This window comes from Eschrichtius robustus, chromosome 3, assembly GCF_028021215.1.
Source record: "Eschrichtius robustus isolate mEscRob2 chromosome 3, mEscRob2.pri, whole genome shotgun sequence".
Lineage (NCBI taxonomy): Eukaryota > Metazoa > Chordata > Mammalia > Artiodactyla > Eschrichtiidae > Eschrichtius > Eschrichtius robustus.
In genome coordinates, this window is record NC_090826.1 from 33,233,859 (window position 1) to 33,377,358 (window position 143,500).

At 45.7% G+C, this 143,500-nt stretch overlaps 2 protein-coding genes and 1 pseudogene across 10 annotated transcripts in view; 1 reads left to right on the top strand and 2 right to left on the bottom strand.

Annotated features, from left to right (window-relative positions):
• Positions 1-316: 316 nt before the first annotated feature.
• On the bottom strand, positions 317-1,090 carry LOC137760993 (general transcription factor IIF subunit 2 pseudogene; annotated as a pseudogene).
• A 22,067-nt stretch (positions 1,091-23,157) lies between these two features.
• On the bottom strand, positions 23,158-62,964 carry RIMS3 (regulating synaptic membrane exocytosis 3). Of its 8 annotated transcripts, XM_068539630.1 has the most exons (11): positions 62,656-62,964; positions 60,226-60,372; positions 59,158-59,250; positions 58,572-58,619; positions 47,142-47,314; positions 41,299-41,546; positions 35,814-35,955; positions 32,688-32,800; positions 30,035-30,136; positions 29,566-29,705; positions 23,158-28,849 (listed from the first exon to the last, which is right to left on the bottom strand). In XM_068539630.1, exons 6-11 carry the CDS (start codon positions 41,513-41,515, stop codon positions 28,637-28,639), a joined length of 927 nt encoding a protein of 308 aa, XP_068395731.1. In that variant the 5' UTR covers positions 41,516-41,546; positions 47,142-47,314; positions 58,572-58,619; positions 59,158-59,250; positions 60,226-60,372; positions 62,656-62,964; the 3' UTR covers positions 23,158-28,636. The 8 variants fall into 8 exon arrangements, with proteins under 8 accessions (XP_068395731.1, XP_068395726.1, XP_068395732.1 ...); XM_068539625.1 differs by lacking the exons at positions 58,572-58,619; positions 59,158-59,250; positions 60,226-60,372 and adding exons at positions 41,914-42,081; positions 42,990-43,092; XM_068539631.1 differs by lacking the exons at positions 58,572-58,619; positions 59,158-59,250; positions 60,226-60,372 and adding an exon at positions 41,914-41,958.
• An 18,507-nt stretch (positions 62,965-81,471) lies between these two features.
• NFYC (nuclear transcription factor Y subunit gamma) overlaps positions 81,472-143,500 on the top strand; it is a 62,586-nt gene continuing 557 nt past the window's right edge. Inside the window, exons 1-10 of one of the 2 annotated variants that reach the window (XM_068539632.1) lie at positions 81,472-81,705; positions 114,371-114,483; positions 122,097-122,168; positions 123,582-123,695; positions 127,280-127,375; positions 132,233-132,406; positions 135,916-136,074; positions 139,261-139,368; positions 141,864-141,923; positions 142,881-143,500. The exon at positions 142,881-143,500 is cut by the window's right edge and continues 557 nt beyond it. In XM_068539632.1, coding sequence (XP_068395733.1) covers positions 114,379-114,483; positions 122,097-122,168; positions 123,582-123,695; positions 127,280-127,375; positions 132,233-132,406; positions 135,916-136,074; positions 139,261-139,368; positions 141,864-141,923; positions 142,881-143,312 — 1,320 coding nt within the window. In that variant the 5' untranslated portion in view covers positions 81,472-81,705; positions 114,371-114,378 and the 3' untranslated portion in view covers positions 143,313-143,500. The remainder of the gene's footprint in view (positions 81,706-114,370; positions 114,484-122,096; positions 122,169-123,581; positions 123,696-127,279; positions 127,376-132,232; positions 132,407-135,915; positions 136,075-139,260; positions 139,369-141,863; positions 141,924-142,880) is intronic. The other variant, XM_068539633.1, reaches the window with a different exon arrangement.

The following is a 143,500-nucleotide window of genomic DNA, read 5'->3' on the forward strand; positions in this document are numbered from 1 at the left end:
GCATGTGGGATCTTCCCAGACCAGGGCACGAACCCGTGTCCCCTGCATTAGCAGGCAAATTCTCAACCACTGCACCACCAGGGAAGCCCGACACTTCTCTTTAGACTGAGAGGAGCTGAGCTCTCTGGGGATGCAGCAAAGACGACATTTTCTCAGTTTACATCTTTTTTTATTTCCCTGTTTTACAATCTAAATGTGAATACTTAAAAAGATATTTAACCACCCTAACTCTTAGCAATAATAGCACAGCCTCACATCACTTTTAGCGTCGGAAGATTGTCACACTCATATTGGCGCTTCTTGACAAAGGGCTGTCTCACTCACTCTTGGCCGCTGCCAGATAACACCGGTACTCTGCTTTCAGCTCCCATGTGTTTTTGTGGGGCCCTTTTACATTCCGAACACCGATTTCATTCAAGATTTCCTTCAGGTACACCACAGGTTGCATAGTGATGCCAACCAAGTCCTTTATGTTATAATACTGGTGTTTCTCAAAGGCAGCAAATAGCAAGGTTGAAACTTGATCTTTATCAGCCTTCACTCTCTTTCCATTTTCTTTCTTTTTCTTCTCATATTCAATGTTGTACTGATGATTGGCAACAGGTTTATAATTGGTCGTGACTACCTTCTCCAGTTTCTGTACGGTTCTGGCAGGTTTGGAAGACTCCTCTATTTGCCTTCTCTTCAGCCTCATGTAGTTTTCACTCAGAGCAGGTCTGTATTCTCCCCGATGTACCACCGTTCCTTCCAGGGAGAGCTGATCCGGTGCACGCTCAGTCAGCGCTGTGAGGACCTGCCCTCTGACCCCCTGCAAGACAAGCTGATGCTCCCTTGGAGCGATGACCGGGGCAGGTTGTCCATCTGTACCCCGCATGTCTGTAAGTTCCTTATTCAAAATAAATGAGATTTCAGACTTCCCTTGATTTTTGGCAATCTGCAGCTTCCCTACTTCACCGCTTCCAGAAGCTTCGGACCACTGCTGTGACAGGTATTTAGGAAGCTTCACCAGCCATACCCGCTGGTTCTGTTGGATTCCCTCCAAGCTGAGTGGAATGCTCTGGGGCTTGGGTCTGCTGCCTCTGGAGGCCATGTGCACCTGAGCTGAGGGTGCAGAGGGTGGGCCAGCTAGGGATGAAGAGGGAAGCAGGACACCAAAACCAGCTGCTGGAATCCAGGAACCTAGCGAGGAAATATAAAGCACATGCTGACTTCAGAAATGTTAAAAGATAGAGTCTTAGAATCTAAAGAGTGCTATACAACAATTGTCAAACGATTCATAATAAGGGAAGATGGGAAACCATCATAAAAGTGGGGAGTTTGATAAATAAGCGTGGCACATCCTGAAAATGAAGTACTTCAGCAATTAAAATTACAGGAGCTCCTATCTACTGATGTGAAGAGTTTTCTAAGACACAGCCATCTCCTAAACGCCTTCCCTACAACCCTGTTTCCCCCTGTCCTCCCCTGCTTTATTTTTCTCCAGAGCACCAGTCAATGTGAAATGTCCTGGATAATTTATATTTTATATATTTATTATTTTATCGTATCTCTTCCCCACTAGACTGTAAGCGCCATGAGGGTAGAGTTTGTGGCTTTCAGTGCTGTAGGCGTTTAATAATTTTATTTTATTTTTTTGAAGGAATGAAAGGTCTTATTTGATTGGTTTGTTTGTTGTGAAAAAATGGAGCAGAGGTGGACACCACGCCCCTCGCCCCGCCCAGGTCCCACCGCCCAGAATTCAGATATCCTGCTTTGCCCTCCTGCCTCCACACAAAATAAGAGGCACGGAGGGCCTTGGCTTGGGGGCACATCCTCCCTGCCAACCTGGCCTGAGCACAGGGAGAGACCCTGACACCAGCTGTTGGCAGAGACGTCAAGGCCACAGAGGTTAGCAGGTTCCAGGCCTATATTTTGTTTCTTCTTCTTTTTCCCCAGGCCTATATTTTGAGGTCCAGAGCGCAGGCGTCTGCAACTGACTTGCAGGCAGAGCAATCCTGCCTCACAGCTCCTAAAGCCCACCGTGGATCAAACACCACCACTGTAGCTTCAACAACCTCTGCTCCGCCATATTCTCTCTGACCTAAGTGGGGAAACCTTCCAATTCAAATCCAAATCCATTTAAACCAGCAGGAGCTGAGAGGCTGTATTTCTTAAGATAACCTCTCTGGGTGCCCTCATGCCTAAGGCATAGAGAGCAAAGAGTGAGCATAATTTTACAAAAGGAAGCCGGGAAGGAAGCCCCTTCTACCAGGCTGAGACTCACCAGAGCAGGCAGAGATCTGTGCTGAGCAAGGCTTACAAGGAAGGGTGCTCCCTGATGAGCAGGGCTCACTCAGGCCCCAGGCTGCCTCCCCCTGGAAGGAAGAACCCACTCCCTCCACACAGCTCTATTTATTGCCACCTTTAGGGAGTTCCTTGATGGGATTGGGTTACAACCACCCTGGAAAGCCAATCACCTTGATTCACTTATGGGTTTTTCCCCAAATCTCCTAAAGCATACCCATGAGGGTGGATAGCTTAATGGATTACTTCCTCCACTGAAAGGTGGATAGCTTAATGGATTGTTTCCTCCACTGAACCCATTTTCCTTAATTCTCCAGTGTAGGGTGGGTTCGAGGGAAGGCAGCTTGCTTCAGCATCTTTAGAAAGGCTGGAGATGCAGGTACTCTAAGGAGTTATTCCTAGTCCCTGACCAGCTATTTTGACTCTGAATTAAAATTGCTCTCACCATCTTCTGGCTAAATGCAGAAAGCCCTTATTTCCCCTCCTGATTGCTCCCTTCATCTTAGAACATTCTCTTCCCGTGGGTTCCATGATGCCCCCTGCTTCTGGGTTTCCTCCTGCCTCTCGAACTGCCATTTCCAGTCTCCTCTGTGGACACCTCAGTGTGTCTTGGGCCATAACTGCTGTTCCTTGGTCCCAGGTGCTGTCCCTTCTCACTCTACACACCTTTTGAAGATTATATTTCTGCAGAATCCTCTCAAAAGGGCAACCATAGTTCAGATCTCTCTCCTGAGCTTCTGGCAGACCACCCAAATGCCAACTGATGTCCTGCAATGCACACGATTCCTAATAGGTCAAAACCAGGACCCATCACCTTCTCATGCCTTCTCCCCCGAAACAAACCTGCTCTTCCAGTATTCCCCATCCACCCTGTTTCCTAAACCAGAAACTTGAGTGTTAAGCTTACTTCTCCCCATATCTCGCTCCAGTGAGCCAGCAAGTTCTGCCCATTCTGCCTCCTTAATTCATCTCAAATTGCCCACACTATCCCTATGCCCTGGCCCAGTTGAGGCCACTCTACGACTTTTCTCTCCTGATTCAGTGCAATAGCTTCTTCACTGAATTTGCTTCCTCGGTCACTATATTCCACATGCTGGAGTCAAAGTAGTGTTTCTAAAACATGTTTCTGGTTTGTTTTTTTTTTAATTTTATTTTGGTTGCATCGGGTCTTAGTTGAGGCACACGGGATCTTCGTTGTGGCATGAGGGATCTTTCGTTGCAGTGCGCAGGCTTCTCTCTAGTTGTGGCGCGTGGGCTCTAGAGCGTGCAGGCTCAATAGTTGCAGCGCGTGGGCTTAGTTGCCCTGTGGCGTGTGGGATCTTAGTTCCCTGACCAGGGATCGAACCCACGTCTCCTTCATTGGAAGGCGGATTCTTAACCACTGGAACGCCAGGGAAGTCCCTAAAACATGATTCTAAATATATCTTTCTCGGGCTTCCCTGGTGGCGCAATGCTTAACAATCCGCCTGCCAAGGCAGGGGACACCGGTTCGAGCCCTGATCCGCGAAGATCCCACATGCCACGGAGAAACTAAGCCCGTGCGCCACAACTACTGAAGCCCGCACGCCTAGAGCCCGTGCTCTGTAACGAGAAGCCACTGCAATGAGAAGTCCGCGCTCCGCAACGAAGAGCAGCCCCCGCTCGCCGCGCGCAGCAACGAAGACGCAACACAGCCAAAAATAAATAAATTAATTAGTTAAAAAAAAAAAAGAAATGTCTTTCTCTTTCTTAATAGCCTTCGGAGCCTCCCCACCTGTCACAGAATGAAGTCCATTCTCTTTCCGGTGGCTTACCAAGCCTTTCTAGAAGGGACTGCTGCTCAGCGTCATCTCTTGCAGAAACTCCCTAAAACTCCGCTTGTAAGGAGCTTGTAAACTCAATTAAACCTCCATTGCTCTCTCTCGCCACCAGGTCTTCGTTATTATTTCCTTTCACCGACCTTGCTGCCATAATAACCCCACCCCACTGGCGCAGCTAATTCTTCTTCCCAGCCCCTACTCACGCATAGGCTCCTCCCCGGCCACGTGACCCGCGCGATGCCGTTCTTCTTGCAAGGTCACCTGAGAAGTTTGCTCTCTCTTTCCTGAACCACCAAGTCCGACACAGGTACGCTCCTAGTGCTTGACAGTGTCTCCTCTGTCAGCACTGGGCACATGTTTCCTAAGGACCTTTTGTTTATTTGTGTCCCCATTATATGGTAATCACTTTGTGACAACAGATCGTGTCTGTCTTGTCCCTCACTGAATGCCAGCATAGGAGTTGCTAAATAAAAAGTGGTAGCATGAGTGAAGGATTGATGGAATCCTAAACTGGCATTGCCTTTTTGGAAAACCATTTGGCCGTATGAAACTAGAGCCTAACCCTCACAGATGTCGCCTCTGGACAACGGAAGAAGACAGCATAGTGTAGTGAGGGCTTGAAGCGCATGCTCTGGAGATGGGACGCCCAAGTTCAAACCCTGACCCTGCCACTTACTGGTTGTGTGGCCTTGGGGTGGGGGTGGGGAGGTGTCACTTAACCTCTCCATGCCTCCTCTTCCTCATCGGAAAAATGGGAATAATAATAGTACCTACCTTATAAGGTTGTTATGAGGATTAAATGATTTAGTAAAGTGAGTGACGTAGTAAGGGCTCAGTAAATGTTAGCTTGTTATCCACTGGAGTGTCAGTTCCATAATGGTAAGGGTTTTTGTTTTGTTTACTGCTGTATTATATAAACAGTGTCTGGCATCAAATATGTGCTTAAAAGATATTGTTGATTAAATAGGCAAAATTCATATGAAACTAATTTTATTTCAGCATACTCATAATGGGAGCCATGATTCCAACCCAAGCAGTCTGTTTCAGCATCCAGGTTCCTAACCTCTACTTCTACTGCCTTAAAGAGCTAACTGTAAACATTTTAGGGGAACCAAAGGAGAACATTTTTGTTGTAACCTAGTGGTTGTCAGGTTTTCCTGAGGTAAGCACAAATCATGAAGTAAGACTTAGGCAAGCCTAACTACACAAAAATGAAAATGTCTTTACAGAAGATTCCATAAACTAAAAGGCAAATGACAGACTGTAAAGAAATAGGTGCAACATCTAAAACCCACAAAGGATTAATAACTGGATTATATATAAAGGTCCTAACAATCAACAAGGACATTATTCTGTGAGGGTGTTTTGGGGTGAGGTTAGCATTTAAATAGGTGGACTTTTGTTAAAGCAGATTGCCCTCCGTAGTGTGAATGGGCCTCGACTTATCAGCTGAAGGTCTGAATGGAACAGAAGACTGGCCTCCTCCAGGCAAGAGAGAATTCTCCAGCAAATGGCCTCCAGACTCAAACTAGAACATCAGCTCGCCTGGGTCTCCAGCCTGTGGGCCCACACTGCAGTTTTTGGATTTGCCAGCCTCCATAATTGTATGAACCAACTCCTTATAATAAATTCCTATATAGTAAGTATCACATTAATATATTATTTTAATTAAACATGTTATAAATGTTATCTAAATATATAATATATTATGACTATACATATACTATAATAATATGTTATCACTAATATATTATTATAATATAATTAACATAAATTTATATAATCTATATCTATCTATATCCATATCTATCTATATCTCCTATTGGTTCTGTTTCTCTGGAGAATGCTAATTAATACAGCCTATTAAGAGTTCAGGGAAAGGTGCATGCACACACATATACATACATATATAAGGTAACAGCACAGAATACACTGATAAAGCAGAAGTTCTGGTCCCAGGTGGGAGGCTTAATAATACTATAGCCTCCCTCTTCTGCCCTGAATCATAGAAAAGAAAGAAAAAATATTTTAATAAGTCTATTACAATGCTAGTAACCAACAAACGTTTCTTCCAGTGGACCAGAAACTGTTAGGAATCCCTGAAAACCATAACTAGGTTAGTTAACAGGACATGTCAGTGACAAAAATGAGTGCACAAGAATCCTAAACATTTGATGAATTCTGAAATCATAGACGGGAGAGACACAACAGAGACAGAAGAGCCCAAGGAAACAGAGCAAGCAGAATAGGACTTCAGAAAAATTAGTATTCTCAGAGATGAAAGAGGTTATAGCATCATAGACATTAATCAGCTAAAGAGCTTGGAGATCAAAAACTTAATCTGAAATAAAATATTCACTAGAAGAGGCCCTATAGCACCATGGATGCAGGTGAAGATGAGATCAGTCAGCTGGAAGATTAAGCTGAGGAATTCTTTCAAAAGATATCCCCCAAACACAAAGATATAAAATGTTTTAAAGAAAAGTTAAGAGACAGGTCCAGAAGTTTCAACACCCGTCAAATGAGAATTCCAGAAGAAGAGAAGATACTGGAGAAGAGAGACCCTCTCAAGCAATTCTGAAAGGGATTTCCCAGAACTGATGAAACCCTCAAATGGAAAGACCTCACCAAGGACTTGGCAGAATAAACTGAAAAAGGGATATTGTAATGAAATTTCAGAAACCAAGGGTTAAGAAAAAAAATCTTAAAAGCACAAAGAAAACAGATTCCCTATCAATGGAGTATGCATCATGTTGACTCCAGAGTTCAGATGAAAATTTACAATACTCATTCTAAAAATACAGTGAAGCAATAGCTTCAAATTTCTGAGAGAAAATAACGTGGAACCTAAAATTCTAAACTCAACCAAATTCTCGTTCTGGTGCGGGGGCTTGTCCCCTTGTGCTCCCATCCCACTTCCCAGTGTAGTCGTTTAATGGAAAGAGCACAGAACCAGGTGCCAGGATTCTGGTCTTGGTATTGTTACTCAAGGCTGTGTGCCCTGGGCAAGTGTCTTTGCCTCTCTGGGCATAGTTTCTGCTTCCCTAAAATGGAGGTAACATCCCTGTCTGGTGAACGTCTAATGAGACAAACAGTGAGAAACGTGTGGGAGCGTCTAATGCAATGACTAGTGGGAGGCTCTAAATCCTCCCTGACCCGTCCCCATCCCCCTGCTCCAGGTCCTTCTTCCCCCAGTGCCCATACCCCAGTGCCGTTTGAGCTCAGTTATTGCTTGGTGAACCGGTCAGCATTAGTGTTTCTTCATGTTCAGTCCTTTTCTGCACATATGCAGCGGGCTTTTCAATGGTGGGAAGATAAGAGGCTTCTTGCAGGTTCTAACAACGGCTAGACAGGGATAGAAGGTGCCTTTCAAGGCTGGAGAGTGGGCACCTCCATTGCCTCTATCCAGGGTGGGCCCTAATGACCAGAGGGGCCCCCTCCACACGCTGGAGAGCCCTGCACTTTGACCCACTCCCTGGTCAGCCTGGGATTGTTTTTATGAGCTCTGGATTGGATTCTACCCAAACTATGCCCCTAACTAACTGTTGGGTGACTTTGGACAACCCTCTGGGCCTTTGTTTCTTAATTTATAAGATGGAGAAAGCTGTACTCATGGATCTCAAAGGTATCTTCCAAGTCAAAATGTCAGAGAATTTTGGACTCTCTGTTGATGGAATCTGAGTCATAATGTCATCAAGCAAAGAAAGAATGCCGAACACTGAGCCCATCACTTCTCAGCGGAGAGCCATGAAGAAGAAGCTGCCCTGTCTCATTCCTCCTCAGCCTCCTCTTCATCATCCTTGTCCCCTTGCCCCAGCTCAGCTTTCAGCTCACTTCCTTCCTCCTGTCCTGCCTCTTGTCCCTAAGACTTCCCTGTCTCTTCACCCTGTGCCTGCCTCAGTCACCAGCTACTCAGACCAAACTGGTCCTCTTCCTACCACATGTGCAGACTGTCTCCCTCCTCTTACCAGTTTTGCCCCTTCCCACCTCCCTGCCTGGGTCACCTCTACCCTGGCCTGTCGCCCTGCTCCTCCTACCACCTGCCTTCCTCCTCTCCCTCTCCCTTTCATTCGCCGCCCCTTCCGCCTTGCTCCCCTCTTCTCCCACACTCCTCCCTTGACCCCTGCCCCTCCTCCGCACCTTGCTTCTTCCCCAACCTGCATGGGCCTTGGGCCCAGATAAGCCGCCCCTGCTCCTGCTAGGACATCTGCCCCAACCAGCCCTCACCAGGCCCGATGATTCCATCATGGGGCCTTGTGTCCCTACCAGTGGGGCACCTTGCCCATCCCAGAACTCCTGGGAATGTGGTACGCAGCATCCTGGTGACCTGGTGGACATGGGGGATACTGGAAGATGACCAGCAGGCATACAACCTGGAGGGGCACCTCCCTCAGGTAAGGGTCTCTTTCTCAAGATGGAGTTCTCAGCTACTCCCATGTCTTGGTTATCTTGCTGCCTGAGTTTAGCGTATGTCTCCATTCCCATTCCTTACATCAAATATAAATGGAGATCGTATTATTTTTATATAAGAGACTCCACAGGGAGTAAAGCTTAGGGAAAACTGCAAGTGGACTCTGAATTCTAACCCATGTGCATCTCAACACAGATGTCATGGACACTGATACACATGCAGACACACGCTGTCCTGCGCTAACAGTTCCCAGTCGCCATAACCCTGTACAAAGATCAGCTCGGTAGCACGAGGCAGCTTTGGCCTGAGGATGGTGTGAATGGAATTCTCCTGAGACATTGTGTTCTCCCGGCCCTTTTATACAGTCCAAAACTCTTGGTTTGGAGCTCTCGGTTTGCTTCTATAACATGTCGATCAGTTGAGGTCCATTTGGCCACAGTTCATAACATGCTTTTATCATCAGCCTGTGCAAGGTCCCTTTCTTGTTCATTTAGATACTCCCTTTTATGCCCATTTCTCACTTCTACTCCCCTTATTTAAAAAAAAAAAAACTCTCAAAATATTTTGACGTGTATGTGTGTGTATTCTTGCAAAATAGGTGGTATTATTTTGTGAGCTGTACTTTTTTTTAAAAGATTTTTTTGATGCAGACCATTTTTTAAAGTCTTTGTTGAACTTGTTACAGTATTGCTTCTGTTTTGTCTTGGGTATTTGGCTGTAGGCATGTAGGATCTTAGCTCCCCAACCAGGGATCAAATCCATACACCCTGCACTGGAAGGCAAAGTCTTAACCACTGGACTGCCAGGGAAGTCCCTGTGAGCTGTACTTTTAATTTTCATACATGGTATTATATGCTAGACTTTATTCTGTTTACTGCCTTTTCACCCAGCACTCTATTTTTAAGATCTATCTATGTGTGTGTATGTCATCTGTGCTTCTAACTTGTGCACTGTATCCCGCTGAGTGTCTCCTCCATGTTATACTCATCCATTTCCCCAGACAAATGGATACCTAGATTACCTCTAACTCTCCACCATGGCGGACAATTCCAAAACGACCATCCTTACACACGCTCACTTTTTTCTTTCTTTTTTTATTGAAGTATAGTTGATTTACAATGTAGTGTTAATTTCCGCTGTACAGCAAAGTGATTCAGTTATACATATATATATACATTCTTTTTTATGTTCTTTTCCATTATGGTTTATCTCAGGATATTGAATATAGTTCCCTGTGCTATACAGTAGGACCTTGTTATTTATCCATTCTATATATACTAGTTTGCATCTGCTAACCCCCAACTCCCACTCCATCCCTCCCCCACCTCTCCTCCCCCTTGGCAACGCCGTGTTTATTCTCTATGTCTGTGAGTCTGTTTCTGTTTCATAGATAAGTTCATTTGTGTCATATTTTAAATTCCACATATAAGTGATATCATATGATATTTGTCTTTCTTACTTCACTTAGTATGATAATCTTTAGGTCCATCCATGTTGCTACAAGTGGCATTATTTCATTCTTTTTTATGGCTGAGTAATATTCCATTGTATATATGTACCACATCTTCTTTATCCATTCATTTGTCGATGGACATTTAGGTTGTTTCCATGTCTTGGCTATTTGTGAATAGTGCTGCTATGAACATCGGGGTCATGCCCAATTTTGATACCATGTGGGAGCTCGCTGGGATGGGTGCCCAGCACTGAGTTAAAAGGTGCTCTAGTCAATCTTCCATTATTCACATTAAGTGTTCTTGTTAGGAGGAGAAATAGTTCATTGTATACATATATTCGTAAGGCAAGTTCAGTAAACCCCCTCTGGGCCATTGATATGCCTGAGACCTAGGAACTGAAATTCTCAAACTCACAAGATTTCTTTTGGTTTTGCTGAGGTGAAGACTTTTACAACCAGCCTATATTTTACAGATTTGTGGAGTTTTGAGGCAAGTACACACATACAAATCAAGACTGTGGGCTCTCCGCTCGACCACCAGCACCAGCAAACATTAGCTACTGGGTCACTACCCATCATTAGGCCTCATTTATAAAGGAGCTGCATGCCAGACTTCTGCAACTCCTTTACAATTTGTTCTCATAATTGTTAGTGTTACCATTCACAGTTGTTACTGTTATATGTCAATCCATGATGCCTCCCACTTTCAGACGCTGTCAGGATCTTTAGTGAGTTCCTTTTCTTTAGGCAAGTTGCGCCTCCTGCATCCCTTATCCCTGCCTGGTGGGCTGGCCAGTCTTGAAGGGCATCTCCCTTTGTCATTGTCCCCTCACACCACCTGTGCTTATGACCAAACCATGAAAGATGCAGGACCAGTGGTGGCTGAGCTAGAGAAGAATGCAGGGGCCTATCCCCCCCAGAGAGAACATGATTGGACTTTCCTGGGCTTCCTTCCAGGCCCACCATCTCATCTGTTTCCCAGGAATAATCCAGAATAATCCTCTATGACCTCTAAGGCTTTTCCGCTCTGAGAATCCACCTCCTGCAGGAAGAGGGAGGTTTCCAGTGTTTGGATCAAAGCTGTGATTTTCTCAAAAGGCCTTTATCCTGGAATTTACAAGGTAGCAGGGTTTGGAAGGCAATGGTGTTCTACATCCTACACAAGCACAGGTATCTGATTTATAGATGATATTTTTAAAATAAACACTACTGAGGTATAATTTACATAAAATAAAATGCATCCTCAACATGATTAATATAATCAACGCTGGTGTATGTTACATATAAAAGTTGTTACAAGAGCAAATCCTGAGTTCTCATCACAAGGAAAAAATATTTTTTTCTTTTTCTTTTATTTTTGTATCTATATGAGATGATGAATGCTCATTAAACTCACTGTGGTGATCAGAACAAAACGTCTATTTTAAGGGTACAGTTGGATGCATTTTGATAAATACATACACCTATGTAACCACTACCACAATCCAGATACATTTAGAATGTTTCTATCATCTCCCCCAAATTCCTCTGTGATCCTTTGCAGTCAATACCATCCACCCCAAATCCTCAAGCAACACTGATTGACATTTTTCCCTATAAATGAGTCTGATGTGGTCTAGAATTTCGTATGACAGTATTTACTCTTGTGTCTGGTTTCTTTAGTTCAACGTGCCGTTTTTGCCATACGTCTGTGCTGTTGCCTATATCAGTAGTTCACTCTATTTAGTGCTGAGTGGTATCCCATTACACTAATCTTCCACAAATTACTTTTCTATTGCACCTGTTGCAACAGTTATCAATTTGCTGCCTGTCAACTCCAAACCTACCCGTCAATACCTGCTCTGGGATAGTTGGAGAGCCCCCTTTTCGCGTTTCTCCTTTGCAGTGAGTACAATATTAAGCTGTGTCAGTAGATGGAGCTGTGGAGGGACACTGCAGGAAGAAGAAACTTTTCCGGGATCCAGTGTGCTTCTGTTTGCTTCTCTACCTCCACCTGCACTGCTGCCAGAGGCATGTCCATGGGAGCATCCATTAATGTTATGTCCCAGCTGTGTGTCCAGAACATGCCTGTGAGCTCACAGCCCCAGGCCTAGCCCCATGTCCACCTCGCTGGAGCTTCCCATGGCGGACTCTGTGCACCTCGGGCACCATCCTGCTGATGAGCAGGTCTCTGATTTCCCGGTGCACCAACCTGCCAGCCTCCACCACCAGCTCCCTGGAAGGCTGTTTCCAGTGCCCCTCCAGACATGGGCACACGCATCCTAGGACTTCATCACTCAGCCTGCAAGTAGGTTCCTGACTCAGACTCTCCCAAGGTGCTCCCTGCCAGCCAGTACCCCAGAGGGATGTTTCCTAATTGCCTGGAGGCTATGGACCAGGACTGGTTTGGGCTCCCGGGGCACCTCACATCGCATTACAAATTTTTCAACAAGGTTTGAATTCCTGATTGAAGGAGAGGGCCCCTTCCAATTTGTTCTTCCCTTGGACACTCCCTCAGCTTTAGAACATTCTATAGATTTCTCTTTAAACCTTCTACAGTGGTAGAGTTAATAATTTTTAACATTAAAATTTCCTTGTTCACTGGACAGCTACATGTAAAAGAATGAAATTAGAACACTCCCTAACACCATACACAAAAATAAACTCAAAATGGATTAAAGACCTAAATATAAGGCCAGACACTATAAAACTCTTAGAGGAAAACATAGGCAGAACACTCTATGACATAAATCACAGCAAGATCCTTTTTGACCCACCTCCTAGAGAAATGGAAATAAAAACAAAAATTAACAAATGGGACCTAATGAAACTTAAAAACTTTTGCACGGCAAAGGAAAACATAAACAAGATGAAAAGACAACCCTCAGAATGGGAGAAAATGTTTGCCAATGAAGCAACTGACAAAGGATTAATCTCCAAAATTTACAAACAGCTCATGCAGCTCCGTATCAAAAAAAGAAAAAAACCCAATCCAAAAATGGGCAGAAGACCTAAACAGACATTTCTCCAAAGAAGATATACAGGTTGCCAACAAACACATGAAAGGACGCTCAACATCACTAATCATTAGAGAAATGCAAATCAAAACTACAATAAGGTATCACCTCACACCAGTCAGAATGGCCATCATCAAAAGTCTACAAACAATAAATGCTGGAGAGGGTGTGGAGAAAAGGGAACCCTCTTGCACTGTTAGTGGGAATGTAAATTGATACAGCCACTATGGAGAACAGTATGGAGGGTCCTTAAAAAACTAAAAATAGAACTACCATATGACCCAGCAATCCCACTACTGGGCATATACCCTGAGAAAAACTATAATTCAAAAAGAGTCATGTACCACAATGTTCATTGCAGCTCTATTTACAATAGCCAGGACATGGAAGCAACCTAAGTGTCCATCGGCAGATGTATGGATAAAGAAGATGTGGTACATATATAAAATGGAATATTACTCAGCCATAAAAAGAAATGAAATTGAGTTATTTGTAGTGAGGTGGATGGACCTAGAGTCTGTCATACAGAGTGAAGTAAGTCAGAAATAGAAAAACAAATACCGTATGCTAACACATATATATGGAATCTAAAAAAAAGATGGTTCTGAAGAACGTAGGGGCAGGACAGGAATAAAGACGCAGACGTAGAGAATGGACTTGAGGACACAGGGAGTGGGAAGGGTAAGCTGGGACGAAGTGAGAGAGTGGCATGGACATATATACACTACCAAATGTAAAATAGATAGCTAATGGGAAGCAGCCGCATAGCACAGGGAGATCAGCTCGGTGCTTTGTGACCACCTAGGGGGTGGATAGGGAGGGTGGGAGGGAGACGCAAGAGGGAGGAGACATATGTATATGTATAGCTGATTCACTTTGTTATAAAGCAGAAACTAACACACCATTGTAAAAAAAATAAAATTTCCTTGTTCAAATTACTGTGTGGTTTCTATATTTTGATCGACCCCTGACAGATGCATTAGACATTTGTATTGTTTCCAATTTGGGGCTATTATGAATAAAACTGCCATGAGCATTTTTGTCTTTGGGTGGACATAGGCTTTCATTTTTCCTGATAAACAGCTAGAAGTGGAATTGCTGGGTCTTGGGGTAAGTGTATGAGAAATTTTTAAGAAATTGCCAAACTGTTTTCCAAAGTGATTATACTATTTTATATTTCCATCAAATTGGCAATTGTATATCTTCTTCTGTGACACATCTGTTTAAGTCTTTTGCCCATTTTTACTTTGTCTTATTAAGTCATCATCTTATGAGTCATAATGGTATCTTTCAGAGAGAAGAAATTTTAACTTTGATGAAATCCAATTTATCTTTTTATTTTTATTTTAGGGCTAGTGCTTTTTATGTTCTAGGAAATCACTGCCTACCATAATGTTGTGAAGATTTTTTTCCTCTATTTTCTTGTAGAAGTTTTTAAATTTTAACTTTTTTATTTAGGGCTATGATCCATTTTGAGTTAATTTTTGTGTATAATGTGAAGTAAAGGTCGCGGTTCATATTTTTCCACTGAAATGTCCAGTTGTTGCAGCACCACTTGTTGAAAAGATTATTGAATGACATTGGCACCTTTGTCAAAAATTAATTATTTCTGCAGTGTTCTGTTCCACTGATCTATCCTTATGCCAATACCATTGTTACTTTATAGTCAGTCTTGCAATCAGGTAATATAAGTCTTTCAACTTGGTTCTTCCTTTTCAACATTGCTTTAGCTATTCAATGTTCTTTGCATTTCCAACTAAATTTTAGTATCGGCATGCCAATTTCTTCAAGAAGCCTGCTGGGATTTTTACTGAAAGTGCATTGAGTCTAAAGGGAAATTTGGAAAGAACTGACAGTTTAACAATATTGTGCCCTCCAATCCATGAACAGGGTATGGTTAACTCTCCATATGTTCAGGTCTTTAATTTCTGTCACACTGCATCTCTCTGCCCATCCTTCTGCAATTACATCTCCCTTTGACCACGGCTGGGAAGTTTTCCACTTTTAAAGACCCAGATCATTAGATTGGGCCCACTCACATAATGCAGGATAATCTCCCTGTCTCAAAGCCCTAAATTTAGTCATATCTGCAAAGTCCCTTTTGCCATGTAAATTAACATATTCACATGTTCTGGGCATTAGGGTGTGGGCATCTTCAGGGACTTCATTATTCTGCCTGCCACCCTTCACCGCAAATAATGCTACGATGAATATCCCTTGTACGTGTCCTTTTAATAGATCGACATACACATGTATAGGTCATAGGGTCTGCACATAATTAGACCAGGTAATGTCAGCTTCCTTCCAAAATGGCTACACCTATTGTACCTCCATGTCCTTGTCATCACTTGGCATTATCCAGTTTTCTAATGTTTGCCCATCAATCATAAGTATAAAGTAATATCTCATTACGGCTTTAATTTGTATTTCTCTGATTATAATGATTCTGGGGCTATTTTCATATACTTACTAACTTTTGGAGTTTGCCTGTTCATTTCCTTTGCCCATTTTCCATTGTTTTCTTTTTATCGTCGATTTGTAGAACTTCCTTTTATATTCTAGCTATTAATTCCTTGCCATTTTTGACATTGTAAATCACTATTCTGTAATCTGGTTATTCACTTCTGTCCATAATGCCGTTCATTAAATAGAAATCCTTACTTTTAATGTAATCACATTACACAGTTTGTAATGTATGATTTGTGCTTTTGAAATATTAAAAGTTCTTCCTTGTCCTTAGTTCACAGAACTATTTCTTTTACATTTTTCTTTTATTTATTTATTTATTTATTTATGGCTGCACCGCTCAGCATGCAGGATCTTAGTTCCCTGACCAGGGATTGAACCCATGCCCCCTGCATTGGGAGCTTGGAGTCTTAACCACTGGACCGCCAGGGAAGTCCCTACATTTTTCTCTTATTAACTTTACATTTTAGGGACTTCACTGGTGCCGCAGTGGATAGGACTCTGTGCTCCAAGGCAGGGGGCCCAGGTTCAATCCCTGGTCAGGGAACTAGATTCCACATGCATGCCGCAACTAAGAGTTCACATGCCACAAATGCGGAGCCCACGTGCTGCAACTAAGGAGCCGCAAGCCACCACCAAGGACCCCATGAGCCGCAACTAAGGAGCCTGCCTGCTGCAACTAAGACCCCGTACAACCAAATAAATAAATATTAAAAAACAAACAAAAAACTACTATGCCTTATCCCTTAAAAAAAAAAACTTTATATTTACCTTTCAATCTTGGGTCTAAGATAAACCATCTAAGGCTTATCTTTGCATCTTGGTGTAGGAGCGTGTATGATCAGGCCACTCAAGATGGCTGTTCTCTCTCTCTTTTTTTTTTTTGGCTGCACTGCACGGCTTGGGGGATTTTAGTTCCCCTACTGGGGATTGAACCTGCGCCCTTGGCAGGAAAGCACAGAGTCCTAACCACTGGACCGCCAGGGAATTCCCTCAAGATGGCTGTTCTCTTGCTCTCTGTACATCCCCTGCTCAACCAGTCCCTGTTCACGTGACTATCCAATCCACTTAATAGTAGGGCTTAATCAGTAACTGCCTACCTGCTTGTCCCTTGCTCCAGCCACTGGTTTCCCTGGTAACTGATGAGCCAACCTGACATCAATTCCCCCTGTAAATGGTAGCCTCCCTCTTTCCTGAGTAGCGAAGGTTGTTGCCATGCCCTGCCTGCGTGCCTGCCATAGTGGGGTGTTGCTCCAGGACTTTTTGCTTCGGACGTGTAAGATTCCCCTCCAATAAGCTATTGATGTCTCTGTCGCTGTCTCCAGGCTCTTCTTCCATCTCAAGGCTAAACAATTACAAGCCTTACAGGCCTGTGGGGCGTAGCCCAACAGTTGGTGAACCAGTCAGGAAGCTGATGAAACCCGTGAGTGCCGGCATGTCGGGAAGTAGGATGGGGAATGGGACATTGGGGGGGTGATGCTGGTGGCCGTCCACTAGCACGTGGGGCCCTGTGGCAGCTGACTACCATGAGAGATGTCTTTTTCTTCCATTATGTTGATGATACTCTGTTAACCTCAGAGTCTCTTTCCAGTTTAAAAGTAGCAGCCCCATGCTTGTGACTCATCTGACTTCACAGGGATGGCTGGTGAATACAGACAAAACACAGGACCTGGATTATCTACAAAATACAAGCATAACCCTGACCCACCACCCCTAAACAACTACAGACACAGGCTTTAGGGATATTAACTCAGGGACAGGCTTGTGAATTGGACATGGCCAGTTACTCAGAAGGGTTTGGTAAAGGCCTGTGGCAACGGCAAAATAACGAGAGTACCCTTGGACTTCTGGTCCCAGCTGTGGAAGGGGGCGGAGCAACCATATAGTGTGATGGGACAACAGCTATGTTCAGTCCACAGTGTGTTACAACAGGTGGAGGACATTATAAAAAGCCTACCCAAGTCTTTGAACGATGCAAAAATAAAAACCTGTTCCGGGTCTAGAACAGCTGTGTGTGACATATGGGATTCCCCATGGACATCGATAGCAACCAAAGATCTCATTTTCCTGGCCATGAAGTTCAGGAATGGGCCGATAAAAATGACATACACTAGCATTTCCACCTACCTTACAAGCCCACTGCTGCCAGGCTAATTGACTACTTAAAGCAACAATTGAGACGGGAACCCCGCTCTCAACATGTGGACCAGGAGGCTAACTCAAGTCCTACGAACGATAACTTAACAACCCAGGAGCAATCATTCCAGTGCCCAAGCCATGTTAACCCAGAGGCAACTACTCAACACCATCTGAGTTCAACTGCTGACCGCCGAAGGACTGAAGGACCATTGCCAGCTGTTGGTCAGGACAATAACTCGCTTTTGCCCTTATCACAGGATCTACCCATAGTGCGGGAATACGTTATAAAATGGCCCTGGGACTGGCAGGTAAGCCCCTGGTGGTTTGGGTTTGCTGCCCCGTGGGGAACAGGATTAGAAAGGGACTTACAGATTTCAGCTGTCTTCTACCCGGCCCCACCTAAAACTACTAAGGCAATTAACCCAGGCCCCCTACTAGAGAAAGACATCATTATATTAACCCTGCGGTTCGTTGTTATACCACCTCTCCAGTACTCGGCACTGGCTATGGGGACAGAGGGTGGACAGGTGATATGGCAGGCCAGGACAGAATCCACAGGCAGGGGTGGTATTATCTCAGAATGCTGTTACTGCTTTTATTTTGCGTAACGGTCATGATCTCCCCTGTACGGTGACTGTTAAACATCTCACATTTCGTCCTAGCCTGAGTGGAGGGAATCAGTTCACGGACTGGCTGACAACCCATGTAGGGACAACTGAAGACTCTCGCCTTCCTCCTGTCTTGCATGCTAAGTGCCTGGCTCCAAAATCGCCCACCTCTTGGCGAATCCCTTTCTTTTTATGGCCACATGATGCACCGCGTGGCATGCGAGATCTTAGTTCCCTGACCAGGGATTGAACCTGCGTCCCTCTGCAGTGGAAGCACAGAGTCTTAACCACTGGACCGCCGGGGAAGTCCTGCAAATCCCTGTTTTTAGTGTAGTAGGTATCTTACACCTGATGCTCTCTAGCTGCTGCCATCTGTATCGCATTTGTGGTACCTGGTTGCAGTGCACCTCTACATACCTGGCCCCAGGGATATCATGGAAGAGGGGTGGACCAAGATTGTAAGGGTCGTGCAGGGTATATAGAGGTGGAGTGTATAGTCAGGCCACCAGTGGCTGTTATCTTGCTCTCTGTACATCCCCTGCTCAACCAGGGCCTGCTTCACTCACATAACTATCCAATCCTCTTAATTATAGGGCTTAGTAACTGCCCATGTGCTTGCCTCCTGCCCCAGCCACTGGTTTCCCTGGTAACTGATGAGCCAACCTGACATCAATTCCCCCGTAAATGGTAGCCTCCGTCTCCTCCCAAGTAGCGAAGATTGCTGCCATGTCCTGCCTGTCATATACAATGGGGTGTCACTCCAGGACCTTTTGCTTTGGACGTGTAAGATCCCCTGTCCAATAAACTGTTGATGACTCTAGCACTGTCTCCAGGCTCTTCTTCCCTCTGAAGGCTAGGCAACTACAAGGCTTGAAAGTCTGTGGTGTGCAGCCCAACAGTAGGGATTTTTTTTGTCCAGATAGTGAACCAGTTTTCCTAATACATATTTTAAACAATCCACTTTTCCCCATTGTTTTAAGGTGCCCCTCTTGTCATATGTTAATTTCCCAGATATACACATGCCAATCTTTGAGTTTTCTCTTCTTTGAACAGAAGTTGATCTAACCATTCATAGACTTATATTATTGCACATAAGTTGTAGAGTAAGTTTAGTTAACATATCAGCTGAAATTTTTAGATTATGTTGAATTTACAGATTAACTTGGAGAGTTAATATCTTCATATTAAACTGCCTCATCCAAGAATAGGGAATGTCTCTTCATTTATTCAGATCAACAACTCTTAGAGTTTGAAAATTCTCTCCATAGAGGTCTTACATATTCTTAAGTAGTCATTACTTAATAATTTAAATTGCTATTGTGGATAATATCTCATGTTTGCTGGTTATAGCTGTCACAGAAAAATGCAACTGATTTTTATAGAGTGATCTTGTATCCAGCAACTTTTCTGAATGCTCTCATTAGTTCTAACAATTTTTTCTTAATTAGGTAGTAATCAGATTATCTATAAATGATAGCTTTATCCCTTTTTCAATCCTTTGCCTCTTTTTTTGTCTTTGTGGCTTTGTACAGGATTCCTAGAACTATTTTAAATGGTAATAATGATAATGGGCCGCCTTGTATTGATATTTTTTTCCCCTAAATATGATATGCCTAGGTATAAGCTTATTGGTATTTATCCTAATTGATGTTCTCTGAGCTTCCTAGATCTATGGTTTGGTGTCACTAAGTTTGGAAAATTCTTGGCCATTACAAATTTCAAATATTTCTGCTCCACTTCTTCTCCTTCTGGTATTCCCAATATGTACATGGTACACCTTTTTAGAAATTCACAATAGTTCTTGGATGTTCCAGTCTGTTATTTTCACTTTTTTTTTTTTCTTCCAGTATGGGAAGTTTCTATTGCCTTATCTTCAAGCTCACTAGTTCTTTCCTTGACCATGTCCCATTTAATGATGAGACTATCAAGGGCGTTCTTCATTTCTGCTAGTTTATTTTTATTTTTACCATGTTTTTTGTTTTTAGAGGTTTCCTCTCTATGCTTGCATTACTCACCTGTTCTTGCATGTTGTCTTTTTCATTAGATGCCTTAATATATTAACAATAGCTATTAACCATAGCTATTTTAAATTGTCTGCCTGATAACTCCCCATTGTGTATAATATCTGATTCTGGTTCTGCAGCTTTTTCTTTTCAGGCTGGGTTTTTTCCTTGCCTTTAGTATGTCTAATATTTTGTTGAAACCTGGACATCATGTATTGGGTAACAGGAACCAAGGTAAACAGGCCTTAATGTGTGATTTTTTGTTAGTCTGGCTAGGAGCTGGGCTGTATTTAGTGTAACTATATGTGTCATAGATTTCAAATTTCCTCTGGTGACCTTATTTTTATCTCCCCTCTTTTTTTAAAATAAATTTATCTTTATTTTATTTATTTTTGGCTGCATTGGGTCTTTGTTGCCACACGCGGGTTTTCTCTAGTTGCGGCAAGCAGGGGCTACTCTTTGTTGCGATACATGGGCTTCTCATTGTGGTGGCTTCTCTTGTTGTGGAGCAGGGCCTCTAGGTGCGTGGGCTTCAGTAGTTGTGGCTCAAGGGCTCTAGAGCGCAGGCTCAGTAGTTGTGGTGCACGGGCTTAGTTACTCTGCGGCATGCAGGATCTTCCCGGATCAGAGCTCGAACCCGTGTCCCCGGCATTGATAGGCGGATTCTTAACCACTGTGCCACCAGGGAAGCCCCTTTATCTCCACCTCTTGATTTGGGGCTTCCCTAAGAGGCTGTGTCTGGGGCTTCTCTCAGAGGCTGTGTCTTACAGCTATTTCAACTGTAAGCCACTAGGTCCCTGTTCATATGGGGATAAGTTGTGGGGCAGAGGAAGCATTCTGTAATATGATTGCACCTCATGCTTTTAATGGGTCTATTTCCCTGTGTTGTGATTTTTTTCACAAGCGTTTCTTAGCTTTTCCTCTCCCCTTAGGTGAGACAGGAAATCTAGAGGGCCCTAGACTGGGGAAAATGCCCTTCTCCAGGGTAGGGTGGGCTCTGGTTAAGTGTTTTCCCTGGAGAGTAGGCTTTTGTCATGGAGGAGGCTCTGGATGTTTTTCAGAACTTTTCTCTTCCCCTCCCCCTGATAAAATCACTAGATCTTTCTCAGGTCTTTACTGTAGGTGCCTAGAGAAAAAGTCCATAAAAATATGCACCCTTCCCAGCCTCCAGTTGTTTGTCATTCTCCAACTAGTCCACACTCAGCCTCCAGCAATTAGTTAATATTAACATTTAAGTGCTCCATCAGTTTTTGGCTCCAGTGGGCTCTCCTGGTAAGCATATACTAGCTCTAATTCTCTGTATGTGCTTGTCGTTCCAGATTTCAAGGTAGCAGTTTGCCTTGCAGCATCAGTTCTCTGACAGGTCCAAGAAACATCATTGATTCTCCTTGCATTGATCTTAAAGAGAATATGTTAAGTGTTTTCATTAATATAATATTTACTATAGGTTTTTTGGTATATGTCTCTTATCGAATCAAGAAAGTTACCTTCTATTTGCCAGTAGTTTTATTACAAATAGGATTAAACCTTATAAAATGCTTTTTCTGCATTAGGATAATTATTTTTCTCCTTTAGTCTATTGATGTGGTGAATTACAGTGAATTTTTCTAATGAACCACCCCTGTATTCTGGGATTAACACCAGTTGATCATGATGTATCATTTTTTAATACACTATTGGACTTCATAGTTTGTATTTAGGATTTTTGAATCTACCTGGTTCTATTTCTATTTTCTTAGTATGGATTTTAGAATGGATACTTAAGGAAGATTGAAGTTATTCAATGTCTTTAGCCTCTAAGAACGTTCCAAGGACCAATTTATGTGCTACTATTCTCCAATATTTTAGTATATTTTTTAATTTTAAAAAGTAAGCATTATTATAGCTTTATAATGTATATATTAGTATTTACTAATCTTATTTCTTTGCTCACATTTCTTTCTTACATCTCAGCCTTTCCATCATTTCCTTTATAATAGTAAACATAGTAAATGCTATGTGCCAGGCACGTTCTGAGCACTTTAAACATATTACCTCACTTGAATCCCCCCAAAACCCTATGAGGTATGTACAATAGTCCTTCTGTCTGAAGAATTTCTCTGGATCTCAGTTTTTGTTGTCTGTCCCTCTTGTCTTTTTTTTCTTTTTTTTGAAAATTTTACTGGCTAGAAGCACAGAAGTTCTTAAATTCATGAGAGTGCATGAGATGTCTCAGAGAGCAGAAGTGGGAAAGAAGTAAAAGACAGAACCCTGGGGAGCACCAGAGCTTATATATAGGTCTCGTGGGCCTTACATCTAGAGGTGGTGCCCACTGGAACTTCAAGGCCAAGGGGCAGAGCCAAAGCAGTGGAGGTCACTCTGAAGGGCTCTTGGGATGGCAGATGTCCGCCTTTCCCCCGGCAAGCATGTGCTATGACATTGCTATACTTTGTCCATCTTCTGTACTCCCAGACCCAGTCCTAGGAGGACAATGGCACTGCCCAGAAGTGGCTGTGTCCCTCCTTGAGGGAGGGGAAGGAGTGTTCCAGGTGTCACAGCACTGGAGGTCAACAGCTATGTTTACTGCTTGTATCAGGTGTGGCTGAAATAAGCAAGAGTGCCCCAGCCACATGTCTGAGAAGAGCTACTGGACCCAAGAGCTCAGAAAGCAGCAGTGGGTCAAAAGCAGTGGCCTTAGCTCCATATTATCTTTCCCTCTATTTGGCTCTGGGCATCCTCTGTGGAATCTGTGGGAATAGAAGGCTTTGAGGGCTTGTAAACAGGGATCCTGGGAGACAGAGCCAGGAAGCTGCCTGGAACAGTCAGATTCCATGGCCCAATGACATCATTGTGGCAACAGATTTCCCAAACAGGAGTCAGAAGCCCAGGTCAGCCTTTTTCTGAAATGTACTTCTCTCTGCCTCTCAGACAAGGCATCTTCTTCCTCCTTGTTTAGTCACCTGGAACCCTGTTTTCTCTCTCCTAGAATTAAGAACCATCTTCAGAAAGCAACACATGAAACGATTTTCAAACGGACTTTAATCATCTTTTGCTGCCCAAATACTGTACATGCAGAAGCCATGTGAAGAATTTTCTCTTCAAGGGAATTGGCAAGAGTGTTGTAAGAAACAGCCGGCAGTCCTTCCCATCCATCCACCTGCCACCTGGGAGCCACGAGTTTGGAAAGATGCTGCACATAGAAAATGTATAGAGCACAGATATAAAAGGCTAATTGCTTCTTATCTAAACAGTGTGCTTCTCAGTCCCTATCTGCTCTCTCTCTTTGCAGGATGCATTTGGAAATTCTAAAAAAGGGGTTCTTGCCTCCTATGAATTTACATTCTAAAGGAGTGGATGGAATAATCAGGCCAACTTTTTCTAAGAAAGCAGCAGCCACTCTGCCTGCTGAGATGGTGTCTGGTAAAAGGCATTCTGGAGAAGAGTAATTTTTTGTTTCAAGAAGCAAAATACTTTGAAGGGAAATAAGTTCCCTCTCTCCTCCCATCAGAGAGCATCTCCCTTTAAAATTCTCCCATTTTCTCATTCTAGAAGCAGAAATGAGGACCAACCCAGCCTCATCTGCTGGTGGGGATACTGACCTACGCAGGATGCATCTGAGGTTGTGACATCACATCAGCACCTTGGAAAAAGTCCATTGTAGACAACCCTTAATTATCTCATTACGTAAGAAAACAACAACAAACCAGGAAGAGGTGGAAGAAGAAGAGTCTGTTAGGATTCCCAGAGTTCTTGTCGGAAGCAGCATCTGGGCATGGACGGGTGAGGACCTGCACCCAGCTTGGGCACCCGGGTCTGGAAGGAACCAGCCTGTGGAACCAGGTGCCAGGTGCACCAGGCTCACGACCCTCATCAACTCCAGATTAGACTCAAAACCTGGAGGGAACCATGGAGTAACTAGCAAATGCTCTGGTTTTGCACATGAGGAAGCTGAGGCCCAGAAAAGTGAGGAGTCTTGCACAAGTCTTCTCTGTATATAATAGCCTTTGATTCTCTGTAGCCAGCTGTCCAGGCCACTGACCATTGGGGCGGATGCTCTGTTGCCTTTGGAATTCCCAGGGCCCATTTCTCTTTGCCAAGCTCTCTGGAACCCAGTCCCAAGGACCCTTCCTGGCATCAGTGTGAGCTCCCAGGGAGGGCGAAGGCTCCTGTCCTTACTGGCCAAGTTTCCAATCAGAGCCTGGGAAGGTTTTCCCAGAGCAGTAACACTCATGCTTTTTGACAAGCATCCTCCCCAAGCCAGTCTGGGCCTCTGTGAGAATGCAAGTTTCCTTCACAGGCACAGCCTTGCTGGGCCCACAAAAGCCTGAGCTCAGGGTTTGGGGGAGGGGAAGTTGCTTTGCTACATGGAAAGATTAAGCCCTTTGTCAGAGAACGAGGTCCCACCATCGGGCATGCTGACACCTGAGCTGCACGTGTGCGGCTCAGCTGGCAGAGCTGGTGCCCGAGGAGGCCAAGTTGCTCTCTTTGGCATCACTGACATCGCTCTGAGATGCTCAGGCACTCTTTCAAAATAACCCTTTCCCAGCCAGACTAGGCTGATCCAGCCTCCATCAGGCCTCACTGGATCGGGCGGGGTTCCCCTGCCCTTCAGTCATGATTGCTTTGTTTTGATCCAATTTCTTCTGACCTGAGTGAAAAGCAGACTTGAAGGAGAAGGCAGGGGATGAGTCTATATTCCTATCTCCTTCCTGATCATTCAGTGAACGGTAATCCAGTATAGGAAGCAGCATTTTAAAGAACCTCTTTCTGTGTCAGGATATTGGAGAAGAAAACTCCAGGGAGAAGAAGAGAAAGGGAGCAGTCGGCAGGGCAGCAGGCCTCTTCTTTTCCCTCTCCTTGCAGCCACTGCAGAAACCCTGCTGGACCACCTCCTGGCCCTGAAGGACACGCCACCTGTCTCCACCATCAAGCAAAGGCAGCAATTGCTTGCACGGGCTTCGCACAGTGCAGGAAGCAATCAAAGAAGCGGAAGAGAAGCCTTCCTGAAGCCCTGATGCTTTCTGGGCTGAAGAAGATGGGGAATCGGAGGTATCAGGAGCTCTGGAGCCCTGGCGGGGGAGGAGCACGGCATCTCCTGGACAGCAGGGTGTGGAGCAAGAAGCCTGGTTGCGTGCCAGGGCTCCTGGTAACGCAGTCGAAGATTGTGCTACATTTCATTTCCAAAAAAGTACCCTTGGAGGGCTCTAGTGTCTTTAAAAGGGGTGGGAGGCTTCTGCTCTCCTCAAGGCTGGCAGTAAAGAAGAGCTCAGGCATGCTTGCCCTGGTGGGGGTCAGGCCCCTGGGAGAACCAGTGATCCCACGAGTGGTGAGCTAGAGGGGCACCCTCTCTCTCGGCCCCCTGAAATGCTGGCAGTGCCTGGGCTCGTTGCATACTGAGAGCCTCCTAAGGGCTCCTTTCCTAGGAGTGCTGGGTGGGGGGAGAGACTGGGTGGGGAGTAGTTTAGGAGGTGGCTTGACAAAGGGGATGTGATTCTTCAGGGAAGTACCAAGACTTGGCCCCATTTGCTGGAGCCTGATTCATACCAAAGACCCATCACAGACTTCCCTTTAGGGAAGGAGTCTATGAAGGAAGTGGGACAGATTGAACAGAGCAGAAACGTGAAGACAGATGTTCTGAATCATCTGTCATGGTTCCTGCCCTCAGCCCAGCATCGCTGCAGGGCCACTGCTGTCTCTGCCACATCTTCCACGAATCCTGCCTGAGCAGAGGAAGATGGAATGACAAAGAGCCCACCCTGTCATCAGCCCCAGGGTCCCCTGGGGTAAGGAGGGGGTATGTGGAGTCAGGACACTGCATCTAACAGTGTCTGGGGGGATCATGTTCCTTCCCTCCCTGCCATGCCTTCTTCAAGGGACAGGTGCTGCCCCCTCCAGGGAAGGCCAGCAGTCACATGTGTGCTCCCTCCTCTCCTGGGACAGGCTAGCTCCAGAACAGCTTTTCAAACAAGCCCCTGCCTCCAACCTTCCGCAGAGGCAAGGGGCCAGCAGCCTTCAGCTCCCCAGCAGCAGCCTCTGCTGGTAGCTCCTTCTGTCTTCCTGGGCCTCTAGAGGAATGAGGGTGACACCCCTCGCTGATACCCCCCATTCCCCGGGGGTAACCACGTGGTCTGCATATCACAGCTCGGTGCCACATCAGCAAATGCCTATGCTATCCTATGGGTCACTAATCATCCCACCACCCCAAAGGCATCAAGGATTTTCAGCCATTCTGAGGGTGGCTGCTCTGCATCACCCACAGGACACAGAAAGACGCTTGTGCAAGCGAGTTCCCACCCCCACTCCCCGCCCTGGGATCTAAGAGCGCAGAGCCCTTTGCCCTATTTTAGAAACATGAGAAATGCATGCGTTACCCAGTCTGACCCTAGGAGAGAATCTCTGCAGCAAGGGAAAACTCAGCCTAGCTGTCTCTCTCTCCACACCCACAAGGGTTCCCACCATCATAATACAGGAATGGAGTCTCCAGCAGGAGCCAGGAGCCCAGGAGCTTATCTTGTCCTTACTGCCCTCACCCACTTTTTGTCTGTGGGCAGGAGCAGTGGGGACCTGGCTTCTCCCCCTGGTTTTCACGGGAGGGAGGTGGCCAGGCCCTGGCTTCAGCCTAACGTGGGTCCTGCCAGAAAGGACCCCCCGGTGAGGATGGCTCTGTCTCAGCCTCTGTCTCCACCTGCCTGCCTCGGAATCCACCTCCAGGCCCATCTGGCTTCGCTTATGGATGGAGTCCAAGCACCTCTCCACGGATCCCCACATACGCGGGTTAGAGTCAGTGCAGCTCTCGGGGGTGATATCTGGGGAAGAGGCAGAGCGTGAGCCTGTCCCAGACCTTGACCCCTCCTGCTGCCTCTTTCCACCCCACCAGACATGAACCCAAGGGCTGCTGTGTCTACCTCCTGGGCAACCTCTTGCCTTTCATGCTAGACCTGAGGAAGGAGAGGGACAGATTTGGGCACTCCCGAGCCAGACTTCAGGATTCCCAGCAGACATCTCACAAGGTCCAGTCCAGGCCCTGATGCCCACCCCCAGGGCCCAGCTGTCCAATCAGGTCAGGGTTTGAGTGGCTTTGGGAAGCTCCAACCAGACAAGGGTGGAAAGAAAGCAGAGGCAGGCGTGGTGTCTACAGCAGGCCAGGCTACCCTCCAGAGGGCAGCGGCAGAGGGCAGGGGGCAGGGAGGCCGAGAGGGGTGAGTATTGCTTATACAGAGCTGGTGACTGTGATGGTCTAGAGTCTACAGCCAAGCTGTTCGTGGAGCCAGGAGGCTGAAGCCTCAGTGGATCTGAGCTCCCAGACATGGACCCTGGTCTGGAAAAGAGCAAAAAAAAAAAAAAAAGAAAAAAATAGAGCCCCCAATAGTCAACTTCATGCAGCTAATCCCCAAAGGTTGGACAGGATTCTCAGAGCAAGTCAGCCCCAGCCCTCCTCATTCCTGCCAGCAGCCCTGCCCTGGGCACATCCTCAACAAGCCAGGCCCCTCCAGGACGAGCCCAGGGGGGCACAGGGCCACCCTCAGGGCCTGGGATGGACACAGGTGCCGCCAGGGGCTGCCCACTTTGGCAGGTAACATCCCTATGAGGCCAACCTCTTGCATGTCAAGACCGTCCACTCCACACCACCTGGGGTCCACTGGGAGAGCTCCTTTGGCATGTCGCAGGTGAGGAGGCTTGGAGGGAAACAGGAGGTGAACAATTCTAAGGGAGGTACCAGCACTTTCCTCCAAGGTACCTGGCCTGCAACCCTGGGAACTGACACCTCCTTGAATCTCACTTGTAGGAAGGAGGTGGCGCCAGCCCGAGGGAGAAAGCGGTCTTTAAGCCCTCAGCTCCCCGGCATCGTCTGCCCCCCAGAGCCCTGGCCAGGGCGCTAGGTGAGATGCTACATGCTGTGGATGCATTCGGTGGGAAGAGCAGCCGGAGTGCTCAGTGAAGAGGAGGGGTGTCAGGGTTCCCAGAGGGGCCTCGGTGTGGCCAGCTGCAGTGGACGCTACATTCCTCAAAAAAGAGCAGAGGCGCTGGGAGAGGCAGAGGTGGAACAAAGAACAAGACAGAAAACTAAGCAGGGACCACCAAGAACAGGCACAGGCGGGGACACGCAGGTTCTGCCCTGAGCCTAGGACCAGGTGGGATGGACCAATGGCTGCGTCTCCCACTTCCACCCCTGGACTCAAGGGGAGTCCTGTCCACGCAACTCTCCTTTGGGTTTCTTTACAACGAGACACAGAGAGACATGGATTTCAGCCCATATAGTCACTAAGACCAAATACACCCAGACAAATGAACAGATCTAACATGGTCACACACAGACACACACACAAACACACACGCACACATACTAGAGTCTCCACTGCCAGCTGGGACAGGCCCAGTAGCCAACAGGCATGCAGCAAGGCAAGGGGTCCAGAAAGACGTGAAGACTATGTACAGGGGAGGAGACGGGGGGTGGCAGCACCCCTTCCCACACTGCATCCAGGCCTCTTCCTGAGGTCCTTAGGAGCATGAGGGGCTGGTGGCACTCTCCAGGGAGGACTGGGACAGGCGCCTGGTGAGGGAGCCGAGCGTAGAGTCTGCCACTGAGGACGTGGGGAAGAGTTTGTACCAGCCGGTGACCGCGGCACTCAGGTCCAGCTCGTCCAGCATGATCTGGGCCATGCCCATGAAGCACTTGTGGTCCATGCGGCCATAGTCTCCCCAGACGATCACCTGCCAGTGGGGAGGAAGAGAGAAGAGCTGAGCCACGTCTCCAACTCGAGGGCTGGGCAGTGGGCCCAGGAACCATGTAGAAGTTTTGCCAGGTCACAGATGGGGCAGAGAGAGGCAGAACTCACACTGACTTTGGGCAGCAACTTACTGAGCACTTAAGGTGTGCCAGGCTCGACCCTACAGACTTTATATACGTTATCTCAATTGTTACAACCATCTAGGTAGAGGTGCTATGTATTATTATTTCCACAAAAAGGAAATGTATCTCAGAGATGTTAATTAACTAACCCAAAGATACACAGTAATTGGTGGCATAGCTGGGATTAGAGCCTGGGTCTGACTTCCAGAGCTTCCCAGCATCCCAGGTGACAACCTTCCTAAGGGGGCTGCAGACTGAGAGTCCAGGACCTGGGTCACAGCTCCCGCTCTGCGGCTGGATCACAGTGGGACAATCAACATTAGCACCAGGTGGAAGAAGATGGTGGTCAAACCCTGCTTCTACCTACCAGCTGTGCAACCTGGGGGCAATCGAGTTATCCCCCCGAACCTTGGTGTCCTTATGAATCAACAGGGAGCAAAAACACCTTCACCGGGTTGTAACAAAAAATGGGTAAAGCATATTTAAGGCGTCTGGCACAAGATAAATCATAAATAAGACAAATTTTAAATCACAGTCTTTGAGAGTGGCCCCGCCCCACTGGCCCCATGACACTCACCTGCAGCACCTTGCCCTGGGGCCCCTCGTCAAAGAGCAGAGCCTGCTGGTACAGGGGATCACAGGTCTTCTTGGCCACCTTTGTCTTCTTCTTGGCCAAGCAGGCCCCGTTCTCAAGCAGGTAAACCTTGATATAGGTGGCTGAGGGATGGAAGAGAGCATGACGGGGAGGTGTCCAGGGGAAACTTCTGTGGCCCGCCCCATCCCCTAGCCTCCATGTGATCCTGGAGGGGAGCAGGATGAGCTGACCAGGGGACAGCAGGTGGAGAGACGGGCTCCAACACCGACTCCTCCGTCCTCCCCTCCCCCGCCCCCACTCACTGGCCTTCCAGGCAATCTGTGACTCCAGTGTTGAGAATACCGATTAGGCCAGTGGGGAGCTGGGACTCTCTAGACCCAGAACTCAGCTGTATATCCCTCCCTGGCAGGACCTCATTTCCACAGTCCCTCTCCCAGCTGCTCTGCTTCACCTGGGAGGGATTTGGAGCCTGGTTTGGGGGTCAGGCCCCGAGCCTCAATCACTTCCACCTCCAGCTGGCCGCTCCGGTCCATGATGGCAATGTGCACATCCCCTGCAAGGCAGAAGAGGGACAGTTCAGGCAGAGCCAGACCAAGGGGCAGGCCGGCCAGCCACCGTGCAGCACGCCAGTCTGCAGAGGATGTTCCAGCACTGGAAAGGGCACAAGATGGACAAAACTGTATGCGCCGGGGCTGCTCTCGGGAGACCACTTTAGAGCAGCTGAGAAATGCTTTGATAGGGCCCTTACAGTGGGATGGCGGCATGACCCTCAAGGGGCCTGTTTGGGGAACAACAAATGTAAGCCTGGTTATGGGCGGTGGAGGGGTGTTCTGCTTCACTGAGCAGAATAGCAAGTTTGGGCACAGAGCTTCCTGTATCAGGAAGACAGAGGGGAGGCTATGGGCTCAGTGGCTCTTCTTCACCTGCTACACAGTGGTCATCAGCCACTCCCCTAAATAAACATCAAACAAATATTTAAAGGATATCAGTTTGGAGAGACGTTGAGATACAAGCCTGCCCAGGACACGAGGCACGTCCTGGAAATGAGGGCCTGCTCGTACCCTTGATAAAGGATGTGGGGGAGGCAGCAGATGTCCCGGGAGCACAGAGTGAGAACTCCTCTCTGTGCCCCACAAAATGGATTATCCAGCTGGGGCAAGTTCTGTGTGTGGAGGCATATCAGTCGTCTGACTTCTAGAACTCTTGGCTTTGTTTGACACAGGTTAGCAGAATTTGTAATTCTGCACTAGTCACTTGGGACGTCCTTCAAAGGGGTGCAGAATCATAAGCCTGATGCAGAAAAACTAAAATGGGCCAGACTTTGGGTTTAGCCACCCATTTTAGATTCTCTGAGCCGTCATGCAACTGTTTGTATTTGCACACCTTGGAAGATGGAGATTTATGACTTTCAGGAGACATCCTGGAATTCATCCCTCTCCCTCTAGCTCTTCCTGACCTCCCCATGGGGAATAGGGAGGGGGAGGTCTCAGGAATTAATCTCCACGTCTCACTGTAACATCCCTAACAAGGTGAGCCAAGGCAAACCGGTCCTTCCCAGTTTAGGACACCAGGGGGCACCACACACAAGTGTTCTAGGCTGTGATGGCGTATTAGCCTTGTGGAAGTGGCTGATTCCTCTCACTGCCTCCCAGCCCTTGGCCCAAAGCAGACTATCCAGGCCCTTGAAAGCCTGAAAGCGGACTTCCCTGGTGGCGCAGTGGTTAAGAATCCGCCTGTCAATGCAGGGGACACGGGTTTGAGCCCTGGTCCGGGAAGATCCCACATGCCATTGAGCAACTAAGCCCCCGTGCCACAACTACGGAGCCTGTGCTCTAGAGCCCATGAGACACAACTACTGAGCCTGCGTGCTGCAACTACTGAAGCCCGTGTGCCTAGAGCCTGTGCTCCACAACAAGAGAAGCCACCGCAATGAGAAGCCCACGCACCGCAACGAAGACCCAACACAGCCAAAAATAAATAAATAAATAAATATATTTAAAAAAAAAAAAAAAAAGTCTGAAAGCAAGGGCTGGGAATTAGCCAAATCCCACCCAAGAGCCCAGTGGGAGCTGACATTCACCCTCTGAGGGTCCCTGTGGACCCCTCTTCCAGCAGACAAAGGCTCCTGTGTGAGCAGTTTAGAGGAAGACAGGGCAGTACAGTGGGAGGAGTCCTGGCCTGGAATGGAATGCCAGCTCCACCGCATGGCTCACAGCAGGGCTGTCTGCACTCAACTTCTTCATTTGCTGTGAGGTCAAAGGTTAGACACTGTCTATGTGAGGGCTGAGTGCAGACGTCTGGGTCAGACACTGCTCAGGTCAGACTGATGGGGAAGGAAGGGTGGAGGTGAGGAGGCATCTCTGGGGAAGCTAGCCTGGGAGTTGCTGCTTGAAGCCAACACAGCCAGGATCTAAGGGAGAGAGAGAGGGAGCGAGCCAGAACTGCAGCTAAAAGGACCAAGAATAGACTGTAGGGAGTACTTCCTAGCTGCAGAGAAGAAGGATGAGAAAATTACTAAAAGTCTTCTAGGTGTCAGGCACTGTTAGAAGTAACAAGTCAAATAAGACACAGTTCCTAAGGCGTAAATGAAATATTTCATGCGAAGCATCAAATAGGGACTCAATACATTGTCTTTAGATCGCAGAACTACGGCAGGCGTTATTATTCCCATCTTACAGATGAGGAAACCGAGGTTCAAAGAAGGGATGTGACTTGGCCAAGGTCCCACAGATAATCAGTGATGGAGCAGACTCCATGGATGTCAATGCCATGATGATTTTTGTTCACCATTTTATGCCTGGCACTTAGCACAGCGGGGCACACAGTAGGCGGTGAGAGAGTGGGTGAGTGTGTGGTGATGCGAGGGAGGGAATGTGCTGGAAAAGCTGCTGCAGGGCGGCTGGCAGAGAAAGGCTGCAACCCCTTTCCTCTAAGCTGCGGGAGGGATTGAGGAGTGCATGCTGACTCCTCCTCACTGGCACAAAAGCCCGAGTGAGGACTCCTTTCTGCTGCTTGCATTGCATCACGCAGGGCCCCCACTGAGCTCACCCTTTCTGCTGCGTGGCTGCCGTTGCCCCACTCACCCTGCCCTTGAGAAGACTCACCCATTGGTGGCGTTGCCAGCGTCTGTCGCCCGACAATCTGGGCTGGTCCCAGGCCATCCAGGAAATCGCTGAACTGGCTTTCACCTCCAAGCCGGGTGGTGGGGAAGATGAACCTGGAGAAGGAGGCGTGAGGTGCGTGAGGGCATCTGGATGGCGGGACGCAGTGGTTCTGCCCCTGGGGCACTGGGCACTCCCTCTGTGCCTCAACCTCCCCTCTACAACGTGCGAGTGTACTACTGTGGCTGGGGTCAAACAGAACTGTTCAGCTCTGCACGTTAAAGAAAAATACTTTGATGCCACTTGAGAAAAGAGACTAATAAACACACATAATCATGGTATTTAATCCTCAAGCGCCAGAATTTCTAAGGTGACCCTGAAAAGGCAGGGCTTGCTGGACACTTGCATCCTCACCAGGGGGTGTTAATGCCAAGAACCAGAGACAAAGGCCAGAAATTTCAATCCCCGGAACAAGTTCTAAGAACTGAGTTTGAGTTGACTATAAGTTTGAAATCCAAGTCAATAATGTGAGGTGGTATCCAAAACAGCAACTGAGACCAAAATAACACAATTTCAGGTTTGAGATTAATGACAAGTGATGGTGGGTGGCCCATGGCTGTGGGGAGCCTGGAAATAGTAACAGAAAAAACTGACAGTGATTGAAATTTGGCCAGATGCCAACAGCGCACTAAATGCTCCACTGTATCATTTAACCCTTACCACCACTGTGGGTGGCAGGAGCTATTATCCAGTTTTACAGATGAGACAACAGAGGCTCCAAACGGTAAGAGGCTTGCCTTGCCTACAAAACAGAGATGAAACCCAACTCATACAGGGTGATGGTGAGGATTAGGGCAGATGGTGCAGGAGCAGTTCCAGACAAACAGGAAACAATCAGCGGCAGTTATTGAGGCTGTTGGTGTGATCATCATGGGAAATGTGCTACTTTTGCATGTCCTCAAGCCTAGATGTTCTGGGGAGCCCAGCAGAGAAAGGACAGGTGAGGGAGGGCTGGCCCAGAACTGCCCAGAGGCTACAATGGACCAAAGAAAGTTCTAAGATCTCCTAGAATAGACCAGGCTCCTGCCTAGAGAGAGAAAATGTTGTCCCAGAACCAATCCCCTGTTGGACCATTTGGCCTGAGTCCCCCTTGGCCAGAGACAGGCAGGAAGGGGAGACAGGCTACATACACTTATTGGAAAGGACCTGTGTCTCTCCTCTACCAGGCTCAGCCTTCACACCCCAGGAAGGGGCTTCAAGGCCCATCCATTTTTATTGGCCACAGTCAGCAATAGCCTAATATCACATTTTTAGGATAATGGGATCTGAAAAGGTTAAATGAATAGCCAAGATATGGAAGCAAACTAAGTGTCTATCAACAGATGAATGGATAAAGAAGATGTGATATATATATATCACATATATATACAGATGTGACATATATATATATATATATATGATGGAATATGACTCAGCCATAAAAAAGAATGAAATAATGCCATTTGCAGCAACATGGATGGACCTAGAGATTATCATACTAAGTGAAGTAAGTCAGACAGAGAAAGACAAATATCATATGATATCACTTTTATGTGGAATCTAAAAAATAGTACAAATAAACTTATTTGCAAAACAGAAACAGACTCACAGGTATAGAAAACAAACTTATGGTTACCAAAGGAGAGGGAAGGAGGGATAAACTGGGAATATGGGATTAATAGATACATATTACTATATTAAAAAATAAACAACAAGGACCTACTGTATAGCACAGGGAACTACCTTCAATATCTTGTAATAAACTCTAATAGAAAAGAATCAAAAAAGAATATATATATATATATATATATATACACACACATATATACGTATAACCGAATCACTTTCCTGTACACCTGAAACTAACATAATACTGTAAATCAACTATACTTCAATTAAAAAAAGAAAGAGAGAAAGGATAACAACTATAACAAAAAGAAATGTAGATTCTTGAGGTCACAGAATTTCAAGAGCTTAGTAGAGAGTGTGTGGAGATTGTGAAAAAAGGTTTTAGGGTCAGATGTCCTTAATTCAAATCCTAACTCCACCACCACTTAATAGCTGTGACCTTGGAAAGGTACCATACCCTCTTCCTGTGCCTCAGTTTCTCCACTTGTAAAATGGAAATAATGGTAGTACCAATATCCCTCAGGGTTGTTGTATTAAATGAGACACTGTTTTTGGCCTGATAGTGGCTGGTAGGTCCCAGAGTAAGAGGCACTGATCTGAAGTGCCATTCTGCATACGGTAAATCCTAGCAGCTACTCACATTCATAGAAGCAGGCATAGTAGCAAGACACGTGATCATAGAATTTAAATAATATAGCCACAGAATCCTGAAATCATTGGGCCTTGATGAAGCTGATTCAGAAAATCTTAATCATATAACTATCATTTCATAGATTTAGAAGAGATCCAAGGGAATATCTAACCCAGAGACTTTCAAATTTTTGACTGCAACCCATATGCATATGTAAGAAATACATTTAACGTCATAGACCTACGTGCATCTATACATCTATCTATCTATTGAAAAGTTCACAAGGTAATTTTTCCTTCCTCCATAGGATACATCTGAATTTCCTATTTCCTTTTCTAATGCTGGTTTTGACCCACTAAACAGATTTTACTTCCTGCCTGTGAGTCATCATCCAGTTTGAAAAACAGTGATCTAGTCCAAACTCCTGCCCTAAGCTCCAAGCAAGTCCACCTGTGAGAACTCCATTCAGCTGAGCTGTAACAACTGTTTCAGATTTAAAAGATTTTAGGATCCCATTTTCCTTTCCAACCCTTTCCTCTGGAGCAGGATGGTATGGAGGTCTTGGGAGGTGGGAGGCATGAAACATACTGGTGGGATGAACTGCTCCTGGGCCACTGGGGTATTCTGACGGGAAACAGAGGCCGGCCCAGAGCAATAGGAAGACTGGGACCCAGGCAGCGGGTGTCCAGGGGAGGGGGACAGAGGGAGGCGGGGATACAGAGGAACTCAGATAATTGGGCTGGAAACGCAAGCAGATTTTCCAGCCCTGTGCCTGTGACCAGAGGACCCAGGTGGAGGGTGGGTACACGGTGGGGGTGGGCTGAACGCACGTGCCATCGGAGCTATTGCTGTTGGTGCTCCCGTCCGTGGACTCCCGGCTGCCCTGGCGAGGGACCCGACTCCGCATCTCCACGGCAACACCCGTCTCCGTGCTCCGCCGGATGTTGCTGCGCAGTTTCTTGGTGGCCCCCTCTGTGACACCCCCCGAAGCACAGAGAAGGAACAGGTTAGATCACTGAGGAGGCTTCTCCGAGATCACTGCTAAAGTCATCCTCTTGGGAGGGGACAGGATAGGCAGGGCTCTGACTGGAGGCAGGGCCACTGCTGAGATGACCTCTAGAGCCGGTCTGCAGCCTGACCCCTGGCCCTGCTCAGGGCAGTGACGCAGACAAAGTAGACTAGAAGGATGGCTGGAGGCAGAGTGGAGATGGTGGGGCTACGGGTGGGGAGTCAGCAGGCAGTGCTCAGCCCTGCAGCCCTCCACCCTCAGTCTCCTTCCTGCCAGGCTCCCCTGACCCACACCTTGCCACTCAATTTCAGCCCTTGCCCCAAAGGGTTAAGTTTCTTCTTCTGGAAAGTTTGCCTTCTCTGGAATTTCCAGATTTGCTTTTCCTCTTCCAGGTACTCTCCTGAACCCTGTCACTCCCAGACATCACAACCCACCTCTGTGATACCTTCACAGGTCCTATAAAAAACAAACCAACCCATGTGAATCCTGACCACTGGCAAACTAACACCCATTCTCAAGGTGGGTCTGAATGTGGAGGGGCATGTGTGTGGAGACGTGGAGAAGCCACTAGAAAAATAAGACTGAGAGAGAGACTCCTAGGCTGACCTGAACTGACTTTGGCTTTGAGGGAGAGGTCTGCAGAAGAACCTCAGAAGCTGTGTGGTGAGAGCTCACCCCCAGTGTCTCTGTAGCTCCTGTTCGGGGGGCCCTCTACCCCTAGGTCCCCTCTTCAGCCTTGCATGGAACATGGGGCACTTTGCCTCTCCTAGCAGCGCACCATCCTGCCTGGGTTTCCATGGCAACCTCCTCAGCACTGCAGTGTGGTCCCTTTAGACACTCTCTCTGCCTGGCGGGGGCGGGGGGGTGGCGGGGGGGGGGGCAGACAGAAGACGGGTTGTGGGTTTTCAGGGACTTCCCCTCCTGAAGCTTGGCTGCCTGAGGCGCTTGATGGGGAGGGAAGTGACGCTCAGATAGGGACTATACCAAAGGAGCCTTTTGCTGTCACTGGTTAGAGGTCCAGGCAAATTAAGAGTGGAGTTGCTTACAGGGATGGGGAGAGGCCAGGGTGAGGCAGGCAGCACAGCCCCTGAAAGCAGCAGGGAAGGGGGAGCTGGTTACCTTGGAAATTCCCTCTCCCACTAACACCCAACGGTGGGTTGGGAGGGGACGTTCGAGACCCCAGCCTGGGAAAAGGGGGACTTTATTCCTCCTGCTTTGCCCTACTTATCTTTCAGGAAGTCCCATCGGGAGAGGAAAGGCTGAGAGGATGGGATGGGGGGACTGGGAGTGGGGTGCTGTAAGGAGGAATGTCTTCCCTGAAACCACCCCAGCTTCTGGGATATTGGAACAGCTACTACCCAGGAATCAGTGAGACCATCAACGTGTCTGTCTCTCTTACACACACACACACACCCCCCACACAGAGTCTTATTAGCTCATGCATATTTCTTTCACACAGGCATAAGCAGACACACACGAGTGCCAACAATCACATATGTTTATACAGTGATCTCACATACAAGGTCACGTGTATGTTCATATAACAGTCACACAGCCACAAATGGTCTTACCAAGTCTTAGTCATACGTACACATGACACAGCGTGCCACACACATGTGACCTTCACACCATAATAACACTAGGAGCTGAACCCATCCGCTCAATCACACACATAGATGCAAACCCACAAATGGTGTGTGACCCAGCACACACAGAGGGCTGGGCAATAATTGTGGGTGGGGGGGACTTGCCCTGTCCCTTGCTCCTAACTGCCACATCCCCTCTAATCCGATTAGAAGACAGAAGGGCCTGTGGGGGCCACACTTCACCCTCCTTCTCCTCAAACCCCCCCAACATACACCCTGAGCTGAAGTCAGAGCCTCACCACCTCATGACCCCAATCCCCCGTCTTCTAGAGCTTAGGAAAGCTTTGACCCATTTGGGAGAAAATTTACCTTCTTTGGTCTGGCCAACCTACTGTGAGCCACTGGGTAGGGAAGTTACAGAATCCTGAAATGCCATTTCACAGATGGGGAACCTAAAGTCCAAGCACCCATAGAGCTGGGGCTAGACCCTAGGCCCACTGACTCCCAGTTCACTGATATGCTACTTTTCACTCCCCTCCACCAACTCCACACTGTTTTGAGATGTGATTCAGCAGAGATTAAGTTCCATGTCTCTGGGTGAGGAGGAAGGTCTTGCAAACTCAGAGAAAATTCCTCTACTGGTTTCATACCTGTCCAGTCTCTGAACTCTGTTGATCTGGGGAGTAACTTCATGTAGCCTCTCTCCCTAGAGAACTGGACCAAGTTGCTTGCAATAATTCTGTGGTCCTTGGAGACCAAAAGACTCCAGGGACCATCCCATCTGTCCCACCATGAACAAGGGAGAGGAAAACACAGCCTCCAGCAGCACTCCCCATGGGATCTCCTGGAATGATCCTGAGCCCTCGCCCCAGCCTGGTCCAGGGCCCAGAGACTAGGAGGGGAGAGCCACTGTCCTTGGTACTGAAAAGAGAAGCTCCATTTGGGCAAAGGCAAGGACAGCCCAGGATGGCCCTGTGTAGACCCAGCCTAAGGCCAGGCCAGAACCCACCTGTGTCCTGGGAGCCCAAAGATCTGACCCCACCTTCCTCTCTGCTCCCACAACTTAAAGAATGTTAAATCTAGAAGGAAGCTGGGAGACAGCCTTTTAAGCTCCATTTTACAGAAGAGGAAACTGAGGCCCAGTGGGAAAGTGACTCTACCAAGGTCCCATGAGGAGTTAGAGCCAGGACTAGTCCTCTAAAGTTTCAGGGTGAGTTTCTGGAAGGCAATTCTAGGGCAACATAAGGAATAAGATGGAAGAGGCAGGCAGGCAGAGGGCAGGGGAACTAGAGGGGAGGCTGGCGCAATAGACCAGGCTTTGAAACAAAGAGGATAGGATGGGTGGGGCTCAAGCCAATGAGCAGTATGGAGGACCTGGGAAGGGCAGACTCATAGCCCAGAAGATTGGGTCCTGGAGAGGAGTTCCTCCCCACTTCACACAGCTCCGCCCTGCAGGGAACTGAGCCATCCCACCGGGGGCAGTAGGGTCACCCTGCTAGGATCTTATCCCAGAACAGTTTGCGGGGCCAATGCCCACAGTGATCGGCCCCATACCTCCCTCTGAGGCCAGACCCAGGATGGCGCTTTAAGCTGGGACACTGGCAACCTCAAGGCCTGGGAGAACAAAATGGGGACAAGTAATTATGAAGAGGAGAGGAGTATTCTACAAGCAAGGGGCAGAGCTGTGGAGGCCAGAGAAGTCACTTTTTTTTTGGCCCTCTGTGTCCCCATGGGTAATAATAACACCAACAATTTACCAAGTGTCTAGTACGTGCCAGGCAAGAGGCTGGGTACCTTTACACATCCTGTCTTATTCAATCCCCCGGACAACACAGCAAGGCATGTATTATTGTCCTTATTCTACAAACGAGGAAGCGGGCTCAGAGAGGTGAAGTAACTTGCCCAAGTCGCCCAGCTAGTAAATGACAGGGTGTATCTCTGAAGGCCAATTTGAAGTCCTTCTCCAAAAAAGTGCCTTCTCGTCTCCAGGCTCAGATGCCTCATCAATAAAATGAGCACATCAGACCAGAGGATCTCCAGATCCCCAGGGCCCCTTCCTGCTCTGACATTTGGCAACTGGATGATTCAGAGAGACCTTTGGTTAGAAGGGCAGTGGGCAATTCCCCTGGCTCCCCAGGCATTCAGCCACGCCCTTGCATACCGCAGAGACAAGTGATCTGGAAGCCCCATCATCGTTCATTTTCCCTCAAGGCTGGAGGTCATCCTGGTGTCTGCTCCAATCCCTGCCTGCTGACTGTGGAGCCTAGGTAGGTGGACAGTCCCAGGCAGATCACTGATATGTCTCACAGTGACTCAGGCACCTGTCCTGGCCTTGGAAGACTGTCCCTCCAAATCATTTGGGCATGAAGAGACCTTTGGGTCTGAAGCTGAATCAGCCGATTCAGCCAGAGATCAGCAGGGCTTGGTTTCCTGAAGCCAGACTCCTGGGGGCCCTCCTAATCTTAGTCCCCCAACCTTAATGCCACCCCCTTGGTCCTGTCCCAGCCGAACTCCTGGATTCCTAGATCCCCATCTTCCTGTCTCCCTAGTGTCAAGCATATTCACAGGGGCCATGCTCATCCTGGGGCACTCATAATCTCAAGCCCCGTCCCCATCTAGCATTTCTCTGAGCCAGAAACCATATCGCAGCTTGATTGCTGGAAAAGACCATCCCACATGCTCCTGTGGAGGGCTTTGTAAAAATCTATTTTAAGGCCTGGAAAAGTCCCCCAGCCCCAGCCCCAGCTGGGAGTCTTGATGGGCATTCTCCCCGGATCCTCCAGTGCCCCACCCCCTCACCACCCGCATCCAGCGGCCTATTTGAAGGTTTCTTAGGGAAGTTGTTACTCTGAGCAAAATAAGCAGGAAGAGATTTTAAAACAAAACCAGCTGGTGTCTGGGCTGATGCCACAAAGTGAGGAGGTCTTGGTGGGGGGATGACGTGAGCTCCAGGTGTGACTGCGTGTGACAAGGTGGGTCACCGGCCAGGCTGAGCATAAGTAGGATTCTATAACCAGCTGTCTGAGAAAGCATGCTGTATTTATCAGGAGGTAGCTGTGAAGGTAGTGTGTGAATGTGGCTTTGTGAGGTACATGCGTACACACGTGATGTGTTTCTATGACCACAGGCCACTGAGTGTGCATGTGCGTTTAAGGGTAGGTTTCCTGAGCAATTGAGCATGCTATTTATGTGATTATGCAAGGCATGTGTCTTTGTATGTGTGTGTCTCTCTCGTGGCTTTGTAACATATGCGTGCAGCTACTTGTACTTAGGAAACTCGAAGATTACAGGTGAGACTGAATCTCGTAGATGTTTCTGTGAAGCTGTGGTGTCACTCAGCACGGTGCCAGGAATATGATGGCTGCTTAAGGAGTAACTGCTGCTAAGTGTGTAAGTCTGTGCAGAGGCAGCAGAGTACCAAGGTTAGGAGCGTGAACTCGGGAGCCCAATGCTGGGGTTTGAACCCAGACTCCACCACCTACTAGCTGTATAGTTTGGGGCATCTTACTTCCCTTCTCTGTGCTCCAGTACCCTCCACATAGAGTTACAGAAGGGGTCAGTGAGTAGGACACGGACTAGACCCAGAGCAGCACCTGGTACATGGTAAGTGCAACATAAAGATGTGTGGGGGTGGGAGTGCCCACCCGTGAGAACCGCCCCTGGGCGCCCCGTCACTGTGAGGGGCCCCGCCCCAGCGCGGGGGTGCCCCACACCCCTCACCAGCCTGGGGGAGCTGGAGGGTGCTCCTGTTCCACTGGGTCAGGCCCACGATGGCCACCATCTTGGCCCCGAGGCTGCTGCGCCGCTTCTTGGCGGTGGTGGTCCCGGTCCTGTCCCCAGCCTGCTGGGATCCGCAGATTTCGCCGCTGATGCTGGAGCTCCGCACCACGTTCCTGGAGGCGGCAGCTGAGGCCGGACCTGGCTCCCCGTTAAACATGATCCACGGGGCGGCGGGGCCTCAGGCAACCCTGTGGGGCAGCGGGAGAGACAAAGGGGTCCCACGTCAGACCCTGGGCCCCTCTACCGCCGCCCCACCCCTTCCTAGCTGTGTGACCTCGGGCAAGGCGCTCAGCCTCTCTGAGGTTGTGGGGATGAAATGAACAAGTCAATGTAAAGGGTGTGCCCAGAATCTGGCTCGATGAACGGGACTATTCTCATTAGCATGTGGCCGCCCCGACAAGTGACCTGGTTTGGCGGTGAAGGCGGAGGCCGTGCAGTTATGTGACCCACTCTTGACTTCCAGAGGCCTCTACCCACTAGCTGTGTGACCTCATGACCAAACACCTCGGGGGTTTCAGTGAACACCTCAGCAAAATGAGAAGTGAAAGCACTTACCTCGCAGGACTGTTGTAAGGATTAAATTAGCGCAGGTGACAGTGCCTGGAACGGTATCAGGCACGGAGTAAATATTCAGTAAGCGTGACTGCTGTTTTCACAGCCAAAAAATGAGAACAGGCAGAACAAAACTGGCTCCAGCCTGGGCAGACTGTGGAAGGGGTCCTCCTGCTTGAAGCGGGTGGGACAGAAAAGTGTAAAGAAGCAGGGAAAATCACCCTTACTGGGAGGCGGCCACTGCAGGCATCTTAGCCGATTTCCTCCCAGTCTCTTTTTCACACATTTCAAAAAATAACTGAACTCATACTGCCAATACAATTTTATATCCTGCTATTTCTCATTTAATGTTATATCACAAGACTTTCCAGTGTTGTTAACACTTTGTAGAAATGTTTAAATGCCACCAGTATGTTCCATTGTATGGAGGCACTATAATTGACTTAAATGTTTCAATACGGTTACTGCTTAGATCAAGTCCAACTTTCTCCTCTCTCTCTCTCTCCCTTTCTCTCCTGTCTTTTAAACAACACTGCAATAAAGATCTTTGTACACTGATTTTTATCTGCTTATTTCCCTAGGATCAACTCCTGGAAATGAGGTGACTGGGCTAGTGAGTGTGAACGCCACTGGTAGCTTTTCACTTCCTGCTTCCTGACAGAGCTCTGGTTTTGTCCACCTCATCCCTTGTTTTAGAGGCAGATCCTGATTTGTTTAAAACAATCAGCGAGTGGCATTCACCTTGGTAACTCTTACTGATCCAAGGGTGGGCATATGACTAAGTTGGCCCAATCTGACTTAAGGGGAAGATTTGGATTCCAGGCTTACAAGAGAGGTGGGTGCTTCTCCCTCTGTCTGTCTGTCTTTTCCCTTCCTCCCTTAATACCTCTCTCCCGAGAGAGAGCCCACCCCAGGATGAAGCCAGTGCTGCTGAGGGTGGCACGGCACAGAGACAGAAAGGACCTCAGGCCAACCTGGAGCCTGCCTTCTCTGGCCTTCCTGCTATGTGAGACAATGTGTTTTCCATTGCCTAAGCCAGTTTGACTCAGGGTTCTCTGTTACATCCAAAAGCATCTTACCTAATACTGAGAGCATAAACATTTTTCTGATTCTTGGAATATATTGCCAAATTCCTTTCCAAAGTAGACAAATTTTCTCTCTAATGCTGCATTCAACAAATACCTAAAGGGAATATAGCCAATATTTTATAGTAACAATAAATGGAGTATTACCTTTAAAAATTGTGAATTACTATACTGTACACCTATATAATACTGTACATCAAGTATACTTCAATTAAAAAAACGATTCCAAAAAAAAAATGTCAGTTATTCCTAAATTAATCTATAGATTCAGCACAATCCCAATCAATATTCTAACTGGCCTTCTTGTAGAAACTGGCAAGTTGATGTCCTAAAATAATCAAGGCCATTTAAAAACTTTTATCTATTCCTTTTTAAAAACTGAAGTATAATTGACCTACAACACTATGTTAGATCCAGGTACACAAGATAGTGATTTGATAGTTCAATACATTACAAAATGATCACCACAAGTGATCCCAAGTTTTAAGTATTATATTTATGCTAAAGGTCATCATTTTATTTAATAATATACTTTAGAAAGATATTTTGGGGGGAATTTACTGGCGGTCCAGTGGTTAGGACTCTGCGCTTCCACTGCAGGGGGCACGGGTTTGATCCCTGGTTGGGGAACTAAGATCCTGCAAGCTGCATGGTACAGCCAAAAAAAAAAAAAAAAAGAAAAATATTTTTTCTCTGAGTATAAAATTGAGAAAAAAATGTTAAAAAAAATTTAAACCCCTAAAATTCCAAGGCCTCTGCTGAGTGCCAGTGATACAGTAGTGAGCCAGGCCGACTTCGTCCTGCCCTCCCAGAGCCTCCAGTCCAGGAGAGACAGACAGTGAATAACTAGTTATGCAATTAAATATTTAATGGCGGTTCCAACGAGTGCTAGGGAAGAGGACAGGGGGCGCTGGAAGTCACTCCGGGGAGCAGGGCAGCAGGTGCCCGTGGCTCTGTTTAGTGCAGAGGTGGGATCTCCTGCTGTCGCCCTCTACAACTTGGCTGAAAGTCCTAGGCTCGGACAGAGTACAGGAGAGACAGCTGCAGGCAGGCTCCGCCCCCAGCCCTTCCCAGCTCTGCTGTAGCCCCCAGAGCTTTCCCCAGGGCAGCTCCCATCCCAGGGCTCAGGGCCCCATCACCCTGAGGAATCCGACTTTTCAAAAGGACATAGAAAGGAGAGGGGAGATGGGGGTGGGAAGGGAAGGCACCACTCCAGCTGACGAGGAAGACAGTCCCCAGACAGCCGAGAATGGCCACCTGGGCTCCTGATCAGCACGGCTCCCGCCGGCCTGGTGAATGAGGGATGACAGTAGGGATGAGTTAGAGCCATGTTTTGACTTCTTTGTGGCTGTTTAGACTGTTCTCGCTGGCCCTGTGATGTATGCAGCGTCTCGGATTGTATTTCTCCATCCATCCCCCATCAACCTTGCAGCTAATGGAAAGTCCCCCTGGACTTGGGCCTATGATGACCTCTTTAGTTTCCAATTCTAGTGCCAGTTTGTGTGTTTTTTTGGTATCTGCATGGTCTTTTGGTGGACGGTGGGAGAGGGCTTATCTGATACTTTGAACCAGCTAGAGCAAAAGCCTAATTTACTCCTTAAAGTATTTCTGTTACATGTGTAGTTATCTCCATGTCACAGATGAGAAAACCCAGTCTCAGAGAAGTTAAGGCCTTGCCCATCCAACCCAGCTAAGAAGTGGCCAGGCCTGGACTCCTGTTTCTGGGTCTCCTGTTTCCACGAAGAGACAGACACGCTCAGCAGCCCTTACTCCTTCACCCCAGAGCTCACCCAAAGAGGGGGCCCAGGCCTCCTGCTCAGGCTTTGCCCCGGGTCTCCAGGTTCTTTGAGAAAACTGTAAGCAAAGTATCTGTGATGAGAAAACCCACTTTGGCCCAGGTTCCCACGGCTGGCGTGAGCATCTGAGGGGCAGCAGAGATGCCACTCAGACCACAGCTGGAGAAGCAACTGCTTCCCTGGTGTTGCCGACAGGAAGCTCAAGAACACTGCTCCCAGGGGAAGAGAAGGAAAGAGGGTAAGGGACAAAATTCTTGACCCTGCCAACCCAGGGGCTCATGTTTCCTCATGAATAATGAATGGCACCGACAAGCAGATGGTTTGACATCCAGGACTCTGCACCATCCGCAGCCACATTCTCATCTTTAGCCACCCGGGGACCACCCAGGGGGCCTGGAGAGCTGACGAATGTTTAGGAGGGCCCAGCAGGCAGGGGCTACCCCCAAGGGGACAGGAGGAGCCGAGCCTGACCCAAAGCACTGGACCCAGGATCTTAGGGCCTGCCCCCCGGTCCCAAGTCCAGAGTAGGGCAGCCTGGGAGAGTTCAGAATCAGGAGGTGGGATTAGAATGTATACTGTATAGATTAGATTCTTTGTGTGACCTTCTCTGGGCCTGGGTTCCTCATCTGTGTGTAAACTGAAGGGGTCAGATGACGTGCTCTCTAGAGTCCTTTTGACACACATGGCGCAGCAGGCTCAGCATTCGGGCTCTAGCTGATTCTCTGGCAGCCAGTCTGGCTCAAGACGGGCAAGACAGAGAGCCAGTCAGAGCTGACCACCTGGCCCCTGTGAGGAAGGCAGTCGTACTCACAGCTGTGCCCCCAGCCATCAGACCTCAGGGATGGGAAAGGGGCAGCAGGTGGATATGGTGGCAGAGTGATGAGGGGCCGGCAGGACACAGAACACAGCACTTCACATCCTGGTGGTTCTAAAAGATTGCTGAATGAATTTCTACAAAACTCACTTCAACAATTCCCTGCCTCTGAGCAGGACCGTCCCTTTCCCAATCCAGGTCATGGCTCCTGATGGAAGGAAACCCTCCCATGATCTTGCTGGGTCACAGAAACCTTACTCTGAAGTTCTCCCTGCTGACTCCCATCTATTGCTATAGCAGCATCTATGGCCACAGCTTGGACATCCCCTCCAGGGATCCCTTCCTACTGCCCCCCAACTCCTGCCAAGCTCCATGCCAGCAGATACCTTCCAAGTTCCCCAAGGAAGGAGCCTAGTGTTTTCTTTCTGGCCTTCAACGTTTGACCTCTACCCTGGGGTCTCAGTACCCGAAAGGCTCACAAGACCCTCTCCTGATTCCTGACAATGGCAGGACTCCGGGCTCTGCCTGGCCACCCTGGGCCCCTTGGTCCTTTTGACCATGTGTCTAACCAAGTTAATAAACCTTTTTTGAGCATCAGTAAGGCAATCCAAAAGCCCAAGATGAAACTAGCTACCCACGCCTTCAACAGAAAAGACCAAGGAATCTGTCACAGAGTGACGGACTGTTAGGCTGGAAGGGATGGCAAATTCCTAAGGCTCTTACCACCCGTCCCTATCCTCTGCACATAGCAGACATCACTAATCCTTCTCTCTTTCTCATCAGGGCCAGATTTAACCTCAGAATCCCTCTTAACACAGTGCTGCATCACCAACTGATGACAACCAGCTCATAAGGTCAAACTGACTTGCCTCCCTATTCCAACCTGAGCCTTTCATTTTGCAGAGGAGGAAATCAAGGCTCAGAATGGGAAAGAGTAATGGAAAACTGATGAATTCATAAAAGTGCTAATAAAAGATCAAGATGCAAAAAAATTAATTACATGGGACTGAGTGACCTGATGAGGATGATTATAATTTTTGTGACTTTCTGTTTGAATAAAAAAAAAAATCCCACAAGGACTCAGAGGCAAAAAATATACAAATCAATTTTCACTGCAAAGTAAAGGAGCTGTTACAGTGGAGGATTACTGGACTGAATGTCAATATTATGACATAGTATGAGTGTGTTTCGTGTTTGGTAATTGCAATCATTGTTGCTTTTGTTGTGGTCATCCATTTACAATGCTTGGTGTCAGTTTATTTATCTCTTGTAAAAATAAAATACAGTGTGTGTGTGTGAAAAAAAACAAACAGAAAGCTAATCATGGAAAAAAAAGATTATTGTGATGATATGACATTATAATTTTAACATCTTAAAAAAAAAAAAAAAAAGAATGGGAAAGAGACACACCCAGGGTCACACAGAAAGCTGTTGACAAAACCAGAGCTCCAAACCAAGACTCCTAACTCCCAGGTCCTACATCACCTGTCAGGTGCTTCCTCCCCACCTCTCACCTCGAAGACAACCCAAACTCACCAAACTGATGAATCTGAATGTGGTGTTCCCATCACAGGGGGCTGTGCCCCTCCCAACAGCACACACCTAGGGCATTTACACAAGCCTTCTGTTAACTTCTGAGACACCAGTTTTCAAGAAAGGAGGTGAAGACAATCAGGGTAGCTTCCAGGAGGAGGTGATGTGATAAGAGTCTGGAAGGAAAAAGGGGAGCTTAGAGGAAGGGCTAGAGAGGACATGTGTCCTCCAGGGATTCTAGTAGCTTGTGGAGTAAAGAGACGGACTTTGGAGATAGTTGTGTGACCGTCAGCAAATCATTCAAACTCTCTGATGCTGTTTCCTCCTTGTCCAAACTCCTGGGTCCCCTAATCTGCCTTTAGGCACTTTAATGTTAAATTGCTGGTGCTAATGCCAAGGGACTCATCCAGGTCCAACTGCTAAGGAGCTCAGACCCTATTCTTCCTCTGTCCTCGCCCTGACCGATGGGGTCTGTGTCCCGCCCCAGACACTCTGTGACACGACCATCAGTCAGGAGTGTGTGTACTGGGGGTGTATCAGGGGGCCGACTCCCGGCTCCACCCGCAGTGTGTGATCCTGAGCAGGTCATTCAGCTTCTCTGAACCCTCATCTCCTCTTCTATAAAATGAGTCTACTGGCCATCTGGACCCAGCCCGACTCTCCGGGCTGGACTGGGGATCAGATGGGTTAATGAGGAGGAGGATAGCACAGTAATTAAAAGCACAGGCTTTGGAAGCAGACAGACTTAGTTCAAAACCTAGATCTGTCACTTACAAGCCATATAACCCAGGGCAATTTCCTTAACAAACCCCCTGAGCCTAGAGCTCCTCATCTCTCAAGTGGGGATAATAATGCCTGCCTTAGGATTCTTAGATGAAATATTACAAAAATAAGGATTGGTACATGCTAAATGCTCAGCTGGGCAATTATATTATTACTATTCATAATGTGCCTTTGTAAATGGTAAAGGACTTCACAGGTGTTGGTGCTTATTAGTCTGGATTGCAACCAGGTGCAACCACTTCATGGGAAGGCTCAGAGACCAACAGGATCACCTCCCACTCCAGCCCTGGGTGCAGGATAAGTGTGGGATCTGGGTCCCTGCACCTCTCAGTTGAGGTGGGAGCTGACACGTGAGGCTGTGCTTTTCCCTGCCAACATCTCAGCTCCTGCTCCCTCAGCGGACGCTGGGTCTGGCATTGGAGACCCCTGCCCCAACCCTTATCTAGCACTAGGGCTGCCCACCACATTGCTCATGCCAATCTGTGCCCACGTCAGAGGCCAGACTTAACCTCAGAATCCCTCTTAACACAGTGCTGCCTCACCAACTAATGAGAACCAGCTCATGAGGTAATACTGATTTTTTTTTTTACCTGCATCTACAGAAGGTGGGGGTATCCCTTGTTTCTAGCCTTCACTTTCCCCCTCAGGAAGAGACAGGTGGGTGACAGAGCTGGTGTGTGGTGGGGGAGGGTAAGCTGGACCCAGGGAGCACACCCAGCCTGAGTAGGGAGCACTCTGCCAGCTCCTCTCCTGGTTATGTGACTTTTATCTCCTCCAAACCAGGCTCGCACACACACTACGCATAACCGGGAGAGGCACAGGGCAAAGAATTTCAAATGTGTGATTACACACCATGCAGACCCACACAAACGATACACACTTGAAGACACAATCACATGCATACACAGACATGCACACCCCCCCCAAGATACTCATCCACACAAAAGCACACAGGAGTAGCCACACTGACAGCCACAGGCAGGCAGACACACACACACACACACACACACACCCTCCCCCTGGCCCCCGGCCCCTGCCCAGCTCAGAGGCAGGAAGAGCCCCATCCCTTCAGTGGGCAGGGAAGCAGGAAGTGTCTTACTTGGATCTGTGGGTTCCCTTGGCCAGGCATGCACACCAGCTCTGAGCAGGCGCTCGTGTGAGCTTGCACACACACACACACACACACACACACACACACACACACACACACTCTGGCCCCCAATCTCACCCCTCTGGCCCCCATCCCCACAGGCCGAACAAAGGATGTCATCATGAGGTCTGTGGCAAGGAGATGAGAAGGCTGGCTGGGAGCAGCTGCGGTCGCCATGGCTACTGAGCTGACCCACTTCTCCTCCACCCAGCCTGGCCCACTCAGCCCAGGCAAGAAGGGACAGGCAGCTTGGGGCAGGGGGCCCTCTCCCATCACACACAGTAAAGGGGCGGCCCTCCGAGTGTGTGGTAGGGATGGGCTGAGCAGACAGACTGGGTCCTGATACAAAGGCAAGAGCCAGACATCTCCTGAGGAGAGCAGGGTGCTCAGGTCTCCCCCAGCCTCAGGGGCCCATACGGGTCATGCACTTGCCCTGGACATGTTCTCAGACACAGTCCTCATAGCAGGGCAGGGGCTTGGGTGGCTGGGCCCAACCTGTGTCCTCCAGACTCCAAGGACTCGGGACACCCAAGGGTGAGGCAGACCCAGAGCTGGGTGAGCCCCGTCTCCTGTTCGGAGCAAGGCTCCTGAGGGCACGGTTCATCCTCCCCACTTGGACTGAGGGCTGCTGGGGGCATGGCCAGGCCTTCCTTCCTCAGACAGGGCTGCCGTGTGTCTTCTCTCAGCCAGGGGGCTCCGGAGGACATGGCCGCACATCTTCCCTCAGAACTGGGTTCACAGAGGAACAACTCGGCCTTCAGACAGCTCAGTCTTGTGAGGAGATGGCTCACAAGGCAGAATGAATCCCTCCTGTGGGACAGCCTCCCGTAGCTCCCTGCTTCCTTCAGGAGAAAGTAAAAACCCCTCACAAGGCCCACAAGTGAAGTGACCCAGCGCATCTCGCACTCCTGCCCCTCCTCCGTATTCCAGCCACACTTGCATTTTTTTCATTCCTCAAAAGTGCCACTCTGTCTCCTGCTAGCCTGGAATGCTCTTCTCCAGTCCGTCCCCACCCTCGTGTCCTGCGGACCTGGTATGTGTCGCACCACCTTTGGGGGCTAATGCCTTCTCCAGCGCTCAGTCCCAGGCTGGATGTCATGTCCTTAGTCCCCCTGTCATGCTCCCCCAGACCCTATACCATCCTTGCCTGTTGTGCGATGAATTGTGCGCTCCCCCTGCAAAACAAAGACATGTTGAAGTCCTAACCCTTGGTACCTCAGGATGTGACCTTGTTTGGAAATAGGGTTGCTGCAGATGTGATTAGTAAAACTGAGGTCATACCTAAGGAGGGCAGGTCCCTAATCCAATATGACTGGTGTCCTTATAAGAAGATGGCTGTGTGAAGACAGAGAGAGACTACAGAGAGAACCCATGTGATGATGGAGGCAGAGACTGGAGTGATACAGCAACAAGCCAAGGAACACCAAGGATTGCCAGCTGTCACCAGAAGCCAGGAGAGAGCCATGGAGCAGCCTTCCTCGGAAGGAACCAACCCTACTAACACCTTGAGTTTAGACTTCTAGCCTCCAGAACTGCGAGACAATAAATTTATGTTGTTTTAGGCCATCCAGTTTGTGGTACTTTGTTACAGCTGTCCTAGGAAACGAACACGCTGCTGGCCCTAACTCGTTCAGTGCCCGTTTCCCACACCCCGCCCCGCTGGCTGTACGCTGCTTAGAAACAGAAAGCATGCCATCTTCTTCATCCTGAATCCCCTATGCTTGGCACATAGTAGGGCTCTGTAAATATTTGTTGAATGAATGAATGGTGATCTAAAATAAACTTTAAAATAAAAAATGGTATTTATAGCTGGATAGCAGAATTGTGAGTCATTTTTATTTTCCTTATGTGACATATTGTGTTTTCTAAAGTTACTACTTTAGAAACTGTATTAATGATCTCATAAAGAAAAAATGAAAATACATATTTTTCTTTTCAAAACATACATTAAAATAACAGACATTTCCACCAACGTGCAGTTGTGAAGAGGGAAAAGTTCTGCTCTCTGCTTGATAACTGTCTTTTTATTGATTAACTGATTCCTCCTCCTGTCACTCTAGTGGATTTACAGAGCTTGAGCTCCAGAGCCTTGTGGGGCATAGATTCCAGGTGGAAGCATCCAGAAAGAGTGCACATGCTTCCTGACCATCTCCATCACCCACCCCTTCTCATAGCTTGTGGCCAGATGTGGCAGCTGTTGCCTGACAGGGGCTGCTAGACTTGGCACTTGAGAATGCCACTAGAAAACACCCTGGGGCTGAAGCCACTCCCGAACAGAAGCAAGATGCCGCCCTCAGTGGATGCACTGTCCAGTGTCTCTCAAACTTAAATGTGCACACAAATCACCTGGGGATCTTACTGAAATGCAGTTTCTCATTCCATGGGTCACAGGAAGGTGGAGCCTGAGTGTCTGCATTTCAAACAAGCTCCCAGGTGATACCCACGCTGCTGGTCTGAGGACCACCCAAAGCACTGAGAGGTAAAGATAAAACACCCTGCCTGTTCTGCAGAAAGAGTGGACACTTCAGGATGGGGAGACCAGAGCAGGCATCACAGAGAAACTCTCTGCAGAGCAACTCGAAAGGTGGGTGGGATTTAGAGAGGTACAGGTGGCAGGAAAGAGGTGGAAACTAGCTGGGAAGGTCCAGAGAAAGAATGGTATGTTCAGAGGCTGCTAAACAGAGCAGTGCAGTTGGAGCAGGAGGTATGTGCAGCTGTGGAAGAGAGGGCTGGGAACGTAGGCTGGGAACAGCCAATGAAGGGCTCTGAATGTAGGGTTAAGAAGTTTGGCTTTAATCCTGAAGGGAGTGAAATCTGACATGGTTGAGATGTAACATTTTACAGAGATCAGTCCAACACAGTGCAGAATCAGAAGAAAGCCCGACAGCAGGAAGAGCAGTCAGGAGGCAGGTAAGAAGCGCTGCACTGCTTCAGACAGTGCTGGTGGAAAGAGGAAAGGGGTGCAAGAGTCGTGGGAGGGCTTGGGGGACTGCCTGGAGTTAGCGATGGGACAAGGCTGGGGGAAGGGCAGAAACCAGAATCCAACATGATTTACAGCAAGGGTGAGGGCTGACAGATGCCATCCCCACAGCGTGAGGTCCTAGAGGGAAAAGTTGGCTTGAGGGAAACATGAGTCCCTATTTTAGATATGATGAGCCTGAGATAATTTTGCAACTCCCATATGGAGGTGTTGGACTGGTAAGCAGTTTCCCTGGAGTTCAGGAGAGCAGTGTGAGTGGGCAGGATTTAGGTGTGTTCCCCAGAGGGAAAAGTGAGGTGTGGAAAGGAAGGAGAATGCCTGGAGGAGGGTACAGAGTGAGGAAAGGGTGAGAGGTAATACCTACAGTTAGGGGTAGGAGGAAAATGGAATCCACTGAAAGAGGGAGAATCAGCAAGTCAAAGTAGGAGAACTCAGAGAAGATGTCGTGAGTACACAGATGGCCAACCTGGAGGCCCTACACACCCTGACATCGAGACCAAGGAGAGGTCTGCCCAGCCCAGGATGCAGGAGGGCAAAGGAAGCCCAGGCCTGAACAAGAGCACAGCTTGAATGGAAAGCAGAATTTGGACTGGTAGAGAAGGGAGCTGGATGCCCTGGGGAGGGTCTGTGTTGCAGCAGGATCCCAAGGGGCCTGGGGCTCCCAAGCCCTTATTCCAGCTCAGCCCAAGCACAGGAAAGACAGTATCCCCACTCACAAACACACACACCGCACTTGCACACCCACTGACTACAGAACCCCCAGGGGCAGAGCAGAGAGGCAGGGGAAGAGGTCTTTGGGGCAAAGCCTTATTGCTGGGGAGCACATAATTTACCATCCAATTAGGACTCTTTCAAAGAGTGAACAGAGACACTACTAACAATCACACCAGAACCACAAGTGTAAGTTAGGACTGTCCCAGGCAAACCCTAGCCCTGAGGGATACTGGATCCCTCCCCCCGGCAAATACTCACTTGGCCCCTGTTCCCCCTTCCTAGAAAGGGTGGTAGAACTGACAGATAGGTGAGAGGGACGGGCTAGCTCATCCTCAGAGGGAGGGGCCCCGCTGAGGGTGTTGGTGGATGGGGAAATCTCGCCCCCTCCCAGCCCCGCCCCAGCCTGAGCGCCGACGCCCCCGCCGAGGGGGAAGCGGCAGCACCACGGACAGCGGCCGGCCCCGCTCTCCCTGCTCCTTGCGGGTCTGGCCTTATTTGGCCAGGGCCGCCGCTAGGCCGGATCAATATTTCATGGGGGAAGGGGCTCCGGTTACCAGCCCCGCGCTGAGCCGGAAGGCGCCGCCCTCGCCCGCCGCCCGCCCTGGGGAAGCTCCCCGGGAAGCCAGCATACCCTCGGCCCCAGCCCAGACAGACACTGCCCTCAACGCACTCCGCCTTCCCAGGCACGCCCCCTGGCCCCCGCACCCTCTCTGGAGCACAAAGCCCCAGGTGCACGCCACACACTTGCACACAGCCACTCGGACACACCACAGAGCCAGACACGCGCTCTACAAAGACGACGACACAAACAAAACAACAGGCACACACCACACCCAGCGTGCAAGCCACCAAGACGCACAACACACACACATACACACACCAGATGCCTCACAGACACACATTACACAGAGATGCATTCACCACAGACCCACATGCACATCACACACAAGACACCCTGCCACACATGCCCAAACTCACACAACGCACAGAGCCTCCCCACAAAGACCCTCAGACATATCACTCAGAGGTCCTTTCACCACGGACACGCACACGTACATACAAACTCTCTCTCTTACACATATGCACACGCACACACAATATGCCTCCACAGAGACCCTCAGACGTTCGCCATGAATACACAAGCACACACCCCACACTGCCCAGGGCCACCACCCCTCCTGGAGCCAAGGCCTGCCCTCCCGCTGTGGACATGGGAGTGGGGTGGGGCAGGCAGGACTTTCCTCCTGCCCACCTGGCCCTGGTCTTGCGCCCTGTGGATAAATCCTCTGTGTCCTCTGAGGCCCCCTGGGGTTGCTGCCCCATCTCCAGGGGCAGGCAGTGAGCGGCACAAAGAGGTGGGAAAGGGGAGAGCAAGGAGAACAGGACCTTTCAGACCCCAAAGCCTCCTGGCTTTGCCGTCCCTGGGCCCCAAGCCCTGGGGACAGCCTCACCCTAACCCATGGCCCCCATAGCCTCCTCACTCCCTGGGACTCCTGCCCTCTGGGAGGCCCTAAGGCCCATGTTGTGCATGGGGACCTGGAGGATTGTGGAGTTTGCACCCCCCGCCCAGGAGTGCCCAGGTCCTGCCTCAGAGGCAAGAGGCATCCTACCCCCATCCAGACACCCCAACTCCAAAAGCCCCCCTCTCAAGCAAGCTGGAGGACAGCAGCCCACGTTCTCCTATCTACAGGACAATCACAGCACGATTCTCTGAAAGCAACCCAAGCCAGGGCACAAGGTGAGGAGAAGGGAGTAGGCTGGCACAGCATAAGAGACCCCCAAATTCTCCAGGTAGGTGGAGGGGATCTTAAAGATTATCTAGGTCCACATCCCTGACATCCCTGTACAACTTCCCAGTTTTGCATTATCCACATAACATTGTGTGTCCCTCAGTGGTTTATACCAAATCTCCATACGCCTGTAAGGCTCATTAATTATTTTCTTAAAATTGGCACTTTTAAGTGAAATGCATTTATTTTAAATAGAAATTTTGTGTTACTACTATAAATGGAAAGCCAATACCAATTTTAATAAATAGAAAATGACAGTAAAATAAGTACAGTGAAAACAAAGCTATATTATTAAAGTTTAGCTACACAGAGCTGCCAGTCACGATCTCTGTGGTTTTTTGGGTGTTTTTCTTTTTGGCTACAGCGCACGGCTTGTGTGATCTTAGCTCCCCGACCAGGATTCAAACCCAGGCCCCGGCATTGAAAACGCCAAGTCCTAACCACTGGACCACCAGGGAATTCCCCAAGATCTCTGTTTAAAAGGAAGGGCAGGGACTTCTCTGGTGGGGCAGTGGTTAAGAATCCGCCTGCCAATGCAGGGGACACAGGTTCAATCCCTGGTCCAGGAAGATCCCACATGCCGCGGAGCAACTAAGCCCGTGCGCCACAACTACTAAGCCTGTGCTCTAGAGCCCGTGACCACAACTACTGAGCCCTCGGGCTGCAACTACTTAAGCTCGCGCGCCTAGAGCCTGTGCTCCACAACAAGAGAAGCCACTGCAATGAGAAGGCCACGCACCGCAACAAAGAGAAGCCCCCGCTCGCTGCAACTAGAGAAAGCCCGTGCGCAGCAACAAAGACCCAACACAGCCAAAAATAGAGTAAATAAATAAATAAATAAAATTTTAAAATGAAAAAAAAGGACAGCAAGTGTTAGAAAGTTGTTAAAGACACACCAGCATGGCACTGACACTTTCTTCCTGGGACAAACTTGGACTTGATAGAGTTGAAAGGGAACCAACTTTCTCAGTATGTGAGCCAATGCCATGCAGTGGCATGTGCACGAGCCACTGAAAGTCATCTCAGGTCTCACTGAAGGGACCAAGCTCACGTTGGGAAGGAAGCTCTAGGCTTGCCTGCCTCCTGTAGGACCTTGGATGGCACGGTGGCAAGCTGGCACCCTGTTGCCACATTCCATTCCCGTAATAACAATCCTTAGAAATTGCTCAGTTCTCTCCTATTTACAAATTGTCCTTACACCTACCATCTAATAGGAGCCTCACAGCAGGAACTACCATGCATGGTTCTTCCCTGAGAAAAGGAAATGAGCTGAGTCTTAGGAGATGAATATGATTTTGGCAGAGAGAACTGTCCTGACTGCCCACGCCCTCCTCATCCCTCTCTCCCCACTCCAAAGAGAGGTGAGAAAATCAGGGTCTCATCTCCCTAACTCTCTGCTCAGGCCTCTGAATGACATTTGACAGGCTCTTCGGAGCCTGCCCTGGGCACTGCTGCCCCCGGAAAAGACTCCTCTTGAAGTCACAATGCTAGGTCTGTTTTTACCAGCTGCCGTCCAGATGGAAGGCTGGGGCCAGGCCCACCTGGCACTGTAAGAATTATAGCAGATGTCTTTTGAAGTATAATACTTGCCCAGATTACAAACAAACAAGAGCCATGTCTGCATGTCTGACTTTGTTTTCCTTCCCTGCAGGCTGCAGTTGATTGGACCAGGGTGGGTACTTGACCCCCTCAGAGCCAATCAGATCCTCTCCTGGGAGTTTGGACTTGGATCTGCCAAGCCCTGGGTTCTATCTCTGAATGTAGCTGGAACTGAGGGATGAAATACAGGAACTATAGGTGGTCCATTATCTGGAGAAGCTAAGAAAACCCAATGTGTGGAGACAGAAAGGTGAAGGCAGCCAACAAGGTACAGAGAGCAGCTGCTTCAATTTCTCCTGGCCTACAGGTCTCACCATCCAGAGGCTAATGATTTTCCTACTCCTCAGTTCCCCCAAACCCCTTGTGTTCTCGTAATAAACCCTTCTTTATTACTGAGGCTGGCTTGAGTGGGTTTCTGTATACAAGCAAAGACCTAATTAAGGACAGGGGAGAAGCTGGGAGCTGGAGGCACAAAGATGAACAATCTCTGTGCCTGCACCGGAAGAGCTCAGTTTCATGGGACACAAGGAGGAAAAGATGTAGACTCTGTGTGGATGTGGCGGAGGTGGCGGGGGGCGCTAACTCTGCCCAGGGAGGGCCGGGAGGGTTCCTCAGAGGCTTCCCAGCAAAGGTGGCAGCTGAGCTGGTTTTGAAGAATGAAGGATGTTCTCCAGGGAGACAAAGCAGGGGTGGGGAGGCATTATAGGCAGAGGGAACCACAAGGGCAGAGGCACAGAGGCACAGAACAACAGCCTGATGTGTTAGAGGAACAGGAGTTCAAAGTGTGGGGAGGGGGTAGGTAAGCAGGGGAGATGAGGCTGGAGGGGCTCTCGGGTGCAGATCATAACGTGCTTTGAACCCCATGCTAAGAAGCTGAGGCCCTTCTTGCCCTCAATGGGGAGCTATTGAAGTATTTTAAGTAGCAGGGTCAGTTCTGTGTTTTAGAACTCTGGGGCTATACAGAGAAAGGACTGGAAAAGGCAGGCCTGGAGGCAGGGAGGCTAGTTAGGATGCTGCAGCAATGATTCATCTATTCCTTTCATTCACAGAACAATTCATTGTTTACCTACTCTGTGCTGGGGCCAGGCAAAACTGGATTCCTGACCCCACAGAGGCCACAGTCTAGCAAGAAAGAGAGATGAGGAAAAGCAAGTCAAGTGTGATGAGTGTCGTAAAGAAGTACAAGGTCCTATGGAAGGGGCTGATGTTTAGTTTCCAGTTTAGGCTTCTCTGCAGAAATGATGTTCAAGCTGGTATCTATCTGAAGGAGATAGATAAGCAGGGGAAGGGCATTCCAGGATAAGGGAACAACATGTATGAAAGTCCTGCAGCTCAGGGAGAGGGTAATTGGTACAGACAATCCAAAAAGGTAGGCAAGGACCAGATCCCACAGGGCCTTGCAGACTACGTCAGTCTGGCTTTTATTCCAAGAAATCTTGGAAGGGTCTTAAGCAAGGAAATGACACAATCAAACATTTATCTTTAGAAGATCACTCTGACTACAGTATGAAACCTGAAATGAAGCCGGGCAAAAACAGAAACATAAGGAGACCAGTTAGGAGGCTGTCACAGTGGTCCAGGTGAGAGCTGATGCTGGTCTGGAGTGGGGCAGTGGGCAAGGAGAGAGATGACGGACTGGGGAGAGATATTCAGGAGAACCAACAGGACTTGCTGAGGACTGGCTGTGGAATGTGGGGGTGAAGGAGAGGGAGGTGTCCAGGAGAACTTCCAGCTTTCCAGCTTGAGCAAGTGGGTGGATGGTGGTGGCAGAGATGAGCTAGGGACACGAGGCAGAGCAGGTGCCAGCAGGCAGAGCTGGGACCTGAGTTTGGACCTGAGACTGATCATGAGACATCTAAATGTGGTCCAAGAAGTAGTTAGATTTGCAGGTCTTGAGCCCAGAAGAGAGCATTAAAGTCAAGTAAATGAGATTACCTGGGAGTGGGGGAAGAGTGGGCAATACAGGGCAGCTCTGAGGAATCATGGTTGCAGCAGGGCCTGGGCACAGAGTGACCGGAAGCTCTGAGCTTGGAATATCAGAACCATGAAATCCAAAGGCTTCCTCTCTCAGCCCTGGGAAGCGTCTGGCTTTGGCTCCACCTCTCCTGGCCGAGTATCACTCCTGAGCACAGGCACTTCCCGGATGAGACAGCCCTCCCTTCCCCACACACCTCTTTCCTCCTTGGCAAACTCCAAGTTATCCTTCAGACCCACCCAGCTTAGGAGGTGCCTCATCCTAGTGAAGTCCAGCTATGTCCAGGACTGGACATGCCTCGTCCAGGCATGTGCTCTCCCATCTGACAACCTGGGTTTGATGCCACTTGATGGCTGTGTGACTTTGGCCAAGAACCTGAATCTCACTTTCTTCATCTATACAATAATACAGATGAATAATAGGAAATAATAATCGTACCTACCTCATAGGGCTGTTTGAAGATGAATATGTCAAGTGCTTAGCAGAGAACCTAGCACACAGTAAGCACTAAATAAATGTTACTATTATTAACATCCCACCCACCTTGGGACAGTTAGTCATGCCCTCCATCTTACACCTCCTCCATTTGGGGACTAATTTGCAGGTCTGTGTCGCTCCCTGCCTCTTCCTATTCCAACCCAATTTGTGGGGCCATATAATATGCAGGGCCCAGGGCTAAATGAAAAAGCAGTATCCCTTGTTCAAAATTATTAAGAATTTCAAGATGGTGACAGTCAAACATTAAACTAAGCGTGGGGTCCCTCTAAGCACAGGTTGCCCTGTGCAACCAGGCTGGTGAATCTCGCCCTGCCTCCACCCCCAGTCAGCCCTAGGCCTGGGCCTGGCCCAAAGCTGGTGTCAACTCCCCTGCAAGAGAGTTAAAATGCCAACTGACATTGCAATAGGGTTTTGTGATTTCCATCTGGAATTTCATTTTATCCTTCCCATGGACAGATAACATCAACCCCCTTTTACAGTTGAGGATACTGAAGTTCAGAGACAGGTGTGCCTTGCCAGAGGTTACCCACCTCAGAACCGCAGAGCTGGGATGTGAATATAGGCCTGGCTGGTGCCAAAGCCCTGCCTCTTGCCCTCTGGCTCCCCAGACAGGTCGGGAGAACCTGGGCCCAAGAGATAAACTTCATCAACAAGACCCAGAGAGAGGGAGCTGGAGGGACTGGGCCTGGCCTCCTCCCTCCTGGGGTGAGTCACATAAACAACCTGCTCCCTGGGCACAGGGAAGGGGGCATGAGAGGGCAAAAGGTCACTGCTGAGAAGGATCTGCCTGAGGGCCACAGATCCCAGCCCACGCTTTCTGGAAGTCAGCCCCTGCTTCTTCTGCTTCAAATCCTTCAGAGGCTGCCATCGGCTTCAGGATAATTCCCAAGTCTAAAGCATCCTGCTAGATAGACCAGAGGGTCTGGCCTGGCTGTGCTGACTCCTGCCCCCTCTCTTCCCTCTCTCCCCAACTGCTGCCCTCGCCACCATACCAGGCCTGTTGCCGCCGTCACCAAGGCCTTAGCACACCCGGTTCCCTCCTTCTCTGCCTCCTCAACTCCTTGTCACGCTACCGTCGCTGCATCTCTCCTTTCGACACATGTCACATGCTCTGGGCCGTCTCCCAGCTAGAATGCCCGCTCCATGGAGGCAGGAGCTGCCGGACACACAATGCTTAGTGCATCAGGTGTCTGAGCACATCGTCCTGCAACAGAGGCAGGAGGGCCTTGCACTCTTTCTCCCCTTCTCTCCACTCCTCCTCAACCCTCCTTTTCTTGTCCAGGCATCTTGAACTCAAGGTGCGAGGAGCCCAAACTTGCAAAGGGAAGAGAATCATCACACAGCCTGCACCCTCCACCTGCCAGTCCTGGGCTGGGTGCTGTACATCCAGTTACGACATTTAATCTGCCAAGCACCTTCCAGATGGGGGTGGGGCAGTAATGGGTGTAAATTACTCCTATTTTTCCAGAGGTGTCTGAGACCTGAAGTGTAACAGAGTCTGGAGGTGGAGGATGCGGGACTTGAACCCAGGTCTCTCTGGTGCCCAAGAACCTGGAGTCCTCTCTGCCGCTGTGACTCACTGTTCCCAGGCAGCTCACCTCCAACCAGAGGGCAATTGTTTCTAACCCGTGGCCTCCGTTCACACACAGCCCAGGCAGCACAGCTCCTTTGTTGGGTCAGCAAAACACCAGTGCAGGAAACAGCTCCACTGTCAGTGAGAGGCCAACGTAGAAGTCATCCCTCCCCTGGGTCAACAAAATGCCGGTGGGGGAGAAACAGTTCCCAGGTCAGACAAACACTAGTGGCGGAGACACCCCCATGGTCAGCAAAATGCCAGTACAGGAGGCATACCCTGCAACCCCAAGTCAGCAGAAGGCCAGTGTGACAGACACTTCCCTACAGCCCCCTCTACGTGTCATGGGCGTGCACAGAGTCCTCCAAGGTGATGCTCCCGGGGTGGGGTAGGGGAGGCAATGGGGCTGGGCTGCCACCCTGGGGAGAAGGCTGCAGCCTGGGACTGGGGCAAACCTGGGTGAGAGTTGTCACATGGCACTAATGAAATCAACCACCAGCCTGCCCCCTCCTCCCCAGGGACCCTCCAGGCTCCAGCTGATGCAATGCCCAGGCTGGATAATTGTTTTCTTCCCTCCTTAAAGGGCCAGCTGCTGTTGCAGCTGCAGACATCACCCAGACCCCTGACAGACCCCAAAGAGCTTATCACCTGGTTAGGAACAGGGTGAGCCCAGAAAGTAGCAGCTCAGCCCTGGGCTCAGCAGAGTAAAATCCAATTATGTCCAGAGACCAGATGTGTCTGTGAGCAAGGAGGGAGGGAGAGAGAAGAGTTCAGGCCTGGCCCGCTGAGACCGTATGCCCCGAGGGATGGGACCTTGGTCCCTGCTGGATCCTCAGGCCCTGGCTCCTGCCTGCCCATCCGTCAGGTCCTTGGCACAGGGGTTGCTCGGGAGTTCAGCAGTTACCTACTGAGCTCTCCTGAGTGCCAGCCTCTGTGCTAGGCAGCTCAAATCCACCATTTCATTTACTCCTCTCAGCTGACCTAGAAGGTGGGTCTGTGCTACGAAGGAGGCTCAGAAAGGGGAAGTGATTTCCTCAATAGTGCATAGCCAGAAAGTGGCAGAGCCTGGGTTTGAAGCCAAGTTTGCCTGACTCTGGGCTTCATACCTGCAGAAGGTTGGGTAGGTATCAAACCCCATGGCTGCAGGTCCCTAAGCCAAGCAGCTGGCACAGAGGGCGGGGAAGGGGTCTGTGGGCCCTAAACAAGCTCTGAAGGGCACGAAGCTTGGACTGAGCACAGGTTTCACAGACCCCTTCCCCCACCCCCTCACCTCCACCAGAGAATGCCCCATTAGGCTGCCCACATGCCCCCAGGGACAGTTGGCAGCTGCCTGATTACAGACTAATTGGTGGCTGGCAGGAACTGTGGGGCTCGCTAGTTAACCCCTTGGTGACCAGGCCTAGCCCAAAAAGGCCCTCTCCTCACCACTTCAGGCCCCAAACTCAAGGAGCCCAGACAGAAGAAGTCATCACAGGCAGAAGACAGGACCAAAGAGGCAGCAGCCTTCTTCTCTACATCCAGACAACACCCCTGGGGCTGGGGCTAGACACAGACATTATATTCACCCAGGCTCCCCATCCACGAAGGGCCACATCCAAACAGCCCCCAGGTGGCAGTGCAGCCAGCGCCCCTGTTCTCTGGCCTTGGTATGGCATTGCCCACCCCATCCAGGACCACAAGAGCTATGGGTCTTCCCTGGGTTTCCAGGCCCAGGGTACTGGGAAGAAACCCACTCCTCAGGGATGGGTTATCCAGAAAAGGTGATGTGGACATGGGTCCAGGCAGCCTGGGGGCCAGCAGGTGAAAACACCCTCCCCTTGCATGAGAGGGTGCCCAAGTTGCCCACCAAGGGTCTTGCCAAACCTCCCTGAACCCTGGATTTCCCACCGTTGATTGACCAACTACCTTTCCCAGCTTCCCAGAAGCCCCCTCTCCCCACCCTAGGGCTGGAGTGGGCATCACCCCCTTTTCTTTCATAGGGTGGGGGGGAGGGGTCCTCTGGGCACCACCATGGTGTCTCACTGGGAGGAAAGAGTGGCCAGCTTCTCAACCAGGGCACAGGCAGGAGAGAGAAAGGGAGGCTGCCTTCCAGCTCCCTTTCCAGGAGCGATTTTAAGCACTTTCCAAAAATGCCATGGGAGACAATGCTGTTGAAGACCAGGGCCCCAGGTGCTCTGAGCATCAGCAAAGAACTCAAGACTCTGGGGCCTTCTACTCCATTTTCCGGGCTTCCCCAAACACCTCATGTTCCCTTCTCATACCTTAGCCCCCCAGAGTCATCACACACACTGTGCTCCGCCCCCGGGCCCCCGCAACCCCCGCCCAGACCCTGCACACTTAAGATCCCTACGTGGCGCCTCACGACCAGAGACCCCTCCCCCGCCCCGTGGTCCCCCAGACCTCCGCAACCCCCTCCTCACGTCCACTCCCAGGCGACCAAGGCCTACTGACTTACCCGGAGGTGGGGCCGGGGTCCAGACAGGGAGGGGGTCTCCGCTGGCCGAGGCGACTCCGCAAGGCGGGGCAGGTGCTCCGGCACCCCGCCCCGCGGACCCGGCGGAAGGCGCGGCCCGGTCCCAGGCGCGCTGCGGCCTCCGAGGGGCAGGGGCGCGGGGCGGGGAGGGGCAGCGAGAGAGGCTCACGGGGGCATCGCCCGCAACCGGGCCGGGAAGCTCTACTCCGCCCGCCTGCGCTGCCTGCTCCGCAGCCGCCACGGTTCTCAGCCACCGCCGGGTGCAAAGCCCAAGCCCCGGCTGGCGGGAGGCAAAGAGGGAGGCGGGGCCTGCTGGGGGCGGGGTCTCGGTCGGGGGAGGGGCCATTGGAAGGGGCGGGGCAGGTGGGGCAGGGCTTGTGGTGGTGGGCGGGGCCTAAGGGAATCTGGAGAGTCTGGGTTTGCCGGGTTGGGGCGACCTACGCTAATAAGGCCTCGAAGGGGCGGGGTGGAGAGGATGTCCGAAGCCTCTCCAGGTCTCCAGAACGCTCCTGCTCATGCTTGCCCCCCCTCCACCTCTACATTTTTCTGTTCTTTCTCATCTTCCTTCGCTCTGGGAGACCCTCCAGGACCTCACTGGCACCTCAGTACCCCTGTCACACCCTGGACCAGATCCAGGAATGTCCAGGATGGTGAGAGAAGGGGGAAATCACCTACAAACATCAAATCCAGTTTACAGATGGAAAACCTGAAGCCCAGAGAGGAGAAAAGACTTGTCCAAGTGCCTGCTATGAAGAAAAAGACTTTACGGTGTCCCTTTCAGACAGAGGGTAGGGGAGTAGAGAGTGTCTTGCCCTAAGACCCATGTTAACCTCCCTCCTCTCACCGCCCCTCTTCTCCTAGAACAGTGGTTTTCAACTTGGAGTGATTCACCACCCCCCACCCGGGCCCAACATTTGAGAGTGTCTGGAGACATCTTAGGTTTTCACAACTGGGGGTTGCTACTGGCATCTAGTGAGAAGAGATGAACGGTGCTGCTAGACATCCCTCAATGCACAGGACACCCCCAAATGTCGCTAATGCCAAGGCTGAGAAGCCCTGCTCTAGGATCTAGCATCTGCCTAAATGGAGCTTCCAAGTGGGCTCCCTGAGCACTGGGACTTGAGGAGGATGCCGTATAAAGTCTCTCCTAGAGTTATGCCTGCCCCCATCTTTCTGTGCTTAACCTTGCTCAGCTGGTCAATTCCACTTTGGGGCTCCAGTGTTCTTAATTCACTCATTTACAGAGCGCACAATATTATTACTATTTGCCTTCCTAATTGTTTGCTGAAGGCAGGCAAAACAAGTAGTCTCCCTGCTGAGGGCATAGATTAAAATGTGAATGGGGAGTGGAAAGGTGTCGGGGAAAAAGGAAAATAATTGAGATTATTTAATAAAAGCGACCCTCCTGGGGATAACTAGCTATACCTTCTACATACCCCTCACCCTATCTCATCCCTCCTCGCCTGGTCTGTGAGAAGGGTAAACTGCGACCCAACAATGTGGTGAGCCTGAAGCTGGGTCCCAACATCTGACCAGTGGTGGAGCTGGGACTCACAATTTTATTCACTTATTAACTAAACTTTTGTTAACATCTAAACTACATCAGGACTACAGCTAAGGCCTGTGATGTAGAACGGTTGCTCTGGAGCAGCAAGGAGGATTAGATTTGGGGAGGGGGGACAAGATGGAGGGCAGGGAAGTAGCTGGAATGATGGTGGAGGTGAAGGATGAGGAGAGCAGAGCCTGTGAAGATTTGGAAGAGAAGGGAGGAATCAAGATTTCTCTGTGCTGCTCCCATGCACCCCATCACAGAGACATGTAAACCAGTGGCTGCCTTGGGAATCAGGTTCCGCTTGCACATCTGATGAAAATTTGGACTTTCCCTCTGGAGAAATGTGCAGACGACACTTCACATATAATTTCAGGGGTTCCAAAGCTCCATAACAGCTACCAGAAGGATTGGTCAGGGGGTTAGGGGTAGGGGTAGAGGTTGATTCTTTTACACACACACACACACACACACACACACACACACACACACATACATATATATATATATATATATATATATTTTTTTTTTTTTTTTTGGCTGCATCTCATGGCTTGTGGGATCTTACTTCCCCAAACAGGGTTTGAACCCAGGCCTGGCAGTGAAAGTGCTGAGTCCTAACCACTGGACCACCAGGGAATTCCTGCACCTTACCTGATATTAAAACCTATTATAAAGCCAATGTATTTAAAGCAGTATGGTATTGAGGCAGACCTAGAGGAATCAGTGAAACAAAATGGAGAACAGAAATGGACAACCACGCAAGGGAATTCCGTGTAGGATAAAGATAGCACTTCAGGTAAATGAGGGGAAATATAGGACTTTCAACAGATGGGTGGAATATCGGGCAAGTTATTTGGGAAAATAAGAGAAAGCTGTGTCCTTACCCTACACGGGAATAAATTACAGGTGGAGCTCATATTTAAATTATAACACCATAATGTACAAGAAGAAAACATTGAGGAATGTTTTCACAATCTGGGGGATGGAAAAGACTTTCTAAGCATGATGAAACCTGGACGCCAAAGGGAAATCATAAATTTGACTATAAAAACTACAAAACTATAAAAACTTCTACAGAGAAGTGATCATACTCAAGTTTGAAAGACTTGAATGACAAACTGGAAGGGATACATCTCAGTTGCCCTCTACTTTTGCTTCCTCTGGCCCGCCAGCCCCTCCCCCAAGCCGCGAAGGGCATGAGCGGAAGGGACGGCCGTGGCTGTGACAGTCAAGGCCGAGTACATCGCAGAGGCTCCTCCCACGACACCCTGGCCGGCGCCCACCTGTTCAGGGGCCGGGAAGCCCCGGAAATCCCAGCCGGGCCATCTGGGTCCACAGCAGGTGCTTTAGCAAAACGGAGCCAGAGTCCGCGCCGAGGCTGCTCACCACTTCGCTCCTGTGGCCATACTGGGAACTGCAATCCTCGGTTCAGTTCATGCAGCTTCCCAGAGTTAAGGCGGGAATATTTTTCTTAATATAAATAAGAGTTAAATTTTTGAGGAAGCTAACAGTGTTCCAGGCATTGTGCTAAACACATAAAATAGAATATTTCCTTTGACCCTTAAAACAACTCTTCTAGGTGCGTCCACTGTATTATCATTTGACAGATGAGGAAACAGGATTTGACAGAAGTAACTTGCCCAGTCTCTAAGTGGTGGCGTAGGGATTCAAGGTCCGACTCCTCGCCCCACTTTTAATGCAAGAAAGCCAGGTTCTTGGCGAATTCAATAAAACAAAGTTTTTTGAAGTTAACCTTGATCAGGCCTCATCCCAGGTGCTGGCAATTCAGAATTGAGAAAAACAGCCATTAGGAGAGACAGGCAGAGAAATATTTCTGATTCAGTGAATCCCGGAAACAGCAGAGAACATGTTAATCCTGGTAGGGGTTGGGGCAGAGGGCAGGGATCCCAGAGATGTCCTTGAAGCTGTGGAGTTTGAGGGAGGGGGAAGGAGTGGGGTAGAACTTACAAGCCCACTGCAAGAAGGAAGAGTGAAGCTTTGGGAAGGAGCAGTGGTTTATGTGCCCTGAGTCTGGGGTAGCTGGAGATGAGGCTGGACAAGTACACAGGACCAAGCTAGAGTTTGGGTTCAGAGGAGTTAGGGCACAAAGATTTTGAGAACTTTTCCATGTTTCTGTTGACTTGGTCTAGGGACCACCTGCTCTGCCAACCCAGCCTGCCTCGTTCCTCCCAGATGCTCCCCACCTGGGGTCAAGGTACCAGTTGCCTAACCCAGAAACCTGGGAGTCACTCTTAACTCTTCTGTTATCTTCACCTCCATCCAGTTAATTATCAGGGCCTGCCCAATCTACCTCTTAAATACTCCCCAGGTTCACTGTCTGCTCTCCATCCCTGTGGCCCCTCCCCTCCCTCCAGATGGCCTTCCTCACTCCTGAATCCAGCTGCTGGCAGTGACTAGGGCTCACCACCTCCAAACTTTCACATAAGAGAAATCCTTATAAAGCAAATCTGACCACATTCCCTCTCCTACTGAAAACCCTTTCACTTTTATATATAGAATGGATTAACAACAAGGTCCTACTATAAAGCATACGGAGCTGTATTCAGTATCCTGTAACTATTACTATTATTGTTATTATAATTAACACTTATGGAAAATTTATGTCCTAGGACCTGTTCTAAGGACTTTATACATAGTAACTCAGTTAATCCCCATAGCAGGAAGCATGGGTGATGTTCTTCACCAGATCAGGGGAGCCCAGAGGAGGACCAGGTGGGGGAGATGCTGGACGTGTTCAGATTCAGGTACGGTGGGGCATCCGGATGAGGGGCTGCAGAAGGAGCTGATTAGGTCTGGAGTTCAGAGGAGAAATTGTGGCTGGAGACATAAGATTGAAATTGTTGGGACTTCCCTGGTGGCGCAGTGGTTAGGAATCCGTTCGAGCCCTGGTCTGGGAAGATCCCACAGGCCGCAGAGCAACTAAGCCCGTGCGCCACAACTACTGAGCCTGTGCTCTAGAGCCTGCATGCCACAACTACTGAGCCCGCACGCCTAGAGCCTGTGCTCCGCAACAAGAGAAGCCACCGCAATGAGAAGCCCGCACACCGCAACGAAGAGTAGCCCCCGCTCGCTGCAAACAGAGAAAGCCCGCGTGCAGCAACGAAGACCCAACTCAGCCAAAAATAAATTAAAATAAATAAGTAAATTTATTTTTAAAAAAAGAAAGAAATTGTTGGCAAATACATGAAAATGGGACAACAATCAACCCGTCTGGAAAAGGTAGGAGGAAGGAGATAGCTAGATGCTTTTTAAGGTTTCTCCTGGTAGAAGAACATGTGTAGGATTCCAAGTGTTGAGGTTGGTAGGACCCCAGAGACAAAGAGAAAAAATCCACGTGGCCTGAAAAACTTGACAGATGCTCCTTGGAGGCTGTCTGTTATTCTTTCATCTGACTTTCTTTTACTGAGCAGCTACTATGAGCCACATGCTCTGCTGGAGATGGAAGGGTCAGAAGATCCAACCCCTGTCCTCAGGGACTCCACAGCCTGGCAGGCAAAGGACAATTCCAAAATAGGAATCCAAGTGCCCTAAGGCAAGCCTGGGAGACCTAGGGATGCGTCCTGGAGGACGTGCCATCCAAGACAAGAGCGGACGGTCAGCAGAAGAAAGCTGTGTGGGGAATCCGGGCAGAGAGGATTGTTCATGTGGTTATTTTAAAGATTCTCATTCCTCTTGGATTTTCCACTTTGGACTCTACTCATGTGCCCTGAGAGTCCATTGCAGGTGCTGGGAACCAGACAATAGTACTTGCATCTCTTAGGCTGTGTTGAATTTGCCTTCCTCTCCTGGTTCCTTCTCCTCAAAACTCTTCCTGCCTCAACTCTACCCTCCCTGTCAGGGCTTGGATGAGGGTGGGGCAAGAGAGGCACCTAGGGCACAAATTTAGGGAGGCACTCACTCTCAGGGGCATGCAACAGCTCCTGGCCCTGCACCCTGCTCACACCGGTACTGTTCACACATGTGGCTCCTTCTGTTTACAGTGACCCTCCACCCACCCCTATCCTGCTCCAAGGCTCAGCTCAGCTCAGCTATCACCTCCTCCTGGATGGCTGCTGCTCTCCCCAGGCATCCCTGCCTCCTCCCTAGGCCAAGGTGGTCCTCTGTGCTCCAACAGCATGGTGAAGGCTGCACAGCACAGTGCTTGCCAGAGCAGGCTTTGGCATCAGAGCCCTGCTGTGCTGTTTATTATCTGTGAACTGCTCTCTGAGCCTGTTTTCACATGTGTCACACGTGGTGCCGACTCCACAGGGGAGCTGTAAAGATTAAATGAGAAAAATGTATGTAAAGTGATCAGCAGTGATTGGTACAGGGTACTCGGTAAGTGGTAGCTATTAGGACTTTGTTTATACTTCTAAAGCACTCATACACTTAAAGATGTAATCTAGTTATTTTCCTGCCTCTGTCTTCACTATATCATAAGTTCCTTGGGGCAGGGAGGAGAAGGAGAGGAAGGAGGAGGAAGAAGACCTTCACGGATGACATTTAACAGGCTTGTCTGCTACACAACTCAAGGAAAGAAATGACAAATCCTCTGGGGAAAGTTCTGGGCAGGAAATCTGGAGCTTTGGGCTCCAGTCACGTGGTCCCAGGGATGGCACCGTGCCTGCCAGACTCACATCCAGTCTGAGGAAAAGCTCCCCAGACCACAAACACAGTTGGGGCCGTGCTTTAGACTACTTGGCCCCTCCAGCTTCTAGATGTAGCAGATGGGGGCCAGCACAGAGCCAAGGGTTGCCGTCTCATATATTAGCTGGTGACCTTTAACTAATGGCCCAGCACAACAATCCAAGACAGGGCAATTAGAGGCTCTCTTGAACCAAGGAACAGAAAGAAATGGTCAGGCAGCAGAGGGAGGTGAGGTAGGGAGGTCAGGGACAAGCGCGCCTGAGCCAATGAAGCCACATGCCAGCGAGCGGAGATAAGAAGGAGCAGGGACCAGGAGTGAGCAGCAGCCTGGCAGGAGGGAGGGAGGGAGGGAGGAGGAGGGAGGAGCAGTGCAGTGCAGAGACGGGGAGGGTGTGGGCAGAGGGAGCATGAACAGAGCAGTGAGTCCTAGAGCTGCCTCGTTCCTGCTGGTGTGTCAGTGTCAGTCCTTACGAGAAACTCCTTTACATGTGAGTTGGAGGAGTTGGTTTCTGTCCCTTGCAGCCCGTTGAGCCCGACTATTTGTTACCTTGGCAAGTCTTTGCCCCTCACTGGGCCTCGGTTGAACTAGACCATCTCTAAGGTCCTCCCCAGATCAATGTTCTCTTTGAACACGACATAGGATGGTTTTTAGACTGTGGGCAACTGAGTTCAGTATTAGTTACAGCATGCCCATGACATCCTGGGTCCCCAGATAGCTTGGTGGCTGGTTAACGAGCCTGGAGGAGGATCCAGCACACACCGGCTTTGAACCTCAACCTCCCTCTTCCATTGCATTCTTTGTTGGATCACAGAGGAACTGAGGAACCAGGCCTGGTGTTTCTCCAGCATCTTTTGGCTGTTGAATGCCCTACCTGCCCCCTGAACACTTTCCTGGACCCATGTCAGCATTTCAGAGGATTCCAGTGCCAGGTCTGCTCCAAAGAAAGTGCCACTCCAGGAAGAATTTGAACAAAGAAAGTTTCCTTTTTTGGTGTTAAGATTTCTTGCCTTCCAGCTGTTTGGCTCTCAGCCTGTGCCCTGCCTTCATCCCTCTAAGCTAACAACTATGTTGATAATAACACTTTCTTGCTTTTGTATGGGGCTTTGTACTTTTCAGGACATTTTCATGCTTGCTGTCTTATTTGATACTCACAGAAACCCAGGGAGGATGGGCAAGAAGGAGGGGTAGATGGTAACACCTACCATTTTTCCCATCCCATCCATCCCCTTAAAACGATTTATTTTAAAAGAATTTAGAAAAATTATCCCTCTGCTCTTTTTCAAACAGATGGAAATGTTGAGACTGAGCTTGATTAAGTGATCTGCCCAAGATCACAGAGCAAGTTAATGGCTGACTGGATCTAGGTTTCCAATCATGGATCATACTTAAGTGGGACTGACTTAACACCATCGTGCAAGACGCTACTGGCCGTGGCAAGGGGCCTCTGAGAGAAGTGGTGTTTTTGGCATGGCTGCCCCTTTGAGGCCTCCAGGAGTTATCCACAGCCTTACCTCTCCAGGCCCTCAAGAGACTTGACTACCCCCCAGTGGCCTGGGTAGCAACAGGAGCTCACAGAAGTGAGCCAGGTTAGACATAAGGATTCAGTAACAGTTCCTCTGGTATCAGCCAGGATAAATGTCGTTAAAAGAGTCAGTTTTCTTGTTTTGACTGCAGAGCACTTGGGGGGAGGTAAGACAGGAAACGTTGAGAACCACAGGTCTATCCCTCCATCAGCTCCTCTGAAAAAGAGGATGCAGAGGTCATAGTCCCTGCCCCTCGTCCCTCCCTAAACTCTACTCTGCAGCAAGGGCACCCTATCCCAGCTTGTCCATTTTGGGCCCCCTTGCCAACTGTGCTCCTTGCTGTATTCCCACCCCATCATTCCACAGCCCATCCCTTTCAGTCACAACGTAGAGTCAAGTTATCTTGGGAGGCAGGCAGTTAAGTTCTCCATCACACAGTTCTAATAGTTAGGGAAAGATGAGGAAGCAAAAGGAGTAGGAGGCTTTCTCTGTGCTTTCCCCAGGGTCTCCCTTGCTCCTGTCCCAATGCTCCAGCAGAGAGCTTAATGTTCTGCTCTGTGGCATCACCCAGCTCAACACCTGCAAACAGCACACCTGGGAAATTAATCATGGCAGTCAGCTAATGGCCAGGGCAGTACCATGTCAGTCAGGCTGAAGACAAGAAAACAGAAAACGTGCTTGGAATTTCAAACAGAGGTAATTTATTTCAGAGAACTGGTTGGCTTGAGGAAGCAAAAGGGTAAGGTGAGGAAGACTAGAGATTAGTAGTTGCAGGAAGCTTCTACCACCCCTAGACCTGGAGGATCAAATGGAAGGGTGTTTACTAGATCCAGAAGTGCACTTGCTGCTGATGCTACTGGACTATTGCTTTTGAAATGATGCTGCTGGCAGAACTGCCAGAGGTAACTGGAGCCTAGAGCTATCCCTCCAGTACCACTGACACTTTTGGAAACACTGAAGGTCTCTGAGCCCATAACCACCAGCTGCTGCCAGAGTCTCTAGCGGATGCAGAGAGAAACTGGCTTTGCCTCTCCTCCAGCCATCCCATCTCCAGCCAAACAATTTCCCACCTGTACTTCCCATTGGCTGAATTTGACAGGAAGCCAGCTAGCAAGGGGAGTCTGGGAAGTGTACTTTTCAGGGCCTTTCAGGGCCTGGCACTCTTCAGTACAAAGCAGAGCATGGAAAGGCTAGATTAGAGCTCAGAGCAAATAGGCAAATGACCAGCACAAATGTTATTGAAACTTACAACTAATTTTGGCACCTCAAAGACCATGTGTATTGGACATTAGTTGATTACCTCATTTCTCCATTTCCCCCTTTGCAACAGCCCCTGATTTCCTTTCTAGGATCCATGTGTTTCCAGGAAGCTGACTCCATCAGGGAAGAGGAGGGGTGAGCTGGTCAATCTCACTGGCCAGAATGATTGGTTCAGGGTGGTGGTATGAACTCAGCCTGTCCAATCATAGTGAATCTCAGGATTTTCTTCTCAGGAGGAAAGAGTAGCCCAAAGACTAGGAGACTAATGTTTAGGCACATATGGAATGCACATGCTGTAGCCACTGCTTAGGAAGCTCTGGCATACTTCATCAGGCTCATGTCCCTTAGGGTGCCTACTATTGGTCACAAAGCAAGACCAATTTACAAACATCATAGAAGAGAAAGAAAGTTCTAGGAATCAGCCACTCTCCTCATGGTCTCATCCTGGATCAGTGGCTTTAAAATATGTTTTACTGTACCCTCAATAAGAAATAAACTTTGCAGTATACATGTAGCTGGATATATAAGTGAAACAGAAGTTTCACAGTAGTTTTCACAGTATTTACCCTTGCTATGTGTAATTAGTTCAAATTTTCAATTCTATTCCATTTTTTAAAATAAAGCTGGTTGCAAACTTCTAAGTGATTTCATGGTCTACTAATAAGCTAGGACCTGCAATTTGAAAAACACTGTCCTAGACCATGCCATCATCAATTGCTGCAAAATTTAACTTTTGATTTTAAGCTTCTTAACCTTTATGAACTTTCCTGCTTCTGTATCCATATTCTCTGTCTTCCTTTGCTCTGAAGAAAAGTCTCAGGGTCCCAGCTCCTATCAGAGGTCAAGCTCTACCCAATCTGTGCCAAGGACCCCAAAAACTTACCTCTGCAGATCTTTTCTCTCTTTTGCATTGTCAATTTCTGCCTGTCTACTGGAATACCTAGTTTACAAAATTGCTCTAGAGTTTTCCTTCTTAAAACTAAAACAAACCAACAAATAAAAAGCTTCCCTTGACCCCATTTCAACTCCTATTTCTTAAGTCGAAGGAGAGTATATATGGTTGAATGGGACAGGAAACAGAAGGGTGGCCTAGAGATGAACTCAGTAGAAGGGGTGAGGACCTTGTCAAGAAGGCAAGAAGTGGGCATTCAAGGGAGAAGAAGGCATCATGATTTGTGTAAATGTATAGAAATCAGAAGTGAATTTCGACCCCAGAACTGCCTTCCTTAAACTCCTCTTTTGGCAATCCTCTTGCCTCCCAAATCTTTGCTGCTGGAGCCTAGACTCTGGAATCATGGAACCTCAGGTTCAACTCCAGCCCTGAGGTTTCTGAACTGGTTAACTTTGGATAAATTACATCTCTTCTTTAAGTTTCCTCATCTGTAAAATCAGTCTAATAAAATCTATCTCGTTGAGTGGGCTAAGGATTAAATGAGATCAACATAGGTTAGCTCTTATTATTATCAAGGCTTTCCCCAATCATTATGCAAAAGCTTTCTCCCCCACTAATAATCATTACCCTTGTGACCACTCATTGAGCAATCCCTCTGTGCCAGGCAATATGCTGGGGACCTTACAAACAGGGTTTCCAAGCCAAGAAGGATACCCTGGCACCTTCTCACTGCAGAGTTTTCTCCTTTTGATAACTTAACATTTTTAGAGTGTCTACCATGCACCAGGGAGTGGACTGGCTTACTTGCATTCATTCATTCTACAGATGTTAATTTAACACCTACTATGGTGTCTGGAACTTACTAGATGATGGGGATACCAAGAAGAACATGGCCCTGAACCCTGAAGGGCTCACAATCTAGTCACACAGTAAGTGCTATGTAATGAGGGTATTTTATGAGGTGTTCTTTTCTTCTAGCTTCCTGGTCTAGGCAACCCCATCTTTGGCTCCAGACCCCATGGCTGACTGTTTATGACTCTGTTTTTCTGGCTTGACCTTGGAGCCCTACCTTCAGGACATGCCTTTGGGTTTTTAGCTCCCCATGTGGCCATCAGGATTAAGAGAAAATTTTTGTGTTCCCTGTCTCTCCGTGCCTGGGATCCCCCTCCAGAGGAAAGATACTTAACAGATGTCCAAAAGACAGGTAAATTGCTGGTCTGGCTCACCCCAACACACTGAACACTTCTCTGTCTTAATTCACTCAGTCTGCTAATTGCTAAATCCAACTGACTTTTTGTCCCTTTGCAGAATCTTTTGCCCCTTTCTCTCTTTTTGGTATCCTATGTTGTTTACTGTTCTTTACATCTTTTAACTCTACAGCTCAAAGGGGTCAAGTAATCTGTTCAATTTATAAGAAGCAGAGTTGAGACTTGAACCTAGGTCGGGCTGACTCCAAAGCAGACGCAATAGCCAATATTCCATGCTGTCTTCCCAAGCAGATCAACAGTGTGGTCTGTACTGTCCAATATGTAGTCATTAACTACATACAGTTATTCAATATATTTTTTTTTAAACATCTTTATTGGAGTATAATTGCTTTACAATGGTGCGCCAGTTTCTGCTTCATAACAAAGTGAATCAGTCATACATATACATACGTTCCCACATCTCCTCCCTCCTGCATCTCCCCCCCTCCCACCCTCCCCATCCCACCCCTCCAGGCGGTCACAAAGAACCGAGCTGATCTCCCTGTGCTATGCGGCTGCTTCCCACTAGCTATCTATTTTACATTTGGTAGTGTATATATGTCCATGCCACTCTCTCACCCTGTCACATCTTACCCCTCCCCCTCCCCATATCCTCAAGTCTATTCTCTAGTAGGTCTGTGTCTTTATTCCCGTCTTGCCACTAGGTTCTTCATGACCTTTTTTTTTTCTTTTTTTTCCCTTAGATTCCATATATATGTGTTAGCATACTGTATTTGTTTTTCTCTTTCTGACTTACTTCACTCTGTATGTCAGACTCTAACTCCATCCACCTCACTACAAATACCTCCATTTCATTTCTTTTTATGGCTGAGTAATATTCCATTGTATATATGTGCCACATCTTCTTTATCCATTCATCCGATGATGGACACTTAGGTTGCTTCCATGTACTGGCTATTGTAAATAGAGCTGCAATGAATATTATGGTACATGACTCTTTTTGAATTATGGTTTTCTCAGGGTATATGCCCAGTAGTGGGACTGCTGGGTAAAATGAGGAAAAAAATTCAGTTGCTCAGTTGTATTAGCTGTCTTCAAGTGCTAAATAACCACATGTGGCTGATGATTACTATATTTAACAGTACAGATATAAAACATCTCCATTATTGCAGGAAGTTCTATTGGATAGTGTTGGTTTAGATAAAGTGTAGGATAGCATTGGGTTAGATAGTGTTCTGTCCTCAGACCCCTTCTCTTTCCCCCCTTATTTATTCTCAGAGAGTGGGCAGCCATTGGTTGGTCTGCCCAACTCTCCGCTCCCACTTTTCTATCCCTACGCGCTACCACACCTTCATTCACAGGCTTACAGTAGCTACAGCCATGTGTATACATGATCCTGTACTTCATAATGATGTTGATTGGTTCAGGGGCAAACTTCTGGCTAAAGTTAGTCCAAGGAACAGCTCTCTCTCCCAGGAATTTGAAATTGAACCCAAAAATCTAGTCACCTGACTGATCTCTTTAATGTAGGTGACCTGGGATCTAGGGATAACCACATTTTCTTTGATTTGGATTGGGAAAACTGGTCTTTAGGGAACTAAAGAAATGACAAAAACAGTTACACATATTGGAGAGACTTGGATCTCAGAGCCCAAAGGATGTCTGGGCACTGTGTCCTTCTCTTTCTCTGAGCTCTGCCTTCCTCTGTGATGCCTTCATGCTCAGGCAGACTCTGTCCATAAAGCAGAAATGATAGCCACCTACAGATCTTTATGGCTCAAGACCTACAGAAGAAAAGTCCTGTCTCTCCTATATTTCACACCTTTAGGAAGGCCTTGCTTAGCTTAGTTTGGGTCATGTGCCCACCTGTTCAGAAACTGTGATCTGTCTAAGCAAGGGTTCCTAGAAAACAAAGCCTGAAGAAGGGGTTAAGTGCTAAAGCTTTATATGGGATGCACAATCCTAGGGCAGTGAGGATAAAGGGATAGGGAAAGCAGGAAAAGACGGCAAGCAATGCAAGGAAATGTTTGCTGCTATTTCTTTACAATGAGCTGTGAAGAGACACATCTAGTCTCTGGACAGGTCTACCCACTTGGCCATGCAGAATGCCTATAGATGGGTTGTATAGAGAAACTATACCTTGAAAGAGTCCATCAGAGGAAGAAAGGGAGAGTGGATTGTTCCCCCATTAATCATAGTTGGCCCCATGGGCAGTTAAATCTCCTGTACTTCTAGGTTGCTTCATTGACCCCTTCAGCAGCTGCTTAGGAAGCCAGATCTCATGCTCTGTGAGGTGGTGTGTCCTCAGGGTCTGGAAATTGCAGGAGAAGCCAGAGAATCCATGTTTGCAACTAGTTGGCCTCAGGAAGTGGAACTGTGAGGCCTCACTCAGAGTTGGTCAGCCACGTCTGTGGTTGAGGTGGACCAAGCAGCTGATGGTCTGGGAGCCAAATGATGCAGAGAGATTCTGAGGAGGCACTGGGCCAAGATGTGGGGATCATTATGATTGGTCAGACTGGGTCATAGGCTTACCCCTATGGCTGATGGGGTGTAGAGGAGATACTACGATCTCATCCTCCCTCCCCTCATGTCAGTTCAGATCCTCAGAAAACAGACACCTAGACAGGGTTAAATGCAAGAAATTTATCATGGAAAACACCTGTGAGGGAAAATGGGGGCAAGACCTAAAAGAGACCGGGAGAGGACCATCTGACAGTGAGACAGGTCTGACCCTAAGTGAAGAAGAAAGAAGGCAGGAATTCCAGGTGGAAGCACCTTAGACTGCCATGCAGCTCCAAGGAAAGGTTGTGAGGTCACTGAGGAGTCCTTGAGCCAAAGCTGTCCATCAGAAGAGTGTCACTTACCCCAGGAAGAAGCCTGTCCAAAAATCCCTGCTGTGCTCAGTCATCGGCCAGGAGTAGCTTGTGGGAAGTGAGGCCTGGGGGTGAAGGGCAATGGATTTCAGAGCTCAGCAGCTGGGCTGCAAGTAGAGTGCCATTACCATTGGAAAGGGCAAGGGTGTTGAGCAGGCAAGACAACAATTGTCCATCCTAGAGCTTACAATGTCCCACTCGCCATGCTCTGGAGAAGTCCAGAAGTCTGCATCTGGAGACTACCATCCTCCCATGTGGGAAACCTGGGGGTCATACTACACACCTTCATTTCTCTTGATCTTCACCCCTACAGCAGCTGATCAACAGTCCAGTCCTTCCAATCCTACGTTGGCAATATCACCGCTGCATTTGTATCTTCTTCCCTCCATTCTCACTGCTACACATGTGCTCAGGCTCTTGTTACATCTTGTCTGATATGTTGTGGAAGTCTCTAACTGGTCATTCTGCAACCCTATTCCATCCTGTTATCTCTGCCAGATAGTCCTTAAACACAGTTTTGACCATGTCACTCCCCTCTGTAAAAACTTCTATCGCTGGGAATGTAAAACGGTACAGCTGCTGTGGAAAACAGTACAGTGGCTCCTCAAAAAATTAAACACAGAATTCCCATATGATCCAGCAATTTCACTTTGGGGTATGTATCCCAAAGAATTGAAAGCAGGAACTCAAACAGATATTTGTACACCAATGTTCATAGCAGCATTATTCACAATAGTCAAAAGATGGAAACAACCCAAATGTCCATTGATGGATGAATGTATAAGCAAAATGTGCTATATATGCACAATGGAATACTATATTCAGCCATAAATACAAATGAAAGTTTGGTACGTGCTATGACATGGATGAACCTTGAACACATTATGCTAAGTGAAATATGCCAGATACAAAAGGACAAATATTGTATAATTCCACTTATATGATACACTTAGAATAGTCAAATTCAAAGGGAGAAAGTAGAACAGTGGTTCCTAGGAGCTGGGGGAGGGGAGGATGGGGAGTTATTGTTTAATGGGCACAGCGTTTCAGTATGGGATGATGAAAATATTCTAGAGACAAATAGTGGTGATGGTTGCACAACGATGTGAAAGTACTTAAATTCTATGAACTGTACTCTTAAAAGGGATTAAAATGGTAAAACAAAATAAAAACAAAAAAAACTTCCACCACTAACTCTCCTTAGCAGAAAATAAAACCCAAGAGCCTTAATCTGACCACAATGTATTTTTCCAGATGATTCTTCTTCCTTATCCTCTTATTCTATATTTCCTCCATCAATTCCCTGCTTCCTATATTTGCTCTAGTGGCCACCTACACATGGCATGCTCTTCCCCTAATTCTACTCATTTTTTAAATGTCACATCCTCACAAATCTTTCCTGAACTCTTCCCACTATTTCATACTAAATGGAAGAAATCTCTCCCTTTTTGAACTCCCACAGCACGTGATTTATATCTTTCTTTAGCACTTACCGCTCTTCTTTGAGATCAAAGAAGGCACACAATGAGATAGAGGGGTGTAGCTTAAGGTAGTCCAGCTGGTTGTCTAGACAGGTCCCTCTACAGTTCTAAAACTTTAAGGAATTTACCATCATCCCAGAACTGGTCCTCAGCCTTGCAAACTCAGAAGCCTGATTTTAATAGTAAGCACAGAATGGAACCATCTCCCAGGGGGCCTCTTGTATTCTCTAAGTTCACAAAAACTGATAGCTACATAAACCAGAATCCAATAGATTAATTTACAATGAAAAATGCAATTATCAAAAGAACTTGGATCCTCTAGGTGACAGATCGCTAAATTCTGTCCCTGCAGGCAATACAGTTGCTGGGTGCGCACAGAATCACGCCAGGAAAGCACATTGATCTTAAGAAGCATTTCTTAGCTGAGGCAGGCTGAGATATTCTCACCCACTATAGGGATGACATGGACAAGGAAATGTTAATGCCCAGGTCGGCCTGACTGAGACAGGGCTCAGAGGGACAATGCTAATGCTTGCCTCTGTGACTGCACTGTTTTGAGTTGTCATGGCTGATTAAGCCCTTTGGTTCACAGACTCTCTCTCCAAATAGGACACAGAATGATTGGTTGACAAGATTGATTAGGCTTCTGTTTATTAAATTACAATCACATCTGCCTTGAGATTCCTTTCATATGAACTGGATCAGAGTCTGGTTTATTTTTTGATCATGCTTGTAGCTAAGCTCTTGGCTTACCCCTACAGATAGCTAATTTCAGAACTGTATTTGCTAGTTCAGGCCAGCTAAGTTATGTTGCAGTAACAAACAACTAAAACAATCTCGGTGGCTTATAGCAAAGGTTTATTTCTTACTCACATTACATGTCTTGTGCGTTAGCTGTGGCTCTGCACATCTTCATTCTGGGACCAAAGCTAGAAAAGCAGCTCTATTTGCAACATGATCCTCTCAGGGCTGAGGAAAAATATGGTGGAATCATGAGATGGCCCATACATTTCTGCTCAGAACTGGATCAAGCTATTTCTACTCACATTTCACTGACCAAAACAAAGCCTAGCTTGATGGCATTAGGGTGAGAAGTATAACCTCCTAGGGACAGGCCAGATGGGGAGGGTTTTAGAAAAGGAAGGGCAGAGAATATTATTGATAACCACAGTCTACAGCAAGGACTAATATTCAGCCTGTATGTACTAGTGTGACTGTTGCCAGTTATAATACCAACTATTGGGCTTCCCTGGTGGCGCAGTGGTTGGGAGTCTGCCTGCTAATGCGGAGGGCACGGGTTCGGGCCCTGGTCTGGGAGGATCCCGCATGCCGCGGAGCGGCTGGGCCCGTGAGCCACAGTTGCTGAGCAGGCGCGTCTGGAGCCTGTGGTCCGCAGCAAGAGAGGCCGCGATGATGAGAGGTCCGCGCACCGCGATGAGGAGTGGCCCCCACTTGCCGCGACTGGAGAGGGCCCTCGCACAGAGGCGAAGACCCAACACAGCCATAAATAATAAATAAATAAATAAATAAATAAATAAAAATTAAAAAAAAAGAAAAAGACCTGCATTTAAAAATATATATATATATAAAAAAATAATAATAATACCAACTATTAAAATACTGAAATACTTTGGTACTAGCTGGTAAATAGCTGCTGTTTCAACTCTCCTGACAACTCCCCTCCCCTGGGACCTATTTAAAAACTAGCAACTGAAGGGTTAACACCTAGCACAGAGGGATATCTCTTGGACCCTTCCTGGAATTCACATCTGGTAGATCAGTGCTTGAGCAGTACCAGTTGTTAAATATGCTTACTATCACCATTAGCTAATTTCTTCTACTATGTAAATTTTTATTAGTTTAATTCTGAGGGCAACCTGATTTCCACGCTCCGGGAGGGAAACTGACTGCAGCCCCTATATACTGTCAATACTTAATTATAATAATGATAACTAATAATACTAATTTGTGCTGCTTCCTGCACATTTTTCTTCTCTTTCACAAGCACAGAATATGCAATAATTGCTCAATAAATATTTGTAGAAAGACTTACCTAGCTTTTTCCCATTAGCTAAGCTTATCTATCTCAACATACTATTTCTTGAGTCTGTTTTTAATTTTTTACGCCATTTCTCAGGTCTGAAAAATCATTATCACTAACTTCTTTATAACACTTTTGCAATTTACAAAGCACTCTCCCTTATGCGATTTCATTCCATCTCCCCAACGCTCCCAGGAGGTAGGAATTAGATCATTTTACAGATGAAGAAATCGAGACTCAGTGAAGTCAGGTGTCTTATAACTAGTTAGGTTTTGTTCATTCATTCATCAAATATTCATTGAATGCCTGAAGTGAGATTTATTAAAGTTGCAGTTGAAAGCAATTTTCCTGAGTTCAAGTCAAGGGTTTATTCCACTATTCTCAACTACTTTATCACCAGAGTCATAAACTCAAAGGAAGGAAATAATAATAGTGTATTGATTTGATTGTTGGGGACCCCTGCAACACAAGTCTCAGAAAGGCTGTAAGGTCATTTGTAAAATTCAAGGTAACCACCAGCAGGAGCAGTCTCACTTCTCTTTGTGCCTGCAAACGGTCTCACTGTAGATAATTCTACTCAATACATATTTGATGCAGTTATCTACAGGTTTGGGGGCTATTTAAACTGAGTTTCAACACTTACTAGCTGCGGAGCCTTGATCAATTTCACCTTCTTTGCGCTTCAGTTTTATCACCAGTGAAATAAAAATAATGCTGATGCCTTCGACCAAATAGTTGTGGAGATTAAAGCAGTAAAGTATGAAAAAGATATAATGTCCATTGCAGTTTAGTTTCCAATTGTTTTTGAAGAAGTTTTAAACTCTGCATTCAAGTGAGAAAAGCAATGTCCATGTCGACGTAAGGTTACAAGTGACCGCTATTGGGAAGTGCTGCTCTTTATTTTGGAGTATATCATTTTACAGTTTTGGTGCTATAGCCCTTCTTTTACGGTACTGGTAGCTATCATTAAAGGCGCACTTAATTTGGCATTCCCACGTCGCCCTCCAGCCCCCAGCTTTGCTTCCGCCCAAATTAAAATAAAAAACTCACAAAAACTTCATTCCCCTAAAATTCAAAAGCGTGCGCGCCACAGCAGAGGTCCACAAAGGTAGAACGCTCTACGCAGATCACTACTAAACGCCTCCGGATCCCCCAAAGGGGGCGGGGTCAGAAGGTTCTCGCCTCTCATTCCGCCTCACCAAGTCATCGCCCCCTTCTCAATTCTCGCGAGACTTCAAGCAACTAAGCTTCTGCGCATTAAAGACACTGGGAGTCGAAGCGCCAAGGGAGGGGAAGGGGGAGGGGGAGGGAAGGGGGAGGGGGAGGGGGGAGGGGGGGGAAACGGTGCAAACGGCGTGGCCGCCATCTTGTTTGTACCCCCGCTTCGCGCGCGCTCCGTTCTCCGTGACGCACGCTTCCCCCTCCCCTCCGCCGTGCCCAGGTCTCCGCATTGCCCGACTCCGCAGGAGCACGGGGGCGGCTTCTGCTCTTCCTTGGACTTCTAAGCAGAGGCGTGTGAGTGTGCGGGAGCATCCGCGGGAGGAAGAGGGAGAGGTGAGTAGCGGTGGCGGGGGGAGGGGCGGCGCTTCCCGCCTTCGGCGGAGACCTCACTTCCCTCGCGCGGCTGCTGCTGTAGTTCGGTGCGGCCTGCCCGCCGCCATGTTGTGTTCTCGCCGTGCCCGCCGCTGTCGCCGCCGCTGCGCTCTTGGGGTCCGTACGCCTTGTCGGCCCGGCCCGCGGGCTTTCTCCCATTGGCGGAAGGCGACGGAGGGGGGGCTCGCTCGTGATTGGTCGGTGGCGGGGAGGCCGAGGACCTGGCACGTTATTGGTCGCGCTGGCTCTGGCCTAGGGGGTGATGAAGGAGTCGGAGGCTGTAGGGATGCGCGCGTCTGGGGCTCTCTGGCTGCAGGGTGATGACCCCCTACGGCGCAGGCGTGGGGTGGAGGTTGGGGGCGAGCCTAGAAGCCTTAAGGGGGAAGAGTGGGAGATGGTCTGGCCAGTACTTCACGGGTAGCCTGTGCATGGCCGGGAGTGGGAGGCACTCCAGATTCCAGAGGTACCCTCCATGGAACGTGCATGGCCCGGGATAGGGCCGTGCAAGCGCCAAGGGTGCCAGGTTTGGAAAACACTGAAACCCGAGTTACAGGTTGAGAGGATCTTCGAGATCCAGGGGTGCTAGACTTGGAGTGTAACACAGGGAATGACCCTGATGTCCACGGGTGCCAGGTCTGAGGGCATGGTATAGGAGGAGAGGGCATCAGGGCCCTAGAGACATACCCGACGAACAATAGGATCAGATCAGGAATTTTGCTAGGGAGTCCCAGTTTTGAAACACTGAGGTTTTGGTGGAGCCCTGGAGTCCGTAGTTACCAGACCTGGGCGGTGGTGTGAGGAGCAAGTAAACAGGCCCAGACCGAGAGAGGGTTTCTACTGGATGGGTGTGCATGGTCTTAATAACTGAATGCCGAGCCTAGGAGGCACAGCATTAAGTAGTGACAGATCTATAAGAGTGAAAAAGTAGAAGCATTTTTGGAATTTTACGATTTGGGGATTATATTAAGAGAGTAGTTATAGATTATCGGGTCTCAGCACCATGCTGCTAGTTTTGAGGTGTTCTACATGAAGTTTTACTGTTCTAGGAAAGATACCGTTCAGGGCTGAGTTTCCAAGTTTCCAAAGCTGCTCTTCTTAGCAAATATCAGATACTTGGCAATTATTTGTTTGAAAGGATATTGTTAGGTTCCTCTTTAGTGGAAGAGCGCTTGACAGAGATCCTGGATCTTGGCTCATTTATTTCTTTTTATATATGACTAAAAAATGCACCCACCTTCATACACACTTTTTTTTTTTTTTAAATAAGCAGCCGGGAACGAAAATAAGCTCGTGCATAGCTTCTTGCATCTTGTCTTAAGTTAGAGGACTTGTCAACTCTCTGTGGTTCATATTTCAAAAAGCTTTTGTTCTAATTGAGAGTTGTTAGAGTCAGCTTGTTGGGGGTACCTTACTTTTCCATTGAATTGTGGTAACTTGGATTGTTCTACATTTGCTCCTTCCAAGGTTTGGGGATCATGGAAACACATTTGTTAAACCTCTGTGTTTTCCTAATTTGTTTTTCCTTGTCTGTCTTAGGTGGTTCTTTCAGCTTTAGATAGATGTTACACTTCAGTTTTTATACCATTTTCAAGAAACTCCTGTGATTTTCACATTTCTCAGTTTTATGTGAATGCAATTGAATTTTCAAGAGAAAAGGGGAAAGTGGTAGAGGAAGGGAATTGACATTTTGGAGCACATTTAACACATTTCCTGTTAGGTAGGCATTATCATCCCCATGTTGCAGATGAGAAAATTGAAGATCAGAGAGGTTAAGTAGCTTGTCCAGTGTCACTCAGTGGTCGAGCTGGGATTCACATCCAAGTTGCCTGATGTCAAAGCTTGTAGTTTTATCTACTATGTCATGCTATCAACGTAAACCTGACTTGTCAAACTCCCAGGTAGTTTTATATTTCACAGTGGATCATCTTTCTTTGACTTCTGGGTGTTAGGAGTGTATTGAGTGGGGAATTTGAGTAAGAATTTGTATTTATTTGAATAATTACAATAAGAATTTTTGTACTGTTCAAATCACAGAATAGTAACCATATAGATTATAATTTTTTCAACTAGGTATTTAAATTGTATCCCTTGGTTTCTATTGTGAAGGGAGGGATTTACAAAGTAAACTGCTGGAGTTTTTCTGAACCCAGGTAGATAATGGGGAGAATATGTATGGAAAGCTTCAGAATCTGCATCCTTTAAAACCAGGCTTCAGAATGTTGCTGACATAGTCTTTCTATATATGGAAATGATTAATGCCAAGCAGTGAGGAACTACCAAGTGCATAGTGTAAAGAGCTCACTGGGGAGCTTTTTCAAACATCACCAGTTCTTTAGGATGTTTGTCCCCAAATACTGGGACCTATCTAAAAACCTAGTACCTTCTTCAAACTGTGGGGTGATCCTAGGATATGCTTATCCTCAATGATGTGTAAAATTAAAACTGGTTACAACAAAATATTTGCAATTCCAGTTTTGCATGGAAACCTTTAAATAATTCAAGTTTCAAGGGGAGACCAGTGAATTGGAAGTCTTAACTCCTCTGTGTCTTGATATGATTAGGTGAGGGTCTCCTCCCTCATGTTTGTAATTACATTGCAGTGTGGAAGATAGAGTCAAAAGTATGAGGGAAAACAGGGCTTGCCATACATTTTGTACATTGGTCATCTCAGCTTCATTTGGCTTAGTCATTAAGTTAATCAAATATGAAGACTGTTATGGCATCCATAACTTAGTTTCTTTTTTAGCAAATCTGGTCGAGGTTATAAAAACAAGGGTATACATATAAATATCTTTTTTATTCAGCAAGCATTTCTTGGTGGTAGTTCTTCAGCACCAGTGACACTTTCATTCTACATTAGCCCATGTACATTCTACATTAACCCAGGGCCAATTGCTGGGCCTTGTTATTGATATAATTTGGAACTGACCACCCTAGAAATCTTGAACTCCCAGGAGGTCTGAGTAGATCTGAGTTTATACTAAAACCTTGTGAACATCAGCTTTGTCTTCTAAGCAGAAATCATACTAATGCTTTGTACTTTACAGACTGTGTCCATGTCATCTTATTTAATCCTTATAACAAATAATTGTTACTTCATTTGCTTATACATTTTCCGTTGGGCAAAACTGATTCATGGCACTAGAAAAGATTCAAGGTTCCTTATCTCCACTTACGGAGAAGGCAGAGTGAAATGTGGGGCCATGGTAGGTGTCTTTTTGAGGCAGTTTTGAAATTCCCCTTTCTAACTTCTTAGTTCAGAGGTACTGAGCCACTAAAGATATATGAATAAAATTCAGGAATGTCATAGTTACTGCCTTTTATTGAGTGCTTACATTGAACCAGCAAGGGTATAAATATATATATTATCCTCACACAGTATGAGATAGGTACTATTACCACCCTTATTTTTACATATGAGGAAACTGAGGAGTAATTTGCTCAAGGTCACACAGCCAGTCAGTGGCAGAGCCCAGATTCAAACATAAGTCCGTAACTCTTAATTCTTACACAGTTTGTGAAACCCTTACTCTTAAACAGTGTTTTCTCTTTTTAAAAAAAAATTTTTTTTAATTAATTTATTTATTTGGCTGCATTGGGTCTTAGTTGCGGCACACGGGATATTCATTGGGGCATGCAGGATCTTTCGTTGCGGTGCGAGGGCTCTCTAGTTGTGGGCTCTAGAGCCTGTGGGCTTAGCTGCCCCGCAGCATGTGGGATCTTAGTTCCCTGACTAGGGATCTAACCTGCATCCCTAGAAGAAGAAGGCGGATTCTTAACCACTGGACCACCAGGGAAGTCCCTTAAACAGTGTTCTCTTGACACCATAGAATATGATGAGAAAAAGAAAAACTCTTACATCTTAGCTCGGGAAGTGACCTTTGGTTCTTTCAGGCACACCCTTTGTACTGAGGCCCTGAAGAGTGTGATGACCTTGACAAGGTCATTTCTATGTAAGGGCAGAGCCAAGTGTATGCCAGATTACTGGATTCCCAGGCTAGTGCTCATTCCACTGGACAGCATTTCCTGTTGGAAGCATTGACTTGATGGCAGAGGTGACTCTAAGGCACCTTTTTTTTTTTTTAATTTTATTTATTTATTTATTTATGGCTGTGTTGGGTCTTCGTTTCTGTGCGAGGGCTTTCTCTAGTTGCGGCAAGTGGGGGCCACTCTTCATCGCGGTGCGTGGGCCTCTCTTGTTGTGGAGCACAGGCTCCAGACGCGCAGGCTCAGCAATTGTGGCTCACGGGCCTGTGGGATCTTCCCAGACCAGGGTTCGAACCTTTGCCCCTGCACTGGCAGGCAGATTCTCAACCACTGCGCCACCAGGGAAGCCCTAAGGCACCTTTTTTATTTTGACAAGTTTGCCTCATTCACAGGAGGGAGAATAGCAGAGGACATTATTAAGGTCACAAATGACCTCCTTGAGGTTCATTCCAGCCTCAGGCATACAACCTAAGAAGAACATTCCTTAGCCAGCAACTTGTTCTTTTCCATTCTATTTCTTGTGCTTACAGCAAACTGATTGTGAGTTATCTGATGTCTCACAGTCTCTCTTTTCATTTTGTTTATTCAGTTTTGCATGCATGTACTGTGACTAGTTAGGAAGGCTACAAGGTCATTTTAGTATTTTCCCACAGAGACTCAAAGCACCTAACATAATATTAGTAGATTAATTGTAGGAGGAAATGGATTTGAAATACTTTGGCCCAAAAGTGCCTTTGGGAGGGGCCAGTGTAGTTGCTGACCTTGGAGTCAGACCTGGGAAAGAATTCTGTTTCTGTAAGGTGTTTACCCTCCGTGGGGGAGCGGGGTGGTCAGACTCTTAACCTGTCTGAGCCTTGGTTTCTTCCTTTGTAAAGTAATGGTTAATAATACCTATCTTACAGAGTACTTACTGAAAAACGAATACAGTAGCATATGGTAGGTGCCTGTCACTGAATGGACCTTAATAAGTGAGAGAACACATCACTTTCTTTTGAGAATAGCATAAAATCTGCCTGACAGCCAATTAGAGCTTCCTTGATGAGGAGGCTTTGTAATCATCTGCTGTGTTATGTACAGTAAGATTTCTACATGGCGGGGGGTGGGGGGTGGGGGGTGGGGTGGGCGGGGAGCCACTTGACAAGAAAGAAATAGTCTAATTTAGTTGTGCTGTTGTGGTTTAGGAGCTGATTTCTAGTGGACTGCTGTGAGGTCAGTATTACTTATGAATCTGCAAAGTCGTAGGATCATTTGTTTCAGGGTTAGGTTGTTTCCTGATCCCCTCTGTTAATCCCCAGGTGCTGAGTGGTAGTGATTCTGATGAGAAGAAAAAGTCTTCATGTTTGGCAAAGAGCAATGATTATTGAAATCAGAACAACCAGTTTTATCATTTTGTCTGGGAAGGGACTTGCATTATAGTCATTTGAAATTTTTTCTAGTTATAGAAATAGTCAGTTGAAGTAGGACTGTCAGTTTGATTTGTAGTCACCTGGATAACATTTTCTTTGAAGTAAGCAGAAAGACAACATTGTGGAATGGTTCAGGAAAAAAATCTCCCTGCCTGCAGAAATTTTTGCCAGGTTGCAAAATTTACTGCATCCTTCCCACACCTCTCCATGTTTTAGCACTGCTGTACCTGATAGCAGTGAGGTAACCTCTTTACTCATTCTCAACATGGGAGTTGTATTTTCCATTTTGGTTTAAGTTCTTACTTGTCTGCAGATTGCGTTTAAATCTGTTGTACTTTCTTTTATACAGTGAGAGCTTTCTGATGGATAAACTTAGGGTGCAGTTTTTAGAGAGAGGGACTAGTCTAACCTTTGCATTTGAATGTTTCCAGTAGAATAGGTTTAAATTAAAGGTTCAAATCTTCATGTTCAAGGTATATAAGGTGTCCTATTTAAATGAACACCCTTATTTAAAATCAACAGTATATTGTTATTAATCAGGTTCAAGAATTATTCTTAAACGCATTCATGAATATGAGCTAAAATAGTGATCTTGAGCAGTGCTTCAGTAAATGCTTCAGTGACTCATAGGATATGATATTGGAGCATAGAATATTTTATATCTTATCATTGGCTTAAATTTGTTAGAGTTACTGAAGGTTTTCAAAATCCCCTAATTACTGTTAACCCTGTCCTCAGGAGCTGCAGATTTTCCATTATCTATATGAAGTGAGATTCTTTGCCCAGTGTTAAGAAAACGTATCCCCTCACCAGTGGCATGATCTGTCCATTTAAAAGAGAAAAAAGAAAGTACATGCAATCTGAACATTTTTGTCATTTTTAACTGTCTCAAACACTATTATTGTACCCTGAAGGTAAGTAGCTTAGAATTTGCTCATTATCAAATGACAAAGTTGGGGCCTTTTTAAGAAGCAAAGCATACTTGGTTGGCAGTTATTTGAGAGGCAGAGGATTGCTATTTATGGTGATATTTAATGTCATTTTCATTAAAAAGGGAAATGCCATAATGTGTGTAAAACTCCAACCATTTTTGAAGAATAAACTGACCATTCTGACCAGAATAGACTTGCCTGTGGTCTTCCTTTCATTTCACTAAAATTTGTAAGTGGCTTAGAGCAGCATTTCCCAAGCTGTTCCATTGAACATTAGTTCTTATACAATGCTAATAAGTGTCCTCTGGGGATGAAAAAAGGATCCTTGACAAAGTAATGGGCAACGTGAAATGCATTTCTTTTCTGCAGAGTTAGTATTGAGAACGTTTGTGCTCATATCCCTTAACAACCCTTCAAGAGAAAGGATACATTATGCATTGTTTCTCGAACTTATTTGGCCATGGAACCCTGTTTGTGAGAACACCTAGTAAGCATTTCATGTTATGACTGGTGTGGAGTGGAGCCCAGTTGAGCAATTCTGGTGTAGAGAGTTTATGAATAAAAAAATGAATCCTTTTGTATAGGATTCATAGTTTGGCCAATAGTGGGAAGGGACTTTTCTGGGAACATGTAAGATATGTTTCCAAACTAACATAGACTCTTAGGGATGCATGTGATTTCAAAGGCCATCTAGTCCCACTGCAAATAACAGTAATAATAGTAGCAGCCTCCATCTTTTGGAGCATTTGCTGTTCATCAGTCACTGTGTTGTCCTTCTACATGCATTATTAACCACTGGACTCTCTAGAGTAGTTTACCATCCATTGGTCTTCATTTGTGCTTTGGAGAATATAATTTATTTTTAAAAAACAAATAATTCAGAATTTATAATCCACTTATGGTCTCATATATTAGTTTACTTTATTCGTTTATTTATTGAGCAGCCATTTACTGAGCACCAGCACCATGTTCCTTATTCTAACGATGTTATCATTGCTCAGAATGTTTCTGGGACTTCTTTGGGGATTATCTTCAGAACATCTGTCAGATACTTTCAGATATGTGTCAACATACCTTTTTTTAAACCTTGAAGGTGATTTTGATTTGCTAAATAGCTAACAGTTGTTCAGAACCAAGTCAGGTGAAAGATACGGGTCAGAAGTTACAATCTGGCAGCGCTCAATTTTCTTTGATCTGCTTATACGTTTTTTAAAAAATTGGAACAAAATTGAAAATGGAAAGATTTAACATTAAAACAATCTGGTTTCCTTTTTCTTTTTCTTTTTTTTTTTAAAACCAGACAAAATGATGCTATTTATGAAGCCGTTGCAAGGGTTCTGGAAGACATAATGAGGGTAGTGGCACAAGGAATGGGCATAATGGATGTTCTCTGTGATGCTATTTACAATATTTTAAAATTGAAGACATTGAAATTATTCAGTAATATGGAACTGATTAAAAAATTATATCCAGTGGAATATCATTCAATTATTATAAATGATACAGGTCTGTATTTGATAGGGAAAATTATTCACACTATTTAAGTGAGACAAGATTACAAAACAGTTTGTATAGTATTTTTGTATGGTATTATCTAATATTGGGGGGACTAACTCAACCTCACATCTCATTTACATGAGAAAAAAGTGTATAACCCAAAATACTAATGCTGCTTGATTCTGGCTGCTTGGATTAAAGGTGTTCTTAAAAAAAATACCCCAATCCCACTAACTTATAACAACATAAGTGCAAAACAAACTGCTATATACATCCATCTCATCAGCTTAGTATATAATAAGGCACACAACAAATTTAATAGTCAAATGAATATGGCTTCATTTCCCCATCTCAACATATGAGAAGTTCATTTTTCTCTAGAGATTCTCTTCTATGATATTTCCTGGGACCCACAGGTTTGCTTACTAGTCCAAAAGGGTCAGTTAAGGACACCATCAATAAAATGTTCAGGCCGCTGAAGAGCCCAGGTTCTTTGCTGCTCTTTTTGCTTCTGCTGGAATACAGTGTAACCTCCAAGCTCAGGTAATCTGGGGTACTGAGCAAGACCCTGTCCTTGGCAGGAATTGTCATGGTGGTTGAGGCCAACTTCTGCCATAACTCTGGTTCTTTAGTCATTCTTCAGGATGCTATATCAGGAGTTATGCTAGCATCAACTTTTTGTGTCCAGGATCTGGCTTTTGCTTCTTTTATTGAATCTGAAGCTCTTACCGCAGTGGACCAGCATTCTTCCATAGCCCTCATCAGTTGGAGCTCAGTAGTAGCTGCCCCCTACCACCCCCACCATTGGCTGCACCGCATGGCTTGTGGGATCCTTGACCAGGGATCGAACCCAGGGCCCTGGCAGTTAAAGTGCCGAGTCCTAACTACTGGACCACCAGGGAATTCCTCAGTAGCTGCCCCTTTAGATGAGACATGCACTCTCCAGTTTTCATCAGTCCCCACTACTCCCTGTTATTTCACTGACACTATGGCTAAGGTCAGGTGTGATTTATATCTCTGTACTGAGCACTGAGGATATATGTAGATATAAATAAGACACAGTTGCTGCCTTCAAGAAGCCTTCCTCTGGTAATAGAGACATGATAAAAAGTAATTATATGATAGGTGCTATAGTCAAGTGTATATTTAAATATTAATTGAATACCTACCACATGCTAGGTATTAATGCTGAGTGCTTTAACTCACTTAAGCCTCAACACTTCTGTGAGTTGGTGTTATTTTTTCATTTTACATGAAGAAAATGAAATGTTACTTGTTTCATTTTACACATGAAGTGAGCTCAGAGATTAAGTAACTTGGCCTAGGTCATACAGCTAGTAAGTAGGTAATTGTGATTCAAAATCAGTTTTCTGACTAAGCGCATCAGTTCCCACCCTGCCTTCTTTGGGAGCATTAAAGCTTGACCCATGTAACCACATGCACTCGTTTTGTCTCAGGGTGTTTATTAGGGCAAGATGATGCAATTGTCTGGTGTAGAGGGCTGTTGAGATGCAGGACCAGGGAAGAATATGAGTTAGAATCTCAGAGATCCAATGAGGCTCTTAGTCCACAGTAATGACAAGCTAGAGAAAGCTATCCTAAGTGAGAGTGCCAGATGGAAATTCTAGGATAATTTGAGTTATCTTCCCACTAGTGGCTTGAATTCTACTAAGATGACTGTTGATGAGAAATAGGGGTTGAAGTGTTTTTCTTGCAAACTGCCAAGAACTAATAAAAAGTATGCCAAAGACCTTCACAAAGTATCAAGAGACATGTTTGGTTTAATCTGGTACATCAAAAGCAGAGTCAAAGGGTAGGCTTTTGGAACAATAACCAGACTTCAGCCAGGATTGGTGGTGAAAGGCACGGATTTCCAGCATAAAAACTGGGGAAGAGTTTTTAGTAGCAGCTGGGAAGTCCTCCTGTACTGCCCTTTATGGCTCAGGAGTTTCTTTCTGCAGGGTTGCAGGGTATGCTGGAGATAGAAGAGAGACATTGCTTTGTGGTAGCTTTGGGGCCCTAAGGAGCTAGGCCTTTCTGAATCTTAACCGCTGCATAAAACAAGGAATTTGGATTGGATGACCTTTAGTACTTTACATTTTTTTTTCAATGCTTATTCAGACACGGTACAGTATACTTTATATATGCTGGCTCATTTAATCCTTACAGTGGCTCTGTGATATAGATGGTGATAAACATATATTAAGATGAGGAAACTGAGGCTCAGGGTTAGCCCGGTGTCATACAGTTAATAAGTAGAGGAATCAGAATTTGCAACTAGCTCTGCCTGACTTCCAAGTGTTTATTGTTTTGCCGTAGTGACACTAATTAATGATCAGTGATGTGAACATGTTTTCCATATTCCTGTGCCTCCCACCCTTCAAAGGAGCTTCTTTACTTCCTTGCAGCTGACTTGACCCCCAGTGTTGAGGTTAAGAGAGGCCCTAGTGTGAATAAGGCACACAACTGGCCTGTTGGCTTTCTGCCTTCTCTTCCGAGGCTGGTAGCTATTCAGAATCTGTGATCTAAACTTTTCAGAAAAGAACTACAATACCTGTAACTCTGCGAAGCTTCAGGAATCATCCAACAGCGCACCCTGTTAGCATAGCTAAGCTCTTATTTAGATGCCATAGTGAGATTGCCATGCATTTCCTTAATATTTTAATGTAAGGTGTTTTTAATGATTTCGTTGTTTCAAGTCCTTATAAATTATACAAGTGATTTGCTACTGCTTAAATGTTTCTAGTAGTTTAGTAATAAAATTTGTATCAACTTATAGAGTGCTGTTTGTCAGATACTTAGCTAGATCTCTAACCAACATATCAAATTAAACATTAGTCGAATTTGTAATTTTTAAATTAGTGAAGTTGGGTGTAATGATTTATGCTACCTATACATACAGTCAGGCTGTATCTGTGAATGCTGAACTCAGATACAGAGGGCCAGCGATATTAATACCATTTAATATAAGGGACTTGATCATCCTTAGATTTTGGTAAATGCAGGGGTCCTGGAACCAGTTCCCCATAGATAACAATGAAGGACTGTATGTGACACCTGAGATTTTCCTTGGATGTGCCCTGAGGTGCTCCATGTCTTGGTAAGCAGTGTAGTGCCATGGGAAGAGTACCACCCTAAATGGGACCTGAGTTTGACTCCTAGATGAATGGCTAGGGGCCAGTTGCTTAACTTCTCTGCACCTCACTCTTTCTCTAAGAGAAGTTAATATGGCAAAGTGATTGGAGAGTCTGCCTTGCTTCTATTTCAGGGACCTGCTGGATCTCTGCGTATGCCTATAATGACCGCTCATGTAAGATCAACCAGGGTTTTTTCTAGAAAAGGTCTCATCTACCTGGCAAAACAGTTATGTTGTTTAGTCCTGGGATACTTTGCTTTGATGAGAGGAAGCAGATATAAGGAGATTGTTAAAGGCCTCAGGTGATAGTGAGATGTTTCTATTTGAATATTAAAAAATACATATATTAACTGATTTTCACCATATTAGGAGGCTCCTCTTAAAACCTGAACAGTTGGGCCCACAGTCCATAAACAAGTCTTTGACTGCCACTGGTTAAACTTCAGCACCCCAGAATGTCTTCAGTAACCACGATACTTATAATCTCTCTTGAGATCACCCCTGCTGCTTATTCTTGAAAATGTGGTAGAAAAGTTTATCTTCTATGATATCAAAACTCTGTTATATTAAAAGCTAATCAGCAACATTTTATAACCACTCTAAATAAATTAGTTAATCTGTCAAACTATATTGTGTTTTAAACAGTATATTCACTGATGTTCACTCATCTTTGCCAATTTTTTTTCCCCTTTATCATTATATTTCCCTCTTGGGTTCCTGGTAGACTTTTTGAAAATGCCACTGTCCCTGTCACTAACTTCATACATTATCCCAGAATTTTCCTATTTAGATTAGTTTGTATTTCAAAATAAAGTGATTTATTACACATCGTGGTACTAATGTGTGCTTTTAAAATTACCATGGACATAATGATAGATGCCTTTTTGGAAATCTTGCAAACTATTGTATGACCATTGATATCACTCTTCGTTACTTTAAAGAAGCTGTATTTTCTTTGGTGACATTGGATTTAGCCCACCCAGTTTTCTTTTTCTTCTTCTGTTAATGCTTAACAGAAAACTGAAGATAGTTAAGTCACAACTTTCCGACCTTGTGCACATTGCTTCTCTGGTTTACTGCCATAGGATACTGTAGCAGTATCTTACAGACATCTCTGATGGCCAATCAGCAGCAGTTAAATTACCTTAAATTTTTTAAATGGAACTCTGACAGCCAATAAGAAATCCTTTGGGTGGGAACTGTAACAACCCTGTCGCATGATTTTAAGAACAATTCTAAATTTTCAGTATCTTCTGTTTTGGAAGCACATGTGGCCCTAGTGCATCTGCTGTGTGCATTTGCCAGGCATTTTGAAGCCTTAAGTTCCTCGTAGTTTGAAGTCTGGATCTGACCCCTGTTCTGCTGCTCAAGGTAACTTTAAAACAGGAAGTGTACGAAGGAGGTAACTGATGACGTGAACAGCCAATCATGGTTTTGTGTTCTTAGCTGATAAAGCAGCTCAGCCAATAGGACCACTCTGGAGGCAAGGTTTGGTGTCAAATAGCATGCTAGATTGAATGCCTTTGACTGTTAAAGTGGAAGGAGGCTGCAGGGCTTCTTTGGAGCCTCGGAGTTTTTCACTGAGGCAGGGGTCAGCTGAAAGACAAAGAAAAATGGCGAATAGTTTGCTGGGGGGTGGGGGGACAGCTGTTCGGGTTTTCACTGGAGTGGACATTCCAGACTCAGGTTTCTGCATCTCCTGCTGCCTTTTGTTTCCTCCGTCCTTTTTTGGGGGGGGAGGGATAGGAGTGACTTAAATTCTCCCTGTCCGAGGAGATATAAATAACTACATGTAAAATTAATGCAGTTCCCGGTAAGTTTAATTCTTTGTTTTGTGTTAAAATGGTAGAAACTGTTTAGCTTCAGAGAGTGTAGACAAGTTGCACTGTTTCAGAAAATGGCCACTTTACATTCCATGCATACCTTTTGGTGCACCTAGAATACCTTGCTCTGTTTAGATTTTGCATGCCCTTCAACTAGGATTTCTTTTCCTAGTTGAGTATTGACTAGAGCACGTACATGAAGAAAGGCTAATCATTTTTCAGGGGCACACAGAAGCAAAGCACTTTCTCTTTGCATTCGGTAAACTTATCTGTTTTCCAAATAATTTTCCTTTGTTCAAGTGCACTGAAGCTTTCCTACAGAATAAGCTGAGTTGTTGTAAGACTTTTTCTGTTTCCATGCACTTTGTTGACATTTGTGTTTTCAGAGGTGGAAGCAACACCATTGCTGTTCTAAATTCGTGTGAAAATATGATTTGCACTGATGCAGGTTCTAATGGTAAAGGCCCACATGCCAGTATGAAATTCTCCCATAACTTTCTTGATTTACCTGTCTGCTTCTAGATTCTAATAAGTACCGATTAATTAACAATCTTTGTTTTAAAATGCACATTTTAGCTTATAATGCTGGTTAGAAACATCTCCGCTATATTGGCAGTGACAAGAGCAGATCTTTTTCTGCCAGTTTCACACATTTTGTCAGGTGTTGATCTGGTTCCTTTAAATGATGGGAGCAAAATGCTTTTCATTTTCTATATGATATCTTTAAAATCCTAATTTACCTGCAGTTTGTGAATAGGAAAGTTAAGAGTACAGGCACCCTGTCTTTTGCCCTTGGTATTTTTTTTTCCCTCTTTAGGGATATGAAACTAATGTAGGTTGCTGGCTAATCGGTAACCAGCCTATTCTTGTGAATAGTGAAATCTTCCATGCCGTGTACTAAGATCTATAATACACTTGATTTGAAAAAGCAGTTCTTTGTTTTCTTTTTATTTGCAAATATGGAATGAAGGTCATTGGAACATTCCTGCAGCAGACTCAGCATGGAGCAGTGAACTGGCGGCACTCAGCCTTCGGGTAGGGAAGAGGAGCAGGCCCTGTTAGGGGAGAAGTTTGGAGGGTGTTGGTTTGCCTTCCCCTTGAGTAAAGGATTTACCTGAGAGGATCGATAGGGGTTTAGATTTGGGGCTCTTGGAATTGGAGTGGTGTAGCAGTCAAAGCTGCTAGATGCAGGCCTCTGTCGTTGCTCGCAAAAGTGACCTTGAAAAACTGCCGAGGAGTTGAAAGATTGAAGGACAAAGTTTGTTTATGCAGATTTGGACTGAAAAGCTGTATTTAAGATGAAAAGAAGCTGTACTTCTGATGTTCAAGTCCAGTGGTTAGTAGGAATATGTTATAGATTCAAGTTAGGAGTTTTCAAGCAATAAGACAATGGGGCTGTATTCATTCTCTCCCACTCTTCTTCATTCCCTCCCCCCAGCAAAAAAAATTTAAATCCTTTTGGTATGATAGTTGAGTGAACTGCCTAACAGATTCAGAATTCCTTGCATGCTACCTTGTCTTCTGTGTAATCTAGAGGGTTCTTAGTGAAGAATGGTATTTCAGGAGTTCAAGGTAGTTATGTTTGTGAAACTTCTTTCGGGAAATTGGAATGCTTATGGTAAGAAAACAGTCATTCTGAAAAAAAAAAAAAAAAAAGACAACGGTCATTCTGGGAAGTTAAGTCCTAAGAGAAAGGCATATGTGTTAAAGATTACGTTTTAACAGTTAATTATTTTACCTTAAATTTATTGTTTACAAGTCATTGATCTATATGTTACCGGTTACTCCAGTTTTTAATAATGGGATTTAAAAAACAGTTGTAGATACTGAATGAGCCTATTGGCCCTGGGAGAAGGCCTGGAGCGGGGGAGGCAGAAGGTAAATGGCTCACAGAATGAGGCCTAGATAAAACTCTTTAAATTAAGAACTTTGTGGATTTAGCTTCTTGGAAAGATACGTAGCTACTGCCTCTAGTCTGGGTTGTTAACCTTCTTAGGGTCATGGACTCTGAGAATCTGCCCTACAACCTGGGAAAGTGCACATAGGCATGCCTATGCAGAGCCCCTGGTGACTAAGATATTTTCCAGTATATGTTGAATGGTGTTAATATGATCTCCTCATTTAACACTTTAGCCAAATAAATGTTTCCCAGAGAAATGAAGAAAACTCTACTTCCATAAGGAGCAAAGACCTACAGCTAACTATAACTTAGGCTGGAGGGTGGGTGCGTGTGTTGGCGGGGGAGACTTAGATGGGGTCTGAGATTTGGGCATTTATTTACTCTGATTACATTATTTGAGGCAGCATTGTGCAGTAGCAAAAGCAGGAGACCTGTGTTCAGCTATCACCAGCTTTGTGAGCTTGGGCAAGTCAGCCATTTAGTGTCAGCTTCCTCACATGTAAAAATGGAACCTAAAAATAGCACCTTTCTATTTAGTGGTGAGTCTCAAATGAGATCATGTATGTCAAAGTGCTTTGCAAGTTGTGAAGTACTGCATTAACGTTAGCTGTTACTAGTCTAAACTAGGGGTTAAATGCTTATGGAGTTAGGTGTGACATCAAAGAGAAAATGCCATTATTTTAATATGTTTACAAAAGAGTTCGTTTAAACCTGGTACATCTCTTTTTAATCTGGTTTCACATACCTTCACCTGCATATACCTGTTTATGCTGACAGGACCCTATGTAATGCAGACATTGAGACCATCAAACATTCCTTTACCAAGATTACTATGGAAGAATTTTAACCCTTCTGTCAAAAATTAAGGGCCTCTTAGAACAAGATGAAATGAGAACACTGATATTTTTAAAACCCTTGTTAGATTTAGGAACCTCCCAGAATAAAAACTGGGAACCTGTTCTGATTGGATACTAAGATTTGCAATATAATGCAGGTAGGTTGTGATATTTTCAGATGTTTACCAAGCAGGGGTTAACATTTTTAGTTTGTGTACCAAATGTTTATAAAGTAAACGGGAGCCACTTTTTGTTTGCTTTGTGGTCATATGATCTCCTTTCTGTCAGTTTTCAAACTTGGGAGGTAGTTTTAGCTTGCAAAGTAGTAGTAAGCTAGTAAATGTTGGGATGAAGACTTTAAAAAAAAATACTTGGTCTCATCAAAATATAAATGCGGGAATGAATTTCTTACAGTTGATACCTATTGTGAGATACATTTCCAGGGTAAATGGCAGGAACCCATGGGGGTTTCTTTCTCACCCATTTTACATGCCTGGTGTCATCTATTTTTAGGGTTCCCCCACCCCCACTGGGGGTGGTGGTAGTGGATATTTTGTGATCTATTTGATTTCCTGTCCTATTAAGTAATTTCCTCTCAGGCATGGTCAGTCAGCATTGATGTCTGCCTCCTTTCTGTGCATTGAAAGAATCATAAGAAGATGGAATAAGGTTTGGCAAAATTGGCATTGACCTCTGCAAATAAAATTCTAGTTCAGGGATGTGTATGTTTGAAAACAGCAGTCATGGTCACTGGGAACTTTTTGTTCCTAAAACAAGATGGGGGTCTCCTTTTAAAGAAGCTATATACTTTTGTGGAGGCTCCAGTAACCCAAAAAGCATTTTTAAAGCTAATCATTTATACATGGTCTTCTTCGTGAAAGAAGTTATTTTTGCCTATCCCTATTCCCAATAAAATATGCATACAGAGTTTATATAGTCTTAAGTTAGCCTAATGGAAATTATTTAGGGATCTAGCCTAGTTCCCTTGTTGTAAAGTGGGGAAGTTGAGGCCCAGAGAGGTTAGTTGTCTCAGTCTTTCGGCTTTTTAATGACTGGCCTTTTTAGTGGCTGGTCAGAGATTCAACTCCTGCTTAGTTCATTCTATGTTTCTTTTATTCCTCTAGGCTGTGTTTATTTCTTATTTTTCATATTTGTCTTCCTTTTTGGTACATCTGTACAGGTTTGCTCTTTGAACACAGAAGGAACAGAGAGAAAGTGGGCCATGGAAGAGGTTCAGAAGTCTTCATGTGGAGTCTGGTGGTTAGAAAGTCTTCTGTGGCAGCAGACTTACTGTCCCTTTTGGGATCTGAAGATCTCTTGCCTCAGCCCGTTGCTTATTCAGAAAGCTGAGAATAAGCTAGGAAGCTAATGGTACCCACCTGGCTAAGCTGTCCCAGAGAGCTGGGCCACTTATATGCATTACAAGGAAGTAAACTAAGGTACACAAATACAACACCTGCATGCCAGTTAGTCTTGTTGTTGTTGTTAACACACCTCAAGAACAAGCTAATTCCCAAACAAGTTAGGGCCTGCTTCTTCGAGTGTGTCCTTAAAGCCAACCTGTATTTAATAAACAGAGATCCCAGGATCATTTTAAGGATTTGACAAGACTGAAATAGAAATCATTGTCTGTATACTCCCAAAATAATATTTTAACTATGCTAACTTTAATCTTTACTACCAGCAAAGTAGTATTATGTATCTGCACGTGTGTGTGTTTGGGTAGTTGTAGGTTTCATTTTTGTTCTTATTTTGCATATTCTCTGGTAGAGCATAATCTACTTGAAATTTTTAAATTTTTCCCTTAAAGCCAGACTCCACTGTTCAGTAATTGACCAAAAGTTTTTCTCTAAGAGTATTTACTATAAATTAAATTACAGTTCTACATCCTGCAGTGAAAAAGGGCAGTTGAAGGATAAGAAATGAAGGTAAATTCTAGTGTAAAGGCAGAACTAAAGGAAAAAAAAAACCTTGTAAATGTTTAACTTTAAAGTGGCATAACATAGCTTGTGACCTTGTGTTCCTTAGTTCAGAGTAAGAAGGGAGACTAAAATAACCACAGCAAACAGCAGTGCTGATTCACTTGGTTATCCTTTTTTCTTGGGGGTACTGTCATTTTGGTCTGTCTCCATAGTTTCAATTACATAGAAAACTAAAGAGAAGACCCTCTTGACTGGAAGTATCCAGACACAATGAATTTTTCTTTTATCTACCTAAGCTATATAGTTCTTACCATTGAGAAAATACTAAAGTTGGATGCTTTATAGTTCTTTCACTAATTCACCTGCATGCATGTCTCATTTATGTGGAGATTTTAAAAATGTATACAAATAAAATTTTACTACAGGATCTAACAATCTGATAGGGGAGACAGGTGATGTATATCAAGTATATGAAACATATGGAAAGTACAAGCAAAGGACACAGAATTCAGAGGAGGGGAGACCTTTTCTTCTGGCTTAGGAATGAAGGAAGGCAGTTAACTGGGTGTTGGACTCAGGGAGGTAGGCACATGGGCACTTCAGGCATGGGGAACAGAAGGAGGAAGGTCATGATTCAGAAAGTGTAGTGTGGGCTGAAGAGAGCAGTAAATGGTCTAGTCTGCTTAGAACATACGGATATGAGTTAGGGACAGGAAGGAGTGGCAAAAGAAAGAAGTCTGAAGAAGTAAGTTGGGGTCAGATATTGGAGGGCCTTGACTGCCAGGCTAAGAAATTTGAACTGTCTCTGCTTGATAATGGGAAACCATTGGAGATTTTGGGTAATAGGTTGATGTGGCATTATCAGAGCTGTGCTTTTATAAGATTTATTAAGCATCATTATGTAGAAATGAGTAGAGGACAGTAGAAACAGTGAACATTATGCATTGAGTTCACATACTAGGTTCACAATCCTTAGGATTATTATGAGGGTTAAAAGAGATAGCAGTGTAAAAGGCTTAGAACCATACTTGGCACACAGTCCTAAATGAATAGCATTAGCTATTACCGTCATCTTTATTATTACATGGAAGTGATGAGAACCTGAACAGAGATAGTGGCAATGTGAAGAAAGGTCAGGAGATGGACACTGTTATTACAAAGTTTAGCAGTTGATTAGAATTGAACAGAGTCTAGGATGACTCAGATTTCAAGCCTGGGAAACTGGAGGATAGAAACAGAAAAGTTAGAAGGAGCAGGTTTGGGGAAAGAAGATAGATGTAATTTTAGACAAAAGGAGTTTGAGTTCTGGGTGGCTTTCCAGTTGGAGATGTTTAGCAAGCAGGACTGGAGCTTTGGAGAAGTACCAGAATTGGTAACATATGTTTGGAATTTAAGCTCATAAAGATCATAGCTGAACCTGGAGAATGGATGGGAGAATCAAGGGAGAAGGTGGGCAGAGGACCAGAAGAATAAAGCTTCTTGTTAATGATGGAAACGCAAAAAAGTTTGGCCCCTGAAGTTGAGACATCTAGAAATGGGCATGGCGGAGTCCTCTAGGTCTGTGTTCTCTAAGCTGTTTTGGTTGTGCACCCCTATTATCTGAGTGTGCAGCTGTCATATATGAGTTAGTATTCTTTACTCTAAAAAGTCACTTGTTCTGTTTTGGAATGTTAATTTAGTTAAAACTAGAGAATATCTATATCTTCCCTTATCTAGGGAAACATAACAAAGTGAAGGTATCGCTACCAGCCCACATTTTCCTCTGAATACTTAGAGTATCCGTGCGTGATACACGATCTTGTCACAAGTTAAACTGAGCGAGGATATCAGTATCAGCCCATAGGTTAAATATTCAGAAAGCTAATACTAACACATTTTCTGTGTGTGCCTTGATATGAAAAAGATTAGAACTACTGCCCTACGATCTGGCCTTCACTTTTTCTGAAGAAGTACAAGTATTTCCTTGAAATGTTATGCATTAGCTCCTTGAGATTAGTTATGTGTATGTTTATGTCTGTGTGTGTGCATGCATAACCTCAAGCTTTCTTGTTTAAGCTCTAAGTATACACCCACATCTCCATCCAATGCAAAGACTTTTTTTTTTCCTGAGTTGCATCAGGCTTAATCTTACTGGTGTTAGCTTTGTAAAGTCTTAAATGACAGCATTCTGCATGAAGCCAGCCATAAATACACAAGTAGGAATTTGGCAACATTTACTTAGCAAGTAATTTATATACACATGGTCATGATAACACTGAAGAGCAGCACACACAGTAAATTACCAGGAATAGGATAGCCTCATCTGTAGGATTTAGCAGATTTCTAGGCTAGGTATGTTGTAATTATCCTCAGTCTAAAATAAAGGCAATAAGAAACTTTTCACTAGAGAAACAGTGGTAAATTTCCAGCCATCTTACTTGGTTATTTGTATCTTGAACTCCATGATTATTTCTCTCCTGGTAATTAATTGGCCAAATGCCCATGAAACTACCCTTGAGGGTAGCTAAGCAATGTAATGTGTTTGTATGAAACATAGTACTTTGCAGTTAATGGAGTGATTTTTAAAGTTTTTGTCAAACAAGATAGGTGAACACAACCCTCTTTTCAGAACAAAACATAGTGCAAATAGATTATATACTAGTATGAGTACTACCAGTATGTTGGGAAATTGTCTTGTGTTAATCATAAATTCACTAAGGTCAGATAACTAGTTGAAGGATTTCCAAATAGATATGAGGTTAGAATTGTGTTAGGTGTTCTATAGTGTTCTTTTCTTCCTTCCTCCTTTCTTTCTTCGTTGGGTCTTCGTTGCTGTGTGCAGGCTTTCTGTAGTTGCAGTGAGCGGGGGCTACTCTTCGTTACGGAGCACGGGCTTCTCATTGCGGTGGCTTCTCTGTTGCGGAGGGCGGGCTCTAGGCGTGCAGGCTTCAGTAGTTGTGGCATGTGGGCTCAGTAGTTGTGGCACACGGGCTTAGTTGCTCCGTGGCATGTGGGATCTTCCCGGACCAGGGCTCGAACCCGTGTCCCCTGCATTGGCAGGCGGATTCTTAACCACTGCACCACCAGGGAAACCTATAGTGTTCTTTAGCTGTGCAAATCTATACTTTGTGGTATGTATTGGGCACCTCTTGTATTTGAGTTCTTATCTTGAACCACAGAGATTGATATTTTTAGATGAGTCATGGTGTTTGTAAATAATCAGTTGCTTTGTTTTTCTTAGCTGTGATTTATAATCTTAGTTTTATCCCTAGTAAGGTAGTTGGAACAGGGATTTTGATTCTGAGAGTAACGGCTGCATAAACAGAATAACATCGTCACCATGTTCACAGTGTTGCAAAGGCTGTAATTTTGAAACACTGCATAGAATTTAACCAGATGATTCCTCCTATAAGTGTGCAGCTATGAAAACAGCTCCAGTAAGGGGGGCTAGGCTAAGGCTATTCCTCTGAACTATAGTGAAAAGATAGAGTGACTTCTCATCACCAGGCCCCCAGAGAGTGAACTTGATCTACTGGACCTTTTTATCTCTCCTCTTGGTTGGTGACCAGATATCCCCAAGTCCCAGTCCTTGTGGGCAACTGCAGCTTTAACAAGCTTGAAAAACTTAAGCTTTCCACTTCGAAATGTGTAAGAATCTGACATCTTGGCATTTTGGAGTACTTTATTTATTTACCTATCTATCTGTCTATCTATCTATGGTGGCATTGGGTCTTCGTTGCTGCATGCTGGCTTTCTCTAGTTGTGGTGAGCGGGAGCTGCTCTTCCTTGTGGTGCGTGGGCTTCTCATTGCAGTGGCTTTTCTTGTTGTGGAACACGGGCTCTAGGCACTTGGGCTTCAGTAGCTGTGGCACGCAGGCTCAGTAGTTGTGGCTCGCAGGCTCTAGAGCACAGGCTCTGTGGTTGTGGCGCACGGGCTTAGTTGCTCCGCAGCATGTGGGATCTTCCCGGACCAGAGATCAAACCCATGTCCCCTGCATTGGCAGGCAGATGCTTAACCACTGTGCCACCAGGGAAGTCCCTTGAGTACTTTTTTCCAGGAGAATGATCAGGAAAACTAAAGATAAAAGGCTTGATGGATTTATGTTCCAGGCTGAGAAGATCCACAGGTTCTTAAATTCTCAGTCCTCTACTGAGTTATCAATTCTAAAGAGGGAAGAGAACATGCCGTGAAAGAGCACAAAACTGAGAATAAGGGCATATGGGTTGTGGTTCTGGCTCTGGCATATACTTGCCCTGTAACCTAAGGCAAGTCCCTCAGTCTACCTGGATAAATTATCTTTATCTGTCAGATGGGAATATTAGTACCTGTGTTGTGTTTGTAGTGAAAAACAAATGAGATAATGTAAAGAAAGCTACTTTCCAAAGTGTAAAGCATGTACAAACGCAAGGGATTAGCATAACCATCTCAGTTGCTTTGCATTCTTTGAAGTGATCTTTACATTCTCTGTTCCTGACAGCTGTATACACGGAGGTGGGAGATTTAGAGTTTGGTTGACTTGGAGGATTTGTTTATTCTCATGCCCTTTCTTGCTTGCTTTCTTTTAACTTTTAAATCAATGCTAAAAGACACTAAGCAGAGGGGAGAATTCAGTGTGTCTGTGAATCAGCAGAATCCATACAGCCAAGTCAATACAGCCAGGCTCTTACTGACACTCTTATAACACCCTCCAGGTTTTTAATCGAGAATTCTCCAGTATTTAGATGGATTAACTCACCAGCACAATATTCCATTTTCCAGTGGAGTCTATGATTAGATAATTATGTACATTTCTGCTACATTTTCTAAAGTAGAACGGATTTCTCCCCATCCCCACTCTTTTTTGACTTTTCCATTGTATTACTACCAAAGGTCATTGCACAGCTGAGCTCAGGTACTTGAGAAGGGGTTTCCCCGTATGCACATTTCAAAGAAAAGAACCCAGAGTAAAGTCAAAGATACTTGGGGTCTTGAAGTAGTTCTTGAGGAGCTTGTATTTGTTTATTCAGTATATGTGTCCTATTCATAGGTGCTACTGACTGTCCCCACTGTGTGCAAGGCATGTTTCCCTTGAGGATGTGTCAGAAACAAAGACAGTTACATAAGAACTGGGGAGAAAATAGGAGCATGGAAATTTTAGGCTTAAGAAATAATGTGCCTAATAATAATAATATTCAATATACGTCTGAAGAAAGTGAATATGGTAATTGTAGAAATAGATTTTATTGGGTGCCAGGAATGGTTTCTTGGGGAGAAAAAAGTTTAGTGGTCACTGGGTATATTTATTTCTTATAGTTGTGCATACTGTGAGAGCAAGCTTCTTATCAGTGCTAGTCCCAAAAAACTTTAAAAAGTTGGTTTCAATCCATGAGATAGTCTCAAAAATTACTGCTTTCAGAATATATTCCCTTTACTCCAAGATCTTGGATGGAGATAGAAGCAGCCAGAGCTCTCTTCAGAGCTCAGTGTTCTGTTGAATTTTTTTCTTGGTTGGTGGGGCCAGATGGGGTAGGATGCTGCCTAGACTTCAGGTCTCCTCTGCCTTCCTTCTGCAAGACAAAACAGCCACATACTTTCAGCTTACAGAAGTCTGAGGTGTACAAGGAGACATGTTCTAAGAATTTTTATATTTTTGGATTTGTCTAGAAGGAGAGCCTGTATGGCTACTGATCATTGACATTCCCAAGGATTTAAGTTAAGAGCACTCCTAGTCATTTCCATCTTGAATTCTTTATTTGGAACTAGTACATTCATTCTAAATTTAATAGTTTAAAGGGCTTTAAAAATTATTTTATGCTTATAAAAGAGATGGAAGAAGATTTCTCACTGCATTTGTTTCCATGCATCTGATGCAAGACTCTTAGGACACATGTTAAAAATAAAGTAAGTAGTCTAAATTAGAGAGAGAAAGAAGCAAATTGGGTTACTTGTTACAGTACGTGAGGGAGATTTGTCTTTGGGCTTGGTACTGTGTTTGAGACTGTTCAGGCCAGGAGTAGATGTCTTATCTAGCTCTGAGCAGTGATTTTGATATGCCATCTGGCATTTATATGATGCTTGGTATTTTTCAAGGCCTTCTAACGTGTCTTTCCCATTTGTGTGCTGCAGCTGCCCTGTGAGGTGAAAGAGGCCTCAAGAAGTTAAGTGACAAGTTAGTAGCCAGAGAGCAAGAACCTCCAGGTCCAATACATTTTATTTATGTATTTACCCTGTACTTTACTGCCCCCCACTGTTTGCTGCTGAGTATTCATAGGTGCTACTGACTGTCCTAGAGACAAGCAAGAGGGAAGGATAAAATAGAAAAGAGAGTGATGGAGCAAGGAGAGAGACAACAGAGAAATAAGAGAAGGATGTTTATATGATAGGAGATAGCAGTGCCATTAGCACCTCTGTGATTGCCACAGAGATTTTGTGAGCAAGTGGATAAAAATGATCTTTTGGGTTGAGGATTTGAGTCAGTGATCCAAGCCGACTGCTCATCTCCCTGGACAGTTTGAATATACACATACCTTAAAGCAACAAAAAGTGAGAATGAACAAGCTGTACTAAATCAAGAACAGAATTTTAGAGCTTTTGTATTTCCAGCTGCACCATTTACTATATTGTGACCTTGAGCAGGTGACGTAAGATACCCAATCCTCGGCTTTCTTATCTGTAAAATTGGAATGATACTGATATCTTTGGCACTGAGCTGAGTGAAGACCAATTGAGGGTAAAACTCTAAAGCTTTTAAGTTGGCATCTTTGAAACATTCTTCAGAATCACACTTTTCACCTCTCCTGGGCATACATTAACACAGGATCCTGCTAGAAGCTGGGCAAAAGATTGTTCTTAGAGTTTCTGAGTCTCAGAGGGGATCCAGTAAGCAAAATGGCTCTTTGTTTTAGATTACGTTTTAGCTCAGACTACAGGCACTATTCTTTCTCCAGCTCATGTTAGAATTCTCTTTGAGGCTCAGGGTCTGAAAACCCAGTTACGTACTTGTCATTCTTCCTTCAAGAATTTATTTACTTTCATCAGGTTGGAGTGTCAGAGAGATTAACAAATATTTCTGTAGGGTAGAGAGGGCTGGCCTAGTTTACTCCTAATGGAGGTTGAACAGGTGAGGAAGCAATGTAACAGCTGTGTGATCTAGGGCAAGCTTTTCAAACCTCTGACACTCAGTTTCCCCATCATTATATTATCAGATCCTTTTTTTTTTTTTTTTTCCTAAAGGGCCAGATAATATTTTCAGCTTGTGGGTCATGCAGTTTCTGTTCTGGCACTTCAGCTCTACTGTTGTAGTGTGGAAACAGCCATAGACAATGTAAGTGAACGGGGGCTGCAGTCTTCCAGTAAAACTGAATTTACCAAAACAGGCTGCACGCCAGATTTGGCCTGTGGGCTGTAGTTTGTGGACCCTTGCTTTAGAATACTTCACTAAAATATTTGGTCTTTTTTCTCCATCATACAAAATACTGATAGTGTTTTGTTGCTGTCATATATGCCAGTGTATAGACGTACATGTCATGTAAGCTGAATATCAGTAAAGGCATGAGGAAGAAACTATGTGAAGTAAGATGTTCACATACCATTTCTGTTCCACAGGAACAGGTTTTTAAATGTTCTGGTCATGCCTTCCCGTTAAGTTTCATTGCTTATACCAGTTGCTCTGCCTTCCTTTTTTTCCCAGATACACTGTATTATGATCTAGCCCTTGTTTGAAAGATTATGTTGTAGTAGACAGCAAACAGAAACATGTTTTGTTTTTGAAGGAAGAGTATCTCTGCTGCCAATTTGAAAATGTATCTTTGTGAGCAGATCTTTAGGGAGAGTAGTATGCAGCCGCTTCCAACCCATAGTCTTTTGGAAAGCATGATTTCTCCTGTAAGCAGTTTGAAAAGGGGCTTCATACTTAACCTTTTGGAGCTCGAGACAGACACACCCTCAAACACTGAACTTGGCATTGTTTGGGATTGGGGAAAGGGATCTACATTATTCATTCTTAGGGTAGTGGGGTACTGTGTAATAACCTGCCAGTAAGTATGACCATCTGGTACCCAGTTATGTTTAGAATTTAAGTAGTAAGGTTTCTGGCACTAGGCTTAGTGCTTTCTTGCTTCAGTAGAAACCTTAGATGAGCTTTAATAAAGACTGTTGAGGGACTTCCCTGGCAGTCCAGCAGTTGAGACTCAGCGCTTCCACTGCAGGGGGCGCGGGTTCGATCCCTGGTTGGGGAACTAAGATCCCGCATGCCATGTGGCACGGCCAAAAAGTTAAAAAAAAAAAAAAAGAAAGGACTGTTGAACCCTCTTTTCTCTCTAGTCACCCTGCCTTCCCTTGTATTCATTCATTTATTACATCTTCAAGCAGTGAAGTGTAGGCCTTCCGTACCAGACCACCCCTTCGGCCATTGGAGTATGTGTTCAGTACACATTGCTTCTGGAATCGCTTAGTGAAGTGACTGGCCCAAGGCCACCAGCTTGTAGGCAGCAGACCAGTTCACAAACATAGGTCTTTTTATTGCCAGAACATTGTTATTTTTCTCCTGAAATTGTTAGTGTAATGTTGGCTTCATTGTGGAGAACATATGCCTCCTTAAGGCTTGAAATGCTTTTTAGCCATTGTGATTGATAATGGTCCTTATGTCCATCTGTATAAACATGAGAACCAGCTTGATGTTGGTGGAATTGTTTTGTTTTGTTTTAAATGTATTTATTTATTCATTTTTGGCTGCGTTGGGTCTTCATTGCTGCACGCGGGCTTTCTCTAGTTGCGTGGAGCGGGGGCTGCTCTTCGTTGCGGTGCGCGGGCTTCTCGTTGCGGTGGCTTCTTGTTGTGGAGCACGGGCTCTAGGCGTGTGGGCTTCAGTAGTTGTGGCACGTGGGCTCTAGAGCGCAGGCTCAGTAGTTTTGGCGCACGGGCTTAGTTGCTCCGCAGCGTGTGGGATCTTCCTGGACTAGGGATCAAACCTGTGTCCCCTGCATTGGCAGGCGGATTCTTAACCACTGCGCCACCAGGGAATTCCGGTGGAATTGTTTTGTTTCAGAAATTTTAGTTCTCAAATTTAGTTTTCACTTTTCTTTGTAGTTTGGAAGAATATCTAAAATAACAAGTACAAGTTAGCTTAAATCTTACCCCCTTTCTTCTTATTCATTCATATTAATATTCTTTCTTTATCTCTCATTCCCCATTTGAAATATAACATCCCAACAGTTTTAGCCAATTCAGATAAAGAAGCCTGGAACTAATGTCAATAAATACCGGAGCAGTACTGGAACTTAAAATGCATGTGATAGTGCTGCTAATTGGGCAAAATAAAAAGCATGTCGTCTAATGACAGGAAAACATGATCAAAATGCAAGTCAAAAAAGCAAGTGAAGAAGTTAATTTGCTTTGAACATAGGGAGATGCTTGATGTATGTTAAGTTGGAGACACATAGGAATGATTGGGGACATTCTCAGCCTGAAAGGCCTAAAGGCTGCAAGTTGGATTGGGGTGGTGGTGCATTAAGATGAAAGATGGTACCAGTGTTTAGATTTGTTTTTCAGTCACAACTGAGCTAAGAGATACTTGCTTGCATTTGACAATAAGAGCATTATTTTTAGGTAAAATTTGACTGCCTGGGATGGGGCAGCTCTAGTATTTTAATAGGAAGCAGCATTGGGCAAGGATTGGGCTTCATTTTAGGGGAACTTTCTGTGGTCCTTTTTCCTTGAATAGTTGTTGTGATGATAGGGATTTAGGTATTATCTCCCAACAATATCTATTTGGTTTCAGTTGTGTCAGAGAGCTGTGTTGTGGGTTTAGGCATATTATAATGTAAAGGATTTTTGTAGAGAGAGAGAGGTACATGCCAAGAAATAGAGATCCAAAACCTAAAGGTGCAGAGTTTTAGAAACTAGGGAATATTGTAGTAAAACCTTATGTTTCTTTGTATTTTATGAGGTTGGTCATTTTGATACATCCTGTTCCATGTCTAGCATATTACTAAGGGAGGATTTGGTGAGAATGGTAACTGGTCGAAAGAAAGAGCTTGAAAGACTTCCAAGGGAATCTTAAAGGAGGAGCACTCTGCTTCTGGGATATTTTGAAAACTCCTTAGGTCTCTTTCTTCAAGAATGATAAAGAGTAACCAGATATTAGAATGACAAATTGTCTATCCTTGAGTGATCTGATTGAATCATCCCATTTCCTCCATGATTTTCTCCTTATCCTCCTGGCAGTGGCCAAACACAGGTCTCCCCCCCTGCCCCTTCTTCTCCTACTTACCTATTGTCATTAATTTTTCAAACTTTGCTAATCTATCCTCGTCACCTTTCTGAGAAGATTCTGACTTTCAAAAGGTTTACGCTTGGGAATGGTATGCACCCATGTTTCTAGCCTTTGCAGTCTGCCTTGCAACTTCCAGGACGTGTGTGTGTGTGTGTGTGTGTGTGTGTGTGTGTGTGTGTGTGTGTGTGTGTGTGTGTGTGTGTGTGTCCCCTTCCTATCATGCCCTTTTATCTTTTTTTTTAAAAAAATTATTTATTTATTTGGCTGAGCCGGGTCTTAGTTGCGGCACGCAGGATCTTTAGTTGCGGCATGCGGAATCTAGTTCCCTGACCAGGGATCAAATCCAGGCCCCCTGCATGGGGAGCGCAGAGACTTAACCACTGGACCACCAGAGAAGTCCCATGCCCTTTTATCTTAAATTCACTTCGGCAAGTCATGTGGATTTCTGATTGTAGTCCTACTTATACTTTCAAGGCCCAGAGAGAACCTCGTTTATTCTGAAACTCCTAGGATAGTTTGTAGTCCCAATAAGTCTTATTTCAGGGCCAGGCTTTCCAAGAGGCCTCTTTTTTCTCAGAAAGGCCATATGCAACAACTCTCTTGCTCCTTCATTCAGAAGTAATTATTTTTCAGGCTTTGAGCTAGGTGCTGTGAGGGAATCCAGAGATAAATCATGCTCAGGTCCTACCCACAAGCTTATAAATCAGAAGGGGAAATATGGTAAGAAATACATAAATAATGATCATACAAGGTAATGTGGTGAGGGCAGGAAGAAGTACAGATTAAGGGCTCTGAAGGTTTACAGGAAGGAGTGATCACTTGGGGTTATTTAGAGAACACTTGTGGAGAGATGGCAGTTGATTTGAGCATTGCAGAAGTGGCCTTTTCTTGATGGACTTTGATTCTTCCCATTTTAGTTTTGGAAAGCAAACTGTTTTTAAAACCAGATAAATTAAGAGATAATGGGAGTTGAGATTTCTTATAGCAACAAACATTCAATATTTCATCTGGTCCTTAAGTCTTTATTAAATAGTTAAACAGGCAGTCTTATTCAAGTGTTTATAATCTAATTAATGAACATGAATAATAAATCTAATATTAATTATGAACTAAATCTGGGAAATTCTATTATGCATTTTTCATAAGAGTCATCTAAGCTAATGCGGCTTGGTCTTACTATATATAAATAGCTTTATCTCATGATAGTGATAGCAATTTAACATGGAATAAAAAGGATCCTGGAATATAAATCTCTTTCTTACTTTTAAATACATACCTTTCTTATCACTCTAGAAGATGAACCTGGCATATTTGACATGGGTTGTAGATGTTGTAAGTAGGCTACTTCTGTAGCAAAATCAATTCAGTTGCAATTTATGTATTAATTATTAAAATAAGTGATAAAATTAACTAAGGTTACTGTATATTTTTTAACTTGTTGGGTGTTTGGTGAGCAAAATTTGTTTATGATTAGGTTTTATTATTTTAATGTTAAGTTTTGCCACGGTCAGAAAATATTGAGAACACCAACTTGTTTTTGTAAGATCTGTTGTGTGACATTTGATCTAATTTTTAAAGCCCCATGTGAAGACTGGATCTGCTTTGGGGAAAGCCTTTTGAATAAAAATACTCACTTTCTAGGAATTTATAGTAACAATTTATGTTCTTCCAAGAGATTTTTTTTTTTAAGATTTATTTATTATTTATTTCTTTTTATTTTATTTTTGGCTGTGTCGGGTCTTAGTTGCAGCACGCAGGATCTTTGTTGAAGCATGCGGTATCTTTCGTCTTGGTGCCCGGGCTTCTCTCTAGTTGTGACGTGCGGATTTTGTCTTCTCTAGTTGTGGCACGCAGGCTCCAGGGTGTGTGGGCTCTGCAGTTGTGGCGCGCGAGCTCTGTAGTTTGCTGCACGCAGGCTCTAGATGAGGCACGCGAGCTCAGTATTTGTGGCGCACGGGCTCAGTTGCCCTGCAGCATGTGGGATCTTAGTTCCCTGACCAGGGATTGAACCTGCATCCTCTGCATTGTAAGGCGGATTCTTTACCACTGGACCACCAGGGAAGTCCCCCAAGAGATATTAGGATAATTAGCTACAAATCATCTCTGTGCAGAGATGCTAGAAAACATGCTCCAAACCATTTTCTCTTTTTCCTCATGAGAGGATCTTCTGTCCCTGATGAAAGTATAGTACCTTTATTTTTTTGGAGTCAGGAATTTATGAAAAGAGGTTTCTCAATGGAAAAAGCATAAAAGTTGTAACTCTAAATCAAAAGCTGAAATGATCCTTTGTTTGTAAATTCAACTTAATGTAAAGAACAGTGAGAGCTGTCCAAAGATGGAAAAGAATGCCTTACCAGTGAGCCAGTTTCTTAGAACTATAGCGGGAGGAGCTCCTGTTTAAGCTAAATGACTACTTAGGGTGGGATTGAGGGAGGTGGGCAGAGCTTGAAGTAGAGCTGTAAGCATCTTTTAGAGGAGCTGACCTGGGTGGTTCTTAATGCCTTTTTTTCCCTCCCCAGTTTTAAACTTCTATGATGCAGTAAAATGTAAAGGACATTATTACTGACTTGAATTTCTTTTACCATTATCCATTTATGATTTTCTAATTCAAACAGGTCTCTCAAGTTAAAAACTTAACCTTTAATACATTTGTCAGTTCCAGAAAGATTTGTTAACTTCTGTTCTGTACCCAACCCCCACTCTGACAGTGTGTGGCTCTGAGCCAGCCAAAGATTCATTCATAATCTATTGACTGCACAGATGTTTGGAAACTGATTGCACCAGCACATCCTTAGTTGGGGCAATTCAAGATTTAAAAGCAGACTGTGCACAGATGGTTTTAAAAATGCTTCTTGAATTGTGTACCTTGGTAATGTTTGTGGGAAGAGATCAGAGGACAATCAAAACTGGTTACCAACTTTCTAAATCTCACAGGCCTTTGCACTCAAACTACACCTACTCATCATTAGCAAGTTATACAGAGACATCACACTGGCAGTTGTGCATCTTCCTCCTTTGACCATAGCAGTTTTCATGGCAGATTCTGTTAAGATCAGTCATGTACAGGGGTCCATACAATGAAAGGTTAGATTCTTTTTAAAGTTTTTTGATAATTATTTTCATTTCTAGAAAGATTTTATTTGCCCCATTTAAAAAGGTTAGAGTCTCACTCTCATCATTGTCATGAGTACCTCGTAAGAATCTATTAATAAAACTAAATAATTAAATTTCTGTAGATTACCTTGGTTTCTTTGTTCTCAATACATCTAAGAGAATAGTGTATAGGCCATGTGCATATGGTGATAAGTGAAAATGTCATGGGAGCTGAGTTGAGAGGATCTTACTTGGTTGTTTAGGACTCAAGATTTTATCTAGTCATTTCCAACTGTGATTCAACATTCTCCACTTTAATTCTCTCCAGAAACTCCAAGATCATATTGCTTCCTAGCACTTAGAGTTCCTGTTGATGTATAGAGCTGCTTGTAGGCCTCCAGCACCAGAAATTGGCTCCAAACCTTTTCCCATTACATCATCAGCCACTAATGTCATTACACCAGAGTGAAATCTGCTTTGAAGATTGTACTCTTGTTTTCGTTTCATTTCTTTCCTCTCATCATTTCCTTTAGAAGAAAAAGGGGAAAAAAAATTAGAGACCTCTAGGACAATCCCAGGCAAACATTTAAGAGTGAATCAAACATCCTCACAGTCTAAACCTAGATTTATCAGCCTTCATTCCATTCTGCTGATAGAGAGTGATGTGCCCAGCATGCATCCACATGAAGCCTGGAAAGTAGCAATTTGGTCATGTGACACCTGGCTTTGGTGCTTTTCTTCCAGCCCTTCAGAATTAGTTCTTAATGACTTACATAGCTGTCCACCAGCATCCTGTCACTGGCATGTCAAACCTTTTCAAATAGTTTCCCAGAATAGAAATTCTTAGGACATCACTAAGTTTCTTGCTCTTTGTGTTTAATTAAACTGTTTCTTGGGTGTAAGTATTTGCCAGATAAGCATTTAAGCCATCTGGAGTTTTTTACTTCCCCCCCTGTAAATCTTTTAAGACATTACAGTGTTACCTATATTTATAGCTGAGGTGGGGATCCTTATTCATCTTCCCTCTCCCATCACAAAGCAGTTGACCAAATGCAAGTTCTGACTCTCTCTTCTCTGTCCTAAATTTAATTCTTCAATGTTTTTCAACCATCTTTAAAGCTTCCAGTTGGTGGTGTGCTTTGTTTGGCTTTGTGCCTAACAGCATGGTTCAGGTAAGGAAAGAACTGGGAAGTGGTTTCAGTTCAGAGACTTTGTGTCATCCACTCAATTATTGGCCTAGGCTTTAGTGCTTTTGTGTCCTTTGAGGCAGATTAGCTTGAGATTAGAAAGAATAATAATCATCAGTAGCCCCAAAGAAATTGGACCACAGTGTCTAAAACAAAAGAATAAACTTGACTCTTATTTTTTAAGACTTTGGGTTTACATTTCTGTACAGTATTAATCACTGGGGACCCTTAATGTATGTGCCGCAGGCTGTGGCATGGAGTGTGAGAAGCCACATAGAACTTGAAAAACACTGGAGAGAATGGCATTGAAAATTATGGACCAGACTGGGGCAACCAAGTGCCTTTTTTTCTTTCCCCTCCGCAAAATAAGACATTAAAAGTCCTTGATTCACATTAGGATTTGAGTTTGGATTTCTAGCAATTTTAGATTTTCTGCTTGGAGCTCCTTGTTAGTCTCTGCGGTATGAGCTGGATAGAAGGGAAAACTTTCCTCCTTATTTTTTGCTAAGACTTAAGTCGGTGTGAAAAACCCCTTCAGCACAATTTTGTATACCTTCTCAGGCTGAGAAATGGAATGAATTAGTGAAAACATCCACAAGGAAAGCTATAAATAACCTGGACAGAAAGTCTGACTTTATTATTTCTAATGTATCTCATGTATGTGTTTGTTTTTAGTTGTCAGAATGTCCACAGAAGGAGGATTTGGTGGTGCTAGCAGCAGTGATGCCCAGCAAAGCCTACAGTCCTTCTGGCCTCGTGTCATGGAAGAAATCCGGAATTTAACAGTGGTAAGGAAGAATGAGAAACTTCTAAAGAGTGTAAAAGCTTTGAGATGAATAACCAAAACTTAGACTAAAGTATTTTTAATCTCAAGCACATTTACAAAAATATAGTTCATTTCTGACCTTTGGATAGGAAAATGAAAATATAATTTACCTTAGGCGAGGTAACTACAAGGATTTTTTTTATATCTTAGTGGCTCTCTTTAGGCATGTGGATGTATAGTGGATGCTTTGACTTGGAGATACTTTAATGTGAGGCAGATCTTTTAGAGAATGCAGAAAAGCAGAGCTTACTTTCCTCCAGTAGCTGTAGGTCATTTCTTAAGCCTGATTTAGTGGCCCTGCCAAATTCCTAGGACCTGGTGAAAACTATTGGGCAGTTTATTCAACAACAAATCTATTGTAAGCAGGCACTCTTTCCAGGTGTCAAAAGATACACTTAGATTGGGGTTTCTTAACAGCCTTATTGACATTTTGGGCCAGATAATTCTTTGTTTTGAGGGGCTCTTCTGTGCATTGTACGGTGTTGAGCAGCATCTCTGGCCTTTAATCAGTAGATGCCAGCCAGTAGCACTCCCCTTCCAGTTGTGACAACCAAAAATTTTGCTAGACATTGACAAATGTTCCCTGGGGGCCGAAATCATCCCCTGTTGAGAACCTCTGACACAGAAGAATCAAATAAAACCCTGGCCCTTGAGGAGCTTACAATGTAGTAATTACAACCAGAGTCATTTATTTGGTAAGTATTTATTAAATATTACTGAGTCAGGCACAGTGATGAATCTGAAGCAATAAAAGTCAGAGTATGGTGTCATATCCTTAATGAAGAATGTTCCATTTGGTGTCATTTCAGCAAATGCTGAAGGTGCTCTCTGTGTTAGATGTGTCATTCCTGCCCTGAAGGTATCAATGTTAGCATCCTGGCAGAGCAAACACTGGATTCCTTCTTGATGTAGAACTCATGTTGCAATTTCTTAGAGTTTTGATCCTTAACCTCTAACATACGTAGTCAGTTTATTTGTTCACTCGACAAATACTTATGCACCTACTATGGCTATGCTAGTTACTGTGGATCCAATTGTGAACCAGACAGATGGAATCATTGCGCTCACAGAACATGTATTCTGGTGGGAGAGACAGACTATAAACAGGTAATGAATGAATAAAATAAACAAAATAACTTACTGTGATAAATGCCCACTTGACTTCAGGGGTAGAGAAACTAATATATATTCTGAATGTACCTGTGGGTCATGTTTGTTTATATGGGGGATTTTCAGCAGTTGAACTTGGCTTGAGCTTTCTCTGAGTGGCCTGTGTTCACAGGTGGATTTCCACTGAAAAATCATTCTTTCTCTTCTGCGGTCTAAAGGTGGTAGTTATCTGTACTATCTTAGATATAAAACAGAAGGAAGGAAAAAAATGAAATTATAAAGTCAGAAGTGGGGTATTTTGTGCATGTTTTGAGGGGATAATCTCATGGTTAAGCTTATCAGGTTTTAGTGCTGGGATCAGCCTGGTGTAAAACTAGTGCCCTCCTGGGGTATGGTGGGACTAGGCCAGTGCAGCAAGTCTGTTCTCCAGCTTGAGCGCAGAAAAAATCCAGGATCAGGCGAGCGGTCAGATAAACTCTGGAAGTTCAAATTCAGCACCTAGCTTTTCTGTATTTTGTTGGACTTTGATTTTTGATTTTTTTAAAAAAGATTTATTTTACTGATTGATTGATTGCTTGATTGATTGCTATGTTGGGTCTTCGTTTCTGTGCTAGGGCTTTCTCTAGTTGCGGCAAGTGGGGGCTACTCTTCATCACGGTGCGCGGGCCTCTCACTATCGCGGCCTCTCTTGTTGCGGAACACAGGCTCCAGACGCGCAGGCTCAGTAGTTGTGGCTCACGGGCCCAGTCGCTCTGCGGCATGTGGGATCCTCCCAGACCAGGGCTCGAACCCGTGTCCCCTGCATTGGCAGGCAGATTCTCAACCACTGCGCCACCAGGGAAGCCCTGATTTTTTTTTTTTTAATTGTGGTAAAACGACACAACAAAATTTACCATCTTAACCATTTAAAAATGTACAGTTCAGTAGTGTATTTACATTGTTGTGAAACAGATCTCCAGGACTTTTTCATCTTGCAGAACTGAAACTTTATACCCTTAAAACAACCACCACCCACTTTTCCCTCTCCCCAGCCCTTGGTAATCACCATTCTACTTTCTGTTTCTATGAGCACTCTAGGTACCTCACGTAAGTGGACCCATACAGTATTTGTCTTTTTGTGCCTGGCTTATTTCATTTAGCATAATGTTTTCAAGGTTCATCCATGTTGTAGCATGTGACAGGATTTCTTTCCTTATTTAGGCTGAATAATATTTCCTGTGTATGTGTACATACCACACTTTGTTTCTCCATTCATCTGTCAGTGGGCATTGGGTTGCTTTCATTTCTTGCCTATAGTGAATAATGCTGCAGTGAACAGGAATGTGGGCTTTGATTTTTATCCTACTTGGTTTAATTTTCAAGTTTGATTGACATCAGAGCAGATCATGGTGTTGACCAACTTTTTGTCGCTAGACAGCTAGTCCATCAGAGGTTAAAAATGGATTTGGGGCTTCCCTGGTGGCGCAGTGGTTAAGAATCCACCTGCCAATGCAGGAGACATGGGTTCGATCCCTGGTCCGGGAAGATCCCACATGCTGTGGAGCAGCTAAGCCTGTGCGCCACAACTAGAGCCTGTGCTCTAGAGCCCGCGAGCCACAACTACTGAAGCCCGCGCGCCTAGAGCCCGTGCTCCGCAACAAGTGAAGCCACCGCAGTGAGAAGCACATGCACCACAATGAAGAGTAGCTCCTCCACCACTCACCACAACTAGAGAAAGCCCGCGCGCAGCAATGAAGACCCAACGCAGCCAAAAATAAATAAATAAGTAAATAAATTTATTTTTTTAAAAAGTGGGTTACTTTGAGGGATTCACTTTTAGTTCAAGTTTTATGAGTAAGGAGAAAGAAGATCAAGGAGGAAAGTCTTCTTTAATCATTCTCCTACTGATGGCTAACTAAAATTTTCCTCCTGTGTACCCCTGAGAAAAGACTCCTAGACTGCTACCATCGTATCTCTTACATCAGATGCTTAGAATGATGTTTGGCATATAATAGGTGCATGTTAAATATTTGAATGAATCAGATTCCTCTGCTTCAGATTTAGTGTGAAGCAACATAGTGCCAAGTTTGAGTGAGAATGCAATCCAATAAAGTCCCTTTGTAAAACTTTTATTTTCCCTCTGCCTATGGCACACGAAGAAGGCGTCTGCTTCTCTGACTGCACTTCTGCCTGCGTAACGTGGCTGATGTTTTAGTGTTGAGTCTGTGCCTTTCCAGAACTCAACAGCACTTACAACCAGACTTCCTCAGATACGTCAGAGCCTCCTAGGTTGACATCTCAAAATGTCTACCAGATTTTTTTAAAAATCCATATGTTCAAACCATCCAAACATAAATAAAACTTATGAGAATACTCATAAGGTGTTGTGGTCTCTCTAAGACTGGGACAAAGATGTTCCAAAAACAAGTAATTGAAGTTTGCTAGATGATATAGTTCATGATGTATTGGAGACATTGGCCCCAGTCGTTTTGGTCTGTGTTCTGCAAAAGCAATTTGTCTTTCATCTCAGCTTGGCCATCAGGCTCTCCTCACTCTTGAAAGCTCTGCATTGTCCATAAACCCAGATGGTGTTCAGCTGGAACTGAAGTTGGTTAAAAATCATACCAAAATGATTGTACACCAGGATGATTGTGTAAAATACTGTATAGCAGAACTCTGGGAACAATAATTAATAGACTTCTTGGCATTGAATTTTACCCTTCTAGACCTCTTTGAAAGGGTGGAAGAAGAAGCTAACTTTTGTCTTTTGGGGGGCAGGTGGGGAGGCAGTAATGCTGAATCTTAAGGAGAAATCTAATCCTCCTTTAAGCTCCTTCCGTACATCCCATTTAGCCTTCAGTTAGCTGTAATTTAATGCTTAGGTCACTTTCTTTTAATCGCCAATTATATCTTTTCATTCTTCAATGCCTCCAGATTGGAAGATGACATTTCCACCATTACAATCAAATCAGATTTAAACAAGAACTTGGAGGTAAAGGTTGGTGGACTGTTAAAAAATAGGTCCTGTGCTGTTTGAGCTCTTCCTGTAGAACAGTGCTTCTCAGAATTTATTGTCTATATGTGAACAACATAAGGGTCATGTTGAAATACAGATTTTGATTTAGGAGGTTTGGATTGGAGCCTGAGAATCTGCATTTCTTTTGAGTTCCCAGATGATGCCATTGTTGGTCTAGGGACCTCACTTTGAGCAACAAGGCTTTAAAGCAGTGGTCCTTAACCCTCACTGTGGATTACAGTCACCAGGGTAGTTTTCAAAAAATGTGATGCCAGGACTCCACTCCCTAGAGTTCCTGATTCACTTAGTCTGGGGTAAAGCCCAGACATCTTGTTTTTCAAAAGCTCCCCCAGGTGATTCTAACATGTTGCCAAGGTTGAGAATCACTGCTTTCGAGAGGATAGAATCTTGACTTTGCCGGAGTGAGTGCCTGACTAGGTAGGCCTGCAAAAGATTCTCATCATTATTTGAAACTGTGGATGTTCTTTAGTGCAGCCTGAGACCCACTGACTTTTCTTTGGCTTTGAACTCTCATTGAGTGAATTCAGACTTCTTGAAATTCGGCAATTTCAGTTGGCAGCATTTTTAAGTGTAGTTCTTTGGTTGTGGTCAGGAGCACGAGAATGTTCTGAGAGAGAATCTGCTCTTCTACCATGCTGATGTCACTCCCAAGAGTAAAATGTGTTAGTTGTTCTTCCACTTGGATTAGCATCAGGAGAAGTTTAATGTTACTCATGTCAGTTGCATGGTCTCCAATGACAAGGGGAGCATTGACTTGAAAGCCAATTTACTGATAGTGAAGGGGCTCCCCTCTCCAATAAGCTTGTCGTAAACCCTTACATGTGACTGGAAAGCTAGGCTGAGAGTATAGAAAACTGGGCTGTCGTCAGCGATAATGAGCCACACACGCACATCTGAAGATCCTTTAAGATCTCAAGGTTTGGGGATCATGAGAAAGTTTCTCACAAAAGAAAAGGTTGGTGGGGCTTAGAGCAGAGCTTTTTGTAAATTTCTGCCTGATTTTACACCTCATCAAGGTGGGGATGATATCCTTGACCTTTTCTTGTTTTTTCTTTTAATTAAAGAATAGTCTCATAGAAATTCTAAAAGTAATATTTTATTCTTTCAAGTTGGGGAAGGAGGTCTTTTTATTAGCTTTGGGCTTTAGTTAAGTAATCTTAGAGCAGTCTTGTGGGAATTATATTAAATAACCAAGCCAAATGAGAGCACACTTGCAAGAGACCTAAATCTTGTGGTCATAATCTTGTTCTTTGTGTATCATCCTGGGAGGCCTTCCAAAGGAATTATCATCCCTAGTATTCTCTTTGGCATTTCTGTTTAACATCATCATTTTGTGTGATATGCCACACAAGAAGGAAGACCAGTGATTGATTTCTGTAGTTAAATGTTTTTTTAAAAATCCCTTTAGAGTCTGGCCCCAATCCAGCATTCCCTTTCCTGCTGTTCCCCTCTGTACTAAGGTCATACATTGAAAACTTAAATAGGCCAGGTTTTTTGTCTCTGTGCTTCTGTGCATGCTGTTTCCTCTGTCTGAATAACGTACTTTTCCAGCAAGCAAGTTTGCAGTATCCCTAGACATAATTCAGGTTCAGCCCCTCTGTGGAACGTTTGCCAGTTCCTCTCGCTCACTCCAGCGCCCCACACCCCCCATTGCCAGCTGGTCACTTCTTTCTTTTCTGTGTGGGATTTTACACCCCCATTCTAGTATAGGATAGGGGATTATAATGTTCTTATGTGATAGTCTCTAACAAACTATTTGGCTATTCAAAGGTAAGAATATATTTGCATCTTCCACATAGTAGTAGGTATCATACATTTGCTGTTAGTTGAGTTGCATGAAGTAATAAATGAAAGAGGAGGAGAAAAAATAAGAATAGTATGTGTCCTGCTGTCTCCTTTTGGTGAAACTTTAATAAACTGGACTTCTAAGCCTCTACCACTCCAGGGTTAGATTTTTAGAGGCTTATGGAAAATGATACCTAATTTGGAAAAGGAAAAGATGAAAAATTAGTGTTGGAAATTTGTAGAGGTGAGTGGTAGCCAAGCAGCTTGTTGGGTTTGGGTGGAGAAATTAGACGTCTTGGGACTTCCCTGGCGGTGCCGTGGTTAGGACTCCATGCTTCCACTGCAGGGGATGCGGCATGGGTTCAGTCCCTGGTCGGGGAACTAAGATCCTGCATGCCACCCGGCATGGCCAAATAAATAAATTAAGTAAGTAAGTAAGTAAAGTAAGTAAAGTAAGTAAGTAAGATGTCTCGGTGTACATTTTATCCTAATAGTTGCTCTTCTTCTGTATTCATAAAATAGATTCTGGGAAGGCTGGTGATGTTTTTCCAAAATGCCCCACTGCCTTCTTTGATGTATAGTTGAGGTTTTCTGTTGGTCTTGGAAAAGAAAGTTCACTAATGCATGTTAATTATACCAAATCTCAAATAAGAGCTGCTTCCTCCTTAATGTGATGATGTAAATTCCCAGGTGAGCATATTGGGTTTGGTGAGTCACATTTCAGACCACTTATAGAATCAATCATTTGACACCTAGTCCCAGTAGGGATTTTGCTGATTTTAGCTAATCTCTGCCTTTGCACCTTTCTCTTCATTGCAGCTCTGAAACCCAAAATTGATTTTTATTTCTAGAATTGCATCCATCATTGGTCATGTGTTTAAATACCAGTAGTATCAAAATAAAATGAAAAAGCACTTAAATTGCAAGTAATTGAGCAGTGCTAATCGAAAATCCCTTTCCTAAATCCTATCCACAATAAAGTTAAATGGTTTCTCCCCAGCTTAGTCTTGTTTGTTAAGAAAAAATTGACAGGGCTCTTCCTAAATGACAGCTGGTAAATTCACCCTCACCCTTTTTCCATACTCTTCTACTCCCGCCCCCACCCCCAAGCAGATTTTGGAGACAAGGCCTTTGCTGCTGTGATGGGAAAGGAGCTCCTCCCCAATTTCTGGTGTCACATTAGTGCAAAAGTCAGAACTAGGCAGTGCCACATTGGCTGATTAGAACAATCACTATGGTCAGGTGCTGCTGGCACTTGCCCTTGCAGTCCTTGATTAGAAGGAAGAACTGGAGGAAAATCCCTAAGACAAAAATCTCATTTTAATCTGCATGCAAGCTGGTAAACTTTCTTCGGGGTGGGGGAAGACACGTATAATACATCTCTATATCGTGCTGGCAAAGAATCTGGTATTGTTTGGGGCCGCTTTTCATGAGGGCACTGTTAGAAGCCATCATAAGTTTATCCTGAAACCCTTTGTTTGAAGCTTTGCATTGGTTAAGAAGTATTTTGCCTCTAGAGCTTGTATTTTGTTAATTTCATTTGTACTTCCTCTCCTGCCATATTTTCTGAAAGGAGGGACTAAACCAATCAGAGTGTTTCATGCTGCCTGTCATGCCCTGTTGATTATTCCTACCATTTATGTACCTGTTGTTACTCATTTCAGAAAGATTTCCGAGTACAGGAACTCCCACTGGCTCGTATTAAGAAGATTATGAAACTGGATGAAGATGTGAAGGTGAATTCACATTCGTTTTCGTTATTCATATTGAAAGTAAAACGATGGGAAAATTATTGCTCGTTTCTCTAGAGCTCAAAGTTTAATTAAACAGAAATGACAATATTGTGTTGCTTCTTTATTTGGATCCTCTCTAAAATTGTTATGTGAGCGAAAATTGAACAGTTTTAATCGTTGTATGGTCTTCTCTGAAAATTGGGGATATCCTGTGTTCCAGATGTTGAACGATGCTGAGTATTTGCTTTTTGAATCGCCCGATGCTTTTCACTATGTAGTGTAAGCATGTGTCATCACATCAACAGGACAGTGACGTCTTCCGAGCATCTTATCGCAATCTCTAGTTTGTTGATCTGAGCTCTAAGAAATGTTTGATAGTGATATTGCACTTGTTCTAACTTTTCAATCTATGAGTTGTTGCACATGATTTATCCTTGTGAGAGGATTTACTTGGGGGTGGCCTTATCTGTAGTCCTAGGAGTCCACCTCCTGTTACAGTTCTCACAGGAAAAGAGCAACTGTCTCTCTTTCCACTCAAAATTGATAGTCTCTTGTATTTGTGCGGGAAGCTAACAGTTTACCACAGTTTTCCCTTTTAGTAGCTCACTTCTTCCTCATAGTAACCCTGTGAGATTTGATAGGCTAAGAATTGTTAGTTTCACCATTATATAGATATGGAAATAGACACAAAGAGGTTAAAAGTGTCTCACCCAGAGTAGGAGAACCAAGATCCCAATTCTCACCTCCTACTTCCTTAACTCCAGAGCTCTTCCCGTGGCTATATCCTGCATAGACCACCTCACCAAGGGTTCAGAGCTTTGTTTGACCAGGAATTTGAACTTTGAATTCAGACTTGGCAAGGCAGCTTGCATTACTTGAGCACTTACTGTGTGCCAGGCCTTGTGCTGGGTGCTTTTATATATATTATCTCATTTGATTCCCACAGCAACCCTGGAAGGTTGTTATCCTCTTTTTCACTATGTGAAAAATAAAGCCCAAAAGGATGGGAAGCCAGAGATTTTCCCTAAATCCATTGGCTCTCATACTCATTATCTTTCCCCACATTGTCTCCCTTTGGATTAGAACCTAAATCCTACCACTTACTGGCTCTGTGGCCATAGGCAAATCACTTCATCTCTCCTAAACCCTAGTTTCTCTGAAAGGCTACTATGAGAGAAAGAAAGTGCGTGGTAGGTGCTAGATAAATATCCTTTTTCCCTCTTCCCTTCTTCTATCCGCTACCTGCTTTGTCCCCGACTCATGGATTTATTTTACCTTGGAATCTTGTAAGGCTACCACCTTCTTGTTTTCTAGCCCTTGCCCCATAGCCCAAGAGCAGGACATGAGGTAAGGGATGAACTGACTGGTTGGAATGACTTGCTGGTGATTGACAGGGAGGGCCTACGTCTGTTGCAGATGATCAGTGCAGAAGCCCCTGTGCTGTTTGCCAAGGCGGCCCAGATTTTTATCACTGAGTTGACTCTTCGAGCCTGGATCCACACAGAGGATAACAAGCGCCGGACTCTTCAGGTAATATTGTAGAAAATTAGGCAAGAGCTGCCTTTGCCTTCTTCTGTTGCATGGCTTTGGACCAAAGTTTTTGTTTTTCCTTAGGACTCTGTCAAGCTGATATGTTTAACTGGCATCTTCCTCTACTGGTGGGAGGCAGGCAGACCATATAGCCAAGATAGGCTGTATTTCCCCACCAAGAATCTTAATTTCCAACTCTCCTGTTTTTCACAGCTCAGTGACTGAACTTTGTACTTGGTGAGCTCTCACTATAAACAGAGGCTAAAGGGGTATTTATCTATTTCCAGATCTAAACAACTTCTGGTTGGAAGCCTTGAGAGACTCCAGAAAAGAACAGCCCCAGGAAGAATAGTCTCACTAACCTCATTAGCCTTTTTGTTCCTTCCCTACTCTCCTGGGAATCCTTTTCTTCTTTCATGTTTCCTTTTTTATTTTAATCCAGCAAATCAGCATTCATGTTGTATGAGGACCCTTTGGTCATTGGCTCTAGAGGCCCTCCGCTCAACATCCAGGCCCTAGTTGTTAGAGGAAACATTTCCCAGACATAAGAGGAAGGGTGTGACAGATACAAGAGTGACAGTATTTTAACAACAAAGCCAAGGAAGTAAATTATGCTTTCTGTTTCCCTTTATCTCCAAAATTGAAAATGCATGCTTTTATTCATTTATCTTACAGATATTAAATGAATACCCACAATGTGCCAAGCACTGTTCTAGGCCCTGGGGACTAATACACAAAACAGATAAAAATTCCTACCCTTGGGAAGTCTATATTCTAGTGTGGCTAGACATTGAAAACTTATTTTATGCTGTCTTGAAGGAAGTCTGTGAATCTAGAGAGATCCAATTAAAGCTACCTTCAAGATCAATTCAGATTAAAAAATAAAATGGGCAAAGCACTTGAACAGGCCCTTCAAAAAAGAAGATACCCAGATGACCAATAAGCATATGAAAAGGTATACAATATCATTTGTCATCTGGGAAATACAAATTAAAACCACAATGAGATACTGGTTTACACCCACGACAATGGCTAAAATAAAAAAGACTGACAATACCAAGTGTTGACAAGGAAGTGAAGTGACTGAAACATTCATTGCTGGTCAGGATGTAAGGTGCAATCACCTTGGAAAACTATTTGGCACTTTCTAATAAAGTTAAACATGTTCCTTATTATAAGACCCAGCCATCCACTCCTACGTGTACACCCAAAAATGTGGACATTGTTGTATTAGAATGTTCATAACAACCTTGTTTATAATAGCCAAAAACTGGAAACAACTCAAATATCCATCAAGATGTAAATAGATTAACAAATTGATATATTCATAAAATGGATTACTACTCAACAATAAAAGAAGCAAACTATTTATTCATACAACAACATGGATGAATCTCAATAATATTAAGCAAAAGAAACCAGAGGAAAAAATTACATAGCACGTGACCCCATATATTATCACCATCTGCGATGATAGAAATCAGAGTTGTTGTTGCCTCAGATTGGTAGGGAAAGGAAGTTGACTGGAAAGGGATAGAAGGAAACTTTGTCTGTTCTTATCTGGGTGATAGCTACCTGGGTGCATATATTTATTCAAATTCATCAAGCTGTGTACTTAAGATTTCTGTATTTTTTTTTTTACTAAATATGATAATCAGTAAAATACTAGCATTAAAAATGGCAAAATAAAAATGTTAAAAAGACCCATTTAAGTATATCTGTTTCCAAAATTCTGTAGAACACTTTGGTGTATGTTTGGAGGTGATTTTTTTTTTTTCTCCCCCTCATTCTCTCCATAGATGAGCCATTTGGGTAGCTCGAGTAGGTGACATCATCAAGAATGTGATACTATATCGTACTAATCTTAAATGAGACCTGGCAGCCTTAAGATGTGCCCTGCTTCGGTTGGGAGGGTTTATTATCAAGCTGGTGGCTGGCAAGAAGGGTGGACTGGAGTTTTGCATTTCAATGGCTTGGGGCCATCACAAAGACAAGGGAAGGAAAATTTCCATCCCCTCCTATTTTGTCTGATGAGTCACCTTCTTTTAAGATGTGATATATAGAGCTTGCTAAGGATTTCTGTTAGCATGTTGACTTTTCCCTCCAACATTTTATTATGTTGGAGGGAAAAGTCAACATGCTAACACACAAAAAAATTTAAACATAAGCAGAGTTTACAGTGAACACCTGTATACTTAGACCGCCTAGATCCTACCGTTAACATTTTACTTGTTTTGTTCCCATGTCTGTCTTTCCCTCTATCCATCAAGTCATCTGGTTTTTTTTGAATATGCATAGCCACCATTGCTGCTCCAAAGTCAGTTTATTTATTTATTTTTATTTTTTATTTATTTTTGGCTGCACTGTGTCTTCATTGCTGCGCGTGGGCAGGTGGGGGCTACTCTTCGTTGCAACGCGTGGGCTTCTCATTGCGGTGGCTTCTCTTGTTGCGGAGCATGGGCTCTCTGTGTGCGGGCTTCAGTAGTTGTGGCACGTGGGCTCAGCAGTTGTGGCTCACGGGCTCTAGAGCGCAGGCTCAGTAGTCGTGGCACACAGGCTTAGTTGCTCCGCGGCACGTGGGATCTTCCCGGACCAGGGCTCGAACCCGTGTCCCCTGCATTGGCAGGCGGGTTCTTAACTACTGCGCCACCAGGGAAGTCCCCAAGTCATGTATTTTTAAATGCATTTAAAAGTTTACATTCCCCTGAACACTTCAACATATGTATCACTCACCATAGTTCACTATTTTTTTCTGTTTTTTTCCTTTGCTTTAAAATTGTCATACAGTGAAGTACACAAATCTTAAGTAGACATAGTGTGTTGGTTTTTAATTAAAAATCTTGTGATTCTATTATTTAAAGAAAGGGAATGTCACTCTTAGAACGCCATCAGAGCAGGCCTTGGTTTCTGTAGCATTAGGCAGCTGACTTGGTCTCTACCCACCCTGCCTCTATTCTAGTGGCTTCAGACTTCCAGTGTTCATGTCACGTGGAACAAGATTTAAACTGTGGATTTGACATGGTGATTTTGAATTTCAAAATAAAAATTGTAGCCTTGTAGGAACTAACATATATAGATCCAATGACTAGAAAATATTGCAAAAAGTTATTGAATTAGGATTTCAGCTAAGAGATTCAAAATAGATTATAACTACTTGTGAACCAAAGAGCCAAAATATTATTTAGGGGCTTAAAAAGGTTATAAGGTCGAATGATGATAGTCTAACCTTGCTAACCACAGAATGACCAGAAACGTGTCAGTTAAGATTGCTAGATTTGTACAGATGTATCTGGAGGATGATAATTTAGGATCCAGCAGAGGTGGTAATAGTTGGAGGCTCAAATATACAGTTTGTAGAGCACGAGCTACATTTCTCTCTTTTTTGTCAGTGTTTGTCCATCAAGTCTGATCATTTGAAGTTTGTAAGAGTTTGGTTGTACTTCTTTTGGCTGTAGGCATGGCCATGGGTATTTAGTTTGGCTTAGAAGTCATCGTCTTACCTTATTTGTAACTTGGAGAGTAGAAAGCCAGGTGAACTAGTTTCTCCCCAGGCTAATTTTTCACTCTGCTTTTCTTTGTTACAGAGGAATGATATCGCCATGGCAATTACAAAATTTGATCAGTTTGACTTTCTCATCGATATTGTTCCAAGAGATGAGCTGAAACCACCAAAGCGTCAGGTGAGCTGGGAAGGCATTGCTCCTGCCGCTGCTGCTGACTAGAGAGTGCCTTGCATCCTGGTGTCAGATACGCTCCTTTTCCAGTCTCAGCACAAGTCATTTGCTCTTCTTTCGCTTTTCTTTCTGTAGACCAGATCCATCCTTAACATCTCCTTCTGTTACTAATTTAGGGATGCTTTTAACTCAGTGCCTCTGAGGTGGTATTTCAATGAAAATAGACAAAATGAAAATGAAAGACTTTAGTTACAACAGTAAAGTGAAGCTCATTTCGAGGTATCCTAGGAAGTCTGTCAGAGTTCTTAATCTGGGATGGGAGAGCAAGTTACAGATTTTAGATTTCCAAGAAACAGCTTCTGTGTGTGCACAGTGGTGTTTGGAGTGAGTGGACTGGGTTTTCTCTTACTCTAGATTGTGGTTCTCTGCACAGTGCACTGGCTGCACATTAGAATCACCTGTTAGGGTTTAAAAAATACCAGTCCTTAGGCCCCGCCCCTACACCAGCTGAATCAGAATCTGCGAGGGGGAGGCCCAGGCACTAGTGCTTTTTAAAGCTCTCCAGGTGCTTTTAATGTGCAACCATATTTGAGAACCACCACTTAAGCGACCTTTCTAAGCAGTCATGAGAAAGAATGTGCGTGTCTGCCTTTCCTGCTCTTCCGTCTGTTCCTCTCCAGAGGTCACACCATTGTTTTTCAGCACTTTGGGTGCATAAAGCTCTTAATTGCAATTGTGATAGACCCCTCTCCTGTATAGCTCATCATTTTAGGCATGCAGATTGCATGACTCACTAGATGTAGTAGAGGTGCTTGGGGAATAGTGGCAGAGTCTGGCAGGAGCAAAGCTGAGCCTTGATCTGCTTTCTCTGTTTTGTTAATAAAATTTTAAGTGTTTTTAATGAATTATTTCATAGTGTATTGTCCTTAGAAACAGGAGTCATTCAGTGACGACCATTCTCCTGTGCCGTCTCATGTTAATAATGAGTAAGAGAGTGTAGGAGAAGTGGGCATCTTAAACACCCTTTGTAATCCCGACCGTGCCTGAGGGTCTTTGGGTTAGCAAGCCCTCTGCACCTCCTTCCTAGAGCGGGGTGCCTCACTGCGTCTTCGTTCTTTCTGGGCAGTCTTTGCTACTGTAAACATCCTTGACTGGAAGCTGTAAGGCGTTCCAGGGAGCTTTCAGTCGGATGTTTACAGCGGCAGGCTGCCACGGTCGTCCCGCTGTGCATCGCCTTTGAAACATTGCAGGTTTGTGCCCACGGCTCAGTTCCTCCTCTTAGTGCTTCCCTCCTCTCTGAGAAGTCACTACAACAAGAACTCAGACCACTTCTCTTCCTTCAGAACAGTTGATACCATTCACCCATTCTCCTTGTTGGAATTTGTTTCAGAAGCCCCCTTTAAACCAAGGTGGTGAGCTCTGTGACAAAATCAGGCCTTGCTCGGGCTCCTTGCACCAACTCCTGCTTGTTCCCTGGGGCTGCCTGCCAAGCCAGCTGGCTAGAGAGAATGGTCATGTCCTCTCCCTTCCTCCAGCGTCCTCAGCGCTTGACTCTCTTAGGGTGTCAGAGAGCTCCTTGTTACATCCTAGCCTGACTCCGAATGCTATGATCCATCTCCTTTAAAGTGTGTCTAGCTGAAACAGCTCAGTTTCTGAACTGAACAGGTTCAGTTCTTTGCAGGTGTTCAGGCGATTGATCGGCATCCTATTCGGGACAGCTACTGCCTGGCCTTTGAAAGGTTGAGATTGCTGAAAGCTGGCCTGAAATTCTAAGATAGCACTTTTAATCCTCTGTAGACATGACGTTTTCCCAAGCTCCCAATTGGCTGGCACCTTCCTGAAGTCCTTTAAAAGCGCCTACTCTCCAAAACTCACCCTTTCTGAAAGAGGCAGCAGTTCATTCTTGCTACTGAAGCAAATGTGCTTTCTCCCAGTCTGGGGCTGGCTGCACAGCACTGTGGTGATGGCTCTAGGATGTGAGGCTGCTCATTCTCTGGCGTTGTCTATCAGGCTCTACTTCTGAAGAGATTCCAAGAGCAGGCACTCTGGTTGGGGAGGCCACTGCTAAAGGTGGGCAAGTGCCCCATTCTGGATTGATCCAGTCATTCAGAGATTGTTGTAGCACAGGGGGTGATTTCCCACTGCTGGGGAAAGAAACGAGCCAGAAATACTGAGTTGTGGATCTAAGGCCCTTGACTTCTCTGAGATGCGTGGGGATGTCTTCTTGTTCTTCGGGAAAGCAAGTAAAGACTACTCAAGCAGAAGATAGTTGAGGCCTGACTTCTGCCCCATTAAAACTGTGAGTTGGAAGTTCCTGCTCATTGAAATGTCATTTCCTCTTCACCCATTTCTCTTTAAACCAAGCATAATCACTCCCTTGCTAGCTTGACCTCCATTGGCAGAATGAGTATTCATAATGCAGAAGAAGCTTAGATATGCCTCCTTCCATTCCAGTGATTTGAGAACTGTCATGCCTGTCCTCACAACACAAACCTTGGTGCCTCTATTTGATACTCACAGAAGTGTCCTAGGCACTGCCTAGTTCATAAACAGTTTAAGAGCATACAGTAGGCATCATAGGAGAAGCTCTTTACATGTTCTCACAGCTTTTGGCAAGGGATATTTTAGCTTCTGAAGGTGGTACTTAAAGGGTTTGCTATTTGTCTGGCAAAAAGACCATATTCACTTGCAGATTAGCTACAGTCAAGGATAACTGGAGACAGAACAATGACAGGTCAGGGCTGGTAAATGCCAGTGGCTCCTTACTCCCCAAGACGTCCTACATGTTAGTTCTAGGGGTCTTAGTCCTCTATACCCTCTCATCACCCAAGAACTTTTCCAAGTTAGTTTGGATTTTAGTGGTTGATGTTTTTTATAGAATGGGAAGGGAGTTCTGAGTGGAAAATAAATTCATTGAACCTATTTCAGGAGCCTTGAAAAGAGTAGTTGGCCTTTGTTTCTTCGTTAAGGAGGGTATCAGTATTATCCCTGTCACAGCCAAGATCAAGTTGACTGGCTGACCTTTATTTATAATGTGAGAAGTTGGGGTTGAAGTGGAGGTGATGTTGTCACAGTTAAGTTGTTCTGGAAACTGAGACCTAGATGAAAATAAAAGGGGACCTCCTTCTTCTTCTGCCTCAGCATGATCATGTCCAGGGTTCAAACTGTTTGGGCCTGAAGCACAGAATACATTAACTTAGAAAGTTGGTTCATGTTTGAGGACTAGCTTAGAAACCCAGAATGTTACAAGTGTCTGCCTAGACTGGGCGAATGGCCATTAGGGAACCTTGTCATGCAGAGATCCAAGTTTCTCAGTGGCTAGATATCAGGAGTCCTAGTTTTAGTATCCTGGGCCCCCAGTCACCGGGCAAGCAAAAGAATACCCAACCCCGTTCTTTAGCGGACAGGAGTGTCTCCTGCACTATGGCCACAGAATCCTAGAGGTAGCAAGAAATTAGGGATTCTTTTCTATTGCTAACAGCTGTTGGATTCAAGAGAATTTGTCATACTCCCAACTTGGGTTAAAAAAAGTACTTTCCTACCTCCAGTTGTCTGCCTGGCTCTATGAATCCATTCATCATTCAGCAGCTGCTTATTGAGTGCCTGCAAGGAGACAGGTGGTAGGGACAGTTGGAGAGCAAGAGAGAGTGAGGCCTTGCCTTCACAGGGCTTTCATTCTACCAGGGAAAGTAGTGGAATTTGGCAAGCAAGTACAAAAAAGTGTAATGAGAAACGGACTGTGGAAGCACAGATTGGGGATGGGGTCAGTACCAACTTTGTAAATGTCACTTTGGAGAGCTTTGGTCCATAGGGTCTCTATACCTTCAAGAAGTATCTTCTTTTCCTCTTTCCTTGAACATGGCAAACTTAGTCCAGAACATGGAAGTGAGTAAATTTAGCTGATATTTTGCTCAACAAGCCCAAGTGGTTGTATGTTTCTGTTGTTTTTGTTGTCCCAGGCAGGGCACCATGTGTCGCAGGGCCCTCCGGAGCAGACGCCGATCTGTGTCAGTGGTCAGGGGCCGGCCACCCCTGGACCCTCAGGCTGTAACCATGCCGTAGTGTGTGTAAACATCCTACACTCTCAGCTGTGAGCTCGAGGTGGCTGGGAGAGGGTTGTTTACTCCTTCTGCCATGGAAAACGTCAGCTGAAGAAGGAACGGTCTCTTCACCCAGCAGATCGGCCAGAGGCCACCCCAGTGGAGGGCTGTCCCTCAGGCCCCCTGGGTTGCGCTTCTGTGGCTAAGTACCACCAGACCAGATGTGATGCTGGATAGACATGGCCTCAGTGACCACAGAGCTCTCGACATGCTCTGAAAAGCTGGGCTCTTGCCTACCAGTGTTCTTGATCCTGACATTTGATTCTGAAATTCCAATCCAGAAAAGGCCCTGTTTCCCTTTCCCCTGCTCTTTCCCTCCTGAGGTGGTGGGAGCGAAATACGGAGAGTGTTGCCTGTATGGGAGATTGGGAGCCAGCCTGAGAGCATGGTATTTGGGGTGCTTGCCGTTAGCACTGTTCTCAGATCATAGGCCTTGACGGCATTTACTATCAAGCACTGCTAGTGCGTGGTTTTTAGTTACGGTAATTAATTGCCCATTTGCAACTCATCACGCAGTGGGTGATTACTCTGTACTTCAGAAAATTGGCTGTATGTTTTGTGAAGCTTATGGAATCTGTTATTTTTAGTTTGATTTAGCGCAACTGGTCTCTTCGAATTCCACTTTCTCTTGGCTTCAAATGTGGAGAGCTCAGCATTCAGCAGGCAACTGCGCAGAGCCCGTTTGGGGGAAGAGTGGAAATTCACTGTGGCGGCTGCTGAGCCGGTTCTTTTCCTCTTACCTGCCCCTCCTTCTGCCCCACAGGAGGAGGTGCGCCAGTCTGTGACTCCTGCCGAGCCCGTCCAGTACTACTTCACGCTGGCTCAGCAGCCCACTGCCGTCCAGGTCCAGGGGCAGCAGCAAGGCCAACAGACCACCAGCTCCACAACCACCATCCAGCCCGGGCAGATCATCATTGCACAGCCTCAGCAGGGCCAGGTCTGTGAACCGCGGAGGGTGCCGGCCCAGCCAGACGGCACCTCTTAGGTTTGGGATGGGCAAAGTGTGACTAGGGCAGAGGGGCAGTCAGATCACTGTAGAGTACTGGATTTGAATTCTGGAGACCTGGGCTTTTCCCCAGATTCAGCCACTGAGGTGATGTGTCACCTGATCTCTCTGGACCCTGGTTTCCTTGTGGGTCATATGAGGAAAGTGCAGTGAGCAAGACATTCTCCAGGGTCCCTAAAAAATTTTAGGAGGAAAAAAATCTTTATAATGCCCCCATGAAGAATAGTGACATCTTTTAAGTGGACTCCGTGCCTGCTGTCTGTGTCTCCCACCAGAATTGGAATTTGTACCCTCAAGGGGGAGATCAGGCATCATTGCCAGCTTGCATACCTCTCCTCCCCTTTTCCCCATCATTTCTGTGTCCCACCAAATTTGTGTCAGGTGACTTTCTCTTTTTACAATAGTAATCAGAAGATTCCTTCTCTGTCTGAAAGCAGTAGCATCCACATTGTTGGGGATCATGAGAGGCTGAAGAGAACTCTGTGTTTTTGTTTTTGTTTTTGTACATCTTTATTGGAGTATAATTGCTTTACAATGTGGTGTTAGTTTCTGCTGTACAACAAAATGAGTCAGCTATACGTATACATATGTCCCCATATCCCCTCCCTCTTGAGCCTCCCTCCCACTCTCCCTTTCCCACCCCTCTAGGTGGTCACAAAGCACCGAGCTGATCTCCCTGTGCTATGCAGCTGCTTCCCACTAGCTATCTATATTTGGTAGTGTATATATGTCAATGCTACTCTCACTTCGTCCCAGCTTCCCCGCCACCCCCGTGTCCTCAAGTCCATTCTCTACTTCTGCGTCTTTATCCCTGTCCTGCCCCTAGGGAGAACTATGTTTTCTGAGCTCTGACTCCAGATTCCCTGCCAATCATTAATTTATTTATTCGTCAGACATTGAACGTCCTCTTAGATAAAGTCCAATGCTATGTGTTGGGGATACAAGCATGAATAAAACAGTCCCTATTTTTAAGAATTCAAGAATCTAGTTGGGGCTACAAATACTTGAAGGTTACACCACTTGCCACGTGGGAAGTGTAAGATATTCTTAGGATTGTGTAGAGGGTGTTATGGGAGCACTTCAAAAGGGGTACCTAACAAAGATGTGAGGGAGGTGGAAGAAGATGTCAGAGAAAGTTCCCTGAAGGGAATAATATGAGTCTTAGAGGGAACAATGGAAATGAATCAAATAAAGAGGGAAGGAGGGCTTTCCCAGGAGAGGGCACAGCACGAGCAAAGGCTTGGAGGTGAGAAACAGCACAGGGAATGGTAGGAGGGGAGGGTACAGTCCGCATAGCTGAACGTCTAGGCAAGTTGAAAAGATAGGCAGAGGACACATCCCAAACAGCCATGTGTATTCTAGTAAGGAGCTGGGTTTGCCTAAAGAAAAAAAGGTTGGGACAGGGGTAGATTTAAATATTAATTATGATTTTAGGATTTATTCCCTGCTCGTTTTCTTATCCATGCAACAGAAATTTATTGAGTGCTTGCTCTTTGCAAGACACAGTGCTAGGCAGACGGGGTTTAAAGATGACCACAGCCCAGTCCTTGCCTCAAGGCATCCGCTGCACCATGATGCCTGAGGGACCTTCTTTGGCTAATGCTTGTGCCTCTGCAGTGGTGAGAGCTTTACCTGCCAAAGGCTTATCCCTGTACAGAGCAAACTTCAAGGGAGTCTGCCAAGAGCTGGCTCTGATTGGCTGACCATTCTAAGAAGCTCATGGCTATTGTGCCCCGACAGCAGGGCATCTGCCATGCTAACACGAGCCCTCGTTTTCCTGAAATGATTTAGAAATACCTTGGAAATCCTCTTGGGGAAATTGAGTTGGTAGTACAGTGATGAGTTGGCAGTATGCATTTTTTTTAGTCAGCGAGAATTTCACCTGCCTCTTCTTTGCCACCCCAGACTTGCTCAGCTTGGAGCTGATAAGGCTTGTGAGGGCGGTGAAGTTGGTTCCTCCCAGCATCTCTGTTGTTTCGCTGTCTGGCTGGTTCAGGGTGGCCTTGTGCTGTGTCACACCTCCCCGGACCTATAGGAATTGTTGTTTCAAATTGAGTTCAGATATCTTCGCAGGACCAATACATATTAAAGTTGGAAGAAAAGCATGTTTTGTTAAAGTGAATCCTGTGTTTTCTGTCATAAAATTGGAAACATTTATTACTGGAGGTTTGGGGAACAGGCTGAGTTGGAAATCATGGTGTGAGTATAGGAGATGTTTCCTGTTGACCTAACCCACTGCATGTATTGCCCTCTGTCATCTTTCTTCCCTACCCTCCTGCAGTTTTTAGTAATTTCTCCTTATCTAGTAATCCCTTGAGTCCCATCTACAGTTCTCAAAACATAGCCCCTTCCCTTGTAACTTTAGATGGAGAGTAGACCTGTGCAGTCAGAAAGTGAGAGCATCAGAATTAACAGCATCGATTGAAGCCCAGGATTCATTAAGACTCTCAGAGTTGTCTTAAGAGGTGATTCTTAATTCAGAGTGGGGAGAAATCATATCCAAAGTGAGGGGTTGGGGTGCAGGTGTGGTTAAAAGGCTCCACTAGCACCACCGCCAGATGAACAAGATATCCTGGGATCTGTAAAGGTCACATCTAGGGCTAAAGTTTTGAGATCTAAAGAAATGACTGATCCTTTTGACAGTTTGAATCTACTGTCTCTCAAAGGAGCAAGTTTCATTGGGCAGTCCTCTAAGTATGTGTGAAACACAGAATCTTCATATACATTAGACAGAAATTCCTTAAATCTGCGATTCCTGTTTCTAGAAAGTTAAAATTCTGGCTTTATTAAATTCCGTTTCTTACGGGTAGCCTCAGTTAAGGTCCAGGTCTTAACAGTGTCCAGGTCTTAAGGGTGTTTGCCTCCCCCGTGGGAAGCAGTGCTGTGATCCAGAGCAGCCGGCTGGCCAGAGTGGGCTGGAGTCGCTCTGCTGCTTGAATGGGGGTGAAAGCCAGTGTGCCCTTTATGTTTCTTCCAGTGAGAAGGAGCCCAGGGTCCTGAGCTTAGTTAACCCATACTGACCCCACTTTCCATTTAGTTTGCCCTGTAAACTCACCTGCTCCAGACTTGACTTCAGCCATGTCTCAGGCAAATTATCGTGGTTGCTTTTGATTCTCCTGTACCGTATGTGCCTTTCTATCATTGAAGGGGCTGTGAAGAGTTGCAACATTTGAAGCATAGAGGTATTTGGGGCTGAGGCAAATATTCTGTACTCTGAGTCTAAAAATCCGTTTGGCCTTCCTGTCTTTTATTTTGGAGAGTGACTTTAACAGTGCTCTAAGCCCAAGGGATTCTGTAGGTTGAGTATTGTTAGTGTTGCGATGAGGTCAGGCATTCATGGAGGGGTTTGCTCCTGCTTAACTGCTCGTTATTAACCCCTTGGTAGGCCTAATGGCTCTGGGCTGGAGCTCAGTCAGCTTTCTCATGACTCTTCCTTCCAGACCACACCCGTGACCATGCAGGTTGGAGAAGGTCAGCAGGTGCAGATTGTCCAGGCCCAGCCGCAAGGTCAAGCCCAGCAGGCCCAGAGTGGCACTGGACAGACCATGCAGGTGATGCAGCAGATCATTACGAACACAGGAGAGATCCAGCAGATCCCGGTAAGTCCTGCCCTGCCTTAAGGTCTGCGTGGCACTGTGCTCAACAGTATAACAGGAAATAGTTAAAGATTTTACACACACACACACACACACACACACACATACACACACATACACACACTTTGTTATAAGCCTATATTCCCATTACCCCAGACCACAACTTGCTTCACCGTATACGCCCTGCTTTCCTTTAATCCAGGTTCGGGCTCACCACGATGGGGCAGCTCCTCTCCATTTCCCCTCACTCCGCCTACGCAGAGAAATCATTGTAACCACTATTCTGTGCCAAGGCCCAAAGGCCCTGTGAGGCAGTCCTAGTCCTGTGTTTTGATTTGCAGAGAATAAGAGGGAGGTGTATAGAGAAGGCCATAAATACACTTGTTGCATATTCATGAGTCAGTTCCCAGTGGAGCCTGCAGCAAAGTGTATTTTTGGCTTTCATTTAACTTATCCATTCCTTAACTGTGGACTGCTACTTCCTGTGTGCCTTGAGGGATTTCATTTCTTAGATTTGTTGGCTTTTTCGCTTGTACTTGTTCTTTGGTGGAAAAAAAAAAAAAGGTCCTTATCTTAACACTTGCCATCTATTCATTGGTCAATTTGCCACAAAAAAATGTGGAAAATGAGTGACATGGAGCAGGCCTGTTCCTGCCCCTTGCCCTTCCTATTGTAAATGAAATGTAGGCAGATACAGAAACTCACTTGGACTTGGTTAAGCACTTCCTCTTTGAAGAAAGTTCAGAAAGTATCCTCAACTCTGTTTTGGGGACTGTTCTTCTTAACAGAGTAATAGGCCAGGAGAAAGCTTAGGAAAGGGGAGTGTGTGCATCCCTCTGTTTATCTCTTTCCTTTTCATCTCTGTCTCTCTCTCTCTCCCCCCCCCTCCCCCGACCCCCCGGCTCCATCTCCCTTTCCCCCCTCCCTTTCCTTCCCGCACGGGGTGGGGCTGGGGGTGGTGGCGCCACACACACGCGCCCCACCCCCCCCCCCCCATCAATTCCAGATTCCTTGCAGCCACCAGCCCATGACTTCTCTCATAAATGGTTCTCATTTTTGCATGTGAGGGCACCAAAACAAGTTCAGCTAAGCCAGAGAAGAGTTCACACTTTGTAGTAACTTTAACTTGAGTCTTTTAAAGCCTCTGGGGCACAGAAGACTTGTTGCAGAATTTAGGAGCTGGTCTTCACTGTATACCTTCTGCAGGAGTCTGCATTCCTAAACTCACCAGAGTGCTTGTATTAGTGATGACCTTGAGGAAGGAAGCTTTGCTCCTCTTTTGAAAGCCCAGGGGGTAGGCTTCTTTGCTCTGTAATTTTAAAAAGGTGTGAGAGTCCCCAGGCCTACCCTTGTGGTAGAGGACTGAAGGGCAGAGCATCACCAGTACCTAAACCCAAGCCTGAAAGAAGAGCTTGCTTCTAAGAACTGCTTGGAACTGTTTGGCTCACAGCTTTTCAGTCACATTTGAGTTTCTGCAAAAGAGCTCTTCCCAGCTGGGAAATGTAAAATCCCTATGGCCAGCAGTATACCTTCCCCCACTCCTGGGATGAGGCTTTGGTCTTTCATCCCATGTTCCTTGGCAGGAGTTCTGGTGACTCCTGGGACCAGCCACCATCAGTCTTGGCGGATGAGGTTTCCCAAGCCTCCACCCAGCTGTCTTCCTCCCCATAAGCAACTTAATGTTGCCTGGAAGCCGCATTGTGGGATGTAGTGGGGAGTTTAGGCTTGGCATCACAACTTCCCAGCAGCTCCTCTTGGCATGTTCTCAGGAGAGAAATGACTACAGGTCACAATACCTTGCCCTGTCTCCTTTGAACCAGATTATTAACGGGTTTAGATTTTGTGTCCCTCCATCTTGCCTTAAGTGGACAATTCTGGAATGTTCTACCAGGAACTTCAGTGTTAGTCTTTTCTTCATGGTTCAAATCCGCATTGAGTCTGAAGTTTCAGAGAAGCAGTTTGATTTAACACTGCATGCAGAAGCTTCATCCTGTCAGCATTTTCCTCACAGAAGTAAAAGCCCCTGCAATGAGGTTAGCTCTTGAAGGCAAGGGGAAAATTTGCTCCAGGACAAAGAGGCATGACTTGCCTGTTACCCTCAAGAGGCTCACCCTTACAAGAAAATCAGGCTAGGCAGCCAGGGAGGGTGATGTCTGGGCCTCCAGATAGAGAGAGACCAAATCTGCTGGTCCTCCTGGAGCCGCTTTCATTCCCCACATCCTGAGTGTGACTGTCCGTAGTCCTCCTTTGCTGACTGTTTTCTCTGCTGAGCCACAGTTCCTCTCACGTTCTGGCTGCCTTGGTCCTCTCCTCATCCCCATGCTCGAAGCACTAATGCTTTCATGGTACGCTGTAGCATTAAGAGCCTGAGTTAAGGCTTTTAGCACACAATTAAATGCAGCATGTGGTATTATTGTATTATCTGAGACTTAATCTTAAGCATGAGGGACTCTAAGGGCATTTTTGTAGCTTTGGTTTCCCATGATGGGGTTTTATGTGAAAGGTTTATTGATTCAGCTTCCCTTTGGGAGGTATTTGGCCAGAAGCTAGTGCTGAGCACCAAGGATCCTAAAAGTCCCACAGACCCCTATTGGTCCTGGCTCTTGGGGACAGAGATAGTAAAGCGGGCCAGCTTTCTCTTCCAAGATGTGCAGCATGGGGCTGGGCAGTTCTAGGGCTGTGGTGCGGGGTGATGGCCATCTGCTTTAGGCTCCTGGCAGACTCTGGGGCTCTTCTCAGTATTAGATCAGCCGTCCCGGGAACAGGGGTGGGGAAGGGTGGAGACGGAGGGGAGAAAGGCCCCACACTTAAGGTATAAGCGTTCCGATAATGTCAGACAGCTTTTGGCATCAAATCTTAACATAAACTGTGAGCAAATAGCTAAGAGCCAGTGAACGTTGAGGGTCCGGCCATGCTGTCCTCGCATATATGACAAGATCCTCTGGGAATTTTTCCCCAAGTCCATTCAAGGAACATATTCTCTTTTGTGTTGTATGACTTACGGGGTAGGGATATTATGGTTTTGCTTGTTTGGGTTTCTGTTAAAAAGGAACTTTTCAGGGTCGGCCTTTTTGGAGGGGTCAGGGTGGGGACGGGTAGGGGACAGTCACCATTTCTTGTCATGGAAAGTTTGCTTGTTTTAGGTTGCATTCAGTCTCCGGTGGTTTGTTTGTCTCTGACCCTGCCTAGGTGCAGCTGAATGCCGGCCAGCTGCAGTATATTCGCTTAGCCCAGCCTGTATCAGGCACCCAAGTTGTGCAGGGACAGATCCAGACGCTTGCCACCAATGCTCAACAGGTACGTGCTGCAGAGATTCAGGGCTTGAGTTGGGAACCAGCAGGAGCTGGCTTCTGACAAAGGAGTGCTCAGCACACAACTCTCTCGCCACCCCATCCTTCAGCAAGAGCCGCCTCCACCCCCTGCACATCTGTTCTGCACCCCAAGGGACAGATGGGGTTTATCGGAGGATTGGATTCAAAGTGTGTCTCTTACCATCGTGCTCTTGAGCGACAAGGAAACTCAAGGCAGGGGAAGCCTCAAGGATACTTGAAGAAAGCCCAATGTGTGTGTGCGCAGGTCTGACTGGAGGAAGCCTTCTGACAGACTGCCTCATCGTCAGGCTGAGTTTCCATCTTTAAACCTGGATGACTGTTGTGATCTGGCACCTCCTGTGCCCTTTGGAAAGCTACTTAGGTTTTTACTTCTACCTTCTCATGCACCCGTAACCAGAGACTGCCCTCCTCATCTCCTCTCATGCCCTGAGATATTGAAGGCTGAGCCACAGGTGCTGAGGGGGCTGCCTCCCTGGGCTTGGGGATTGGGGGATGTGGGTATTATTTGCAGGGGACGGGGGATGCTGGACAAGGGGAGGCATTGTTAATCAATTCTTTTGCCTCAGACCCAAAAAAAGAGGCAGTCGTTAAAGAGCTGGACTCGTCTGGCCCAATTGCATTTCTGGTGATGTATCTATTGACAGTGGTGACAGAGCTGAGTTTGTAGAGCAGGTCTCCAAAGATGTCATTTGGGAAAATATGAGGAATGAGCCAAAAGCAGGGTTTCTGAGTTCCATATAGTCTCTGGGATCTTTAAAGGCCCACTCTAAACCCATTTCTTGGCTTGCATAAGGATTTGGGCTTTTCCCTAATTTCCTGGGGATCACTGGCATGGAATCAGATCTCAAGATTGGTCCCACCCTTTAGTGTACCCCTCTTTTTTTTTTTCTTTTTTTTTTTTAAACTTGTAAGATTCTAGCCTGGGATCCAGAAACTTTCTGTGGCACAGGGTGGGAGGAAATGAGAAGGAAGAGTTCTTGGTTCCCCAGAGGTCAGTTTTGAGACCAGGAACTAAAGCCAGAAAGTGGGGAAAGTTGGCTGTATAGAGAGGAAGGAGTGAAGCAAGAAGAGGGTGCCTGAGGACAGAGTCTATGTAACAACAGATTGTAATTATAACAACGTGGCATTTCGTAGGTGCTCAGTAAATGCTCAGTAAATGTTCGTTGAATGAATGTTGAATGAATGTTAACATGTAAATGGAATTTAAAGGTGAATGAAACTCCTCTCAACTGATGTGAAGGACAATCCTGCTGGCCACAGGGCACAGTTAAAACCTTCTCATCTATGACGAATATTTTCCATTTGTCTCAGGATCATTCATTTATTCTGCAGATATTTCTTCAGTACTTACTTTGCACTGGGAGATAGACAAAACTTAGCTCCTGCCCTCAAGCAGGTGGGAGGAGAAAGACCCAAAACAAAGAACACTAGTAAGAAACGCTCATGAAGCCCTTTCATACCTGTCCCCTTGTTTTCCTCATAGCCTCATGGGTAGGCCCGATGGGTTGTTTTTGGCCATAGTGAGGACACTCGAGAAGACAGTCCTTACCTTGCAGGGTGGCTGTGATGATTCCAGGAGAAGGTACACAGAAAACATTAGCTAGTCAAATGTTCCATAGATAACATATACGCACACAAACATTCTTCAGTCTTTTTTCTAGTCTACCAAGCTGTCTGCAGCAACTGGCATTATATGATGCAGTTCTCCGGGTCCGTAAATTTCCTTTAAAATGTATTTAAAATGCCCACATAAGATTTTAAGTACATGTGATAAATGTTTTCCTTACCCCCCCTCCCCCTGCCTTGGCCCAGAGGGTTGCACGTGGCCTCTCTCGGAAAAAGTACTTCATAGGTTTGCCACAAGGGCTTCCAGGGCCAAGGCCACCTGCTCGCCAGGGTGTTTCATATTCCAGTCAGATAATCTGGGTGATACGGGTTTGGTTTGGAGCCCACCTTCCAAGAATGAAAGGGACCACTCACCACGTTGCCCAGTGTTTTGCAATCTGCCTTCACTGGTTGAAAGACAGACTCTTAGGGTTTCTGCCTAAACCATAAATGTTATGCCCTGTCCTATCAGTACCTAGGAGCTAGGTGTTTTTGTTTGACTAGAGCCTCAGGCCCCAGAAAGACTTTTTTAGTAAGGGGCTGGTTTCGGTGGGGCAGGGGTGGTTAGGTGGACATTAAGAGAGATGGTTGCAGAAGTTGTATATTGCATGCTCCGGGGTCCTCTGTGTGGTGCCAACGCTGAGTAGCTGTCTGTGCTAGGGGGTGGGGAGGGACCCTTGTTTTCCTGCTGCTCATCAAGCCCCTGTTCTGTGCCCGGCCTCATTCTGGGCACTTTATGTGCATTGTCCATTTGATCTTCACGACCCTCTCCTGGCTGGTGGGCTGGTGTGCTGGTGGGCTGGTGGACCAGACCCTGCAGCTGATCTGCCTGCTTTGCCATCTTGGTTCCTACAGATCACACAGACAGAGGTCCAGCAAGGACAGCAGCAGTTCAGCCAGTTCACGGACGGACAGGTAGGACACCCGGCCTAGGCAGGAGCAGAGGGTGAGGAGCTGTGACAGGGTAGCGGGGGACATCTGTGGGTTTGCATGGCTAGGGCAGCTGTCCCATCATCTGTTAACAGTGAGTGGACAGAAATTGTTAAAACAACAGTCTTGCCTATCCTCTAGACTTATAGACTTGGTGGGAGTTGACGATAATCCTAGACATTAGGTAGCCCCAGTCCCCGTTTTACAGATGAGTGAACTGAGCCCTGGAGGTGGGAAGTGCCTTGTCTGTGCTTGCTTAGCTGTTCATTGCAGAACCAGGACTAGCATGCAGGTCTCCTGTTTCCTTTCTTTAAGAATAGTTTTTCTCTAAGCCATGCTCTTTTTAATCGCATGGATTAGTTGAAATGCAGAGAACATGTGACCTCTCAAGCTCTCTAGGTGCCTGGAATTCAGTAATTCTAAACTCGTGAGGAAGGGATCTTCCCTTTTCCTGCCCCCCTTCCCTTCGCACTATCTTCCCAGAGACCCCTGAGGACATGATAGGATGACATGCCTAAGCCTATGTTCTCTGCTGCCCAGAAGGGAGAGGAGCTGGCATCAGGACCCAACTCTGGCTTCTGCCAGCACCAGATGCCAGGCTCACGTGCCAGGGCTGCTGTGGCAGGGGGTCTTAGCTTTTGGTTTCTTTTGGAAACACCTGAGAAATCATGTCCGGTTGGCCCTAACCTTCCGTGGTGGCTACGCGAGCATCTTCGCGGGTCTTCGCTGTAGTAAGCGTTTAATCCCAGGTGACCTGCCTCCCCATCAGGGCCCATGCAGGAGATGGAGATTCAGTGTAGCCTCAGCCTGAGCCAGATATTCTGAGGAAAAGAGGAGAGGGGGTAATCCCTACTGCCCCTGCCAGTGAGGATTACTGAGTTGGGGAAATGCTGACTTCCAAGCTGCTGGTACAGTGGTTCGAATTGCTTGTGTTTGTCACAGAGGAACAGCGTGCAGCAAGCTCGAGGCTCTGAGCTAACGGGAGAGGCAGAGCCCAGAGAAGTGAAAGCCACAGGAAATGCAACTCCCCGCACCTCTTCCCCGCCCACCACACATACCCCCTCACACCGGGCTGGTGCCTCCTGTGTCTGCTGCTCCCAACCGCAGCAGAGCTCCACTTCCCCTCCTCCCTCTGACGCCTTGCAATGGGTGGTGGTTGAGGTATCTGGGGCCCCCAACCAACTCGAGGCCCATAGGGAGCTGCATGCCCCTCTCCCAGGGGTGACCTCACTCTCTCCTCTCCACCCCTCGCAGCAGCTCTACCAGATCCAGCAAGTCACCATGCCTGCCGGCCAGGACCTCGCCCAACCCATGTTCATCCAGTCAGCCAACCAGCCCTCCGACGGGCAGGCCCCCCAGGTGACCGGCGACTGAGGGCCTGAGCTGGCAAGGCCAAGGACACCCAACACAATTTTTGCCATACAGCCCCGGGCAATGGGCACAGCCTCCCTCCCCAGAGGACCCTGCCGACCTCAGCGCCTCCTGCAGGCTAGGACACTGGTGCACTACGCCCGACGCCTGGGGGCCGAGATTCTCCAACAGAAAGATGCAATATTTTTTAT

Bases quoted from the DNA above. Each gene is read 5' to 3' on its own strand.
- RIMS3 (XM_068539623.1), bottom strand. From the start codon at position 41,515: ATGTTTAACGGGGAGCCAGGTCCGGCCTCAGCTGCCGCCTCCAGGAAC. The intron at 35,956-41,298 runs GTGAGGGGTGTG...GGGGTGTCACAG, and splicing joins CCTCCAGCTCCCCCAGGCTG to AGGGGGCCACCAAGAAACTG. The intron at 29,706-30,034 runs GTGAAGCAGAGC...TCCATCCCTCAG, and splicing joins AGGCTCCAAATCCCTCCCAG to CCACCTATATCAAGGTTTAC.